This window comes from Erythrolamprus reginae, chromosome 3, assembly GCF_031021105.1.
Source record: "Erythrolamprus reginae isolate rEryReg1 chromosome 3, rEryReg1.hap1, whole genome shotgun sequence".
NCBI classification, from domain to species: domain Eukaryota; kingdom Metazoa; phylum Chordata; class Lepidosauria; order Squamata; family Dipsadidae; genus Erythrolamprus; species Erythrolamprus reginae.
In genome coordinates, this window is record NC_091952.1 from 222,288,950 (window position 1) to 222,413,859 (window position 124,910).

The 124,910-nt window shown below is 39.4% G+C and overlaps 2 protein-coding genes across 2 annotated transcripts; one reads left to right on the top strand and one right to left on the bottom strand.

The window, feature by feature from the left end:
- Positions 1-15,708: 15,708 nt before the first annotated feature.
- Positions 15,709-76,522, top strand: RALYL (RALY RNA binding protein like). Its single transcript, XM_070747989.1, has 9 exons — positions 15,709-15,743; positions 19,525-19,557; positions 30,728-30,803; positions 34,585-34,617; positions 56,347-56,391; positions 58,144-58,307; positions 58,505-58,618; positions 59,759-59,933; positions 76,282-76,522. Exons 3-8 carry the CDS (start codon positions 30,736-30,738, stop codon positions 59,896-59,898), a joined length of 564 nt encoding a protein of 187 aa, XP_070604090.1. The 5' UTR covers positions 15,709-15,743; positions 19,525-19,557; positions 30,728-30,735; the 3' UTR covers positions 59,899-59,933; positions 76,282-76,522.
- Positions 76,523-94,293: 17,771 nt separating this feature from the next.
- SLC7A13 (solute carrier family 7 member 13) lies at positions 94,294-105,558 on the bottom strand. The gene is made up of 4 exons (XM_070747990.1): positions 104,767-105,558; positions 100,768-100,899; positions 96,685-97,049; positions 94,294-95,499 (listed from the first exon to the last, which is right to left on the bottom strand). Exons 1-4 carry the CDS (start codon positions 105,485-105,487, stop codon positions 95,266-95,268), a joined length of 1,452 nt encoding a protein of 483 aa, XP_070604091.1. The 5' UTR covers positions 105,488-105,558; the 3' UTR covers positions 94,294-95,265.
- Between the last annotated feature and the right edge of the window lie 19,352 nt (positions 105,559-124,910).

The following is a 124,910-nucleotide window of genomic DNA, read 5'->3' on the forward strand; positions in this document are numbered from 1 at the left end:
GCAAAAGTCTGAAGCTTAAATTTGGAAAATGTAAGTAGGAAAAATTGAGCAAATTGTCTCTCAGGGACAATTTACCATGTAGTGCTGGTGCCGCTACTGATTTTCCGATCCACTGGCAGCTACTGGTTCACCTGAACTGGGCCGAACCAATAGCATTTCACCCCTACTCTAAACATATATTTATAAAAACTACTTTTTTTCCAATTTTTAAGAGTGAGCCAACACAAAAGACTTAAAGAATAACATCCTGATCATTAATCATGGAAGGAAGATTTTATCCATTACATTTCAAACGATATCAGGAACCTAGAGTTAGATTCAACGTGACTTTGTTAATCCAACCGATTCACTTAGGTTAGAAGAAAAAAAATCTATTTTCTTTTACTGCTGTAACTGAACATGTAACAAAACATGCTGCATTGTTTTCAATGGCCGCAAGGAAGATATGAAAGAACGTGCAGACAAATAATGCTGTTAATATTAGAAGGAATGTATTGAACTGATACACATTATTGTAATTTTGTATGAATTTTGCTACAGTCTAGGATTGCAAATAAATGTATATACATGCATCCTAATCATTGATTGCTTTTGCTCTGGTGTAGACAGTATTGAAAATCTGTATTGAAAAAAGTGAAAGAACAGCTGAGATTTTGACCATTTGGGAACAGATAAAACCACAATAAAGATTCGCAAAATACCTTATCTGTCTTCCAGTGCTACCAGTTGGAAGTGGCTTTCTCGGTTTTTTAACAGTTTCCTAACAGTCCAAAATGAATTTGGCTTACTGAACTTATAAAACTACTGCAGGCCTGCACTCAACCACAGTAGATACTGTAAGTCAGGGAAGGTGTGTGACAGAATAAACTGAGCTTTTTTCTTTTAAAAAAACTTTATCCTCTGGCTAGCAGATATTTGTTCCTAAGGTATTATAATCAAAAGTAACCAGGGCCGTCTACAAATTTAGCTTATGAAGGTAAAAAGATGCATAGATTTGCATTTGGTGTGTCAGTGTTAGGAATTTTTAAAAAGGTGAATCCATTTCCAAAACTGACTAAAGTCTCAGTTTTGAAAGCAATAAAGAATTTAATTGTTAATTCTAGTTTGCAGGGCAATAACAAGTTTATATGGGCAGCAAAGGGTACTTATGTTGCAATGCAAATTCTACTCTTTATGTATTTGGTTCAATATCACAGTGCATATTAAAAAGGGTGGAGCTTGTGTCATGATGACTCATTTTGGCATCATTATGGGCAGCTGAAAATTCCTTCTTAAACCTTTGATTGATGCTGGTCCTTGCTGTATTGGTGCAAGCTGTATTGATACAAGCAGTAAGAAATGTCTTTGTTGACATTAGCATCTCTGCTTTCATGATGGAGGGGAGGGGAATGAGTGGCCTTTAAAAAAAACACTGCTATACTATATTAGGAGGGTACAATAAAATGTTCATAATTTTCACCAAATTACTGTTACCGTACTTGATAATTTTTCTCCAGTTAAGTTGAAGATACTGCTTCAGCCACCAAATGCATAGTATCCCTCAGTAATTTTTATTTAGTTGGAGATGAGAGTTAACCAAAAAAAATGAACAAGTAAAAAGATGCTGAGATGCAATAAACATCATTTAAGAAAAAGAAAAGATGCTGAGATGCTCAACTCTTAAAAAAAGAGGCTATCCTGCCAGCCAGATGCAATCTTTGCTAGCTGCTGGATCATCGTGACAGTAAACAGACAAAATGGAGTTATAGAGATGAAATTGCCACCGTAGACTTAAGTAATAAGCTGAAGACCTAGCTGAAGGCACAAAATGTACACTAATAATTATCATGAACTATTGACTCACAATTAATTAGCTGATAACAGAAGCAAAACTATCAATAATCATCTGGAATTGTGTCCATTTCTTGGACACTGCCTAGGCCAGCACCTACAATTTTCAAAAGGGTTTTGCCTGCTTCTTAGGGCTGAGAATATGATTGTCCCAACCTCATTAGTCCCAACCTCACCTCTTCTAGCCTGATGACTTATCCACTATATCAAACTGCTTTTAATTACCATAACACTGCTTTGATTTTCTGTAGAACATGTGTGCTTCTATATGATGGGATGTAATTTACAGAAACCTATTTCATATTGGTCATCACAGAAACTAATTCTATAATAATAATTCTAGGTGTTGGAGTTCCTATATATTTGATGACAATTGAGCTATGGGACTTGGGACAGTTGACTGTAAGACCAAGGCCAGCAGCTACAGAGCTACTGAAAGAAAAGTTGTTTTGCCTGTTGTAAATATACTGAGTCCAAAAACAAACAAAAAAAGTATTATTATTATTATTATTATTATTATTATTATTATTATTATTATTATTATTATAAATCAAATCCAAGAAGAGTATCTGAAAAGAATGAACCAACAACATTTAGAATCAGAAATAACAGAGGGTGGCAGATCAACATCAATTTATAACACAAAATAAAATACTGAAAGAAGCAGAATTGGAATGACTGCAAAGGTCTACCCAGGACAAAGAAATTGAAGTCTTGTCAGAGAAGCAAACCAGAGAAAGTCAGCAATAGAAAAAGCTAGAATAGTTATTGAGTCATTTTCATTCCCAAAATAGGCCCCTTGTCCTTAGAAAGAACAAAGCCTTCTAAACTAAAAAAATAAGATGAATTAAACCAAAAATAATTGAGCATCTAGAAGCTGTTAGAAGATTTGTGCAAAATCAGTGACATAATAGAAAACAATTGTGTGAAAATATCACACAAGACAGAGTTCATATCAAGAGAAAAATCTTTCAAGGAGACTCACTATCACCACTACTGTTTTTCATTGCATTCATTCCTCATCAAAAACAATAATGAACAATTCATAAGAACATAAGAAGAGCCATGCTGAATCAGGCCAAAGCCCTTCAAGTCCAGCATTCTTTGTCACAAAGTGGCCCGCCATGGGGATCTTGAGCAGAAAGAGAAGAGAAGAAAGGGAAAGTAGTGGTGATAGTGAGTCTCCTTGAAAGATTTTTCTCTTGATATTAACTCTGTCTGTCATGATTTCCACACAATTGTTTTCTATTATGTCACTGATTTTGCACAAATCTTCTAACAGCTTCTAGATGCTCAATTATTTTTGGTTTAATTCATTCGGGCCAAGGCTATCAAATATCAAAAATATCTGCAAACCAATCACATATGTACATGGACAATCTGAAAGCATTTTCAAATGGAATCACTGCTTAGCAGTATTCATATCAGTAGTGGGTCCTAAATCCTGTTGCATGTGCAGAAGGGTAGGTGGAGTTGGTCAGAGCATTCGGTCACCACTCCCTGTTTGCCAAACCAGGAGCAACCTACCACTGATCCATATGCATAGCCAAGATATTGCAGTAGAATTTGAACTGGACAGATATGCCACCCTTACTATCAACATCAGAAAACTAGTGAAACTGAAGGAATAATATATTCTATAGAAATTACATCAAGAGTCTGAATTAGGACAATCACTACATATATCTGAGCATCCTTTAAGCCAGGGGTCTCCAAACTCAGCCATGTTAAGACTTGTGGACTTCAACTCCCAGAATTCCCCAGCCAGCATTGCTGCCTGGGGAGTTCTGGGAGTTGAAGTCCACAAGTCATAACATGGCCGGATTTGGAGACCCCTGCTTTAAGCTGACAACACACTTAAGTCAATAATTTATTTATTTATTTATTTATTTATTTATTTATTTATTTATTTATTTATTTATTTATTTATTTATTAGATTTGTATGCCGTCCCTCTCCACAGACTCCACAGATAATGTTAGTAATGGATATGTTATGGGAGTGAAGAAGACTAAAGTCCAAATTCAGTGTGAGAAATATTAAGGCAATCACAACAACACGAGCACGCAACAGATACAGGACAAACTTAGTATTAACCGTTCCAAACTTGACTCTAAAAAATAAGACTTTAGCAATCAAGTTGTCAAAATGTGGAACTCACTACCGGACTCCATAGTGGCAACCCCTAACCCTCAACATTTTTCCCTTAGACTATCCACAATTGACCTCTCCAGATTTCTAAGAGGTCAGTAAGGGTCATGTATAGGTGCACCAGGGTGCCTTCCATCTCCTGTCCAATTGTCTCTCCTATATCTCATATTTATTTTCTTCCACTCAAATACCTCTTCTTCTATCCTCCATTGATGTATTGCATTTTATTCTTATATCTTCACTCCTATCCTTTCTTTCTTTCCTTTCTTTGATATATATTCTACATGGTTAATCTCATTAACCTTCATTATGTATTGGACAAAATAAATAAATAACAAAATAAATAAATAATTAAATCAGGGAAATTGTAGCCATTAGAGACACAGTTGGAATAATGTACTGAATCCAAGCAGTTCTAAAAGCTCTGCAGATGAAGATCAGAAAATGAATCATGCCATTAATCCATGCAATGATAAAGAAAACAAAGATAGTATCAATAGTAATGGGTGCCTTGTGTGCAATCCCAAAACATCTGGAACATTACCTGAACACTTAGCATTGCAAATGTCAAGTGCAAAAGACAGCTTTACTCCGAGCAACTCTTGTGATGGTAGTTTTAACCCCATCAAACAATATCCTTTGGAAGGAAGAAATAGTTGGATTAAAAAAAGCCAAATACAGTCTAAGCAGTGCCACCGACCCTGCTTAGAATAATAACATTTTTTAACTCCTGAAGTTAAAATAATAACATTTTAACTTCAGGAATGAAGTGTACAGAAGTGAATAGGAATTAATGAATATATGTTCCTGATTCTGTATACTCATTCATAAAGCTTTGGGCTTTTATTTGCTTTGATTTCATATGAGCGGTGATATTTTACATTAGCATTCTGTATTACTGATATTTCAAGAAAAAAAACAACTATTTTTCAATAGTGAGACAATAGTCTTTCCAAGGCAAATACTTAGTTAATATTAGTTGGTTTTAGGTTTGAAAGATTATGTTTTTTCTGTGAAAAAACCCCTCTCCATCACCAATGTCTATTTATTTAATTTCTCCTTTTACAAATATGACTTCCAAGGAAAAACACATCCTATGCAAGTCCAGTATTGCAATATTAAAAAGAATATGGTTTAATATGTGTTTCTTTACATGGGTTTTCAAATGAAGCACTAAATTTTCCGGAACAGGGGTGGATAGGAAAAGATTCCTTTTAGCCCCAAGTTATATACAAGGTAGGAGAGCAGCAATATCTCCCCAAGCTTTGAGGAGAATGGTATTACCCTGGCATTCAGTAAGAGATGCTGGTTACCTTGTCTGAATGAGCCACTGCTTCGCCGCAAAGCACAGTGTGTCTTTTGTCTCGGTGTTGAAGAGAATTGCTTCCTGAATAGCCACCTTTTTTTCAGAATGACTATGTACAAGAGCAAGCGAAGACACCAAAGATGTAAGTAGCTTGGATCTGTGTATGTTTATGTGTGTGTGAGAGAGACAGAGAGAGAGAGGAGGAGGAAGAGAGAGAGGGAGAAAGAGAATGCACATGAAGAGAAGGGAAACGTTTCCTAATTTGAAAACTATGCCTTAGTTTCTTTTGTACTGAGATAAGTAGAATTTTCAGACCTTAAGACACTATAGTATCAAATTGTTAGGTGAAGGAGAAATCCTAAGAGGAGGAATAATAATAATAATAATAAATACGCTCCCTTGTTACTATGGAAACCAGCAAGTGATTGCTTTACCAAAGCCGCAAGGAAATATAGATCAAATGCAAGTTCATACTAGTTCAGTGTTCATTATTCAGAACATAATGATTTGGTAGGAGTTTTGCCCTTTAAAAAAGGCGGGACAATTTTTCCTTCCATCTGTTATCTTAAGCAAATTGACTTAAGGAAGCTAGAAATGGTAAAAGTTCAAGTGTCTTCATTTGTATGCATTACTTCTGAAGGAAACACAGAGACAAGGTGGTGGGGGGACTGAAAGAACCTGCAAAAAGAGATTAAATAATTAATTTCATGATCAGTTTGGCCTGGTTTGTGATTTTATGATTCAAGAAAATAATGGCACAACTAAAAAAGCAGGCTCTACCTGATTACTTTTGCATATCTGAGTCAGATTCAAAACTTAAACTAATATTGCTAAAATTAAAATCAGTTGTGCTATCAAAATCAAGTTTTACCATTGAGTTCACCAGGATGTCCCTTCATCAACTCTTAACAGAAATGATGTAACTGAAGTGGGATAATTTTGTAAACAGTTAACAAGGAAACAGAAATTTTAGGCGGAAAGACAAGTGGCTACCAATGTATGATGAATATAAGTGAGCATCTTCTGTTTAAAAATTGTCTACTTTTAAATCATTTATTTTTATAAATGCTTTTCCAAGTAGCAGAAAGTGCTACTGATCATGAAATAAATGCATTTTTCTGCTCTATTCAACAACAACAAAAGGACTCTTGTGGGGAAATCATGCACTTTTAAAGATCATTAATCTTTTTCACATTGCCAGCAGCAGGTTAAACTTTGAGACTGGCCACACTGCTGATCCCTGTCTTTGCACTGAATAATACCAAGCTTTTCTGTAGCATCTATCTTAAAATGTTATGGTACCACACTAAGAGAATCTAGATGCTGAAAGTGGAATAGAATTAAAACCCTGCAAAGACAATTTTGACTTACATACAATATGTTTCTTTGGTACAAGAGCTTTATTTTCTTCATTTGTTCACTCTTTAAGGGCCAGCTTATTTTGTAAAGAAATTATGGGGCTATTGGAAGAAAGCCATTTGGTATCATTTGAATCATAATGTTGGATCAATCTAACATCTAACTTGAGTAATAATATAGAAATTGTATCAGGGTATATTTGACAAAAGCTATACACTAAAATCAGTCATATAGTCAGACTTCATACACACACAAAATTAGATAGAAACCCAAACTGGTATTAAAATGAGGACAAACAACTTCTCTGGAAGTGACCTGCTGATTTAGGTCCAGGAAACAACTGAAAGATAAAATGGAATCAAATGTTATGAATATAGATGTGGGTTATCAAGCCATCATATAGCAGATTGCTTAAATGGAAATGCAAAGAATGATTTCCTTACATGAATAACAAGTAAGGGACTACAAACCCTTAAACAGATTGCTATTGAAATGTTATTGATTAAAGAGGGTCAAAAATCTCTTACATCCGATAGATGCAGCAGAAATTAAATTGTAAGCATTCTCTATAATGTGAACATTATGGCAACTTTTCATCAAACTTGCATTTCTAGTTCTCAAGCAGAAATTGGTAGCCTACTATAAATGTTCAGAAATGGTGAACATATGCAAGATATACAATTGCCGAGCTTCTCTATATTGTTATTGATTAGTTGATTGTTATTTACTTTCATGATTTGTATTGGAATGGCAAACAAACATATTAACATAGGTTTAGTTGAATATCTTAATAATAATAATCAGTAGGTTCTTGATTTCTGGTTCAACTTTTCTTTCATCTTTCCGGTTGACATTCCTGCTAATACAATACAATACAAGCTCAAAATTCTTGATTTCTTGCTCTTATCATATATCTTGATATCCACAGATATATTGGACTGCAATTCATACAATACTTGACAATGTTGGCCATTATAGGTTTATTGGACCTATATTCTAATCTAAAATAACTAGAGAGCTATGTTTGGGCAATGAGTGTATGTGTGCCTGGGAGAATGGAAATCATTTAGGAACTTTTATTAATCACTGGGATTCCTTAAATATCTTTTAATGTTGACTGATAACTTCCTGTTTCTTTTTTAATTACTATTAACTCTAATGTTTTAATATTTTTGAGACACTTTCTGCATATCTGAGGCACTTGAAATAATGTAATGCTTGTCCGTCATATATATTTTCAAAGGTGCATTTTATTCACAGAATGTAATAAGAAAGATGGGAAATGTAGCACTATCTGTTGTAGTAGATAATTTAAAGAGATTTATACAGGGGCAAAGAGATTATACAGATTCCGTAGCTTCTTTAAAGGGCAGGAAATTAGTCCGTTTTAAAAATACACAACTAATTTAATTCAATTAAAAATAATTAAGAAAATTTGAAATGTGGTGATATACTTTTGTCAGGCCAATCTTAGTTTTCAATGCCACCCATCAATGTAAATGATCTCACAACGGTTTGTTCGATAAAAATAGTAAACATACAGCATGCTGAAAATTTAACAGCTAAATTAGTTGGAGCAATAAAATCGTCACAATTTAAGCATTTCTATTTGGCATGAAAAAGCAATGCAGACTTCAGGGAGATAACCATGAAAATGGAATTAAATGGGAATTTGTCATTGGTAAAATTTGTCCCATAGCCATCTTTCAAATTAATTAAGGGATCTATTAAAAGTATGAATAGGTCTGGATCACATAGTTTACAAGGAAAATGTTCCTAGATGTAGATTTTGTTTAAATAATCTGCCCTGTGGATATTCTTAGGATTTTTCACAGTTACTGGAGGACAGTAGCTTTCTTACAGAAATTGTAAGGATTCAGAGGTGACAGCCTTAAAAGATATAGTCTATTTGTACACCTGCCACAATATGGGGGCAGCTAAAATTATGATCAGACAATTCTTTGTCATTGAAAATGACCTTCTGAAATTTAGTTCATTCTGAATTTAGTCTTCTTACTTTTAAAAAATAAAATTAAAAACCCTACCCTTTTTGACTAAAGATTGGAGACAACATAGTTTTGTCACTGAAGAAGATGGAGGAAGATGATGATGGTGGATAAAAGCAGACACCACAATAGTCTTTTGGATATACCTATTTTAAAATGTTTATTAAATTTTCATGCCGCCCATCTCCCCTATAAAGTGAATCCTTACTAACATCTGGAAGGTACCACTGTATGCTGTCATAGATCTGCCTGATTGCAGCCTATTTTAAAGATATGGTTCCTACTGAGGAAAAAAGCATAGGCATCTTAGTTTCAGACTCATTGCTAAAGGGCATTTGAGGAAAGATCTCCCAAGCAAACATGGAAGATTTATAGCCTTGTAGAATAGAATATTTTTCTTTACATCTCCTCATTATACTTCATGAACATGAGATTATATTTTTTATCAAAAACATTATTTAAACTTGTGCTCACACAGATGTTGGTAAATATAAACACCAAAGCAAAAGAAAGAGAGAGGTAGGGAAAGATAAAGATAAACTGTGTTTGTGCCACAATTTTCCAGCTGAATACCTTTCTACCATATTCTTAATCAACTGAGTTGGCAAACTATTTTCAGGCAGTGTATGTATTCATTGTGGCAGTCTAGTCTTTTTCACTTTTCTTTCTCCTTAGGATTTTTACCGGTACTAGTCTTCAAGTAAATGATGTAGTCAACTTTCTATTCCATAATTCATTTGAAATGTGGGTGTAGCAACTTTGAGAAATCAAAGTTTCCTCTTTGGATCAAATTTCCCTATGCTTTCCTAGTCTTTAAGATTAAACTGGGCCAGATGCTTCCCATTACTTGCACATTCTATGAAATGGTCTTCTGCATTTATTGTTTTGAATAGTATGGTTTCATTCAAAAACTCATTTGTTTATCCTAACTTTAATAATAAAGAAATAATAAATAATGGATTGTCAAGCCTTTTTTTTTTTGCCTATAACATTGAAATCTTATAATTTCCCTCCCTAAGCATTAAGAACATTCTGCAATTTTCTTTAAATGTCACGATTTGTGCTTCGCCAAAGGTGAAAATGATGCAGCTTTTCTCCTTTGTTAATTTGCTTGCAAAGTACTATTCCATGGAGGGAATGAGGAGGAAACTATCTGTTATTGATTTTCATATAAAACAGTTTACCTTTGGGGAATTATTGGCTTCTCTTTCTGGACATTGTATGCGATAGTACCATTATAATAAATGTATGTTTCACTATAGTCATCCATGCCCTTTTGCTGTGGTTTTTATTCCAGATCAGTTTTACCCATCCTGACTAAATTTCTGATAGAGCAATTTTGGTTCCCAGAATTCCTCAGTCAGCATGGTCATTTCTGCTAATTTTAAGAGTTGCCTGGGTTTAGAAGGATTTCTCTAGACAGCTGTTCCAAGAAACTGGTAATGAAGCTTCTGTCCTGAAACTCAGCCAAGGCTAGGCTGATAAACAATTCTTCAATTGTCCAAGGACATTAGATTGGAATTTCTTTGTCGGTTGGGGATTCAAAAGAGTTAAAAAAGCAAGTGAAAGTGTAAGATGGCAATTAGTCAACAGAAGGGCAGAAATCAAAATTTTCTTTTCTTTACTCACACTTTTCTTAGTTCCTATATTTTTATCTTAATTTTTTTTTACTTTTACTTTATTAGAAATACAGTTCTACAATATTTTATAAATGAAGTTGTCAAAGATAACTTCTGATGTAATCCAGACAATGTGGAATACTTACAGTGGAATATTTAAAATGACCTTATGCAAATTGCTTGAATACCTAATCTAGTATGCCCTATAGAGCATCTGTACAAATTCTTCTTTTGCTTGTGTTCACCTAAACCAGAGGTCAGCAAACTGCGGCTCGTGAGCCAAACTGGCTCTTTGGCCATTTAAGTATGGCTCTTCCACAGAAGCCGAATTTCCGGCACTGCGCATGTGTCGCTATTTAAATTTTCCAACCTCTGGTTTAGGCAAACACAAGCAAAAGAAGAAGGAATTTGTAGAGCTGCTCTGTAGGGCATACTAGATTAGGTAGCAAAGTGAGGAGGCGAGAGAAAAGGTCAAACATGCCCTGTCAATCCAGTTTCACCACAACAACCAATCAGTAGATACTTTCAAGCAAGCGGGAAGCGAAGCTTTGGAGGGGAGAAGGAAAGAGTTAGCTGCTGTAGAGTTCCTGAGAGTTGCTGCTTGCTTGTGAGCCTGAAGTGAAACAAAAAGCTTAAAGTCGCGGGGTGTGTGTGCGCAGGGAACAGTCGGAAGGGAATGGTGGTAATAGACAAACATCCCATCCCACTAAGAGCACGTCTTAAAATAACTGGGCTGTTCCGTAGAATTGCCTCCTTGCTCACTGATCGTTTAAAACTGCTTTGTAAATACTGTTTAATTCAATGGAACTGGGCAATCCCAGGTAGATACCAATTCAATTTCATTTGAATTGAATAGGGAGCGGGCAGTGAAAGGCTGCAAATATTTTTACTACCACACTGTGGGCTTGCTGGCCATGTGACCAGATGGAAGTGGCTTGATGATTGTATGACCTAGGGTGGCTTAAAGGTCATGTGACTGGCTTAAAGATGACCAACTTGACGTCACTCATATCAAGGGTTTGGATTAGGGTTAGGGTGCCTGGTCTCTCCTTGCCTCAAAGAGATACAATTTCCCTTACTATTACTGAACATTGAAAATACACTATTTAATTCTATGTATATATGCCATATGTGTACATACATATTACACACAGGCACACAAAAATATATATTATCTACTATATAATATGTATGTACACACACACACAATTCTTCTAAAATTATACACATTCAGTCTTGTTTTACAGCTTTCTGGTATTTGTACAACTACCAGAGTACAGTTCACATTATGAATTTGCATTATGATTTTTTGTTGCATACTTAAATTACTGCAGAAGTCACTTGATTAAAGTAATAATTACTTCTGCTTGAAGCTGAAAACAAGGAAGATTTTAATTAACTTTTGTGCCTGACAAAATCCAGCTGTCTTAATGTATCAAGAGTGTATTACAATTCATAGTTTCTGTACTATTCCGAAATCTAAAAACCTGAGCTGTTATCGTTTTCATTCATGTGCATAAGTGACTATTTCTTTTCTTCACAAAAGATATAACATATTCCCATGTCTTATTTGCTAGACATCTCATCTACTGAGATTGTTAGAATATATTTGCATCTCATTTTATAATATCGGTATAATTTATTTGAGGACTGTTATTAATGTTCAGAACGATATTTCATTTTGCTTTCTTTATGAACTGTTAGCCTTCTTTTTACTATCCATAGGCCTTTAAAGTTGCTTAGCCAGGGAAGTGAAACAAGGTGTATATTCCTAGAATAGTTTCACATTTGATAAATATACCTTCAGAAAATTTGGAGGCTCTGGCATGGGATCAGTACAGGTAATCCTTGACTTATGACTGCAATTGAGTCGGAAATTTATGTTACTAAGACAGTTAAGTGAATTTCTTCCCAAAATTTTATGATTTTTCTTGCCACAGTTCTTAAGTAAATCACTGCAGTCAAGTGATGCTGTTAAACGAATATTGTGTTCCCTTTTATTTTGTTTGTCAGAAGGTTACAAAAAGGAATCATATGACCTCTGGACATTGCAACTTTCATAAATATGAGTTAGTTGCTAAGGATCTGAATTTTGATCATGTGGGGGTGCTACAACAGACTTAAGTGTGAAAAACAGTCATAAATCACTTTTTTCAGTGCTGTTGTAACTTTGAATGGTCACTAAATGAACTGTTATAAGTTATAGAGTCCTTCGGGAGTTGGGCAGCATAGAAATACAATAAATTAAATTAAATATTGTAAAGGAGGGCTGGTTTCTATAGAGTGTGCTGGAAGAGGAGTGAGAAAAAGGTAGAGGGGGAGAGAACGATACAGCGGGGGGGGGGATAGAGATATAGAGAGAAGGGGGAAGAAAGGGGGAGAGGGGAGAAACAAAAAGAGATACAGACAGAGAAAGAAGGGGGAGAGACATACAGACACAGAGATACAAAGAGGGGGAAAGAGATAATGAGGGGGGGAGATAGAAGAGGAAAGAGAGAGAGAGCCATATAGAGATGCAGAGAGAGGGGGAGAGATACAGAAAGGGGGGGAGATAGAGAGGAAGGGAGGAGAGAGATACAGAGACAGAAGGGGAGAGAGACATAGATGGGAGAGAGAGAGAGAAAATGGTTTTGAGGATCCCAATTCTCTCTCCTACTGACGGCTGGGTAGGCGTGGCTAGAGGGTCATGTGAATGGGTGGGAGTGAGTGATGTCAACTTGGCCATGCCCACCTAGGTTTTGTGGCTCCTGTGGTTTTTTTTCCTGTGGGAAACGGGTAAAATTGGCTCTTTGAATGTTTAAGTTTGCCAACCCCTGTGCTAGATCCATTGTGTTTTAATATTATTGATTGCTTCTACTCTAATTTCTACTCTGTCAGATCAGCCGCAACATATGTTTGCCATTGCAACTGAAAATTAGGGACTAAAAATGTAAAAAAGAAAAATCAATAAAAACAATCAGAAACCAAAGTGCACTATTAAAGTTAAAATGGAAAACTCAGCATTCAAAATCCAAAGTAGAAATTCATTTATAAACCAAGTATTCCTATAAATAAAAATATCCTAAATGGCTATTTTTAAAAACCCTGGACAATAGAACCAAAATTGTAATGCACTTTCCAAAACGAAAGAGTTGACTGTTGATATCTTATATGTTTCCTGTATCTTCTATTTCTAGTGGTAATCTTTCTTGAAGAAAATATAACAGATAGTAAAAGATAAGCAGTATAGCCAGCTATGATTAAATTTTAAGAAAGGAATTGACATTTGACATGATTTGACACCTCCTGCAGTTATTGAATTGCAAATTGTAATTCAATACTTTCAGGTTTCACCTATATACAAGAAAATTCCTGAATATTGGAAATGGCTAAAATTTACAAAGAGATTTACAAGAGATGATAAATGCCAAAAGCTGTCATTGTGCTTTATGTATTATATTAATTATAATTGTTATTTTTTTCAGAATAACGTTTTAAAGTTATTTCAGGAAACATTTTAACCACCCAAAACTTTGAAAGCACTTGAGTCATTAGGAATAAGAGTTTCAGTATCAACTTTTTACTTACAGAAAATGGTAACTACTAGTCATTTCTACAGCAGTAACCCATATCTCACCCTATCTCAAAGCTTTGGTGCATAAAGCAGCTTATACAGATATTCATTTTGCTTCTACTCTGTGACCTAGGATGCACTGAGAGTGATTGATTACCCAAGTGTTTTTTTCCCCCTGGGTGAAGATGAATTTGATTCCTTAATCTTAATTCAACATCTTAATCACTACACTACATTGTGAATCACTCAAGACTATTGATATTCAATTAGCTTTTTAGGAATTAAAGTTCAACACATTTGTAGGATTATCAATACAAACTTCATTTGAACTCTCATTGTCATGTTTAATTGGGTCTTATGTACATTTTTCATAGATATTTATGAAATCAATAGCTATGTAAATTGAAAGAATAAGAAAACAAAAAATACTTGCATAATTCTTGGGGTGGAAATCATAGTGTGTGAAGGAGTTATTCGGGTTCAAATCACTCTACTACAGAGATTTAGATCTATATATTGATCAGTATACTCATTTCAGGAACTGAATCATAATTTGAATGGAGACCCTTTCTTGTGTAGCCCCATTCTCTCTTCTGAAAAATAAATTCTGGGCCAGACTTAATCTTCTTTATTTCCAGGACAATGTGCTTTTTTTTTTGAAGCAGAGTTAATACAGTAGGATAATTCAGATTATTGAATTAATCCAGTATCTGAAATAACATGATTTCTCAAACAGAAATTATTGCTTCCTTCTAGAGAAGAAATTAAGTTGTATTTAGTTCATTGATAAATATTTCATGTAATCTGGGGAAAGCTATCCTGGCAGTAATCAGAGAAAAAACATCCTTAAATTTCAAGTAAGTATGAATTATTGCAGCTATATGCAAATAGATAGTAAGAGCTAAAATATAAAGCACTCAAGATAATTGGCTTTTCCAAAACAATTGTCTTTAATAAACGGACACCTGTGTGACTGAAAATGGCTGAGCACTAAAACTGTTCTTTGTAGTATGCTTTTAAATAATTTCCTATATCTGAATAACATTTCCCATGTAAGTGGCACCTCAAAGAGGAAGTTATAGTTGCTAATTGATGGAAATTGAAAATGTACGTGGTTATTTTTAATAATGGATTAGTGCCAACCAAATTTAGTTACAGAAGCTATAGAATTGTTGGGATGCATTTGAATAGTGAAACTCTTAAATAATAGAGACAATAATATATATCAGAGGTATATAAGATAAGATTTAGCATTTGCAGAAAACAATAATTGGACTTTAATCCTGCCATGACTGTGTAAGATAATGGTCAATTTCTATTAAATTATCTTGACAATTTAGTATAAGAGTAAGGCTATCCTAACTACAGATAAATGTAACTTTAGGATTAATACAGCTTCATTCTTCAGACAATGCCCTAAAGACTTTGACAGGATTGTAAATTACTTTGGGCAGAGATGTATCATTATAAGACTTGGGTTAGATTGCCTCCTTCACACACAAGCACTTTTTTTGTGACTCTGCAATCCTGCCCTATAAGCAGAACTTTATCACAGAAGTACAGTATATCTGGGAGAACATGCCAGTCTCTCCATTAGACATACTGCTTCAATTATAGTTACAAAAAGAGAACTATCCATAAAGAAATGAGTACGGTAATGAGAATTACAACATGTATTTCAGATAAAATATAGAGAGTGAGACACTGAAGCGATAATCTGCAATGAAGAGCTAACTTGTTCCTATAATATTCTCTCCAAAGTTATACATTACTACATATGATCTCCCTCTCCCTTTCTCACTAGTCCATTTTAATTCAGGTGTGCAACATGCTTATTTTTTCAGACATTAACATGGCAGGGGAGCCAAAACCATACAGACCTAAGCTGGGAACTAAGCGACCACTTTCTGCTCTATACAGGTAAGCTGCCAGATTGATTAAAAAACCTATGAAATGTTTTTCAAGTTTTTGATGAATGTTTCGTGGTATCTGACCATTCAGTTGCCCCTTGGCAGAGAAGTCTTGCTGGAAATAAAAGGTACCAATGCTTACCATTTTTTTAAATAAAAAAAAATGAAGCTTGGTTTCATATTTAATCCAAAACCCATGTTTCTTTTAGCCTTTTTCAGGACTTCTCCACCTAATTCGCATATACAGGGATGCCCACTGGCACCATTCCTTTAGCCTCTTATTAAGCAATAACATTCACATTTCTGTAGAACTAATTAGAGTTTGGCTGGTTTCAAGCAGTAAAGATACATTTCACAAATAATCGCAATAACATTTAGACTTACATATTACTTCATAATGGTTTTCAGCCCTCTCTAAGCAGTCTACAAAGTCAGCAAATTTCCAATCTGGGTCCCCATTTCATTGACTTCGGAAGAATGGAAGACTGAGTAAAATCTTGAGCTAGTCAGGATCAAAGTCCTGGTAGTGGGCAATGCTGCATTCTAACCAATGCACACTGTGACTCTTACCTAAAGCTTCAACTTCTTGTTACCTGAGTGAAATATCTATGTGTGATAGATTTATCAGAATTGCAGCCACACATAGAGTTCCTCAGATATTTAAGGCAAGGCAATTTCAGATCATTACACAAACATTTTATGAGATAGGTCAATTCTATATAAGTTTGAACTGCCTGATAGGAGACTATTATCTATTTTACCCTAGTCATGAGTAGGAATGCCTCAAAGGTATTAGACAACTTGCTAGCTAGGCAAGAAATAGTGACTAACTGCCAGTAGCTACTTCTTTCACCTGCTAGACCTCTGTTTTGCAGTTTTCATTTTAGAAGAAATAATATTTAAGAGCTCGTATGAATTATTGGGTCTCCAGACAACTGCTTTTGGTACAGGTACTATTTGCTTAAAGTTCCCAGGGTCACTGAGTCTCAGAAACAATTTATTTCAATGCAATTTTATATTTTAAAAAGTTTCACAGTTTAGGACAAGATACAGTACAAAGAAGACCTCTGCTGACCAGTGGGCTTCTGAGGTCAGGGATATTTCAAAACAGTCTTCCCCGGCAGCTATTTTATTAAACTTTCAGGACTGCATCTGCTAACTTATAACACAATAAACATCCTAGCATCAGATCATTTCATCAACTCTCACATGACTTTATATTGTAAGTAGCCCCTTCCATCTTTTTCAATAAAATAATGAAGGTCCTTCACCATCTTGTCTCTCACCCATTGAATATTTGGATCCATCTGATTTCCAGATTGGATTAGGCACTGATAACTTAGACAAACTAATTCATCCAGTGGGCGAAAATAAAATAACATACAGTGGTACCTCGTCTTACGAACTCCTCTTCTAACGAACTTTTCAAGATACGAACCCGGTGTTTAAGATTTTTTTGCATCTTCTTCCGAACTATTTTCACCTTACGAACCCAAGCAGCTGCTGCTGGGATGAAGGGGTTTCTTCCCCCCCCCTTTTTTGAAGAAAGAAAAGGGAAGGGCAGCTTGGAGGAGTAAAGATTTTGCATGCTTACAAAGGCACTGAAACGGTGTCTTTTTAAGAAAGAAAAGGGAGGGGCAGCTTGGAGGAGTAAAGATTTTGCATGCTTGCAAAGGCACTGAAATGGTGTCTTTTTAAGAAAGAAAAGGGAGGGGCGCCCCCCTTGCCTTTCTTCCTTCCCACTCACCCTTTAGCCTGTTGTGAGCCGCCCCGAGTTTGCGGAGAGGGGCGGCATATAAATCCAATAAATCTAATCTAATCTAATCTAGCCTTGCTTCTTCCACCCGCCCCCTTTAGCTCCTCCTCCCTGCCCTCTGTTCACCTCCCTTCTAAAGTTTGGGATTTTCCTGAAGGATTTGCACGCATTATTTGCTTTTACATTGATTCCTATGGGAAACATTGTTTCATCTTACGAACTTTTCACCTTACGAATTTCCTCCTGGAACCAATTAAGTTTGTATGATGAGGTACCACTGTACTTGTATAATTCTCCAGATAATTTCTTTTTCCAATATAGTGTTCTCATGTACTAAAGGGATGCTGGCCAGTATAATTATGGTTATAATTATTGGTGAAATGTCTATTAAATCAGTTATTATTGTTCCAAACAAAGAATGGCAGAGAATTGCTTGATAAAGATGATCCATTACATAGATAAAGGACAGGGCAACAAAACAGGGAAAGATACTGATGGTTAAATTCCAGCTCGCCCAGTTTCTGCCCAATTCTGCTGTGCTTCGCCCTAAGATGCTGCCAGAGCCCTACAAGATCAGGTCTGAAGATGGTTAATTGAAAAAGTCAGAGGTCAGATCTGAATCGAGCCAGGATAAAATACAGATGAGTATGTTTCTTTCCTCCAGAAAAGAAGAGGCAAATATGTTTTAAAGCCAGAAGCAATTATCGATCTGGTTCCAAAATAAACAGCAAAAGAAATCTGAAGCAGACTCTAGCAATTAATGGTTTGGTGCAGTTTCTCAATCCGATTTTAATGCTTATTGGGGAATTCTGGGAGTTGAAGTCCACAAAGCTAAAAGTTGCTGAGGTTGAGAAACACTGATCTATATTAAAAAGGAGCTAAGTAAAAATTGCATGAAAAGTATGTAGTATTGCTGTTCATGAAGAATTCTGAGAAAGTTGAGTTTCTGAATTACCATGCATCCTACATGCGTAAATATTATCCTAAGGGTATAAAGTCTTTCATTTGACTTCAATATTTTTATTTTAGCTTCACAGCACCAAGTTACTAATTTAAAGATCAATTTAAATGAAAAGCCAATGGATTAATTGTGTTGCCTAAGATTTTTTTTAAAAATAATTTACTGTATCACCACAAATCTCTTGAAACCATTTATACTCAAAGAGGTCAAACTGAGGACAGCCATATTTTGAGCAAATTGAATCTCAGTTCATAAGAATGGATTTCAAACTGTTCTTAATTATAATGTTTCATCCACAAGCCATTACACATAAAGTATCTCTTCTTTTTCTCTCAGGGAAACACATATCTAGTTGCATTTATTAGCAGCCTAGTCAAATCTTATCATTTATATTCATTACATATATCTAAAACTGTTGGTTTGATTATCTGCTGGAAAAGTTATTTATTTATATTTCGTTTTCCACCAAAGAGTTCAAGACCTATGCAACCTCTTTGACCCTCACAATAACCCAAAGAGATAAATTAGAATATTAGACCATTTCAATGTATCCTTTGAAATTAATGACAAGATTCTAGATTTTCTTGGTCATAGGGAACAAGTCAACAGAAAAGGTTATTTGTACCTCTGCTAGCAAGAAGATAAAGCTCAAATTGTCATTCTATGGAAGAAAGTGGTTTCTTCAGGGAAAGGGAGGAAGGGAGGAAAGAAGGACTTCACAAATTTCAACTGAGATGGTACCATGGACAAGCCAGGGCTAGCAGAATATTTTTGAGAAGAATTATCTGCTGATTCGATACACTGATCCTGGAAGTGACAGATCTAGTAATGGTAATGGTTTATTTCTTGTGAGGGAACCAGACATAAGCTGCTCCTTTCAAAATCATGGTTCTGAAATGAAGAAATGCACTCACGCACTCCAGAATGTTAAGATAATTGTTGGGATATGGGCCTTTGTGAGACCTTGAATTCTGGATAATGTAAGGTCTTTATCTTGTGTAGCTACAACATACAATGTACTATCCATTATTTTTTTCAGCAAATTTAATTATGTTTTGTTATTTTATTTAACAGACTTGAATCAAAAGAACCTTTCCTTTCTGTTGGGTGAGTAATAACATTTTGGTTTAATTTTACGTAAAAAAAAGAGAATAGAATGTTTTATTGGCCAAGTGTGATTAGATACACGAGGAATTTGTTTTGGTGCATATGCTCTTAGTGTGCATAAAAGGAAAGATAAGTTCAACGAATCATAAGATACAACACTTAATGATAGTACAGATACAAATAAGCAATCAAATCATATTAGGAACCAGTCAATGTAAATTGTAAAGATACAAGCAACCAAGTTACAGTCATACAATCATTAGTGGGAGGAGAGAGGTGATGGGAATGGTTAGAAGATTAATAGCAATGCAGACCTAGTAAATAATTTGACAGTGTTGAGTGAATTATTTGTTTAGCAGGGGGATGGCCTTCGGGGGAAATTGTTCTGGTGTCTAGTTGTTCTGGTGTGTAGTGCTCTATATTGTTGTTGAGGGTAGGAATTGAAAACAGTTTGGGTTCAGGATGTGAAGACCCTTGCGTTAGACTTTGGAGATTCAAGATGTTGTAGGATGTAGTGCAGGATATTAACAGCAATTTGCAGGGGGTGTAACAGGGATCTGTGATGGTTTTCAAGTGGGAAGATGGTTTTCACGATTTTCATAACTACAGATGTTAGAGCAATTGGTTTGTAATAATTCAGTTCCTTGATGGTGGGCTTCTTTGGCACTCGGATGATAGTAGAGCATTTGATTTTATACACTTCGATCAAGTCACCTCTTAAACACCGTCTTTCAAGGCTGAAGAGACCAAGGCGTTGCAACCTGGTTTCATAAGGGAGGTGCTCCATTTCCTTGATCATACTTGTTGCCCCTTTTTGCAACTTTTCCAGTTCCATTATATCCTTCTTGAGGTGTGGTCACCAGAACTGTACACAGTACTCCAAGTGTGGTCTCACCATTGATTTGTACAGAGACAATACAACACTTGCCGACCTATTTTCGATTCCCTTTCTAATCATGCCAAGCATGGAATTTTTTTTTACTGCTGCTGCGCACTGGGTTGACATCTTCATTGAACTGCCCACCAAAACCCCAAGATCCCTTTCTTGGGTTGTCTCAGAAAGCTTGGTCCATCAGTTGGTAGGTATAATTGGGGTTCTTTGCCCCCGATATGTATAACTTTGCACTTTGCATCTTTCAGTGGCTTTCAGCTACTCAAATAAATAGCGATAGTATTTTATTTACTTTTGGAGATCTTCAGTATTGAATAGAAAAATATAGAATATTTGGGGCAGACGGCTTAAGTCCTTGATGTATCATAAGATATGTAATAAGCCATAAAACACACTTACAGACATTGTAAAATGTGTGCCCCTTCCTCAGTCACATGTCCACGTTTTAGATGTTTGGCAATTAGCTTGCATTTACAACTAGTTGCAGCATTTTATGGTGATGTTGCAGAAAATTTCAATTGCTGCAATTTAAGTGTTGATTCACTTAATGACCAGCATAACAAGTCATAAAATTGTGGTGGTTAAGTGAATCTGGCCTTCCCATTAACTTTGCTTCTGAGAAGCTGGGTGGGAAGATCACAAAAAGGCAATCATATGATCCCAAGATACTGCAGCTATCATAAATTCTGGTTGTCAAGCACCGAAATTGCATGAGGAGGAGGCACTACAATAGTTTTAAGTGCAAGGGTCAATCATAGGTTTTTCAGCACCCTTGTAACTCTGAACAGTCACTAAATGAATGATCTTAAGTTGATATCTACCTGTAGTGGCTTGATATAGTCTATGGATATGAAGAATGGATCTTTGTGAACCTGCATTCTCATCCTTCCTTGGACAGAAGTCCTAAGACATGTAGCAGCTCTTTTCTTGCAGAAGATCCTCTGAACAACAAACATTTCAAAGACAGCTTTTCAGTGAAAAATCTGACCAGAACTCACTAAAAATAATCCTCCAATTTAGTTTTGTATGAAGCAGATTGTCAAATCTGTTAATGGTATAAAAAGTCTGTAATTACCAGTGGAGGTAGAGTGGGTGGTTTTTAGGATTTTCTTTTATACATATATTTTAACTGCTTCTGGTGTAGACCTCAAAATAACCATGCTTAAGAATGATCAAACAACAGTCAGACAGATAAAAATACACTAACAGATGCAGTGGAAAGATGTTAAATTGAAGTGAGCTAAATTGAAGTTAAATACATTTTCCACCACTTCCAATTTTACTCTTTCCACTCCTTACTTAAAAAGATAATTGCCATCAAATAGATACTTTAACTTTTTGAATAAAATTGTTCTAGAAGAATCTTCAACTTTTACCACTTAATTTTGCTTATGCCTTCTCCAAGTGGACATCTTTACCTTCTTGTGGGTTAAAGAATAACCTATTAAGGATTTGGTTATAAGTTGTACATAGTCAGGAAGGCACCAGTCCACTTTTGTGTATTTGAAAATCAGTTTTGCATTTTGAATGGGTTTCAGCGTTAATTCTCTGCCACTAAGAGAAATGAATCTTCATTTTAGAGTAGCCTTTTATAATCAAGTACTATCCAGATGTAATGAATTTCAGCTCCCAAAGGCCATGCTAGCTAACTGAGATTTATGGTATTTGAAATTCAACCTAGAGGACATCCTGTAACAGGAAAGAATATGACAAGTTTTCCCAAGAGAATCATGCCTCTATCTTCCTTTTAAAAACTTATCTAGTATATAGAGATGCACTAAATTATAGATTCTCCGTACTGAAGGAGCGGGTCCAGCAGTCACATGGGGTTGCTCATGTCCAATCCGGTGGAACTGAGCCTAGTATTAAAAAAGCTTGCCGGATCCGCCCCTTCCCCAGAATTCGCTCAGTTCGCATATCCTGCGGTTGTATTGTGATAGCTCGTTCAACATTCTAACACCTTCCCTTCGATCTTTTTCTTCAAAAGTAGTAAGATTTGTTTTATCATTATTATTTACTTGCACTAATAGCGCCAGCCGTTTGTGGCTCGGCTTTTTTCCTTTGGAGAAGTTGCGGTTTCGTTTTCCCCCGGCGGTTTTGCCGTGTACGATCCCCGCGGCCGCTTGTGGATTCTTTTAATCCTTTGGCCTGGAGGTTCTGGTGCAAGTATTAATCTATTGATTTATTGATTCTTTATTGTATATAAAATATTAAAGGGCTTAAGAATTACCTCCTGCGGAGTGAGACGTCTTTCTAGTCTCCTGGACTTAGTCGATCGCTTCCCCTTTTTTTTTTTTTTTTTTTTTTTTTTTTAAATTTTATTTATTGATTTTTAACAATTTAAAATCACACAACATAAAACAGTGCATAGTGAAATGTGAATTGTGCCCATCACCCCGACATACACACATTCCCCACCACCAAATTGGGGGTATTTCTTTTTTAATCCACTTAACCCAAGAGCAATATATCTGTCTACATATTATAGAGTGATTCTAGTTTATTTCTTGTAGCTTGGTCACGGATTCTGCTCGTCATATATCGTCTTACCTTGTCCCACCGTCCAATCAGCTGTCCCAAATCAGTTTCATTATCCAAATTTATCCTTTTTTCCATAATTTCAAATTGAATATGATCCACCATGTACCTATACCAATTTTGCATTGTCCATTTTGTCGCATCCTTCCAACCCAAAACTATTACTGCCTGAGCACTTTCTATTGCTGCTTTTTTTATTTCTCTAAATTCTCCCATCGCATTGCTTTTTACTAATACTGCCATTTCCTTAGTGATTGTCCATTGTATATTTAACATTCCATTGATATCCTCTTTCACTTTTTGCCAAAATTCCTGCACTATCGGGCATTCCCAAAACATATGCATAAACACTCCTTTATCTTGACAACCATGCCAACAATTCCCCCTAACATTCTGCTGAAAATGTGCAAATTGAACGGGAGTAAAATACCACTTATGTAATATTTTCCTTCTCATTTCCCTAATTCTTGTATTTTTAATTTTCCTTATATCTTCTACTATATTTTCCATTTCTTGTACCTCTACTAATATCTCATTTTGCCACCATTTAGTCAATCCATCAATCGTGTCCCCATCTGACTGTACTAGCAGTTTGTATATATTAGTTGCTTGCGCCTTTATCCCCTCACTTTTTTCTCTTATTATTTTCTCTAACCCTGTCTCCTCCCGCCATAATACTTCTTTATTCTCCCTTTCATTTAGATATTTACATATTGCATTTATTTGTAGCCACCTTCCCTTACCTAACCACCATTCTATGCGATTTCTACTTGGCCTGCCATCCTTCTCGTATAACTGTTCTATCTTAGTTATCCCTCTTCCCTTCAACTCTCCTATAACCCTGTTTAAGTTAATTTCGTTTTCTCTATTTATTACATAAAGCGATGACAGTTTAGATTTATATAATCCTATTTTCCCTTGCCATTTTTTCCAAATTTCCATAGTCCCTTTCATTGGGCCTATTAATTTTCCTATATCTCTCCTATTCCACTTCCTAAAAATTAATTCTCTATTATTCATCCCGTTTATCTGTTTTTCCAATTTCGCCCATTTATTTTCACTTAATTGCAACTCCATTAACCTTTCCATTTGAAAAGCTTCCCTATACAGCTCCAAACATGGAACACCCCATCCCCCCTCTTTTTCATTCGCAATTAACCACTTTTTTCTTATTCTTGGTCTCTTATCTTCTTCAATCCAATAATTTAATTTTTTGTCCCACTCTTTAACCTTACATACCGATAACCCCCCCGACAGCACCTGAAATAGGTACATCATCTTGGGAGCTATCATCATTTTTAAAGCTCTTATTTTAGAGAGTCTCCTTAGCTTTTTATCTTTCCAGCTCCTCATCTGTTTCAACATTTTCCTCCATGTTATTCTATAATTAATCTCTTCCATTTTCACTGGGTTTTTTAATAACCAAATTCCCAAATATTTTATTTTTTTAAGTCCTAATTTCAACCCTGATTCTTTCCTAATTTCTATCTGTTCTCTCGGATCTGTATTTAAACACATAATCTCTGATTTTTCCATATTAACCGACAGTCCCGATTCCTGCTTAAACTCTTGTAAAATATTTATTATACCTTTAATCATCTCCATCGGGGTCTGGGTCAATATAATTGCATCATCTGCAAATAAATTTATTTTCATTTCTAATTTCCCTATTCTATATCCTGCCCAAGTGTTATCTTGTCTTATCTTATTAGCTAAGATCTCTATTGCTATTACGAATAATTTTGGAGACAGAGGGCATCCCTGCTTGGTGCCGTTTAATATTTTAATACTCTGCGTTCTTTGTCCATTCACTCTTATATATGCTTCATTTCCTTTATAAATCTCTTTTATAGTTTCACAAAATTTTTCCCCCATATTTAATTTGTTACATAATTTATATAAATAACTATGGTTAACTTTATCGAACGCTTTATAAACATCTAATTTCAAAATTCCCAATTTCCTTTTAGTAGCGGTAGCATGGTGCATCACATTCATTACATTTCTAATTGGTTCACTTATTTTCCTTCCCTTCACGAATCCATATTGATCCTCTTCAATTATTTTTGGTAAAATATTTTCTAATCTATTTGCCAGTATTTTCATAAATATTTTATAATCCTGATTTGCCAAACTGATCGGACGGTAAGACCCAGGCTCTCTTAAATCTCGACCCATCTTCGGAATGGTAACAATTTCTGAAAGCTTCCATGTCTGCGGGATATCACGATTTGACAATATATTATTAAACAATTTCCCCAAATGCGGCAGCAAAACATTCACATAAGTTTTATAAAATTCCCCTGTAAACCCATCTGGGCCCGGTGCTTTGGCTTGTTTTAACCCTTTAATTACTCTAGCAATTTCATCTTGTGTAATTTCTGCATTCAAAATTTGTTTGTCTTCTTCACTTACTATTTTCCCAACCTTGAGGACTTCTATCTTCACTTGCTCCTCTTTATACAAATCTTCATAATATTTCCTCATTATCTCCTCTAACTGGTCATTACCATATCTAACCACTCCACTGGTGTCCCTCAATGCTAAAATACATGATTTTTCTTTCCTCTTCTTCAGATATCTCGCCATTTGCTGCATTGATCTTGTCCCCCAACTCTGTATTTTTTGTCGCATCGCCATTCTCATCTTATTCCATTTAATCTCATCATACACCATCAACTGTTTCTTTTTCAATTTCAGTAAACTATTCCAATCTCTACTTTTCGTCATTCTTAACTGCTCTTGTATCAAATCTATTTCCCTTATCTTCCTTTCCCTCTCTCTACCCCACCTCTTCCTAATATCTGCTTCCATACATATGCATTGTCCCCTCATGAAGGCCTTACATGCATCCCATACAATTGATTGTTTAATACCACCCACATCATTAATTCTAAAATATTCTGATAACTCTGTTTGCAATTTCTCTTTATCTTGTTCCCTAGCAGTTACAACTGCATTATATCTCCAAATTTTTTGATTTCGTTCCTGACCTATTTCCAATTCTGCCAATAGTGGGGCATGATCTGATATCCATATACTTTTAATGTCCACTTTTTTAACTTGTATATTACCTCCCCTGTTCATTAATATGTAGTCTATGCAGCTAAATGTGTGATATCTTGCTGAATAATATGTAGCTCTGTTTAAAATATCTGCATGTAGATCCACCATATTAAGTCTATTTAAATGTAACATCCTGCTATTTGCATTCCCATTTGTTAATTGCATATTAAAATCTCCTGCCAAAAAAGTTGAGCCCTCCTTAAAATTGTCTAACTTCTTCTTAGTATTTATTATAAATTGTTTTGTTTTCCCATTTGGGGCATAAATTGCTGCTAATGTCAACTTCTTTTGATTTATTTTCCCTTTAACAAATATCCACCTTCCTTCTCTGTCTTTCTGAATTCCCACCTCTTCAAAATTAACCCTCTGATGAATCAGAATCGCTGTGCCTCGACTATTTTGCGTTCCTCTTGACTCAAACACCCATTTCCAATTTCTATCATTAATCAAGTTATCCCTTCCTCCCCTTCTTTTATGTGTTTCTGTCAAAATCATAATATCCACCTTATATTGCTTAGCCATCCTTAATATCCTAAAACGTTTCAAATCCGATCCCAAACCATTCACATTTAAAACCATTATCTTACACTCCGTCATAATATACCAAAAACACCCTTTTCCCCTCTTGTTTTGCCCTTGGTTTATATTTTTCCCTTTTCTTTACCCCTATTACCCCCCCCAACGTGCCTCCCCCTGTGCTCCCCCCACTGAGAGGGGAGAAGACAAGAAAAAACCTTGCCCATACCTGAGGCACATTTTCTGGATTGCGTTCCCACTCAAACTAGCTCCTCTTTCAACCCTTTTTAATTTTATAAAAGAGAGATTTCTCCCCCCCTCCTTTCTCCTTTAAATAATTCCTTCTTTAACTTCTTCTTTAATTTTAAATTCTTAAACCCCCTTTTTCTTCCCCTTAGACTTCCCCCACTGAATGACAGATATACAGGAATCCCAAGGCATCTCCAAGAAAAATAATAATAATAATAACAACAATAATAGTAATAGTAATAGTAATAATTCTTTTCCTTTTCCTTCCCCCCCCCCCCCCACAACAAGACAAGGGACCAAACACCATCACTTTCTGGCTCTCTTCTCACGCTGAGCCCGTGTTCTTCTCTGCTCCTTTCTGATGGCCTCCACCTGCCCGCTTAACTCCTTCAGCTGCTCTTCCCTTCGTCTTTCCTCCTCATCAGGGGTACTCCGACCGTCAAAAGCCTCTTCTTCTTCATATGCTAGTGCTCCAGTTTCATCAAACTTAATCCCCAGTTGATCCAGCAAAGCCTTTCCCTCCTCCAATGAGCGTGCTCTGTACATTTTATTGTCCTGGAACACCAAGATGGCCACTGGATAGCCCCAGCTAAATCTAGTTCCACTTTGATATAGCCGGCTTGCAATTGGTTTCAACACAGCTCTCGCTCTCAGGGTTTCCCAGGAAAGATCCCTCAGAACCCTTATCTCATTTCCGTCTTGTTTAAGGCTCGTAGAAGTCTTCAAAGTTTTATAAATCATCTCTGCTTTTTTTTCACTAAGGAAAGCGATGATCACATCTCTCTGTCTGCCGTCTCTCCTGGGGGCTGCCCAATGAACCCGTAACAGCTCCTCCACGCTGACCTCCACGCCTGTCTGTTTATTTAACCAAGCACAGACAGCTTCTGTTAACTTAAATTCAGAGGGCAAATCCATTCTGAACCCTCGTAAACGCAAATTCCTCCTTCTCTGTCTGTCCTCCAAATTTGCGATTCTGTCATTTATTTGTCTTATTTTTCCATCGTAATCCATCACTTGTTTCTCAACTTTCAGTATCTTTCCAGCAGAAGAATCCCCTTCCTTTTTAATTTGTTTAACTTCTAAATCCATCTGTTCCATTTTATTCTCAACTTTGTTGAATCTCTCTTCAAACCCGCTACAAATCTCCAGAAGTTTATCTAACTTCTGCTCAATGTTAGCCAGACTAGAGGGGTCTTTCCCTCCCTCCGCCATTTTAAGATTTATTGTACTCACTTATCACTTCCTTGTTACAGCGAAAGCGCCTCCGTCTTTGCTTGAAATCATAAATCTTCAAACTCACTTTGATGCCGACAGATTCTTGTTTCTTCCTATATTTTTCTAAGGAAGATTTATAGTCTTTTTAAGAGGGAGAAAACTCTTTACATTTTATCTTTGTTCGGAGCCAGAGGTGAAATGCCTAGAAAGCAATTCGGCACATGCGCAATCCGTCGATCGCTTCCCCTTTAAGAAATATTACGGAGCGATTTTTCGGCGCGAAGGCCTTCGCGCCCTTTTTAAATTTAGGCCTCTCGTGTTGGCCTCCTGCCAGCCGCGTAGGCCTCAGTCCACCGCGTGGATCCCGGAGCGGGCCTTGGGGGTCCCAGGCTAAATTCTCCACCGGCTAAGCCTCCAACCAGAGTGCCTTGGTTTACTTAATTAAATATGTTTCCTGTATCTTCTATTTCTAGTGGTAATCTTTCTTGAAGAAAATATAACAGATAGTAAAAGATAAGCAGTATAGCCAGCTATGATTAAATTTTAAGAAAGGAATTGACATTTGACATGATTTGACACCTCCTGCAGTTATTGAATTGCAAATTGTAATTCAATACTTTCAGGTTTCACCTATATACAAGAAAATTCCTGAATATTGGAAATGGCTAAAATTTACAAAGAGATTTACAAGAGATGATAAATGCCAAAAGCTGTCATTGTGCTTTATGTATTATATTAATTATAATTGTTATTTTTTTCAGAATAACGTTTTAAAGTTATTTCAGGAAACATTTTAACCACCCAAAACTTTGAAAGCACTTGAGTCATTAGGAATAAGAGTTTCAGTATCAACTTTTTACTTACAGAAAATGGTAACTACTAGTCATTTCTACAGCAGTAACCCATATCTCACCCTATCTCAAAGCTTTGGTGCATAAAGCAGCTTATACAGATATTCATTTTGCTTCTACTCTGTGACCTAGGATGCACTGAGAGTGATTGATTACCCAAGTGTTTTTTTCCCCCTGGGTGAAGATGAATTTGATTCCTTAATCTTAATTCAACATCTTAATCACTACACTACATTGTGAATCACTCAAGACTATTGATATTCAATTAGCTTTTTAGGAATTAAAGTTCAACACATTTGTAGGATTATCAATACAAACTTCATTTGAACTCTCATTGTCATGTTTAATTGGGTCTTATGTACATTTTTCATAGATATTTATGAAATCAATAGCTATGTAAATTGAAAGAATAAGAAAACAAAAAATACTTGCATAATTCTTGGGGTGGAAATCATAGTGTGTGAAGGAGTTATTCGGGTTCAAATCACTCTACTACAGAGATTTAGATCTATATATTGATCAGTATACTCATTTCAGGAACTGAATCATAATTTGAATGGAGACCCTTTCTTGTGTAGCCCCATTCTCTCTTCTGAAAAATAAATTCTGGGCCAGACTTAATCTTCTTTATTTCCAGGACAATGTGCTTTTTTTTTTGAAGCAGAGTTAATACAGTAGGATAATTCAGATTATTGAATTAATCCAGTATCTGAAATAACATGATTTCTCAAACAGAAATTATTGCTTCCTTCTAGAGAAGAAATTAAGTTGTATTTAGTTCATTGATAAATATTTCATGTAATCTGGGGAAAGCTATCCTGGCAGTAATCAGAGAAAAAACATCCTTAAATTTCAAGTAAGTATGAATTATTGCAGCTATATGCAAATAGATAGTAAGAGCTAAAATATAAAGCACTCAAGATAATTGGCTTTTCCAAAACAATTGTCTTTAATAAACGGACACCTGTGTGACTGAAAATGGCTGAGCACTAAAACTGTTCTTTGTAGTATGCTTTTAAATAATTTCCTATATCTGAATAACATTTCCCATGTAAGTGGCACCTCAAAGAGGAAGTTATAGTTGCTAATTGATGGAAATTGAAAATGTACGTGGTTATTTTTAATAATGGATTAGTGCCAACCAAATTTAGTTACAGAAGCTATAGAATTGTTGGGATGCATTTGAATAGTGAAACTCTTAAATAATAGAGACAATAATATATATCAGAGGTATATAAGATAAGATTTAGCATTTGCAGAAAACAATAATTGGACTTTAATCCTGCCATGACTGTGTAAGATAATGGTCAATTTCTATTAAATTATCTTGACAATTTAGTATAAGAGTAAGGCTATCCTAACTACAGATAAATGTAACTTTAGGATTAATACAGCTTCATTCTTCAGACAATGCCCTAAAGACTTTGACAGGATTGTAAATTACTTTGGGCAGAGATGTATCATTATAAGACTTGGGTTAGATTGCCTCCTTCACACACAAGCACTTTTTTTGTGACTCTGCAATCCTGCCCTATAAGCAGAACTTTATCACAGAAGTACAGTATATCTGGGAGAACATGCCAGTCTCTCCATTAGACATACTGCTTCAATTATAGTTACAAAAAGAGAACTATCCATAAAGAAATGAGTACGGTAATGAGAATTACAACATGTATTTCAGATAAAATATAGAGAGTGAGACACTGAAGCGATAATCTGCAATGAAGAGCTAACTTGTTCCTATAATATTCTCTCCAAAGTTATACATTACTACATATGATCTCCCTCTCCCTTTCTCACTAGTCCATTTTAATTCAGGTGTGCAACATGCTTATTTTTTCAGACATTAACATGGCAGGGGAGCCAAAACCATACAGACCTAAGCTGGGAACTAAGCGACCACTTTCTGCTCTATACAGGTAAGCTGCCAGATTGATTAAAAAACCTATGAAATGTTTTTCAAGTTTTTGATGAATGTTTCGTGGTATCTGACCATTCAGTTGCCCCTTGGCAGAGAAGTCTTGCTGGAAATAAAAGGTACCAATGCTTACCATTTTTTTAAATAAAAAAAAATGAAGCTTGGTTTCATATTTAATCCAAAACCCATGTTTCTTTTAGCCTTTTTCAGGACTTCTCCACCTAATTCGCATATACAGGGATGCCCACTGGCACCATTCCTTTAGCCTCTTATTAAGCAATAACATTCACATTTCTGTAGAACTAATTAGAGTTTGGCTGGTTTCAAGCAGTAAAGATACATTTCACAAATAATCGCAATAACATTTAGACTTACATATTACTTCATAATGGTTTTCAGCCCTCTCTAAGCAGTCTACAAAGTCAGCAAATTTCCAATCTGGGTCCCCATTTCATTGACTTCGGAAGAATGGAAGACTGAGTAAAATCTTGAGCTAGTCAGGATCAAAGTCCTGGTAGTGGGCAATGCTGCATTCTAACCAATGCACACTGTGACTCTTACCTAAAGCTTCAACTTCTTGTTACCTGAGTGAAATATCTATGTGTGATAGATTTATCAGAATTGCAGCCACACATAGAGTTCCTCAGATATTTAAGGCAAGGCAATTTCAGATCATTACACAAACATTTTATGAGATAGGTCAATTCTATATAAGTTTGAACTGCCTGATAGGAGACTATTATCTATTTTACCCTAGTCATGAGTAGGAATGCCTCAAAGGTATTAGACAACTTGCTAGCTAGGCAAGAAATAGTGACTAACTGCCAGTAGCTACTTCTTTCACCTGCTAGACCTCTGTTTTGCAGTTTTCATTTTAGAAGAAATAATATTTAAGAGCTCGTATGAATTATTGGGTCTCCAGACAACTGCTTTTGGTACAGGTACTATTTGCTTAAAGTTCCCAGGGTCACTGAGTCTCAGAAACAATTTATTTCAATGCAATTTTATATTTTAAAAAGTTTCACAGTTTAGGACAAGATACAGTACAAAGAAGACCTCTGCTGACCAGTGGGCTTCTGAGGTCAGGGATATTTCAAAACAGTCTTCCCCGGCAGCTATTTTATTAAACTTTCAGGACTGCATCTGCTAACTTATAACACAATAAACATCCTAGCATCAGATCATTTCATCAACTCTCACATGACTTTATATTGTAAGTAGCCCCTTCCATCTTTTTCAATAAAATAATGAAGGTCCTTCACCATCTTGTCTCTCACCCATTGAATATTTGGATCCATCTGATTTCCAGATTGGATTAGGCACTGATAACTTAGACAAACTAATTCATCCAGTGGGCGAAAATAAAATAACATACAGTGGTACCTCGTCTTACGAACTCCTCTTCTAACGAACTTTTCAAGATACGAACCCGGTGTTTAAGATTTTTTTGCATCTTCTTCCGAACTATTTTCACCTTACGAACCCAAGCAGCTGCTGCTGGGATGAAGGGGTTTCTTCCCCCCCCCTTTTTTGAAGAAAGAAAAGGGAAGGGCAGCTTGGAGGAGTAAAGATTTTGCATGCTTACAAAGGCACTGAAACGGTGTCTTTTTAAGAAAGAAAAGGGAGGGGCAGCTTGGAGGAGTAAAGATTTTGCATGCTTGCAAAGGCACTGAAATGGTGTCTTTTTAAGAAAGAAAAGGGAGGGGCGCCCCCCTTGCCTTTCTTCCTTCCCACTCACCCTTTAGCCTGTTGTGAGCCGCCCCGAGTTTGCGGAGAGGGGCGGCATATAAATCCAATAAATCTAATCTAATCTAATCTAGCCTTGCTTCTTCCACCCGCCCCCTTTAGCTCCTCCTCCCTGCCCTCTGTTCACCTCCCTTCTAAAGTTTGGGATTTTCCTGAAGGATTTGCACGCATTATTTGCTTTTACATTGATTCCTATGGGAAACATTGTTTCATCTTACGAACTTTTCACCTTACGAATTTCCTCCTGGAACCAATTAAGTTTGTATGATGAGGTACCACTGTACTTGTATAATTCTCCAGATAATTTCTTTTTCCAATATAGTGTTCTCATGTACTAAAGGGATGCTGGCCAGTATAATTATGGTTATAATTATTGGTGAAATGTCTATTAAATCAGTTATTATTGTTCCAAACAAAGAATGGCAGAGAATTGCTTGATAAAGATGATCCATTACATAGATAAAGGACAGGGCAACAAAACAGGGAAAGATACTGATGGTTAAATTCCAGCTCGCCCAGTTTCTGCCCAATTCTGCTGTGCTTCGCCCTAAGATGCTGCCAGAGCCCTACAAGATCAGGTCTGAAGATGGTTAATTGAAAAAGTCAGAGGTCAGATCTGAATCGAGCCAGGATAAAATACAGATGAGTATGTTTCTTTCCTCCAGAAAAGAAGAGGCAAATATGTTTTAAAGCCAGAAGCAATTATCGATCTGGTTCCAAAATAAACAGCAAAAGAAATCTGAAGCAGACTCTAGCAATTAATGGTTTGGTGCAGTTTCTCAATCCGATTTTAATGCTTATTGGGGAATTCTGGGAGTTGAAGTCCACAAAGCTAAAAGTTGCTGAGGTTGAGAAACACTGATCTATATTAAAAAGGAGCTAAGTAAAAATTGCATGAAAAGTATGTAGTATTGCTGTTCATGAAGAATTCTGAGAAAGTTGAGTTTCTGAATTACCATGCATCCTACATGCGTAAATATTATCCTAAGGGTATAAAGTCTTTCATTTGACTTCAATATTTTTATTTTAGCTTCACAGCACCAAGTTACTAATTTAAAGATCAATTTAAATGAAAAGCCAATGGATTAATTGTGTTGCCTAAGATTTTTTTTAAAAATAATTTACTGTATCACCACAAATCTCTTGAAACCATTTATACTCAAAGAGGTCAAACTGAGGACAGCCATATTTTGAGCAAATTGAATCTCAGTTCATAAGAATGGATTTCAAACTGTTCTTAATTATAATGTTTCATCCACAAGCCATTACACATAAAGTATCTCTTCTTTTTCTCTCAGGGAAACACATATCTAGTTGCATTTATTAGCAGCCTAGTCAAATCTTATCATTTATATTCATTACATATATCTAAAACTGTTGGTTTGATTATCTGCTGGAAAAGTTATTTATTTATATTTCGTTTTCCACCAAAGAGTTCAAGACCTATGCAACCTCTTTGACCCTCACAATAACCCAAAGAGATAAATTAGAATATTAGACCATTTCAATGTATCCTTTGAAATTAATGACAAGATTCTAGATTTTCTTGGTCATAGGGAACAAGTCAACAGAAAAGGTTATTTGTACCTCTGCTAGCAAGAAGATAAAGCTCAAATTGTCATTCTATGGAAGAAAGTGGTTTCTTCAGGGAAAGGGAGGAAGGGAGGAAAGAAGGACTTCACAAATTTCAACTGAGATGGTACCATGGACAAGCCAGGGCTAGCAGAATATTTTTGAGAAGAATTATCTGCTGATTCGATACACTGATCCTGGAAGTGACAGATCTAGTAATGGTAATGGTTTATTTCTTGTGAGGGAACCAGACATAAGCTGCTCCTTTCAAAATCATGGTTCTGAAATGAAGAAATGCACTCACGCACTCCAGAATGTTAAGATAATTGTTGGGATATGGGCCTTTGTGAGACCTTGAATTCTGGATAATGTAAGGTCTTTATCTTGTGTAGCTACAACATACAATGTACTATCCATTATTTTTTTCAGCAAATTTAATTATGTTTTGTTATTTTATTTAACAGACTTGAATCAAAAGAACCTTTCCTTTCTGTTGGGTGAGTAATAACATTTTGGTTTAATTTTACGTAAAAAAAAGAGAATAGAATGTTTTATTGGCCAAGTGTGATTAGATACACGAGGAATTTGTTTTGGTGCATATGCTCTTAGTGTGCATAAAAGGAAAGATAAGTTCAACGAATCATAAGATACAACACTTAATGATAGTACAGATACAAATAAGCAATCAAATCATATTAGGAACCAGTCAATGTAAATTGTAAAGATACAAGCAACCAAGTTACAGTCATACAATCATTAGTGGGAGGAGAGAGGTGATGGGAATGGTTAGAAGATTAATAGCAATGCAGACCTAGTAAATAATTTGACAGTGTTGAGTGAATTATTTGTTTAGCAGGGGGATGGCCTTCGGGGGAAATTGTTCTGGTGTCTAGTTGTTCTGGTGTGTAGTGCTCTATATTGTTGTTGAGGGTAGGAATTGAAAACAGTTTGGGTTCAGGATGTGAAGACCCTTGCGTTAGACTTTGGAGATTCAAGATGTTGTAGGATGTAGTGCAGGATATTAACAGCAATTTGCAGGGGGTGTAACAGGGATCTGTGATGGTTTTCAAGTGGGAAGATGGTTTTCACGATTTTCATAACTACAGATGTTAGAGCAATTGGTTTGTAATAATTCAGTTCCTTGATGGTGGGCTTCTTTGGCACTCGGATGATAGTAGAGCATTTGATTTTATACACTTCGATCAAGTCACCTCTTAAACACCGTCTTTCAAGGCTGAAGAGACCAAGGCGTTGCAACCTGGTTTCATAAGGGAGGTGCTCCATTTCCTTGATCATACTTGTTGCCCCTTTTTGCAACTTTTCCAGTTCCATTATATCCTTCTTGAGGTGTGGTCACCAGAACTGTACACAGTACTCCAAGTGTGGTCTCACCATTGATTTGTACAGAGACAATACAACACTTGCCGACCTATTTTCGATTCCCTTTCTAATCATGCCAAGCATGGAATTTTTTTTTACTGCTGCTGCGCACTGGGTTGACATCTTCATTGAACTGCCCACCAAAACCCCAAGATCCCTTTCTTGGGTTGTCTCAGAAAGCTTGGTCCATCAGTTGGTAGGTATAATTGGGGTTCTTTGCCCCCGATATGTATAACTTTGCACTTTGCATCTTTCAGTGGCTTTCAGCTACTCAAATAAATAGCGATAGTATTTTATTTACTTTTGGAGATCTTCAGTATTGAATAGAAAAATATAGAATATTTGGGGCAGACGGCTTAAGTCCTTGATGTATCATAAGATATGTAATAAGCCATAAAACACACTTACAGACATTGTAAAATGTGTGCCCCTTCCTCAGTCACATGTCCACGTTTTAGATGTTTGGCAATTAGCTTGCATTTACAACTAGTTGCAGCATTTTATGGTGATGTTGCAGAAAATTTCAATTGCTGCAATTTAAGTGTTGATTCACTTAATGACCAGCATAACAAGTCATAAAATTGTGGTGGTTAAGTGAATCTGGCCTTCCCATTAACTTTGCTTCTGAGAAGCTGGGTGGGAAGATCACAAAAAGGCAATCATATGATCCCAAGATACTGCAGCTATCATAAATTCTGGTTGTCAAGCACCGAAATTGCATGAGGAGGAGGCACTACAATAGTTTTAAGTGCAAGGGTCAATCATAGGTTTTTCAGCACCCTTGTAACTCTGAACAGTCACTAAATGAATGATCTTAAGTTGATATCTACCTGTAGTGGCTTGATATAGTCTATGGATATGAAGAATGGATCTTTGTGAACCTGCATTCTCATCCTTCCTTGGACAGAAGTCCTAAGACATGTAGCAGCTCTTTTCTTGCAGAAGATCCTCTGAACAACAAACATTTCAAAGACAGCTTTTCAGTGAAAAATCTGACCAGAACTCACTAAAAATAATCCTCCAATTTAGTTTTGTATGAAGCAGATTGTCAAATCTGTTAATGGTATAAAAAGTCTGTAATTACCAGTGGAGGTAGAGTGGGTGGTTTTTAGGATTTTCTTTTATACATATATTTTAACTGCTTCTGGTGTAGACCTCAAAATAACCATGCTTAAGAATGATCAAACAACAGTCAGACAGATAAAAATACACTAACAGATGCAGTGGAAAGATGTTAAATTGAAGTGAGCTAAATTGAAGTTAAATACATTTTCCACCACTTCCAATTTTACTCTTTCCACTCCTTACTTAAAAAGATAATTGCCATCAAATAGATACTTTAACTTTTTGAATAAAATTGTTCTAGAAGAATCTTCAACTTTTACCACTTAATTTTGCTTATGCCTTCTCCAAGTGGACATCTTTACCTTCTTGTGGGTTAAAGAATAACCTATTAAGGATTTGGTTATAAGTTGTACATAGTCAGGAAGGCACCAGTCCACTTTTGTGTATTTGAAAATCAGTTTTGCATTTTGAATGGGTTTCAGCGTTAATTCTCTGCCACTAAGAGAAATGAATCTTCATTTTAGAGTAGCCTTTTATAATCAAGTACTATCCAGATGTAATGAATTTCAGCTCCCAAAGGCCATGCTAGCTAACTGAGATTTATGGTATTTGAAATTCAACCTAGAGGACATCCTGTAACAGGAAAGAATATGACAAGTTTTCCCAAGAGAATCATGCCTCTATCTTCCTTTTAAAAACTTATCTAGTATATAGAGATGCACTAAATTATAGATTCTCCGTACTGAAGGAGCGGGTCCAGCAGTCACATGGGGTTGCTCATGTCCAATCCGGTGGAACTGAGCCTAGTATTAAAAAAGCTTGCCGGATCCGCCCCTTCCCCAGAATTCGCTCAGTTCGCATATCCTGCGGTTGTATTGTGATAGCTCGTTCAACATTCTAACACCTTCCCTTCGATCTTTTTCTTCAAAAGTAGTAAGATTTGTTTTATCATTATTATTTACTTGCACTAATAGCGCCAGCCGTTTGTGGCTCGGCTTTTTTCCTTTGGAGAAGTTGCGGTTTCGTTTTCCCCCGGCGGTTTTGCCGTGTACGATCCCCGCGGCCGCTTGTGGATTCTTTTAATCCTTTGGCCTGGAGGTTCTGGTGCAAGTATTAATCTATTGATTTATTGATTCTTTATTGTATATAAAATATTAAAGGGCTTAAGAATTACCTCCTGCGGAGTGAGACGTCTTTCTAGTCTCCTGGACTTAGTCGATCGCTTCCCCTTTTTTTTTTTTTTTTTTTTTTTTTTAAATTTTATTTATTGATTTTTAACAATTTAAAATCACACAACATAAAACAGTGCATAGTGAAATGTGAATTGTGCCCATCACCCCGACATACACACATTCCCCACCACCAAATTGGGGGTATTTCTTTTTTAATCCACTTAACCCAAGAGCAATATATCTGTCTACATATTATAGAGTGATTCTAGTTTATTTCTTGTAGCTTGGTCACGGATTCTGCTCGTCATATATCGTCTTACCTTGTCCCACCGTCCAATCAGCTGTCCCAAATCAGTTTCATTATCCAAATTTATCCTTTTTTCCATAATTTCAAATTGAATATGATCCACCATGTACCTATACCAATTTTGCATTGTCCATTTTGTCGCATCCTTCCAACCCAAAACTATTACTGCCTGAGCACTTTCTATTGCTGCTTTTTTTATTTCTCTAAATTCTCCCATCGCATTGCTTTTTACTAATACTGCCATTTCCTTAGTGATTGTCCATTGTATATTTAACATTCCATTGATATCCTCTTTCACTTTTTGCCAAAATTCCTGCACTATCGGGCATTCCCAAAACATATGCATAAACACTCCTTTATCTTGACAACCATGCCAACAATTCCCCCTAACATTCTGCTGAAAATGTGCAAATTGAACGGGAGTAAAATACCACTTATGTAATATTTTCCTTCTCATTTCCCTAATTCTTGTATTTTTAATTTTCCTTATATCTTCTACTATATTTTCCATTTCTTGTACCTCTACTAATATCTCATTTTGCCACCATTTAGTCAATCCATCAATCGTGTCCCCATCTGACTGTACTAGCAGTTTGTATATATTAGTTGCTTGCGCCTTTATCCCCTCACTTTTTTCTCTTATTATTTTCTCTAACCCTGTCTCCTCCCGCCATAATACTTCTTTATTCTCCCTTTCATTTAGATATTTACATATTGCATTTATTTGTAGCCACCTTCCCTTACCTAACCACCATTCTATGCGATTTCTACTTGGCCTGCCATCCTTCTCGTATAACTGTTCTATCTTAGTTATCCCTCTTCCCTTCAACTCTCCTATAACCCTGTTTAAGTTAATTTCGTTTTCTCTATTTATTACATAAAGCGATGACAGTTTAGATTTATATAATCCTATTTTCCCTTGCCATTTTTTCCAAATTTCCATAGTCCCTTTCATTGGGCCTATTAATTTTCCTATATCTCTCCTATTCCACTTCCTAAAAATTAATTCTCTATTATTCATCCCGTTTATCTGTTTTTCCAATTTCGCCCATTTATTTTCACTTAATTGCAACTCCATTAACCTTTCCATTTGAAAAGCTTCCCTATACAGCTCCAAACATGGAACACCCCATCCCCCCTCTTTTTCATTCGCAATTAACCACTTTTTTCTTATTCTTGGTCTCTTATCTTCTTCAATCCAATAATTTAATTTTTTGTCCCACTCTTTAACCTTACATACCGATAACCCCCCCGACAGCACCTGAAATAGGTACATCATCTTGGGAGCTATCATCATTTTTAAAGCTCTTATTTTAGAGAGTCTCCTTAGCTTTTTATCTTTCCAGCTCCTCATCTGTTTCAACATTTTCCTCCATGTTATTCTATAATTAATCTCTTCCATTTTCACTGGGTTTTTTAATAACCAAATTCCCAAATATTTTATTTTTTTAAGTCCTAATTTCAACCCTGATTCTTTCCTAATTTCTATCTGTTCTCTCGGATCTGTATTTAAACACATAATCTCTGATTTTTCCATATTAACCGACAGTCCCGATTCCTGCTTAAACTCTTGTAAAATATTTATTATACCTTTAATCATCTCCATCGGGGTCTGGGTCAATATAATTGCATCATCTGCAAATAAATTTATTTTCATTTCTAATTTCCCTATTCTATATCCTGCCCAAGTGTTATCTTGTCTTATCTTATTAGCTAAGATCTCTATTGCTATTACGAATAATTTTGGAGACAGAGGGCATCCCTGCTTGGTGCCGTTTAATATTTTAATACTCTGCGTTCTTTGTCCATTCACTCTTATATATGCTTCATTTCCTTTATAAATCTCTTTTATAGTTTCACAAAATTTTTCCCCCATATTTAATTTGTTACATAATTTATATAAATAACTATGGTTAACTTTATCGAACGCTTTATAAACATCTAATTTCAAAATTCCCAATTTCCTTTTAGTAGCGGTAGCATGGTGCATCACATTCATTACATTTCTAATTGGTTCACTTATTTTCCTTCCCTTCACGAATCCATATTGATCCTCTTCAATTATTTTTGGTAAAATATTTTCTAATCTATTTGCCAGTATTTTCATAAATATTTTATAATCCTGATTTGCCAAACTGATCGGACGGTAAGACCCAGGCTCTCTTAAATCTCGACCCATCTTCGGAATGGTAACAATTTCTGAAAGCTTCCATGTCTGCGGGATATCACGATTTGACAATATATTATTAAACAATTTCCCCAAATGCGGCAGCAAAACATTCACATAAGTTTTATAAAATTCCCCTGTAAACCCATCTGGGCCCGGTGCTTTGGCTTGTTTTAACCCTTTAATTACTCTAGCAATTTCATCTTGTGTAATTTCTGCATTCAAAATTTGTTTGTCTTCTTCACTTACTATTTTCCCAACCTTGAGGACTTCTATCTTCACTTGCTCCTCTTTATACAAATCTTCATAATATTTCCTCATTATCTCCTCTAACTGGTCATTACCATATCTAACCACTCCACTGGTGTCCCTCAATGCTAAAATACATGATTTTTCTTTCCTCTTCTTCAGATATCTCGCCATTTGCTGCATTGATCTTGTCCCCCAACTCTGTATTTTTTGTCGCATCGCCATTCTCATCTTATTCCATTTAATCTCATCATACACCATCAACTGTTTCTTTTTCAATTTCAGTAAACTATTCCAATCTCTACTTTTCGTCATTCTTAACTGCTCTTGTATCAAATCTATTTCCCTTATCTTCCTTTCCCTCTCTCTACCCCACCTCTTCCTAATATCTGCTTCCATACATATGCATTGTCCCCTCATGAAGGCCTTACATGCATCCCATACAATTGATTGTTTAATACCACCCACATCATTAATTCTAAAATATTCTGATAACTCTGTTTGCAATTTCTCTTTATCTTGTTCCCTAGCAGTTACAACTGCATTATATCTCCAAATTTTTTGATTTCGTTCCTGACCTATTTCCAATTCTGCCAATAGTGGGGCATGATCTGATATCCATATACTTTTAATGTCCACTTTTTTAACTTGTATATTACCTCCCCTGTTCATTAATATGTAGTCTATGCAGCTAAATGTGTGATATCTTGCTGAATAATATGTAGCTCTGTTTAAAATATCTGCATGTAGATCCACCATATTAAGTCTATTTAAATGTAACATCCTGCTATTTGCATTCCCATTTGTTAATTGCATATTAAAATCTCCTGCCAAAAAAGTTGAGCCCTCCTTAAAATTGTCTAACTTCTTCTTAGTATTTATTATAAATTGTTTTGTTTTCCCATTTGGGGCATAAATTGCTGCTAATGTCAACTTCTTTTGATTTATTTTCCCTTTAACAAATATCCACCTTCCTTCTCTGTCTTTCTGAATTCCCACCTCTTCAAAATTAACCCTCTGATGAATCAGAATCGCTGTGCCTCGACTATTTTGCGTTCCTCTTGACTCAAACACCCATTTCCAATTTCTATCATTAATCAAGTTATCCCTTCCTCCCCTTCTTTTATGTGTTTCTGTCAAAATCATAATATCCACCTTATATTGCTTAGCCATCCTTAATATCCTAAAACGTTTCAAATCCGATCCCAAACCATTCACATTTAAAACCATTATCTTACACTCCGTCATAATATACCAAAAACACCCTTTTCCCCTCTTGTTTTGCCCTTGGTTTATATTTTTCCCTTTTCTTTACCCCTATTACCCCCCCCCAACGTGCCTCCCCCTGTGCTCCCCCCACTGAGAGGGGAGAAGACAAGAAAAAACCTTGCCCATACCTGAGGCACATTTTCTGGATTGCGTTCCCACTCAAACTAGCTCCTCTTTCAACCCTTTTTAATTTTATAAAAGAGAGATTTCTCCCCCCCTCCTTTCTCCTTTAAATAATTCCTTCTTTAACTTCTTCTTTAATTTTAAATTCTTAAACCCCCTTTTTCTTCCCCTTAGACTTCCCCCACTGAATGACAGATATACAGGAATCCCAAGGCATCTCCAAGAAAAATAATAATAATAATAACAACAATAATAGTAATAGTAATAGTAATAATTCTTTTCCTTTTCCTTCCCCCCCCCCCCCCCCCACAACAAGACAAGGGACCAAACACCATCACTTTCTGGCTCTCTTCTCACGCTGAGCCCGTGTTCTTCTCTGCTCCTTTCTGATGGCCTCCACCTGCCCGCTTAACTCCTTCAGCTGCTCTTCCCTTCGTCTTTCCTCCTCATCAGGGGTACTCCGACCGTCAAAAGCCTCTTCTTCTTCATATGCTAGTGCTCCAGTTTCATCAAACTTAATCCCCAGTTGATCCAGCAAAGCCTTTCCCTCCTCCAATGAGCGTGCTCTGTACATTTTATTGTCCTGGAACACCAAGATGGCCACTGGATAGCCCCAGCTAAATCTAGTTCCACTTTGATATAGCCGGCTTGCAATTGGTTTCAACACAGCTCTCGCTCTCAGGGTTTCCCAGGAAAGATCCCTCAGAACCCTTATCTCATTTCCGTCTTGTTTAAGGCTCGTAGAAGTCTTCAAAGTTTTATAAATCATCTCTGCTTTTTTTTCACTAAGGAAAGCGATGATCACATCTCTCTGTCTGCCGTCTCTCCTGGGGGCTGCCCAATGAACCCGTAACAGCTCCTCCACGCTGACCTCCACGCCTGTCTGTTTATTTAACCAAGCACAGACAGCTTCTGTTAACTTAAATTCAGAGGGCAAATCCATTCTGAACCCTCGTAAACGCAAATTCCTCCTTCTCTGTCTGTCCTCCAAATTTGCGATTCTGTCATTTATTTGTCTTATTTTTCCATCGTAATCCATCACTTGTTTCTCAACTTTCAGTATCTTTCCAGCAGAAGAATCCCCTTCCTTTTTAATTTGTTTAACTTCTAAATCCATCTGTTCCATTTTATTCTCAACTTTGTTGAATCTCTCTTCAAACCCGCTACAAATCTCCAGAAGTTTATCTAACTTCTGCTCAATGTTAGCCAGACTAGAGGGGTCTTTCCCTCCCTCCGCCATTTTAAGATTTATTGTACTCACTTATCACTTCCTTGTTACAGCGAAAGCGCCTCCGTCTTTGCTTGAAATCATAAATCTTCAAACTCACTTTGATGCCGACAGATTCTTGTTTCTTCCTATATTTTTCTAAGGAAGATTTATAGTCTTTTTAAGAGGGAGAAAACTCTTTACATTTTATCTTTGTTCGGAGCCAGAGGTGAAATGCCTAGAAAGCAATTCGGCACATGCGCAATCCGTCGATCGCTTCCCCTTTAAGAAATATTACGGAGCGATTTTTCGGCGCGAAGGCCTTCGCGCCCTTTTTAAATTTAGGCCTCTCGTGTTGGCCTCCTGCCAGCCGCGTAGGCCTCAGTCCACCGCGTGGATCCCGGAGCGGGCCTTGGGGGTCCCAGGCTAAATTCTCCACCGCTAAGCCTCCAACCAGAGTGCCTTGGTTTACTTAATTAAAAAGTTTAGGGAGGCTGGCCCCGCTGGATTTGGGGACACGAACTCTGGGTTTGCCCAGATTGTCCTCAAGTCTCAGCAGCTTCGAGGCCTCGAAGCAGGATCCATTCCTCTTGGGAAGTCCTTGAAATTCTTCTCCTTATTTATTCAGTTATTGGCTCAGCCTTGTCTTCTGTTAATTGTCAGACTATGGCTACCTTTCCCAAGAGAGGCACAACTAAAGGTCCCAGAGAGGCCAGGCCTACAGGCGATGAGATTACTAGTATCCCCCAGGCCTCTTCCTCCTCTTCTCCAGGGGCCCGCCCCTCGACCAAGGTCACCAGGGCCGAGAAGAGAAGGGACCTAGCCCTACAAAGAATCCATGACAAATCAGCAAAACGTTTGAAAGTGCAGGCCCAAGTAATCAGTAGTCAAGACCCCCCAGAGGCTTCTAGTCTACCTCCTTCTGGGGTCCCTGTGTTATCTCTGGATGAGCCTAACCTAGACAGACCCCAACCTAACCTATGGGGCATAGGTCCAGAGGAACCAGATATTATTGAAGATTCTCCCCAGCCAGGATCCTCCCAGGCTTTTAGGGATTCTTCTGCCATCCCTGCTGATATTTCCAGTTTACCTCCTGAGTTCCAATCTATTTTTGCTGTGTTGTCCAAGGCCATTGATGCCAAACTCTCCACCATCAATGAGCTTCCCTTACCTCCTCCTCCTTCTCGTCCCTCCCGCCCCTTGGGTTCTTCCCCAGCGGTTAGAGCTCCTATTCAGGATGATTCAGATTCCTCTCAGGACGAATATGAGGATATGGAGGATGATGAGGATCCCTTTCAAGGCCTATCAGATGATGAGGAATCCCAAATAAAGGTTCCTTCTCCAATTACCATTTTTCCTTCTCAATTATTCAAATCTCTCCTTCCTCAAAGCTAGAATTTCTACGGGATTAGCAGCCCAGGAGAAACAAGCCTCCACTTCCACTGATCCCCCGGAGGAGAATTTACCTTACTTCACAGAGGAACAGGAGGATAACGAGGTAATTCCTATGCCTAAATTGTTTAAAGATGCTTTACTCAAACAGTGGGATTTCCCAGCCTCTGGCCTTAATCCCTCCACCAAGGACAGAAAGTTGTACAAACTTTCCTCTTCCTATGAAGAGCTTCTATCCTTTCCCAAACCGGATGAACCTGTCAAGATCCTTCACTCGGCAGCGGCTGTGCCAGGCGAGGCGGAGGAAGTCCTCCGCCCAGAGGACAAGCGCATTGAACAAATGCTCAAAAGAGGATTCACCGCAGATTCCTGGGCCATTAAAAGTTCTGCAGCGGCTTCCTTTTTCTCCAGAGCCATGCTGCTGTGGCTTCGCCAACTTCAACAGCATATTCCTCCCGATGGCTTGAGAGGTCAACAAGACTTCAACAAGGTCTTTGCAGCTGCCCAGTACGTGGCTGATGCCACCTTGCAATCTACTAGATTTTCTGCTAAGTCCATTGCAGCTTCTACAACGGCAAGAAGACTCCTATGGATTCGCCCTTGGCAAGCGGGAGTTCGCCAGAAGTGGCAGTTATCCCAGGGTCCCTTAAAGCGCGACCTTCTCTTCGGTGATCTTCTGGATCCACTCCTCACGGAAACCACGGACAAGAAGAAAGTTTTGGGTCCAACCACAAAAAAGGCTACCAAAACGCAGTCCTTTCGTCGCCCAGGGCGCCAGCAAGATCAAGCGGTTTCCTATCAGAGATCTCCAGGTCAGTATTCCCCCCGCTTTCGTTCCCAAGGTAGGAACTCCAGGGGTAGAGGTTTTCGCTTCCAAAGGGGAGCTTCCTCTAACAGGGCTTCAAAAAAACCTAGATGGTAATCTTTCCTCTATTCCCATAGGGGGTCGCCTAGCTCATTTCGCCTCTAATTGGCGTCTCACCTCCAAGGACCCCTGGGTCATTGACACTGTTCAAACAGGCCTTCTTTTAGAATTTATTTCTCCTCCCCCTAAACGTTTTATTTCCTGCCCTTCTCCCAGGTCCTCCTCAGATTGTAACCGTATGGAGGAGGCCATTTCTCATCTATTGTCCATCAGAGCCATTCAACCGGTTCCTTCCGGTCAGAAGGGCCTAGGTTTTTACTCCATCCTATTTATGGTTCCAAAGTCCTCCGGAGGTTGGAGAGCTATTTTGGATTTAAAGAAACTAAACCTATTCATCAAATATAGGAAGTTTAAGATGCACTCCTTATCTTCTATTTTGGCCACCATTCACACGGGAGATTTCATGGTCTCCTTAGACCTCACTGAGGCCTACCTTCACATTCCTATAGCCAAATGCCACAGAAAATTTTTACGTTTTTCCTTTCAAGGCAGGCATTTCCAGTATAGGGCGATGCCATTTGGCCTTTCCTCGGCCCCTCGGGTCTTTACAAAGCTCTTGGGGTCCCTGGCGGCCTATATCCGGGCGTCTCCCATCCACATTTTATGTTATCTTGATGATATTTTGATTCATGGGAACTCCCTAGAGAAAGTGAAAACAGACCTTTCTGTCACCATGTCAGTCCTTCAGGACCATGGATTTTCCATCAACTTTGATAAAAGTCACCTCCAACCTTCCACTTCCATCTCACACCTGGGATCCATTATTGATTCAGAATCCTCCCAGGTTTTTCTCTCTCCCGAGAGAAAACTCAGTATAGTGGAGTTAATTTCTAACATTTTATCTAATTCTTCAGTATCCATAGTAACTCTGTCTTCCCTTTTGGGGAAAATGGTGTCATGCATAGGCATCATTCCCTGGGCTCGCCTTCATGCTAGGGAACTCCAGTGGCTCCTATTACCCTTTCAGAGATCGGGGCACAGCAACTCAAATCGGCGCATTGTCATCCCACCAAGTGTTCGCAGATCCTTCAAGTGGTGGAAGTCTCCGGCCATGGACAGAGGATCCCCGTTCAGGTGCCCGGATCAATTTGTCATCACCACAGATGCCAGTCTATCGGGATGGGGTGCCCACGCCCAGGGGATGATAGCCCAGGGCACGTGGTCCCCGGAGGAAGCTTCCAGGCCAATCAATTGGCTAGAGTTAAGAGCCGTTTCCCTGGCTCTGAAGCATTTCTCTCCTCGCATTCCCAACCGGCACGTTCTCATTCTCACCGACAACATTGCCACAAAAAGCCATATCTGCAGACAGGGGGGCACGAGATCCAAGGCTCTCATGAGGGAGGCCCTCAAGTTAGGCCTTTGGGCGGAAAAACATCTCCAGTCGCTCCTAGCCGATCACATCTCGGGGAGCCTCAACGTCCAGGCGGATTGGCTATCCCGAGCAACGATAGCCCCAGGAGAGTGGAACCTCCATCAAGACCTGTTCCATCAAATCAGCCTCAGATTCGGCCTACCAATCCTGGATCTCTTCGCGACCAATGCGAACGCCCAACTCCCTCGCTTCTTTTCCAGATTTCCATCCCCGGGAGCGGAAGCAATCAATGCCCTCCGGAGTCCATGGCCTCCAGGCCTACTCTACGCATTTCCTCCAATTCCAACCCTCCCGGACGTGATTCACAAGGTCCTCACCGAGAGGGCCCGAGTAATCTTAATCGCCCCTCATTGGCCCCGCCGGCCCTGGTTCGCGGATCTCCAACAGCTGTCCGTCCAGGACCCTTGGCGACTCCCCGTTTCGGGGGATATGCTGCGGCGGGGGGCCTCTTTCCATCCAGACCCGGAGTGGTTCCACCTCACCGCCTGGCTGTTATCAGGAGAGACTTAGAACTGCGTGGTCATGACCCCGATTCAGTGGAGGTCATTTTAAAGGCCAGAAGGGGTTCGACCAATCGAATCTACGACCACACGTGGTCCAAGTTTCACCAGTGGTGTCTACAGGAAGGTCTCTCCCCCCCTGTGCATCCCCATACACAGAATTATTTCCTTCCTTATGCAAGGCTTCCATAAAGGACTTTCCACCAGCACCCTCCGGCGTCATCTGGCTGCCATTTCATCTGTCCTAGGGGGTCCCCGCAGACAGCCTCTCCGATCCTTCCCTGAAGTTCAGGAATTCCTCAAGGGCATAGCCAACCTCAGACCTTCCAAGGTCCACAGGTATCCATCCTGGGATTTGCCACGGGTTCTCCATTCCCTCACGCAGGCACCATACGAACCCCTAAAATCGGCGTCCCTCAGGTACCTATCCTTTAAGGTAGCATTCCTGGTGGCTATTACCTCGGCCCGACGCATTTCGGAGCTGGCTGCCCTCTCAATCAGGCAGGACCTTTGTCAATTCCATCAGGACAAGGTAGTCTTGCGACTGGACCCCACCTTCTTACCCAAGGTCAGTTCCATGTTCCACAGATCTCAGGATATTGTCCTACCTTCCTTCTGCCTCCAACGAGACCATCCCTTGGCAATTAGATGGCACACCCTGGATCTCACCAGAGCGCTGAGAATCTATATCCAACGCACAGGACCCTTTCGGAGGTCAGAAGCACTTTTTATAGCCTATCACCCCAGAGTCATGGGGGCCAAAGTGTCTTCAACAGTAATAGGCCGTTGGATCAGAGGGACTATATCTAAGGCCTATGAGTCGGCCTCCCTCTCAGTTCCAAGGAACATCACAGCGCATTCCACCAGGAGCGCAGCCACCTCGGCCGCTTGGGCGACTCAAGCCCCGTTGGAGGAGGTCTGCAAAGCAGCCACTTGGGCCTCGCCAAATTCCTTCATCAGGCACTACAAGATTGATTCTTACGCTTCAGCGGACGCTGCCTTCGGCAGAAGGGTACTCCAATCCGTTATCTCACACGATAGCAATCTAATCCCACCCTAGGGACCATCTATTGGGTATGTCCCATGTGACTGCTGGACCCGCTCCTTCAGTACGGAGAATAGGCGTTGATTGCTTACCTGAACGCCTCTTCTCGTACGGTGAGCGGGTACAGCAGTCACTTCCCGCCCTTGTATGTGTCTTCTTTACCTTTCTATATCTTTCTTCCTCTAACAATGAGAGTTGAACACTACAGAGCTTCACAGCTGAGCCTAGTCTATGGATTCGCGAATTCTGGGGAAGGGGCGGATCCGGCAAGCTTTTTTAATACTAGGCTCAGTTCCACCGGATTGGACATGAGCAACCCCATGTGACTGCTGTACCCGCTCACCGTACGAGAAGAGGCGTTCAGGTAAGCAATCAACGCCTATTTTCAGACAGAGCTCAGATTCTGTTGTTGAGCAGTTTCAGCAAATTCATTGTAAAATATCACATCAGTTTTCCCCATCTGAGTGCAGATGTAATGTAAATTTTCTTTGATTATGTTAGTGGGAAGGATAATTAATAAGAACTGTCCATTTGGAGAAACAGTAATACAGTGATCCCCCCCCGCTCGTTGCGAGGGGTTCCGTTCCAGGACCCCCCGCAACGAGCGGGTTTTCGCAAAGTAGCGCTGCGGAAGTAAAAACACCATCTGCGCATGTGCAGATGGTGTTTTTACTCCCACAGCGCTAGCGAGGAACCGAAGATTGGGGGCGGCGCGGCTGTTTGCCGCCGGCATGGGGGGCTTCCTAGCAGCCCCCCAAACCCGGGTTGGGGGGTCCGGGGGGGTGCTGGCAAGCCCCCCATGCCGGCGGCGACATTTTAAAATAGCCGCGCCGCCCCCAATCTTCGGCTCCTCCGCGCTGGCTATCGGCGCTTTCGAGCTGAGTCCGGGAGCGAATTCTCTTCCGGACTCAGCTCAAAAGCGGCGAGAATGAACCGCGTGGGCGGGCGAAGGGCGGGCGGCAGCGAGGAGTTTGCGTGGGGCGGTGGGGAAACTCCTCGCTGACGCCAGCAAGAGGGGGAAGACCCAGGGAAGCCGGTTGCCATCTACGCATGCGTGCTACGGGCACGCATGCGTAGATGGTATTTTGACTTCCGGGTTGAAAAATAGCGAAGTACCCTGTTTGCAATGGTTGGGGACGCAATAAACGGGGGATCACTGTACTGTATAACATGTGAGGTTATAGTAATAATAATTCCATCGATATAAAATAATAATTATACTATGCCAGCTCTTAGTATCTGGTGTATTTCTTGTAAAACAGCTGCCACTTTTGAATACCTTTCATATAATTTTCTTACAAATATGTTCATTCACCTTTTATGTCATTAGCAAGCAGCCCTCCAGCTGAGGTGATTTCTAATTTTCCAATTAAGGAAAATTGGGAATTCCAGGAACTGTATCTCCAAGTGATTAAGCTTTACTAAGGAGCAAAGGACAAAAGCAAAAAGCTAATTGTTTTCAGGAAAAAAAATTATTGCTTTCCTATAACATTAAATTCTAAGATCTTAAGCCTCAAAGATTTCAGGGCTTCCCTACTGGTGGCAAAGCCTTTCTGATATCTACTAACCTCCTATCATGCCTATATTTTTAATGTATTTATTTTGTCAAGTACATATGTGATAATATACATAAGTTTAATATTATTTGAATACATAAAATGAGTACAAATAAAAGGGAACATTTGGACAGGGATGGCAGGCACATTGGTGCACTTATGCACATCCTGTACAAACCTCTTAGAAATGGAATGAGGTCAACAGTAGTTTAAGGTTAAAATTTGGGGGATGAAACCACAGAGTCCGGTAGTGAGTTTCAGGCATTGACCAATCTTTTGCTGAAGTTGTATTTTCTGCAATCAAGTTTAAAGCAGTTCACTTTGAGCTTGCATCTGTTGCGTGCTAATGTATTGTCATGGTTGAAATTGAAGTAGTCATTGACAGGTAAGACAAGTTGTAGCAGATAATTTTATGAACTAGGTCATGCCAAAGGCAGAGTTTCCCAAAAACTGAATTGTTAAGACCAATTAGGAGGAGCGAAGAATGACAAACAAGTTGCCAAACTATACTTTGCCTCCAGAAGCCTAGGACATGCTGAAAATCCCATTGATGTTCCTACAGTAGCACATTTTAGGCCTATAAAAAATGAAGATAGGGAAAACCTCAAAGACCCAGAGGTCAAAATGATGGAAATCATGCAATGCAATCTTTGTCTGAAATCTTTATGCTTTGGGAGAAGAAACTGATCAATCTGTTTGGTGATGGCAAACCTTTTTTTCCTCGGGTGTCGAAAGAGCATGCATGTGTGCTATCACACATATGCCAGTGCCCACACCCATAATTCAATACCTGGGAAGGGCAAAAAAAAAGTTTCCTCCAACACCCCCCCCCCCCCCGGGAGGCTCTCTGGAGGCCGGAAACTTTTCCAACTTCTGGTGGGCCAAGTAGGCTTGTGTTTAACCCTTCCCAGGCTCCAAAGGCTTCCCTGGAGCTGGGGGAGGGTAAACACGCCCTCCACCATCCCCCCCGGAGGTACTCTGGAAGCCAAAAACACCCTCCCAGAGCCTCTGTGCAAGCAAAAATCAGGTGGCTGGAACACACATGCACGTTGGAGCTGAGCTAGAGCAATGGCTCGTGTGCTAGAAGACCTGGCTCCGCATGGCACCTGTGGCATCCGTGACATAGATTTGCCATAGCAAAGGTCCCTAGTCCATGGACCAGTACTAGGCTGCAGCATGGCAGAAACCGGGCCATGCAAACAAACAAAGTTGCATCCGCAGAATGCAACACCCTCTCCGGTCCATGGAAAAACCTCTCTCCTCAGAATCAGTCTCTGGTGCCCAAAGTATTGGGGGCCACTGGTCTAAAGGAAGGAACTTCTGCAACAGCAGCCTCCATCCTCAAAATGATAAATCCACGTATGGGTGGATGTTCAGAAGTTTTAACCAAGCATCTTTCACAGATCAGCTAGGACTGACCATAGGTGCCAGTTTCTCATCAGTCCTAGCCTCATGGAATGAGAGAAACCTAGACCAACCTGTACTCAGAATCTAAAGTACAATGAGAAAAAATGTGATGCCAGGCACATAATTTTTATACCAGGAAGAAACAGCTTCATCAATTATTATAGTCAGTGTTGCACATTTCTATTTTCTCTTTCTCTCAGTTGTAAAACTCATGCATTAGCCGTCCTTAGGCTTTATTGTGGTTTCAGATTCAAATATTCCAGCTATAATCTTAACGGGTGTCATTTGATGGCAGTCCATTTTCTCTGAATGCAGAATTTTCCACTTTTTATGCCGTAATATGATAATATTATCTTTTCCCTGCTTGAAATAGAAATGTACAATTCTGGGTTAATTGCAGCTCTTCATCATGAACAAACTAATACACTGAGTAGTACATTGCATGATTGTAGATGAATTAATAATTTTCATGTCTTTGATCCTCATGGAATCCTTTATCTGAATGTTTAATCAGGTACAAAAACTAAACAGTGCAAAACAAATGAGACTTTACTTACATTTGGAAAGAACCATTATGTCTCATTTTATAATGCGTCAATTCATTACTACTACTACTATTTACTTCTTGCAGTTTAAGTACTGTTTATCATTGGCAGCAAAAACAATTAATGTGACTTTTAACAAATTCATCATATGTAGGTATAAATATACATATATGCACGCGCACACACACAAACACACAGGACTACATCTAATTAATTTTTGTCCCAAAGAGAACATTTTTCATTAGGCTGGTTTGTTCATCTTTCTATAGTCCTTTTACATGCGGAATAGGAAATTGGAGACTATCCAGATTGAGAAGGGTCTGAAAATGGCACAGGGAAAGAAAGTTCTACTAAATAAAAGGAAGACTAATAGCACATTATTGAATTTCAATTCAATTCAATTTCAATTTATTAGATTTGTATGCCGCCCCTCTCCGAAGACTCGGGGCGGCTCACAACAATAATAAAAACAATATTCCAGCAAAAACAAATCTAATATTAAAAAGCACATAAAACCCTATCATATTTAAAAAAGCAAACGACATATACATACCCAAACATAAATATTAAAAAGTCTGGGGGAAAGGTGTCTCAACTCCCCCATGTCTGGCGGTATAGATGGGTCTTGAGTAATTTACGAAAGACAAGGAGTGTGGGGGCAGTTCTAATCTCCGGAGGGGAGTTGATTCCACAGGGCCGGGGCTGCCACAGAGAAGGCTCTTCCCCTGGGGCCCGCCAAACGACATTGTTTGGTCAATGGAACCCAGAGAAGGCCAACTCTGTGGGACCTTATCGGTCACTGGGATTCGTGCGGTAGCAGGCGGTTCCGGAGGTACTCTGGTCCAATGCCATGCAGGGCTTTAAAGGTCATAACCAACACTTTGAATTGTGACCAGAAACTGATCGGCAGCCAATGCAGACCACGGAGTGTTGCAGAAACGTGGGCGAATCTAGGAAGCCCCACAGTGGCTCTCGCAGCCACGTTCTGCACGATCTGAAGTTTCCGAACACTTTTCAGAGGTAGCCCCATGTAGAGAGCGTTGCAGTAATCGAACCTCGAGGTGATGAGGGCATGAGCGTTTTTTTGCCTTTCCTCCATTGCAGCTCTATACCAACTGTCTCCTCCCCAATTTAAAGTTATGAGGGTAGAAATCCACCAACTTACAGAGGGGGGGAGTTACCACTTGGCCCAGTACAAGGTTGAAAAGCTCAGGAAAGGACCTAGCTAAGTAACAGGAAGTTGCTATACCAGCAAAATCTCTAACTCTAACTTCTATCTCTCAACTCCACCTAGAACATCTCACATCCAGCCACCTTTGAAAGTACAGATGTAGACACTATCCTTTTTTTTTTACAGAAATGTCTATGAATTTCATCCACAGCTAAGTAAAATAACTCAGAAGAGTTCAGTAAAATATAAAACAACATCTGCTAAAATATACCGCTAAAGGAAGTTTGTGTATTTATTGATAATGGAGAGAAACCTGTCATCCTAGTGCAACAAAAGAAGTTTAGGCCATGCACTGGTTAATCCGGTCAGGATTATTTAACATTTGGGTGGAAATCTAAGAAATCCTGAAGTATAGGTTAGACTAGGAAGACAGAAAACATCCTAGAAGAAGGCAGTTTCAAAGCACCTTGGCGCACCAATGGGTTGCTGAAGTCAGCAGGAGCTGAGCCCAGCCTAAAAGAGGCTTTAAATGAATATAATAATAATTTATTTTTTATTTTTATTTATTTATTTATTTTGTCCAATACACAATGAGGGTTTTAGTGGGTATATATCTATATACACATAGTAAAATACATGATGAAGGTTATGGAGGAGATAATCATAGTAAAATATATCTAAGAAATAATAGAAAAGAAGGTATAGTAATAGATCATATCAATGAAATAATAGAAGAAGAGATATAGGAATAGAAGAAAGGTATAGGAGATATAGGAGAGCAATAGGACAGGGGACAGAAGGCACACTAGTGCACTTGTACTCGCCCTTTACTGACCTCTTAGGAATCTGGATAGGTCAACCATAGATAATCTAAGGGTAAAGTGTTGGGGGTTTGGGGCTGACACCATGGAGTCCGGTAATGAGTTCCACACTTCGACAATTCGGTTACTGAAGTCATATTTTTTACAGTCAAGTTTGGAGCGGTTAATATTAAGTTTAAATCTGTTGTGTGCTCTTGTGTTGTTGTGGTTGAAGCTGAAGTAGTCGCCGACAGGCAGGACGTTGCAGCATATGATCTTGTGGGCAATACTTAGATCTTGTTTAAGGCGTCTTAGTTCTAAACTTTCTAATAATAATTAATAATTTATTAGATTTGTATGCCGCCCCTCTCCAAAGACTCCGAATACAATATTATTGTATTACCTTGCTTTATACTTTAATAATAGGATAAAAGTCTCATGTTAGCCAGTTGCTGGCTGTGTTAGAACTTTTTTTCCCATCCTGTTTGCCTATCTCGTTTTATGATTTTAACGTTGCCAGAGTTCAGGACAGGAAAATTAGCTAAAAAGAAATGACTGCTGTGAACGAGGTGGAATAAATAACATTTTCTGGTACCATAGAAAATATTGTAATTATATTTAGATTTATTGGATTTATATGCCGCCCCTCTCCGCAAACTCGGGGCGGCTCACAGCAAGGTAAAAACAATACATAATAACAAATCCAATTCCCACCAATCCAATTACAATTTAAGCTAAAAATTCATTAAAAAAACAACCCCAGAATATAAAAAAAACAAGCACACAATCAATCTAACACCAATTTATGAATTAAAGCATGTACATCTGTAGGGCTTGCAGGGTGTGAAGACAACAGACAAAATCTGTGTCACAATACAAATGCTGTGACTTGCATACTTTTGTCTGATGTCAAATTGTAGCATTTGTGGCATTTGTGTGCTGATGTCTCTATCTACACATCATCAAGACTACAACTAAATGGGACAATTCCACATAGCGATAGCCTGAGGAACTCAACATTTTTAAATCTAAAAGAATTCAATACAGTAATCACTCCATACAAAATAAGAAACGTGCACTTTCTCAAGTTATATATAATAACATAGACTGTAAATTTGCATATGGATGTGAATTAGGCAAATAGTGCCACATATTATGGCTGTCAGTAAACTGCCAGTGGGACAGTCATTATCTATTATGATTCAGAAAAATTACCATCTTCAGTTTTCAACATTATGTTTTCATCTACTTGATTCTTATTTTCTATTTTCATTACCATAGAAAGAGAGGAGAGAGGATGTGAGTGATATAACAGTATTTTTCAAAAGAAAAGAAAATGATTCATTCTGGAAGCTCATACTATTAACTTGTTTTTGTTATCAATATGTTTGGCTTATATGTATCAAGATCACACAACAAATATTTTTTATTTGGTATAAAAGTAACATTATTTGATGCTTAGAAATTCATATCAAGGAAAGTGGCCCATTGTCTGTTCCCCACCAGAGCTCAGGTGAATTTCTGAAACTTTTTCCTGATATTTGGCAGGCTTTCAAGAACAATTTTTAAAATGTGGTAGGCGAGGGAAAGAATTGAGGCAAATATTTCTTCATGAGTCACAAATGTTGTTTTTCTGGGGGGGGGGGGTTGTCATACAACTCAAGTTTATAATAGCCATTCACCTTAACCTCAAATTGATTATTACAACTCTATTTGAATTTATTATTGGATTCTGTTTAGCAGAGAGTAAAGAAAATACAGTGTTCCCTCAATTTTCGCGGAGAATGCGTTCCAAGACCGCCCGCGAAAGTCGAATTTCCGCAAAGTAGAGATGTGGAAGTAAATACACTATTTTTGGCTATGAACAGTATCACAAGCCTTCCCTTAACACTTTGAACCCCTAAATTACAATTTCCCATTCCCTTAGTAACCATTTAGATTATTACCCACCTTGTTTATTTATTAAAGTTTATTAAAAAAATATTTATTAAAGGCGGACAAATGTTTGGCGATGACATATGATGTCATCGGGTGGGAAAAACCATGGTACAGGGAAAACCCGCAAAGTATTTTTTAAATTAATATTTTTGAAAAACCGTGGTATAGACTTTTCGCGAAGTTCGAACCTGCGAAAATCGAGGGAACACTGTAATATCCAAAGCATCCTCTGGCTGGAAATGGCACTGTCATAAAACATTAAAAATAAAGCCCACATGACCATAACCACAACTTTCCAAAATGTCATTTTCCTGGGAGTCAGATTTTGGACATATTATTCTATATATTGGACCGTATGAACCATTTTTGGGTTCAAAAAATATTTTCCCATGATATACCATATCATCCAATTAAAAATTATGCCAACAAGTTTTAGGAAATATAGAATATTATTTTTATTTTTTGCCCTACTTTTATTATTTGTGCAATAATTATCTCAAGGTTGCAAACATATTTAATACTCCTCCTATTTCCCCACCTCGCCAATTTGTATTGTGATTCATGCCTTACAAATTAGTATAAATTAATATAATTTGCCTCATCTCTTTATGGGATTTTTCTTTTCTCTTCTTGCAGTGGTTATGTCTTCGATTATGATTACAGAGATGACTTCTACAATCGGTATGTGTACCTTTGTTCCTGCCTTTGCATATATGAACTGAATTTTTTATTTATTATAAGAGATTGGGAAGAGAGCATTAATTTTCTTATGAAATCATCAGGAATTATGAAAGAATTGAACTGGGTCGATGGGAAAGGCTTTTTAGATAGATCTTTTAATCAGTGGTTTTCAGCCTGGGGGTCGGGACCCCTTTGGGGATCAAATAACTATTTCACAGGGGTCGCTTAAGGCCATGGGAAAAGATACATTTCCCGTGGTGTTAGGAATTAAAGCTTCTATTCTGGCACCTTGGAACATATTTTTACAATCCAACCAACCACCCGTTAACAGTGGGTGTGTCCTTCTGACCTTCCTTCCAATCAGCTTAAAGCTCTGTTGAGAGAATTGGTGCTAGACTTATGGTTGAGGGTCACCACAACATGAGAAACTCTTAAGGGGTCGCGGCATTAGAAAGATTGAGAACCACTGCTTTAAATCAAAGGTCTTCAAACTTGGCAACTTTAAGACTTGTGGACTTCAACTCCCAGAATTCTCCAACCAGTGTAGTTAGATGGAGAATTTTGAGGATTAAAGTCCACAAGTCTTAAAGTTACCAAGTTTGGGGACACCTACTTTAGATGAAAGGATAAACTTGCTTCAATACATATGTTGATGTACATTTTTTAATCGTTTTAATTACAGTTAAGTTTAAATACCCTTAAATAAATTAAATACTTATTACTTGTAGGTAAAATATTTTTTCTCATTTTAATAAGGTGTCAACTGTTGTTGTTTTACCTTTTAGACAAGGTTTTAGTTCAGCAAAGCTCTCCTAGCTATGAACAGAGTTTCAGAGCTTTGCAGGTCGTTGTGCTAGGAACTTTGTGTGCATATAAATATTAGTACAGAATATTAGTACCATTATGGAAAAAGATAAACCAGACTACTTACCGGTAGATAGATTTCAAAATTTTTCCAATACATAAACTACAAATCAGAAACACAATATTTCTTCATTGGTATCTCCTGTTGATTCTTCATATATATGCAGATCATTTGGGAGCATATTTACTCATAAATAATTCTACCTTGTTCCAGGAAAGTATGCACACAATTATGCACGTTTATCTAATGACAACCATATATTAAAAACCAATATGAATTGAAGTTGGTAGTATGATATCAGTGCTGATATTATTATTAAAAAAATATTATTATTAAAATTTGGGCAGAAGTTCATGGGGACTATATGAAGGAAAAGACATTTATCATTCTGCAAAATACTTGGAAGTTCTTATCATTCTCTTTGTGAGTTATTTGTGAAGATGTTTGGATTACAGTTCCTAGTACTCTCAGACATCATGGCCTTCCATATATTTTTTCAAAGGTACATTTATAAAAGCCATGATGTCTGAGTACTAGGAATTGTAATCAAAACACATCTGCAAGAGAAAATGAGTAGCTTTTAATAGTTTCATAATTATTGGCTTAAATAAAATTATATAGAGTAAAATATTCACATTACAATAAAGTCAGTTTAGTAATTATGTTCTTGATTGGGGGGGGGGGGACGGACCAGCAACACACTGTCTGTAATGAAATATAAATATGCTTTATTGATGAATTCTTGAAATCTAATTTAAGTCTGATTAAACCTTTTGAGATATTAGAGGTCAGTTTTCTCATAAGAAAGAGCAGAATTTAATATGAAAAATCTATCTAACCTGAATTTACATTTGAACATTCCAAAACCTTTTCCTATTTCTCTTAAGGTTATTTGATTACCACAGCCGGGTTCCTGCCCCACCTCGTGCTGTGATTCCATTGAAACGCCCACGAATAACAGTCACGGCAACTCGCAGAGGAAAAGGAATCTTCTCCATGAAAGGGACATCAAGGTCTACATCAAGTGGACCTTCTTCATCAGGATCAAAATGTGAGTTCATGCATACATTGTGAACTTTAGTTTAAAAATAACTAAGGGTAATTAGATGTGTAGGTGACTATCCTCCCTCCCAAAAATGTTTATTTTATTAGTAGTGTATTCTTTAGTTAATAGAAGGTGTGTTCTTCCTAAAAGAAATAATATTATATCATTTTACTATTGCTGTTCTATCCTTTTTTCACTTTCAGTGAAATCAGATGAATTGCAGACAATCAAGAAGGAATTAACGCAGATCAAAACAAAAATTGATTCTTTGCTAGGGAGACTGGAGAAGATTGAAAAGCAGCAGAAAGCTCAATCAGGTAGAACAAAATTGCCTATAACTCTTAGTAACTGATTAAAACATGTATTAACCCACTGTAAAATCAATTATATTGTCGCTCGAGGTTGGAGGTAGGTACGGTGAAAATTTTGAGATGATTAAATTGTCTTTAAGTTTTACAATTTTGAGTTTAAGGTGTTTAAGTTTTCTCAATTTTAGATTTAGATGTAAACCTAAAAAATGAAGAAAACTTTAAAAATTCTATCATGACTTTAAAAATTCTATCCACCCATTAAAATTAAATTCAAAAGGCAATTTATTTTGAAATTCTCTGGTGAGAGAGAAGTAACGATAAAAGCACAGTTTTCCTCGGATGCAGATTTTATGTACAGTACATCTGGTGATGCATTCCACTTATCACCGCTACTGGTGTGCTTCCCATGGAGCTATGTGACCCCAGCCCGCACACATCTGAGCGAGATTTTGCTTCTGCGCATGTGCAGAAAACAAAATCTTGGGAAGGTACATGCACAAGAGAGAGATTTTGGCAATTTTTTTTTGCTTCTGCACATGCGCAGAAGCGTACAGCTCTATTTCCCCTACCGGAGTTACAGTATGGCCCTATACAGTGTGGTATGAACCCAATACTGAGTACATTCAATCTGGATTGGTCACCAGGACCAGAGGTTTAGGCTTCTAAGCTGGAGTCTTCCTGTTGGAACTCATCCTCAGGGACCTTCTCTCTCACCAGAATGCTCCAGAACGAGAATGTTTTGGTGAGAAAGAAGTTGCATGAGAATGGTCTTCAGCATAAGTCCAAAGACTTCATCTTGGAAGACTAAACCTCTGGTCCTTGTGACCAACACAGATTGGATGTACCACATTTTTCAGGCTGTAAGACGCACCAGTGTATAAAACCACCAAGATTTTGAAGAGGTAAGTAAGAAAAAAATATTTGTCCTCCCTGGCATGCAGGAGCACTTGCAGGCCTCCCAAACCCTCTGCGCACCTGGTTTTTTTACCAATTTTTGCAAAAAACAGGGTGTGCAGAGGATTTGTCAGGCTTGCAGAGTGCTTCTGGGAGGCCAGAAGAAGGCAAAAATGTCCCTGTCTTTTAATAATCCATAAATCTGATAATGCCCTGTAAGGGGAATATTATATGATTATTTATATATTCCAGAAGTCCAAAAGAAACAAATAGAAGAATGTGTAGAGTTGATCCAAGAAGAATGCACATCAGAGAATGCTGACAACTCTACAGAAGAGCCTATTGAAGGAGGACTGGATGGGGATGGAGAAGATATGACAGATTGGGGATAGAGGAAGATTTTGATGAGGATGGTAGTAATGAGCTGGTAAGAAATTACAAGTATTGTATGTATAGTAAAGAAAAGGGGAATCAGAATAACAGGAGGTGGCTACTACGTTCCATCTTTCAGTTTAAACTACAGTAGCAGAGTGATTGTAACCACTGTTATTAAACATTCTCAGATATATTCTGAATACATAAAGGCACTTTTTTGTTGCTTTATAATCTCCGTTTGAAGATAATAGGAAATGAATTTTATACCTTTAATGCAACTCTTTACTGCTTACCAGGATAGGGTTTTCAAGCATTATTGCAAAGGTTAAGTAAATAATATAATCTTCCTTCAAAAAAAGGTCACAGCATGGATAATTCTTCTAACCCAGCAATTGCACCTCTACTGAATAAATTAAATAACAAGTACTCAAGTTGACTATAATGCCAGTAAGTACTTTGTGATAAATCAAACTAATTTTTAAAATTCTGTGTGATATTAAAATTGCTTCCTTATAGTGATGGGCTCCTGCCAGTATGTCTAATTGCGTGCAGCTCCACGGCTCTGACGCGCAAGTGCATGATTGAGCACAGTGTTGCTTCCTGTAGGAAACAAAATTGCGTTCTATCAAGCACTCACATGCCAAAACCGTGGAGCTGCGCGCAATTAGCCATACCAGCAGGAGCCTACCACTGCTTTCTTAGATATAAATTGATCCAAAATAACCTTGTATCAGGTCTAGTTTACACCAAAATTTATTTTTAAATTGAGATTATCCCATAGCAGATGTTTTCACAAGTAACCATGAAAATGTATTTTATATATTTTATGTGCCCTGCAAAATTAAAAGTGAGCATTGAACCTGATCCTTGTGCAAACAGCCATTCAAATAGCCAAGATTTCAGTGAGTCAATAGTATCTCTTGAACTGAGGAGCTAAGAGGAGTTACGTTCTAAGATTCTTTTTCCAGAATTGTTCAAAACCAGCATAAACCACCCAAAGAAACTGGGAGTTAGGCAGCATATTAACCTAAAATATTATTATTAGTGATAAATCTGAGAAATGTGGATAGTTAAATGTACATTTGCCAGCTGATACTTATGTATGCAATATTAATTTTTAAAAAATAATTATAAAATAAATTTTAAAAAATAATAATAGTATAAATGTGAACCTTTCAAAATATAAATTAACTTTAAAAATATATTCATTGCAATCCCATATTTCTTATCCAAAATGCTCAGAGGGAATTTTGATCCATCTGTTTATCTGCAACAAAAGAGTATAGAGCTCCAAATAAAGTGTTTTTAAGTAGAAAAAAGACTTGCAGTTAGAAATCATTACATTCGTCTTTCACCTTCTCATTCTACTTCAGTATTTTGTAGTTTGTTATCTTCGGCACCCTGAATCATTCACAAAACACTAAGGTCTGATTAAGGTCTGATTTTATGCTATTTCCTGTAAATCTTGCTTTGCCATTAAACTACAGATTTCTATTCAGAATTTAGGTTTAGGCAAATCCAACACACGTTGCCAAAATAGTAGTGGCTCATCTCTTATTGATGGCCAAAGAAACCCTGAAATGTAGTCGGCATCTGAGAATAAAGGGAAATTACATGTAGAGATTTAGGAGTTGTGGGTGAGTGTATGTTTGAGAATAATGTCTTCAGTCACATCATACTTATTACTTCTGATCAAATGTCTTCATTTTTTTTTCTTTAAACTGTCTTCTCCAACAAAGTCATCTTCTAGAACGCTCCAAATTTGCAAAACCTTTTTAAACAAGAGAAGAAAGCATGTTGGCCAAAAGGAAGTGATAAAGAGGTGATATTTTTCTATCCCACTGATCTAGTCTTCCTTCCTTCCTTCCTTCCTTCCTTCCTCTCTCTTTTGCTCTCTTTCTCTCTCCTCCTTCCCCCCTCTTGCTGTCTTTCTTTCTCTTTCTCTCTCTCTCTCATTCTGTCTCTCTTGCTATCTCTTTCTTCCTTCCTTCCTTCCTTCCTCTTTTGCTCTCTTTCTCTCTCCCTCCTTCCCCCTCTTGCTGTCTTTGTCTTTCTTTCTTGTTCTCTCTCTCTCTCATTCTGTCTCTCTTGCTATCTCTCTCTTTCTCTTCCTTTCTTTCTCTCTCTTGTTCTCTCTCTTCCTTTCTTCTCTGTGGAGGCCGGCAAAGCTTTTTCTTATTTTAAATGTTATGTTAATGTTCACAAGTATGGAGGTGCAAAAGCTGGAGCAGACCAATGAGAAGAATTAATAGAGTGAGCTGGACAAAAAAGTAAACAGGGGAGCGACTCACATCTATCCTAAGCTTATTGATAATTTGATTTAGTGGCACATCAGTAGTTAGTGGCAATAATTAAGGAGGCACCAAAGTACAGAAGGAGATGTTGGAATCTGTTTTTTATTTGTGCATCTTAAATATATGATGCTTTTATAGGCAGAACTACAATTAGCCTTATGGTATAGCAGTCATATGGCTTCTGCTTCTGAATAAGGATAGGACTATGTTCCTTTTCTCTTGTGAATTATTGCTGACAGCAAAAATCAGCAGCATAAAAGAGTTCAGCAAGGTCATCTCTTACCTCTGTGAATAGCTGGAACTATTTTATAGCTGTAAGAGAAGTAAAACTCAAGAGTCATCAGATTTTGTAACCTATGATGTACGCTATGCCTATGCATTGTTAATGTGATTCTGGGGGGGGGGAAGCAAAAAAGATTCTCTAAGGAGTAAATTGTTGCATGGAAAAAGATCAACCGAACAGATACAAGCAACTACACAAAGCGGTTTTGTCAAGATAGTTTTTTTCCAGAGGTGCAGAGTCAAACTGCTGCAATTGTGGGGAAAAAATTGGGAGGCGTTCAAATTGCCCTGCAAAATGTGAAGATGGTATGGGGGATGGATGTACCTTCTGCTCCTATTTAGCTATCAGTGACATAATCTACAGCAAGGGACTGCTGCTATTTGCATCACTGTCATTGTCTCCTATACCAGTAATGCCTTTTCTTTGCCTTGTATTCTTTTTGCTGATTTGTTAGAGAGAGGATATTTTATGGATGCTATTATTTCAATGCTTGCAGTAACCTTATTAGCAAATTTAATATCCATCATATCTCCCCTATTGAAACTAGTTTGAAAGCATTTCAATTGCATATTTTAGATGGGGCAAATTAAAGCATAATGACTTTTTTTGTCAAGTTATTAATGCAAAGCAATAGACATATCTGCTTCAGCATACTGAAGGTCTTCTGGATTATGGTGGAATTTGCTTTCAGTTAATGTGTTCAGCTGACAGCTACTGAAAGCTGACAGCCATAGATTATTTCCTGAAGATGATGGATTAAATTTGAAATGAATGTAATGTTTGATTTAATACTGTATATAGGCTACTGTGATTTCAAATTTCAGGTGTCCCTATGTTTTCAAAGCTAACCTTGAAGAAAATGAGTGCCCTTGCTATTTCTTTTATCTTGCAGCCATTCTGAATTAAAATATAAAAATGCCTCCTTTCTCACTCCATTCTATCTGGTACGTAGACACAAAAATGCTGGAGGGAGAAAGATTTGAACTGACACCGGTGCAATACTAATTCCACTCCCTAGAAAGGGATGAAAACAAAATGACATTTTCATTTCTCAGCATCTGATATATTTTTTTTTTTTTAAGTGAGAAAGCTGGACTTTTCTGCTGCAGCAAAATATTGCACTGACTGAAAAGATTTCTGTTCCTTTACTTATAAAATAAGAGGGCTAACTGCATGAAATTAGCTGTAAGACAAAGCTGTAAAAGATATTGCCATGCAAGTATTTAATCTTTGCTTTTAAAAGAAGCTATCTATCTTTCCTTAGAATTGTTTTCTTCTCATTATTTAATTAAAAAACATTTCAATAGGTGTGTTCTCTGTCCCAAAATACAAATCTCCTCTATACTTTTTTTTTAAAACAGAGGAATATACCGTATTTTTCGCTCCATAAGACGCAGTTTTTTTCCTCCCAAAGTAGGATGAAAAAATCAGCCCCGTCTTATGGAGCGAAGATGCAGGCAGGGAGGGGGGGGGGAGGCTGCGAACTCGGAAGCGCCATCCGGCTGGCTGGCTAGCTGCTGCCTGGCCCACCGTTCCCAGTAAGCTGCGCGCACCCCCAAATACACCCGTGCGCGCCCTTTTCCACGGGCTCCCCATCCCCGTCCAGCCCGCGGGGAGGTGGGCGGGGGCGGGGAGGTGTGGCAGTAGGAGTAAAGGGAGCCGCGGCCGTCCCTGCCTCCCCACGGTGCCTCCGGCCAAATGCGCCCCTGGGCTTCTCCACGCTGCCCTATTGCCCGCCCGATCCGCCTCCTCTCCTCCTCTGCCACCTCCTGCCTTGGGGCGCGATCTGCCTCCTCTCCTCCGCTGCCTCCTCCTGCCTTGGGGCGCAATCTGCCCCCTCTCCAACGTCGCTGCCTTCTGCCTTGGGGTGCGATCCGCCCCCTCTCCTCCGCCGCCGCCTTCTGCCTTGGGGCGCGATCCGCCCCCTCTCCTCCTCCGCCGCCTCCTGCCTTGGGTGAGCAATCCGGGAGTCCGGGACTGTGTGACTTTGCACCATGAAGAGAAAACAGCCGACTTTTCCCTGCTGCCGGAGCCGTTTCCTCTTCATGGCGCAAAGCCACACAGTCCCGGACTCCCGGATCGCTCGCTTCTCCGGTCAGCACAGCCATCTGCCCAGACAGAAAGAAAACAAGAGAGAGAAAGAGGGGGAGAGAGAGAGAAAGAGAGAGGGGGAGAGAGAGAAAGAGAGGGGAGAGGGAGAAAGAGAGGGGGAGAGGGGGGGAGAGATAGCAAGAGAGGGAGAGAGAGAAAGAGAGAGGGAAAGGGGGGAGAGGGGGGAGAGAGAGGGGGGGAGAGATAGCAAGAGAAAGAGAGAGAAAGAGAGAGGGAAAGGGGGGAGAGAGGGGGAGAGAAAGAGAGGGAGGGAGAGAGAGGAGATAAAGGAAGAGGAGAGAGAGAAAGGAAGAGAAAGAAAGAAAGAGGGATAGAAAGAGAGAGAGAGTGAGAGATGCTCAGTGAGCCTTTCTTTGAAGTTGCCTTTCTTTCTTTCTTTTCTTTCTTTCTTTCTTTCTTTCTTTCTTTCTTTCTTTTTCTCTCTTGCTCTCTTGCTCTTTCATTCTTTTTTCTTTCTCTTGCTTTCTTTCTTTCTCTTGCTTTCTCTCCTTCCTTCCCTCCTTCCATTTCTTTCATTCCCCCTCTCTATTTTTATTTCTCTTTCATTTTCTTTCTTTCTCTCTTTCTTTCTTGCTCTTTTTCTTTCTCTCTTTTACCTTCCCTTCCTCTATTTCTTCTTTTCTTTCTCCTTCCTACCTTCTTCCCTCCCTCCCTCCCTCCCTCCCTTCAGTCCTTCCTCTCTTACTCTCCCCTTTCATAAGTTTCCTTGCTTCCTTCCTCTGTTCCTGTCCCTTCCCCCTTTCTTTCTTTCTTTCCTTCCTTCCTTCCTTCCTTCCTTTCCTCCCTCCATTTCTTGCTTTCCTTTTCCTTCCTCCCTTCTTTCCTCCCTCACTCCCTTCTTTCACTCCTTCCTCTCTTCCTCTCCCCTTTTTGGCTCAAAATATTTTTTTTCTATTTTCCTCCTCTAAAATCTAGGTGCGTCTTATCAGCAGGTGCGTTGTATAGAGCAAAAAATACGGTACTTGTTGTCCCTATAACAAGGTTAATTATTTCTCCTTCTCTCAGCAGTGACTTTTTTCACTCCTGTTTTCATCCCTTCCTAGGGTGTGGAATCAATATTATGTAGGGATAGTTCTGTTCATAACTTGACATCTTCCAGATGTATCTTAACTAACGGTCTACTGTCTTGGAAATTGAGTCCCAACACATTTAGAAAATGCAGGTTGTTAAAAATAAACTAAGCTTTTTTTTTTTTAATATACAGTGGTACCTCTACTTAAGAACTTAATTCATTCCGTGACCAGGTTCTTAAGTAGAAAAGTTTGTAAAGACTTTTAGAAATCAATGCAAAAGCAAATAATGCATACAAACCCATTAGGAAAGAAATAAAAACTCAGAATTTGGTGGGAGGAATAGGAGGAAGAAGAGGAGGAGGACAATTGCTGCCGAAGGAAGAAGGTGAGGTGAGGGAAATCAAAAGAATCCAAAACTTTAAGGCTTAAAAAAAAAAAGAGGGACACTGAGGCGGCAAGAAGGAGCACGCACCTCCCATACATGTAGCGCAAGGCTGCATCCCATACACTGCGCCAGAGAGAGAAACCCAGGGGGAATGGCAAGAAACTGGCCAGGACTTCATGCCGCTCCCAAATTTTCTGAGAAATTTTTCCGGGCTCGGGTTCTTAAGTAGAAAATGGTTCATAAGAAGAGGTAAAAAAATCTTGAACACCCGGTTCTTATCTTATAAAGTTCTTAAGTAGAGGCATTCTTCGGTAGAGGTAACTAAGAGACCTAAAACACTTGGATACTAAAACAGATCTTTTGAAATTCAGTAGTCGTAAGTATAATTTCAGTAAGACACTCTGAGATTCCTTCTATCTAGCTACCTAAGAAGATTGTGTCATTATAGACACACACACTATCAGAAGACTGTGTGTGTATCATTATAGACACACACACGTATCAGAAGACATTCAGGAGGCATATTCATGGGAATAATAAAGGTCATATGCAGGTTCTTTTTTTAAGTGCTTTGCAATACATGGGAAACCTGACAAATCACTTTTCTTTGAATCAGTAAAGCAGCTGTGTTTGGATTTTTTTTTTCAAAATTGCTATGGCTTATTTGGAAACAACTGCTCTTAGCTGTCTCTGATCTGTTTATGTGCACCACTATTTAGGCTCACTTTTCTTGCAAGCTGAATTGGAAAGTAGAGTTTGCAAAGCAGCTGGGTGAACCAGAGAAAAGAAGTGACTGCTTTATATGCCCTGTGACTTCCTGAATATTGCAAAGCACCTTCCTTCAAAAGATTTCCATAATCACAATAAGCAGCATATTGGATGTCTGTTTAGTTGACCTCTCAGACCTCCTTAAGTTTGAGAGCAATAGTTGTATTAATAGGATTCTCATTGAATCCAACACCCACATTTTGAAAAAATGTTGAAAAAATAGCACAACAGAGGTGAAATACTACGTAGGAGTAACACCTACTGAATTCAGTCAATTTATGCATAAATATAATGAAAATCCAGATGATTTCCTTCCAAGCTTGGAAAATGGTATTTTTTCTAGTTTCTAATGTCAAAGGTATTTTTTCTCGTTTCTAATGTTTGCAATAGAATAAATGTTTTTCGAACTGAGAATTGTTTCAAAAATTTCAAATTATTTTTGTTGTGTACAATAGCCCAATATTAGCAATTCTGCATAATATATGCAGCTTTATTGACAAATATGTTTTTGTAAGTCATTCATTTCATGAAAATGTCTTTGCGCGGGCTTTTGATAGAAGATAAGAGATCATGGATTAGAGTAGGTAGGCAGAAGGAAGGAAGTAGGAAGAAAGAAAGAAAGAAAGAAAGAAAGAAAGAAAGAAAGAAAGAAAGAAAGAAAGAAAGAGTGTATCTTTTCCCAGCATTGTCTGGTAGGGGCAGAAAAAAATGAAATTGCCATACACAATTTTTTAGAAAAATAAAGGTTGAATGATTTTCTTTGTGAGTTGTTTCTAAAATGTGTTCAACTGTGAACTAAATGAATTTGTCATCCATGCATGGAACTACTGTTAGAATAATACAAATTTGTAGTTCGCTATATAAAATATCAATAGAATCATTTTTTTAAAAAATAACTTTTTGACCATTTGGAAAGTATTGTGATATCAGGCTTTCTAAATGTATTATATTTCTAATAAACTATAACTCTTAAAAATTGTTACTCTTAATAAAATGAACATCAGACTTTCTGTGCTTAATATACAGTAGCTAGCATTGTGCTCAACTAGATTACTGCTCCATTCTGTATGAATGAACTGACAAATGAATTTTCAATTCGTTTATTTCAGCTGTCCATTACACTGGAAAAAACGTCTTAGGCATGGCGCTAGATTTAATTGCTTTCTCCTCATGTTCAACTCTCTATTTTTTTAATGAATGTAGTGAACCTTCCTATTATAAAAGCTTTCTGTTCTCATATGAATGCATAACTTCTCACTCAAATGCAGCTTTTTCTAGATTAAAAAAAATAAGAGTACCTCATGTTGTGCATAAAAATTGTAAACAAATCCTAGGATTACCAAAACCCCAGTTAGGTTTCAGGGGCTAGCATTTTTAGGAGCCAGTAAAATAGTTCTTCCTTTATCAGAAAATTTTGAGACTGACATACAGGGATAAAATCTAAGCACTCCTTCCATCCGACCCACCTACCTTACCAACACATATTGGTCTAAAAATTTAATCTATGAGTTACAAAAGATGGTAAAAGGTAGTAAAATTATGTGCTAAAATATGTTGTAAATACAACACTAGATGACTTCCAGGGTAATCTATGAAACAAATACCTGTAGGTAGATTGTGAGGAGTTCTGTAGGGAATGGAGATGGCTTTGGGGCAGGAAAGCCTCAACCCCATCAACACGCAGAAAGACGCTGCTTGTGGGGTGATAAATGACTGTTCTTTTAACCCCTACACACCGGAGCCTGGCGGGGCAAGCACCAAACATGTTCCTAATATGTCCATTTCTAGTGAGAGGTCTCAGTTCATTTTTTCCTCAGAGTGAACTTTTTTAGTACTTATAATGATTTAAGAATATATCTTCAGTAATATATGGCCTTCGACTTTTATATTTTTGAGTCTGTGATGTTTACTTTTATAACTGTCTGGTTTGGCTCTGCAACCCAACAAGACAGACTTCATAGGATAATTAGAACCACAGAAAAAACACCTGCTACCAACCTCCATCCTTCCATTGAGGACCTGTATACTGCATGAGTCAAAAAGAGGGCTGTGAAAATATCTACAATTGGATACATAAATGGACATAAATAGTCTCAACTTCTACCCTAAAAATGATGCTATAGAGCAGTGTTTCCCAACCTTGGCAACTGGAAGATATCTGGACTTCAATTCCCAGAATTCCCCAGCCAGCATTCGCTGGCTGGGGAATTCTGGGAGTTGAAGTCCAAATATCTTCCAGTTGCCAAGGTTGGGAAACACTGCTATAGAGGTCTGCACATCAGAAAAAGACACAAAGACAGTTTTTTCCCTGAATGCCATAACTTTGCTAAACAACTAATTCCCACAATACTGTCTCATTAACTACTAAGACTGTATTACTATTCTTCTTATCCTTACTAGTACCTATCTCTTTCCACTTATGGCTACATTCTTGTTGTTTGTATCTTTATAACTTATATTATTTTTATTGTTTTCCAATATGATTTGATGGCTTATTAATATCTTATGACTATCACTAAGTGTTGTATCTTATGATTCTTGATGAATATATTTTATTTTATTTTATTTATGTACGCTGAGAGCATATGTACCAAATACGGATTCCTGATGTGTCCAATCACACTTGGCCAATAAAGTATTCTATTCTATATTCTATTCTATATAATAGAAAACGACAAGCAAGAACATAAAAAAAATAAAACAAAAATTCTGCAAAGTGAGCTTTTATTCTCAGAAGAGCAACAGAGCTATTTAACTATCTTGAAGGCTGCCTCTGATGCAAGAGGCAAACTGAAGGAGGACAAAATAGCCCTCTTCTCCATTGCATCTGGAAGGAGAGTCCAATATGGGTTATTCTCAATCCTATTGGTCGAGACTGAGTTTAAAATTAGCATAATATTAGGCACCGCCCCTTGCCTGCCCCCAGTGAGCTCAGTTTTAAAAACTCAGTCAATGTAACGAGACGTATGAGTTTGTTGTAATAAAGAAATGTTTTATTTTAAATTGTTTTTAACTGTTTTAACTATTTCTCTTCTTGTTTTTTCTGTTTCTTCAGGTACTACTGAAGTTGGAAGGGGTCTCTACCCTCCGTGGGCAGATTCCCCCATCGAATTTCCCCAGGAGACCTCTTCCCTCATAGAGGGTACCGTCCCACAAGGGGATCAGCCTGGTGTCACTGGCCTCCGTGGCCAAACTCGGCTGGGAGCCGAAGGTGGGGGGGTCCGCCCCCCCCACTGGGAGGCTCGGGGACACGGAGTTCCCCTGAAGAAAAGAGGATTCCCCGGTCAAAGGGCTTACAGAAGCTAAAGTAAATACCGAGAGGCAAACGGAGCCCAGCGCCGCAGCCGCTGCCTTTAGAACAACGCGGCAGACTTCAAAGGGCTAATTGCCGCCGACCATATGTTCGGCGGCCGAGCGCGCGCGCGCAATTCAAGGGCCGGGTGACAGGAGAGACAGGAGAGCGAACGCCCTACTTTAATACCTGTTTGGCGGTCACCCGAGCCAGGGGGAATGCGAGGGCATGATCCCCCCCCACGTTTAAGGCGGCAGTAGAGGCTGGAGGGCAAGCAGCCCTTTTCGCGCCTCTTTCTAATAAACGGCAACCCGCGCCCGCCATTTTGGACGGCTGGCGGGAATGTCTTGCTCCCCCTCCCAATCTGTTTTTCTTCAACGGCCTCTTTTAGGCGCGAGGAGCAGTTGGGAGGGCTGGGTCGCGCATGCGCCCTTCAGGGCAGGCACCGGAGGCCATTTTGAGGTGTTTTTGCAAGTGGTAAAAAGCAGCAGTAATTAAAGCTCCGTGCTTTCCTTGCCTTTCATTACCATCTTCTCTTACCTCACCGTGAGTACAATGGATGTCTGTGGCAATACAGATCCAGCCCCAGCCTCGGGTTCTGCCATTTCTGTTTCGGTGCCCAAGCCCAAGGAAAAGGGGAAGGTCAAAGCAAAATCCTCCCAATCATCTTCCTCAGCCATCAAGGAGGCCGAGAGGCGAATTCAGGCCCTTGAGCAAAGGTTAGAGGCAGCCCTCAATAGTGCTCCTTTGGCCAAACCAGGACCACCACTGGGCTTTGATGTAGCTGCTGACCCACATACCCCAAGAGACAGGGTGGATAGAGACTGGTCCCCTGATCATGCAACTCCTGCTCAGCTGCAGGCACCCAGAAGCAGGCCGGGATCAGTGTGCCAGGAGAGACCAGTGTGGGGTTTCTCCCCTCAGGCCAAAGCGGTTCCAGCAGCTACCTTCACTCCTACAGCTGCCGGGCTCAGGGATCACCCTGATATGTGGCAGGATATGCCACCGGCTTTTCAGGAGCTACTAACTAATGTCTATACAAAGGGCATAGCAGTTGGAGCTCAACAAGGGCCTCAACAACCAAGACAAGCCCCAACCCGGGACCTCTGGTCTGCACCGCCCCTTTCAGGTTTAGGATCAGTGACTGAGGAGCCTGTATTAATGGAGGATAGTGACAAAGACTACGATATGTCTGAGGATGAGGCACCTCCAGAACAGCCACTGGTAGCTGGACTGTTCAAACAATCCTCCTTTAGAACTCTGTTATATAAAGCAAAACAGACAATGGAGTTGAAGGATCCGGCCCAACCATCTCAGGCCGTACCATCAAGATCCTCTACTCTATTAAAAGAGCCTAAGCCTGAAACAGACCATGTTCCGGCATCTGAAATTTTTGTGCAAAGTATCAAGAGACCATGGCAATATCCAGCTGCGGCCCAGGGACCATCAGTGATAGAGAGGAAGTTCTACACGTTTGATGACGAAGTAGAGGCCCTCTTACAGTTTCCTCCCATAGATTCACCAGTAGTGACACTGGTTTCCAACGCTCTGGTCCCTGCCGAGATGGGAGACAATTTGAAGCCTGAAGACAAGAAGGCTGAGGTTCTCCTCAGGAAGACCCACATGATGGCCGGATGGGGGTTTCGCGCAGCAGCGGCTGCTTCCTTTTTTAATAGAGCCTCCATCGTCTGGATCGAGGATATGCTGTCTCGCTTAGGGCCAGAGGACGGTCGGATGCGCCAAGATCTCAGTAAGTTGTTGGCTGCAGCAGAATTCTCAGCTGATGCCACCTTACATGCTGTAAAGTTCGCGGGTAGAGGGATGTCCGCCACCCTCGCATCACGCCGACTTCTATGGCTGCGCAGCTGGCAAGCAGACACAAAATCGAAATGGCGACTGGCATCATCGCCTTTTCAGGGGTCTCAACTCTTTGGAGACATATTGGAAAAAGTCCTCATAGAGGACAAGGACAAACGGAAAATACTTCCAAGGTCCAAGAGGGGTCAAGATCGTCGTCAGACTCCGTACAATCGACGTCAGTCCTTTCGTTGGGACACCTCACGGTCAAACCAGCAATTTAGGTCCTTTCCCCAGGGCAATTACAACCAAAATGCCTATAGGAATGACCGTACCTCCTTCCCAGACAGGACCAGAGGTTATCAGTCCAACAGACGCCCCTTTCGTGGCTCCAGCCAGCGTGGGTTCAAACGACCCAAATGACTTTGCCTTGGCACAGCCAGTAGGAGGGAAATTACACCTTTTCAGCGCCTCTTGGCTAGCCACCTCCTCAGACAAATGGGCTCTATCGACAGTGACTCAGGGACTACGGTTGGAATTCATTCAGCCCCCGCCCAACCGATTCCTACACTGTCCAACACCAAAGAACCCCTCCAAACGGAAGGAACTACTTCAAGAAGTAGGTCACCTCCTACAGATTCAAGCCATAGAGCCTGTGCCAAAACACGCAGAGGGCACGGGATTTTACTCTATGGTGTTCGTAGTCCCCAAAGCATCCGGGGGCTGTCGATTAATTCTGAATCTGAAACAATTAAACCAATTCATCCTTTACCGGAGATTCAGGATGCACACCCTGCACACCATTCTAGCAGCAGTGCGACCTCAGGACTTTCTCACTTCCTTGGACCTGAAGGAAGCTTATTTACACGTACCGATATTTGCACCACATCGCAAGTATCTACGATTTTGTGTGGAAGGGACGCATTATCAATACCGGGCCATGCCATTCGGCCTATCATCGGCCCCTCGTACCTTCACAAAATTGCTCGATGTGCTCACAGCTCATCTCCGTGCACGGTCCGTCTGCCTGATGGCATACTTGGACGACATTATCGTGTTGTCCAAGTCCCAGGCAGGGGCACTCCGAGACCTCCACCTTACGATGACCTTTTTGGAAGAACACGGCTTTATCATCAATGTTCCCAAGAGCCAATTGATCCCCTCTACAAGACTCCTACATTTGGGATCGGTGATAGACACCGCTACGTGCAGGGTGTCACTCTCACCAGACAGACTGGACAATATCTTGGCTCTGATAGCTTCTATCCGGAGACAACCAAAGGTATCTCTGGCCCTTTTGTCCAGGGTACTGGGAACCATGGTCTCCTGTATAGGGATTGTGCCATGGGCCAGGCATCACATTCGCCCATTACAAGGATTTCTGCTGCCGGCACAGAAGGCGAAACTCAGCCACTCAAACAGGCCGGTCAGACTGCCACACAGTGTCAAGACTTCCCTGGATTGGTGGACTTCACCAGCACTGTTCCAGGGCTCTTCGTTCCAGGCTCCCGACCAGCTAGTCATGACCACAGATGCAAGTTTGTCGGGTTGGGGCGCCCACATCGGTCCCCAGGTGACTCAAGGACTCTGGACCAAGGAGGACCTCAGCCCTGTGAACATCAATCTCCTAGAGCTCAGGGCTGTGTTTTTGGCGCTCCAACATTTCGTGGCCTTGGTTCGGGGACGTCACGTCTTAGTCCTGACGGACAATATGGCAACAAAGGCTTACCTCAACCATCAGGGAGGCACCAGATCACCTCGCCTCATGAGGGAGACCATGGCCCTCTTCAATTGGGCTGAGTACAACCTGGCTTCTCTATCTGCGGAGCACATAGCAGGCGTCAACAACGTCCAGGCCGACTGGCTCAGCCGAACAACCTTGGACTCCACAGAGTGGAGGCTGGACCCGCAGCTGTTTCACAAGATCACACGGCGATTCGGGACACCGCTGTTGGACTTGTTCGCCACTCACAGCAATACACAGCTCCCCAGGTTCTATTCACGGTTCCACTCTCCTATGGCAGAGAAGATCGACGCCTTACGGTCGAGCTGGCCGCGCGGTCTGTTGTACGCTTTCCCTCCGACAAATCTGGTACAGAGAGTGATAGACAAGGTTATAGTGGAGGAAGCGGAAGTGCTACTTATTGCCCCACATTGGCCACGCCGCCCGTGGTTCTCGGACTTGGTAGCGTTGTCGATCTCCCCACCTTGGAGGATACCGGACAAAATAATCTCCCTCAGTCAAGGGTCAGTCTTTCACCCAGACCCTCAATGGCTCCAATTAGCCGTCTGGCATTTGAAAGGAACAAACTGAGGGAGCATTGTTTACCGGACAGTATCATTGCCACAATGCAGGCCGCCTGCCGGCCATCCATGTCCAGAATTTACCAGGCCACATGGTCAGCCTTTTGTAAGTTCTGCGACGGGAAAGACATACAACCGGGACAAGCCCAAATACTGACTGTCCTAGAATTTTTACAATCAGGCCTTGAAAAGGGACTGTCTCCAAATACCCTTAGGAGACAAGTGGCTGCATTGGCAACCGTCATCCGGCTACCGGAACTCCGCTCCTTGGCAGTTCATCCTTGGATACGGGATTTTCTTAAAGGAGCTTCTAACAGTCACCCGCCACCTCTTCATAGGTTTCCATCGTGGGACTTATCCCTGGTGTTGAAGGCCCTCACTGGGCCTCCCTTTGAACCTCTGAGAACTGTGCAACTTAACGTCCTTTCCATCAAGACGGCCTTTTTAGTGGCTATTACTTCGGCCAGACGCGTATCGGACTTGGCTGCATTATCCATCAGACCAGACCTTTGTATATTTTATCCGGACAGGGTAGTTCTACGTTTAGATCCATCATTCCTTCCTAAGGTTAACTCGCTTTTCCACAGGAAGCAAGAACTAATTTTACCGGACTTTTGCTCGCACGGGAGTCACCCTACAGAACTTAGGTGGCACAAACTAGATGTTAGGCGAGCAGTTAAGATCTACATTAGAAGGACCGAGGCCTTTAGAAGGTCCGAGTCATTGTTTGTTTCATTCGCAGAGCCAAAGAAAGGTCTGGGCGTCTCTCCCAGTTCAATCAGCCGATGGATCCGGGACTGCATAGGGGAGGCGTATAAGGCTAGAGCTCAGAATCCACCTCAAGGAGTCACGGCGCATTCTACTCGCAGCGCAGCCACGTCAGCAGCTTGGAGGACTCAAGCCTCGATCGAGGACATTTGTCGGGCTGCGACGTGGAAGACTCCCTCTACTTTCACTAAACATTATAGACTGGATGCCTATGCTTCTGCTGAGGCATCTTTTGGGAGAAGGGTGTTACAGAGAGTGTGTTCCTCTCCAGCTGCCCTGCCTTAACAATCTCCCTCCCATTTAATTGGAACTTGGGTATATCCCATATTGGACTCTCCTTCCAGATGCAATGGAGAAGAACCGTTGTACCTACCTGAACGGTCTTCTCAGTGCACTGGAAGGAGAGTCCAAACCCACCCAGTACTGGATTGTTCAGGGAAGCTGGGTTCGTTGAGTTGGTTGATGTTACATATATTAGTTCAATAAAATAGTGTTGGATTATATTACCTGTCGTTTTTAAAACTGAGCTCACTGGGGGCAGGCAAGGGGCGGTGCCTAATATTATGCTAATTTTAAACTCAGTCTCGACCAATAGGATTGAGAATAACCCATATTGGACTCTCCTTCCAGTGCACTGAGAAGACCGTTCAGGTAGGTACAACGGTTCTTCTAAGCTGTTCTGTCAATTTTATACTACAAATAATAGAAAGCTTGCAGATAAGAGTTTTTAAATTGGCCTCATTAATAGGAATTATATAATAGTAGCTCTACAGACTTGTTGACCTTTATACAATATGTGGAAAATATTAATGCCTCTAATTTCATAACCCTATCACTAGCGTTGAAACATTACTTGATCAGTCTGTTCAATGATTTCACAGGAACCTAATTTCAGCACTTCATTTTGTTCTTCATATACCAGTAGTACATCCTTTAAGAAGCAGGATATTTTTGTATAGCTCTCAAACTTAAAGTATGTTATCATTAATGGACAAGAGTTTTTTAGCCAAGTTTAGTGCCATTGTATGGACGAACCAGATTAGGAAAATGGATCTATTTTTTTTATTTACTTTTAACTTGAAACAAGAATAAGAAGCTTCAAAATTATTTTGCCTCATTAAGAGCACTTGGTTAGGTAATCAGTGCTGAAGACTTGTAGGTTCATGAACGTGTTGTATTAATTCAGGTGAGTAAATTTGAATGGGAGAAAATATTTTGATAAATATTATTTATCAAATAATTATTTTGATAATTAATATTTATCATTCCACAAAACTGATCCAAATCAGTTGCTTTGTATCAAATAAAAAATACCCTATTAATTACATAAGTTATTATCTATTCTTTGAAATGTTTTAAAATACAACTATATTTTATGTTATAGTTTCTACAGATTAAATGAATTGGGACCCCTTACACAACCCTTTTGGAAGCTGAGAAGATAATTCATAGACTTCCCCGTGTGAAAATGTAAACTACAGTTTCTTGTCAGCTGGTAACATCTTTGACTCAATTTGTATGAAGAACTGAATTTACTTTTGGAAATGGAGACTGCCATTCAAAATTTTAAAACATATGTTTAAAACTATTTGATTGTCATATTTTTATGGTTTAAATTGTAAATGTGTTTCTCCTGGCTGATCATTGGTATTTTTTTTTATTTTGATGTCAGATAGCCAATGACTTGTATGATAATATGAAGTACATATTTAAAGCAAAGGAAATTACTGTATACAAATGTATATTTGTAAAAGCTATTTTTATGATTAGCATGTTTTATGTTCATCATATTTACAGTCAAGTGATACTGCACTTAAATGTTTACAGCATAATGAGATTATATATATATATATATATATATATATATATATATATATATATATAATTATATTTTATATATTATATAATATATATATTATATATTATATTATATATATATATATAATTTTTTATTCCTGTTTTAAGGCAAATACATACATTTGTGGGTTTTAGAAAAGAACAAATCAATATTTGTCTTTTAAAATTTTCAGTGCATCCTTACACTAAGATAGATATAATTTGAATATATTATGTACACAGATTCCAATGATATCACTAGAAAACTATTATTAATGTCAATATATCCCAACCTCTATGTTGCTACTGTTAGCTTCAGATAAGCACATTTTGGATAAACTATAGATCAGTATGGTTCAAAAGTCTCTTAATACTTTTATGAGTGTTGCCATGTTGTATAGTTGGCATGTTTGACGCCTATCTTTTTTTGCCCCTTCTTCACTCAGGTGACTCTAGTTTTAACCTATACAGTATACATTCAGTATATGTGTGTGACGTACCATAGAAATACCATCTCTCTCTTCTCAATAACATACAAAAAGTGTTAATTAATGCCATAGTCCTGTTTTGTCAGTGTTGCTTAAAGAATAAGGCTCGAAACTAGACTGTTTCTAAGATCGTAATTCACATTAATCTGGATAAGGGTAATTTGCCAACTTAATTAACAGGGGGCCATTACCAAATGCAAGCACTTTTCTGAGGGTCCAAAGGAACTATTAAAACTTCTATCATGTCTATATCAGGGGTGAAATGCTACCGGTGTGGACCGGTTCTGACATCTGGGTAGGGAAAATTTTGATTGGCCCTTCCCTGGCCCACCTCTCATATCTCCTGTATTCTGTTGTTTATTGGGTCAGCTGATTCCTGCAGCAGAGGGAACAGCAAATGAGATAGAATAAACAACTCACACTTCTTGCCACTCCCCCCCAAGCAATACTAGCTTTAATGAGATGTCTGGGCATTCATCCAAGAGCAATTATCACCTCATTAAAATGTTGCAAGCTGCAAGCTCTTCCTGGGAAGGCTTTTCCAGTTTTTTGTTCTGATTTTCACATGGAACAAAAGAAAGCTTTTTCTAGATTTTCATCCCACTGTTTAATTTACCACTTTTATCTGTGCCTCTTTCCCAAACTGTATATTTGTCTCCCCCACCTCTTCACTCTTACTCTCACACTCACATAGGTCTATGGTAAAATTGTCTTCGGTGAAACTAGTCCCTGGTGCCAAAAAGGTTGGGAAGCTCTGAATTAGACCAGGCAGGGTCCCTACAGGAGAGCTCTTTTAAGGATTATGTATTAATAGAAAAGCAACTACAGTAAGTTACTTCTAACCCTAAACTGTTACATGTAAAAAAACAGAGGAGCTTTGATCACCTATCACAGCCACATTTTGGATCTGAATGGAGGGCCTGGGAAAGGTGTCAGAATAACAGAAGGGATTTTGGAGGTCACCCTATACCATTTCAAAGAAATGGCTATCCAGTTTTTTCTTCACAACTTCCAGTGATCAAGCACCCAGGACTTCTGGAGACAAGCAGTTCCACTGGTTAATTGTTCTCACTGTCAGGAAGTTTCTTTTAGCTTTAGGTTGCTTTTCTCTTTGTTCAGTTTCCATCCTTGCTTCTTGTTTTGCCTCCCCCCTCCCAACTTCTTTGTGGCAGCCCCTTAAAAACCTGTTGCATATTGGGCATAGCATGTGAGCCATTTCCTCCTTTTAGTGGTCCATGAAAGTACATCTCAACTATGTAGATAATAAAGTCGAAAAAAGGTGAATACCATTTTTACAGAACTGTAAATTTGTTGAGGCTGAGTGTGATAAGGAATGGATGGGAGGGGAGAGGCTAGGCAAGGTACCCTTTGACTTGAGTGACATTGAGTTGGCCATGCCCACCAGGTCACATGCCCACCAAACCACGCCCACAGAACTAGTAGCGATTTTTTTTTACATTTCACCTCTGCATTGATAGTTAAATAGAAAATGTGTTTCATTGTGGTAAGTATTCATTGAGTGGGTGTATGATCCCAAACCTCTTCAAAGGCTTCAGTGCATTGCTTAGTATTTTCACAAATATTTCTTCAATCTTCATTTTTGGAAATGCAACTTCCATGAATTCATTGCTATATCATATTACAGATACAATTCACGTATTATCCAGATCTTGATGTCAATTGTACAGTTCCTCAGTTGGGCATTATAGGGTTCACAATGCTTGAATGTGACTCTTACAGTATTCATACATAAGGATTCAGGCAGGAATATGTAGCATGCTATCTAAAGCATCTTTAAATGCAGCATTGTATCACCAGATTAAAGGCTATGGGAAAGCAACAGCCCATTGCTCAGTTAAACCTGTGAATAAAATGTGAAGCTGTCATCTGCTAAATCTAAGCATTAGTTCAGATGCTAAGGACTCAAGCTGGAATTTTCTTTAAGCAGAACACATGTTTTACTTGAACTGAGAGCTCCTTCACCTTGATCTTCTGTCTGTTGCATTATCCCAATATTTCCATAAAAGCTATCTATTTTATGTATGAATTATTATTTTTCTCACTCCATGCTGTGATTATAAAAGTACCAAGAGAAAGAAAAGAATATGCAGGGTTTCTTTCTGCATCCCTTTGCCAAATATCCTTGCATGCAAGTCAAATGAATCCAGAAAAAGAGATGGAATGTTGATTATATTATCATAGGGATATTTCCCCCTCTTTTTTAAACATATGCATTAAATTGTGTTGCATTTTGGTTTAGAACTTCTATGAAATGGGGGGGGGGGAGACCATGAAAAGTATTATTACTTGAGTGAAATATAGGATTGAACAATACAATTTGGAAGGAGTTTTTCAGAACATGAAGCAACACAAACAGCTTCTTTAATGAGTTGCAGAGTGAAAATAGTTTCACCTCCTACAAATTCCAAAACACTTCATTTGAATTAAGTCCAAAAATACGACACATCCATAACGGAACTCTACAGCTATTTTTAAAAGCCATGGAGGTTTTCAATAATAGGACAGAATGTTTATTTGGATTCATCTTCTGAACATTTTGGTTTTGTGTCAACATATCAACGCAATTTTGTTTCAAATGTTGTAACATAAATTTTACATTCCTGTAAATAAATATTTTCCTTTGATTAATGGACTAATTCTCTTTAGTAGTTCCTCTGTAAAAATACTGGTGGAAATGTATTTATTTATTTATTTTATTTATTAATTGGACTTTTATGCCGCCCCTCTCCGAGGACTTGGGGTGGTTCACAACATATAATAAAAAATACATAGCATTACGGGTCCATTTAATTAAATATATAATGTAAAACTAAAAACCTTAAAAAACCAGTCATTGCCATTCAGTCAGTTTCTCTCAGTCCATTAATAGAGGGTCCCCAAAAAAATCAGTCTGACAACCAATAGGCATACTGTATAAACTCAAAACTTTATTCCTAAGTAAACATCTTTAAATTTATGCTATTGTTTCGATCAATCAGAATAGAGCTGGAAAGGACCTTGGAGGTCTTCTAATCCAATCCCCTGCCCTTGCAGGAGTCCCTATATCATTTCAGATAGATGATTATTCAGTCGTGTCTTAAAAACCTCCAGTGATGAAGCCCCTAAAATCTCTGAAGGCAAGCTGTTCCACTGGTTAATTGTCCTCACCATTAGAAACTTTCTCCTTATTTCCAACTTGCTTCTTTCCTTGCTTAGTTTCCATCCATTGTTTCTGAAACTTGAGGAAAAAATAGTGCTAATGATCAAAATGGTTGAATTATCTCTGTTGTGGTTGGCTCACATCCAGCTCCTCTGGCCACTGATTTTGACTCAGAGGAGCCGGGTCCGTCAGTTCAAAGAAGACCTGTCTGGCCTAATTTATTTATTATTTATTTATTTATTTATTTGTTTATTGGATTTGTATGCCGCCCCTCTCCGTAGAGGAGTCAGACAGTGAAGAGGAAGGAGAGATAGATGCCAGAGAGGCAGAGAGGCCATCTCCAGTCAGGGCCTCCTCAGAATCAGATGAGGAAGGGGTGATGGATGATCCCATCCTAAATGTTAGGGTCCGTAGAATGCTGGGACGCCAGGAGCAGCTGAGCAGACACAGAAAGATATTCTAAGTCACAGCTGTCACTAATCAAGGACGCCACAGCAGGGTTAAAAAGGGAAGGGATGCAGAAGGCATTGTGGGAATTTATTGTTCAGATTTGAGAGAGAGACCAAGACACTAACGCTTCATGCTTTCGTTTTTCCTTTCAACATCTTTGGAATTCTGACACTCAAGCCAAGTGAGTAATTGGCTGAAGTAAGCCAGAGAGACTTTTGTTGTTTCCGGCTTGAATCATTAACCCTGACCCTTGGACTCATAAACCAGCATTCCTTGTGCAGTTGCTGTGGCATTAAGCCAATTTTGTACATAAAGAAACTTTCTGCCTTCTGCAAGCTTGTGTGTGTGTGTGTGTGTGTGTGTGTGTGTGTGTGTGTGTGTGTCTGTATAATTTCCTTGTTGGGTGGCCAGTCGGCCAGGCAGAACAATCCCCAGGCTGTAAATCAGTTGAAAAGTGACTACCAATCTGTGCTAACATCTGAGGTGCTATCTAAATTCGAAAACAACTTTTCTCATAATCATGTATTATGATAGACGTTCAGTGTCAGCAATATCGAAAGTAATTCATAGGCAGGACACAACACATCTTTTTAAAGGCTGTATTATTTCAACAAATAAAAAAATAGTCACAACAGCAGCAATAAGACAATGATACTAAAATATTTCAGCACTATAAATTATTAAAATTTCAAATAAGATTGACTTTTCATACCACCTTAATACTATAATTTCTGGGAATGTGCTCTTTAAACAATTCTATGTAAGTGAAGTTAAATGAAAACAGATGTTTTGGAATACAAGATTGACCTTCCATATAAAATGATCCTTTAAGTAGGATGGCAATTCTTCAAAGTAAAAGGGAAGAAAATGTCCAGGTTGCTGTACTCAGAAAACTAAATATATAAGGAAAAATATCTTAATAACTGTCTTGAGAAAGCAAGAGTGAATAGAGATTTTCCCCCATTCTAATAAGGCTGATAAAGGTGTTCAGTTGGATAATTAAAACAGTTTAAAAGACTTTATTAGTTAAGAAGCATGAGCTGCAATCCTAAATTCTAGCCAAATTCTGCTAGAATTACAAAATCCCAGGAAAATCACAGCTGCTTTTAGAAATTGCAGATACTAAATGTCTCCTGATCTGATAGTTCCAAAATATTTTTTAGCCTCTAAGCCAAAATTACTATTGCCATGATTAGCAGCAATAATTTCTCACTATGAAGTAAAATTTCAAACTGATTGCATATTTTTCATGTTCTGCATAAGAAACAAATATATATATATAGATATTCAAAATTAATGAATCTTCTAATTAATATATACCATATCAAGAAGATGGTAGGTCTAACAAGCATTGTTATTTAAGGAAACATTTAGAAGATCAAGGGTTATGGAAATCTATGATAGGTTTTGAAAGCAAATAAAATCAGTTACACTGTTTTCAAGCACGAGTCATCTTTTAGACAAGCTGGCTGTTTCTTCCTCTGATTATCTGCACATTTATTGCAAAATTTCACTTTCTTTTTAAGTACAAAGTCAACCATGCAGAAAAGTGGCATGCCTCCCTTATCACCAGTTTGATCCTGGTCTTGTGGGCAAATTTATTAGGAATTTTGGTATTGGTGACCCTGAATTTCTAACACGGTATAGCAGAGCAGCAAATCAATAACTTTAGAAGAAATGAGATCGAAGAAAAGTAGCCATGTAATTGCACATGGATAGTTATGACAAGAAAATTCTATCCAATAGTTCTGTCAGATGGAAAGTTCACCAGCTCTTGAACAGCATTTTTTTAAAAGACGCAATTCACCCAGGCAGAATGAATCACTGTAATGCCAAAGTGAAACCAAAAAAAAGGTAACATACAGTGTTGTGGTTAGCTCTGGCCCAGCTCCTGCCCCAAGGACTGTGGATGTGGGGGAGACATCCACATGCTGCAGGCCTGTTTTGCCCCCGGTGGAATCTGCTGATGAAGGCTCCTCTGACCAAGAAGAAATGAGTGACAGGGAGGAGGAGAGTGTGGCAGACAGCCCAGAAGGAGATCCATTATCTAGCTCCTCCTTGGATTCAGAACAAGAGTTAATGATACAGCCACGCATGCGGAGAGCAATGCATAGGCAACAACAACTGAGAGATTATTATCAAAGAAAATGAGGCCACCTGTGGTTGGGTGGGGCTGTGGTAATTAGTGAGGCTGCTATAAATAGCAGCCTGTGGGTTTGGCCATTGTGGAGGATTATCTGATCGTTGTGTTTCGTGACTGCTTTACTGACTTTGACTTTTTGTGTGCTGATTTTTCCCCGCTTTGAAACTAAACCAGAGCAAAGTGTGTTTCACTTTATGAAAGAAGAAGGACTGTGAATTGCCTCACAGCTGCAAGCTAAGTATCGCAGAACTGATAAGGGACTTGTACAAATTACCAGTTTGTTTGGAGACAAGTGCTCTTTGCTATACTAAAAGAGGGCTTGGTTTAAGTGAATTTTCATTATAAAGAACATTGTTTTGAATTTTCAAACGTGTGTGTGTCTGAAATTTGTACCTGTGAATTTTGGGGAGGATTCTACCAGAGAGCCCGACAGAACATACAGTATATAGTTGCCATCTTTTGCTTGGAACAGAGGTGGAGGGCAGGTTTGTGGTCTTATTTTCACAATATAACAAATTATATATTAATTTTTTGCTTTGTTTTATCTAGCAAACTTTGATTGGCACAAGATCACTATAACAACCCATTTTGCAATCATTTGGTGTTATTCTAAGCAAGACTTACTGACATATTGGAGCAATAAAATATCCAATGTAATATTTCAGTGGAAAAGACTGATTAAGGAAAAGAAGTGGTTAGATTTACTAAGGGATCTCATCTTGTAGTCCTTGGTCCAGGGATTTGGGGATGTGGTAATAATTAATATTGCATCTTGCCCAGGGGATTCTTCCTTTTTTAATATTAAACATTTTGATTTCTTGCAAATTTTCAGTTGGTAACAATGTACTCTTGTGATAGTTGACTATTGTATGTTATTCCAGGTCACTAAATATATTTTAATTACATAATTTTAAAAATCTAAAATAATTCATCTATGCTAGGGTTTATATGGATACTGCAATGTTGATTCTGACGGGAAACCTTTAAGCTTTTTATGATGATGTGTGGTCTGCATAAAAGAAAGAAATGCAATAACATTGCTAAATTCTGCTTTGTCATAAGCATACATAATTGAATCAACCACAATGTCCTAAATACACACATCCCATCATATCCCTATTGTGTAAGCCTCCAGGTATTCACAAACTGGCTCTTTCCGCAGGATTTGGATTAAGATGGATTATTTCTTTAAACTGGAATCAGGTATGGATTAACATTTCTTTTTCTTTGAAAGGTTATTGTTTTATAGAAGTGTGTTTGCTTTTATCGAATTGCTGTTCCTTTGCACTTGGGGAGCTGTCCAGAGTCATTTATCAATTCATAAATTAAGGTTTACAAAACAACACATTAGGGCAATGTTTGAAAAAAAAAATATTGTGACATAGTGAAATCTGCAAACCCAGTTCAGAAATACTATGGTATGAATTTAGAGTTCCTTCTCTGGTCAGTGCTCTCAAGGTGGCCCGTGACTCCTGATTTCTTGCTAGCATGACATTTCTTATGATAGGCATTTCTGGAAGACTGGTTTGGAGTTGTCCATAGGCAAAAGAAGATCCAAGTCTGTTGACAGTTCTTTGAAATGATGTGCCGTACATTAGCAAAGCTTACCAGTTCCCAAGTTGAAAAATTGGGGGGGAATCTAACCTTGTGCTATTACCCCTTTAAAAAGATTATTATATGATGCCTTTCTTTAGGTTATTGTACATCTCTGCAGACTTTAGCACTTTGTAGAAAATGTAAAAACCCCAGGGTCCACTTTCATTTAAAAGGGTGATAATGTTGGGTTTAACTACTCTACTACATGCCTGCACTGTCTTGTAAACACATCACTATGGTCAGGTAGCAATTAACTGACCAGTGTGTCACCTTTTGATGACCAAAAGGGGCAGATACTCTGCAGGCTATATAAACCTCTGCAGAGTAGATGCTGCCCCCCTTCTTTCCCTTCTTCTGAACTCTTGCCTTGATGACCCTTCCTTGTCCACCTCCTGTGTGCTCCATTGTCCTCGGCTGAGGACACATATGTGAGATTAAATCCAAAGCCATCCTCACACATGGGACCATCCAGAAGTTATTAATATGGACTGGAATATAAACCTATCTGCCTGCAATTTGTAAATTGCATGAATCAACATAATTGTAAGTAAAGATTGTATTTTTCATCTTTATGAAGGAGTGGTCATTCATTGCTAACAAATGGGATTCTGAACCACGTGTTATTTCTTGCCATGCCAATTCCGCTGTAAATTAAGCCAGCTAAACTCTGCTAATACAAACAATATTAATAATAATCAAAATACCCAACAGATTGTTCCAGGTATGGCTCACCAGTGCAATAGCTAATAGAACCATTTTCTTTTCAGACACTGGACTTGGTCTAAGGCATGATTCATTGTGACTTTTAATTGTGTAAGGTTCTCAAAATTTAACTTTCTGTTAACCAAACAAAACAACAACAATAATAGAAATATTGAAGAGATCGGATAACTTATTTCAAATAAAAATATTAAATATGTAGCGACTACTTTATTACCTAAGAACCATAGTAGGCTTCAACCTCTTCCTGCTCTGTACACTTTTTGGCTCATCTCTTTGCATGAACTCCTTATGATCATGAATTAAAAGTCTATACAAAAGCACAATTTTTAAAAGAGTAAAATCTATGATGAAGAGCAGGCAAACAAGTTAAATAAGGGATTGACTTTACATCATATGAGCTCAGTGTCTTCCTTTCTTCTTTTTTTTTGACAATTTTGCTTGTGTACCAGTATCTACAATCTCTTTTTAACTAAAAAGAAACATTTCAAAATCTATTGACTTTAGGTTTTCGGAAGTCGAGACTATGGTATGTATTCTAAGTAGTGCCAATTCTTGAAGATCCATTTTTGAAGTGGGACATGATTTTTAGTATTCTTGTTCAAAGAAATCATGCTTCTTCAGTTAATCTGACAATGGAAGTAATTCATAAAGATGAAAAATTTAAGCAGACTGGTTAGGAGCTTCATTCAGTAACAGCTGAGCTTCTAGCAATTATTATCAAACAGGCTGAGAAAATTAAATGTCACTAATGGAACATTTGATGTTCTGATCGAAAGTGTTAAATTAGGGCTGACATGCATTAAATTATATCTCACTTTCATTTGTGAGAAGTCTTGGCTTTAAATATTACCTATTATAGATGGTTTGATGTACCAAGTGAAATTAATTAACTGCCACTCTCTTTGCAATGGAAATCCACATTAAAACTCCACCTTCAGAAATACTATTCTGCCCTGAACAAATTTTCAAAAGTTTTAAAAGATATGTATAATTTAGACCCAATTTTTAGGTTTAACAATTCATATCACAGAAAACAAAAAAGTTTGTGTTAGATGAATAATTGTGAAGTCTATCTTTAAAAATGTGAGTCCCTAAACCTTCTATTCCTATTTTATAGGAATACAGTGTTCCCTCTATTTTCACAGGTTCGAACTTCACGGAAAGTCTATACCACTGTTTTTCAAAAATATTAATTGAAAAATACTTTGCGGGGTTTTTTCCCTATACCACGGTTTTTCCCACCCGATGACATCATATGCCATCGCCAAACTTTCATCTGCCTTTAATAAAAAAAAATTAAAATAAACTTTAATAAATAAACATGGTGAGTAATAATCTGAATGGTTGCTAAGGGAATGGAAAATTGCAATTTAGGGGTTTAAAGTGTTAAGGGAAGGCTTGTGATACTGTTCATAGCCAAAAATAGTGTATTTACTTCCGCATCTCTACTTCGGGGAAATTCAACTTTCGCGGGCGGTCTCAGAACACATCCCCCGCGAAAAGCAAGGGAACACTGTATTAAGAATACAGATACATTTTCAAACACTAAGATAGCTATAAAAGATATGCATTATAATCCCAGTGCCATAGGTGCCAATTGGTGAATGCACAATCTACTTTGTTATACTGTTGGAATTATGTTCATGTTCCATAACAAAAAGTTGAATCCTATACTCCACTGCTTCTATAGCTGAAAATTAAGAGTTCCTGAATTAAATCCCTAAAGCATGACAATAATGCAACCACTTTGCTTAAGGGGTTTTAACTAAACTGTTGAAAGTAAGTTAATAAAACAGGTAAACTTGCTCAACTGTCTTGTTTCAAGGCATTTCAGCATAAACATAGACCTGGTAGTAGCCTGCTTCAAACAGGGTTAAGTTCACCATAATCTCATAGGTCACCTGAGCAGTCAAGACATTTGAGCAGAAGTAGATTTTTCTGCTGTTCATTAAACCAAGAATTCTAATGAGCCTGCAAGAATTGTAACAAGTACTGTATAGGCAAGCCAGGATAATTAATAATACAAAATCAGAAACATACTTAATAAATTATTAATAACAACTTATATGTAAAAATTATATAAAATTATGGGTAGGAAGTGGAATGAGCAGGGCAGCCATTAATATTTTCTTGACAAGAATCATTCCTAGTATAAAGAAGCAGCAACAATGTTGTAAAAGTTTGGAAGGCCTGGTCTTTCTTTCCAAACAAAATGTATAGTCAAAAGAATATGATTTTAGGAACTTCAAATAAAATATTGGGCAATACTGATAATGTTCCACTTTATTTAGTTTCTGATTATCCAGTTTTTGGATTGGATTGCTTATTTGTACCTGGATTATCATTCTTTACAAACTTTTCTTTTATGTACACTGAGAGCATATGCACCAAGACAAATTCCTTGTGCGTCCAATCACACTTGGCCAATAAAAATTATATTCTAATCTAATTTATACTTCCCGTTAGATATGCACCCAGTAGAAGAAGTGTCAGACTTGCAGAGAATTCTGTCAGTAATCTGATACGAGCTGTGACCTACAAAAAGTAACTTTGAAGTTTATCAGTTTATTTTTTCCCATCATGGGTGTCAACAGGCTCAAACTCAACCCGGATAAGATGGAGTGGCTGTGGGTTCTGCCTCCCAAGGACAATTCCATCTCTCCGTCCATAACCCTGGGGGGGGAATTATTGACCCCCTTCAGAGAGGGTCCGCAACTTAGGCGACCCACAGCTCACATTAGAGAACCATCTTTCAGCTGTGGCGAGGGTATTGTGGCCCTATCTGGACCGGGACTCACTGCTTACAGTCACTCATGGCCTCATTGCCTCAAGATTCGACTACTGTAATGCTCTCTACATGGGGCTACCTTTGAAAAGTGTTCGGAAACTCCATATTGTACAGAATGCAGCTGCAAGAGCAATCATGGACTTCCCCAGGTATGCCCATGTTACACCAACACTCCGCAGTCTGCATTGGTTGCCGATCAGTTTCTGGTCACAATTCAAAGTGTTGGTTATGACCTCTAAAGCCATTCATGGCATCGAACCAGAATATCTCCGGCACCGCCTTCTGCCACATGAATCCCAGCGATCAGTCAGGTCCCACAGAGTTGGCCTTCTCCGGGTCCCGTCAACTAAACAATGTCGTCTGGTGGGACCCAGGGAAAGAGCCTTCTCTATGGTGGCCCCGACCCTCTGGAACCAGCTCCCCCCAGAGATTAGGATTGCCCCCACCCCTCCTTGCCTTTCGTAAACTTAAAACTCATCTCTGCCGTCAGGCATGGGGGAACTGAGACATCTTCCCCAGGCCTATATAGTTTATGTATGGTATGTTGTGTGCATGTTTTTTAAATTATGGGTTTTTAACTTTGTAATATTAGATGTTCAAGAACAAGAAGCCTGGAAAACAAGCTTTATATATGTGGAGACTGGAAGTTCTATTCTGCCTCAGGGATCCCCAATCCCCAGTCAATGCACTGGCACAAGGCTGCGGCATGCCGGTAACTGGGCCACACACAAAAAAAATGCCCCATCCCTGAGATGCAGGCAGCACACAAAGCCACAGCCTCTCCGGTCCACAGAAAAACCTTTCTCGGTGGAACCGGTCCCTGGTGTCGAAAAGATTGGAGGCCACTGTTCTTCCTTATGTTTTTTAAGGTTAACTGCTTATCTAGTTCAGCAAATGTGTGGAGTAACATAATGCTTTTGAAATAAAAAATGCCAATGTTGAAATCTTCAGATAATTTAGGTAAGAAAATATTCAATTATAAAGTCTTGTTCTGAGATAGAATTTGCTTTCCTAGTGCAGCATACTGCATATGGATATGTCAGGGAACAGATGTTATCTAATTTTAAATACTTGCAAACTCTTTAAATTCTACAGAGATAAAACAAGCAGAACCTCAGAATATGTGCATCTGCTTAAGTAAACTTGCATATATGCTTACATATATGTTCTAAGGTACATTTACTCCCTGTAATTAATATGGTTCCTTAAATTGGATAAAAATGGGAGATAAATTTGCAGAAATAGAAGGAAAGGAGCAAAGAAAAGAATATATGTAGCTCAAGGTTGAACAGTGAATAATTGGTGCTCTCTGACCTTGGTTGTTTTCTTGCAGAGCTTTCATTATCAGACAAGGTAACAACTTAACATAGAAACATAGAAGTCTGACGGCAGAAAAAAACCTCATGGTCCATCTAGTCTGCCTTATACTATTTTCTGTATTCCATCTTAGGATGGATATATGTTTATCCCAGGCATGTTTAAATTCAGTTACTGTGGATTTATCCACCACGTCTGCTGGAAGTTTGTTCCAAGGATCCACTACTCTTTCAGTAAAATAATGTTTTCTCATGTTGCTTTTGATCTTTCCCACAACTAACTTCAAATTGTGTCCCCTTGTTCTTGTGTTCACTTTCCTATTAAAAATACTTCACTCCTGGACCTTATTTAACCCTTTAACATATTTAAATGTTTCGATCATGTCTCCCCTTTTCCTTCTGTCCTCCAGATTATACAGATTGATGCATTAAGTCTTTCCTGATACGTTTTATGCTTAAGACCTTCCACCGTTCTTGTAGCCTGTCTTTGGACCCGTTCAATTTTGTCAATATCTTTTTGTAGGTGAGGTGTCCAGAACTGAACACAGTATTCCAAATGTGAAATACTGTGTTCAGTTCTGCAGGCCTCACCTACAAAAAGATATTGACAAAATATCTTTTGTTAAATATCTTAATGTTAAAAAGAAGTAGAGTTTGCTTCTTTGTTTATATACAGTAGCTTACCCTGTCAATGTTGATGGGGGAGAGAGATTAGACGTCACAATGAAAACTCCATAGTTTCACAACAATGGACAGATTTCAACCATAGTTTCAATTGGAAAAGTGTGACCATCCCAGATAGGATAGGGATCGGTGATGGGCCCCACCCAATATGAATGCGATCAGCGATCTGTTCGCGGTTTTTGATGGATTCCGGAGGCCGGCCCAGCTGCAGGCACGCCCAACATGTGTGCACATGCCTCCCTTCTGTGCATGCGCCAAAGCGAAATCTCATGTGAGGACGCTTGCATGGATAAGATTTTAACAATTTTGCTCTCTTTTTGCTTCTGCGCACGTGCTGCAGGTATGCCCGTGTTTCAGTGAGGTTTTTTTGCTTCCACGCATGCTGAAACACGGGCGCACTTGCAGTTCCATGTGCAATTTTGCTGCCTCCACAGGTGCAGCAGCAAAATCGCACTGGCCCCGCAAAAACTGATGAGCCGCCGCAGCGAGCACAATTTAGTGTTCTGGCTCGTAGTCTACCGCTAGGTCTACCCATTGTTTAAAACAGCTTTCCCAGATATTTTGGAACTTTAATTTCCAAAATTTCTAATCAGCCACTCTAACAAGGTTTTTGGATATTATTGACTGAGGACATCCAGAAAGCATCACATTGGAAAGGACTTCATATGCCCAATCTTAGATTCATCCTAATATGGAAATGATGATGATTGTACCAAACTCATGGGGTTTTTTTGATAATGTGTACATGTTCCAAATGGCAAGTCCAGTGTAGGATCAATGTTAAATTTGCCGACAAGGATTTTGAGGAAAAGAGGATTGACAACTATTATCCATATTAGGTAACAAATCCTAACCTTTGAAAAGCCTGAAGAATAATAATTATACATACAAATTAATTATACTTACACATTAAGCTCCTTTCTAGAGCCTAGAAAGAAATCTTTCTTTCTAGGCTCCAAAAATTAAATGATAATTTTTAAAAAATGAAATTCTAATTTCTCCCTTGTATATTAGCCAAGAAGGAACTGTGCTTTTAGGACAGACTATTAAATTGCCAATTACTATGGCTGCAATTTGCTACACAAACAAGCACATTTTCTTCCAATCACCATACTGTATTACATAAGGAGAACAATGTCCTTTACTTTGACAGGAGGGTTGTCAGATCCACAGTCCGTGAAAACAATCTGAATAATTACAAGAATTGCAAGCAGCATTGCAAATCCTGATAGGATGGTTTCCCTGTTGGTCTTTGAGCCTTTTTCTTCTTGCCTCTCATCATGGCTACAAAAATGTCCAAGCATCTTTTTTTTTTCTTGATGGATCATCATAAAATTGTCTTAATCATATCTTCAAACCCAGGAGTAGATAGCTTCTGCTAACTTAGCTGTAGTGTGTTAAAGTAGCAATAAATATCCTGTGTGGCATATTATTATTAGTTTATTATTATTTATTAGATTTGTATGCCACCCCTCTCCGAAGACTTGGGGTGGCTCACAACAATAAAAACAATATTATAGCAAAACAAATCTAATATTAAAAGAAGCATATAAAACCCTATCATATATTTTAAAACCAAACAGCACATTCATACCAAATATAAAACAAAATATAAAGAAGCCTGGGGGAAAGGTGTCTCAGAAGCCTGGCGGTATAAGTGAGTCTTGAGTAATTTACGAAAGACAAGGAGGGTGGGGGCAGTTCTAATAAACTGGGGGTGGGGGCATAAATGTTAGGGTGCTGGCCACAAAACCAGGAGATTATGACTTCTAGTCCTATCTTAGACCTGAAAGCTGGCTGGGTGACATTGGACCAGTCACTCTGTCATTTACAGGATTGTTATTATGGAGAAAATAGAAGGAGGAAGTATCCTGTATGTATCCTGTGTTGAATTACCTATAAAATAGTAAAGGTGGAATAAAAAAAATCAAAATTTCTCCTCTTAATCTAATTCAGCAGCAGTAAAAAAAAAAATGATTTGCTATTGGGAACGGTAAACTCATATGAACCAGAGTAGGTAGAATCAACTGGTTACTTACTTACTTACTTACTTACTTACTTACTTACTTACTTACTTACTTACTTACTTACTTACTTACTTACTTACTTACCCAAGCATGTATGAGATAACTGGTGTAAGTATAAATATGGACATGAGCTCATGAAATGAGTACAAATAAATGGGGACAGTAGAGCAGGGATGGTAAGCATGCTGGTGTACTTATGCCCGTACCTTGTGGACCTCTTAGGAATTGGATGAGGTCCATGGTGGAGGGTTTAAGGTTGAATCTATGGAGGTTTGAGGAAGTAGCAACGTAGAGCATTCCAGGCATTGACCATTCTATTGCTGAAGTTGTATTTTCTGCAATTGAGTTTGGAACAGTTTACCTTGAGTTTGTATCTATTGTTTGTTCATGTATTTTTTTGTGATTGAAGCTGAAACAGTTGTTGACAGGTAGGACATTGTAGCAGACAATTTTGTGTACTATGCTTAGATCAGATTGTAGGTAGCACAATTCCAGATTGTCCCAAGTCCAGAATTTCAAGCCTGGTGGCATAATGTGTTCTATTGTGAGCAGAGAAATGGATACTCTTCTCGTGAAATACCTCTGGACTTGCTTGATTGGATTGATGTCCTAGTTTAGGCTCACTAGTGTTATATAAAGCATTATCATCATTTCTTGTAATCTTGATTCTATCCTTCTGTGATGCACCCCTGGATTTCATTGGCTTTTTTGGCAGCTGCAACAAACTGATTGACTCACAATAACTCCCTGAGAAATCCATTTGTTAAGTTACTAAACATTTTTTAGCTTAATGTGTTGCTATTCAAAAACAAGCCAAAAAAGACAGGAAGGAGATATATGCTCAATATTTGGTGCAAAAAAATCAGAAACAGAAATACATGGTATGTTGCATTTTCAAAATTCTTTGTTCTTGTATTTATCACAGCAAAGAGCAGAGAGTCCAGAGAGTCCTCTGGAAAGTACCATCTTGATTTGCATCTGGCACCCATTTGCATCTAACTGGTAAGCCTGCTCAGAAAGCAGTCTGAGGAGGGGGTGTCTGATAACCCTTCATCCATTTTTTTCCCCTAAATCCTATGAGAGTTATGGCCAACACTTTGTGAAACAATGGGCTGAACTAAAACAGGATTGGGTAGCTTGTGAAAAACAGCATGTTGCAAAAAAACAGTATTTGTTTGAGTATATTTCATGCTCAATGGCATATTGCAGACTACCCCCTTAAGCTACGATGGTGCTTTTTTTAAAATTTAGAGTAAAATATAGTGTATGAACATAGCACAGAGGTAGGAAAAGTTGGCTCTTCTGTGACATGTGGACTTCAGCTCCCAAAATTCTTGAGCTAGCATGATAGGTTCAGGAATTCTGGGAGTTGAAGTCCACAAGTCATAGAAGAGCCAATTTTGCCTTCCCCTGAGATAGCACAATCCCTACAAAGATGATGTCAAGTAAGACACTTGTTCTTTAGTGGCAGGTGAACTGCAGTAACCCAGATGGGAATAGACTTGCAGGAGTGTCAAACTGGTGGCCTGCAGGCCGGATGTATCACATGCAAGCAATGCTGTTCCTAGCTTTTACTGGCTTTAAAAAAACTTTATTCGGAGAGAGTAACAATGAAAGAGCTTGAAAGCCAGTAAAAGCTAGGAACATCATTAGCACCTGGAAAGAAACACCTGGATCAAATAGATCAATGGAAAAAACCCTGCAAAGACCTAGGGCTTGGAAAACATTCTTCGTAGAGAGTAACAATGAAAAAGATTGCAAGCTGGTAAGAGCTGGGAACATTGTTAGCACCCGGTTAGGGCTGGAAAGAAACTTATTTGGAGCAAGTGAGAGCAATGAAAAAGCCCTGCAAAGTCTTAGAGCTTGGAAAACATTCTTGGCAGAGCGAAACAATGAAAGAACCTGCAAGGTAAGAGCTGGGAAGATGGTTAGCAGCTAGTTAGGGCTGAAAAAAAAGCTACATTCAGAATATAAGACACAACCAAATTATCAGCCTCTTTTAGGGAAGAAAAAGGTGTGTCTTATACTCTGAAAAATACAGTAAACAGTGCTAAGGTAGAAGTAACCACAGAAAACACGATGTCATACCAAAGCATGGTAATGATGATGCCAAAGAAAAACCGACTATGAATTGGCCACAGATCATCATAAGATTTTCAACTTTTAACAAAGGGTAACAAAGTTGTTATTTAACAAAGGTTTTATTAAAAGTTGTTCAGGGAGTTTTAAGGAGTTTCTCTTTAATTATTGTAAATGTATTTTCACTTTTTACTTGGCAGACAATACAATCAGTGTAATATTCTTTTATTAAGAAGAGAAATAAACTATACAAAAAGTTTTAGGAATAGTGCATTGTAAAATATACATTGATGTTTGTTGGATCCAAATGTTCTATTTTACTGTTGCAACCTTTAGGATTGGCTGCTGTGGCCTAGAGGTGGAGCTCTTGCCTCACATTCAGTAGGTTGGACTAGATGACCTGCAAGACCCCCTCCATCTCTGTTAAGCTGACTCAAACTCATATAACTGTTTAAATTTAAAAAATAAATACACATTTACAGACTAAGGTGGACACTACTCCAAGCCCCCAGACTCAAAGTTTACCAAGTTCTTCTTCATACAGGTAGTTTTAAAAAATGGGAATTCTTTTTCTCCCGTGGTACCTGATTTAACTGTGATTAATCTACAAGCATTTTTAAAGATGTTACAAACACACTTTTTTCAAGTGGTTTGTTTTAACTGGGAGCTATCAGAGGAGCCACACTATTGCTCACATGGAGATTTTAAAAAGTCTTCTTCCACCATATCCCCCTGAGTTTCCCAGACTCCAAGAAGATTTTTCAGAGGATTTGGAAAAAGCTACAGCAGTATTTTTCAACCTTGGCGACTTTAAGATGTGCAGACTTTAACCCCCAAAATTCCCCAGTCAGCAGCTTGGAAGTTGAAGTTCACACATCTTAATACTGCCAGGGTGGAAAACACAGGTCTGCAGGGTTTATTCTTTTCATGAAAAGCCACTTGTGTGTATGTGCATAACTACATATATTTCAGCAACGTGCATATATTTTTTTTTTTAAAGCAAGAAGGGAGGTATCAGGAGCTGTTGCTGTTTTTTTAGGAACATTTTATTCCTACTGCAGAGTTTCAAATGTTGGCATTACTCAGATTTATAATTAGAAGGCGAAACCTCAAGCAGCAGCTGCAGATAGCAAGTCATTTTATCAAGCCACTCAAAATGTATTTGAAAATGTATAAAGGGCAGGTATAAAAGAAGACCACCAACCATGAAAAGGAAAGCATATAAATACTGCACTTTCGGGGACCAAATTATAGGGACCAAAACTAAGAACAAGGAAACGGCCACCATTCCAAAGGCAACTGGTAAGCAAACCTGTAAAATATAAAGACATTTAAAACAACAAATATAGATAAATAGAGGAGCAAGCAAGCAAGAAATGCAAAAAACTAACATAAAAATAAATTACATTTCATGCATAAACATGAATCAACTCTAGATACAATCTTGCCAGAGCTCTTATGGATTTTCTGAGTACATACAATCAGAGGATGGTCACTAGGAGATCCATAAATAACTCTGGAGATAATCGCTTTAAATGTGAGGCTAAAGTAATCATTTTACAATAATTTGCCTGAATTCACTCAATCTTGCATATGGCCACTGTATATAGTACCAAGCTGTTAAGCTATTTCCTTCTTTAAAAGGTGAATTTCACGAATGCAAAATCAGCATTGCCTGTGATGTTTTTTTCCACATTTTCTATCATCCAAACAGAATTTGCTCATTGTACAAACAGCAGAGAAAATTTCTCAAATCAGGGAATAGAAAATTTGGAGAACCTGGGACTTGTAATTGCCAATCAAAATAAATACTGCTGGGATTGGATTGCTGTGTGATCTGATTCAGTATAATGCAGGTCCTCTGTTTATGTATTCCAGAGGTGGGCAGCAGGCAGGACGGGGTGGGACACAGTTCCTCCAGTGGCAATTTATTTATTTATTGGATTTGTATGCCGCCCCTCTCCGAGGACTCGGGGCGGCTTACAACATAAATGAAGCTGTGTGCCCAGCTCCAGCCTACCATCCCCTTCTCCCATCCTCCTCGGAAAGTGGCAGGGAGACCAGCATTGGCAGGAGTTGCAGGGGGCCCATTTCTCCCATCTTTTCTCAACAGCTGATTAGCACCCATTCGCCTAGCTACCCAGCCTGAGGCAGGGAGTGACTCAGGAAGGAGAGCACGGGAAACGCAAAGCAAATTGTCTCCCCCGAGAGTGACACTGGTGAGGTTGTAAGTCAAAGACTTAACAGTTCACTTGATCACATGGCCGGCAAGCCACTCCTACCCAGTCACATGCCCATCAAGCCACACCCACAAAATAAGCCACACCCACAGTGGGGCAATAAAAATTTTGGCTGCCCATTACTGATCTATTCCACTGGTAAAATTGGCACTGGGCTTCCTTTGAGTGACCGACTGACCCTTCAAAGATTATCAGATACAAATATTACAGATTGAAGTTAAAAATTTAGTTACACATTTCCATTCCTTTCTATGTACCTTGTATGGCCTGAGTAGATCAGGCTCTCGATATCGGAGGACAATGAGGCTCGTGCATGTTAGTCCAGTCATAAGCCAAATGGAGAATCCAAAATAATTCATTAAAGCAATTAGATCGGACGAAACGAGGAAAGCAGTTGCAATAATGGTGGACAAAATCATGGCTGGTGCTGGAGTAGAATGGTGGATGTGGAGCATGGATACTATAATGGGCAACTGTCCAGACTGACTCGCAGCGTAGCTCAACCGTCCAAGAGTGAATACGCTGCCGTTGAGGGCACCAAATATAGAAATAGCCACAGATACAGGAATTATCCAAGCAAATGAAGGGATCACTCTTTCAGCCCACATGACTGCTACAACAACTGAAAGGAAATGTCAGCATTGTTAACAGATTATGTGTAAAGGCTAAACAGCTTTCCTCAATATGTCACACACAGCTTCGATTATTAACCTTAATATGCTTTAGTGAACTTTGGAGAACAAATAAGATTCGGTTCCAGAGTAACCAAAGCAACATCGTTGGGAGTTGCAAGGCTGAATATAGCTCGGTGATCCTTTGCCTTTTCATAGCTCTAAGAAATTGATACCTGCAGCAGGTAACAATCCTCAGGTAATTTTGCTGGAAAGGAAACCACAACCATATCTGGTAATTAGACTGACTTTGTTTTAAGAAAAATTCATTCTATAAAGCAACAATGGCAAAATACTTCTATAGTATTATCAATAAAACAAAACAAAAACCCCCAAAAAACCCTTTGTATGCAACCTTGTGTTCAGTCAGAATCCTAGGTGGTTTTTGAGAAATTTCATGACATAATTTTTATTTGAGGTTGTCCTGGAGAAAGCATCTGCTAGAATTTTGTATAGTTCAAGTCATGGAATAGAATGGCAAACAGAATTTTTAAAATACATTATTACTGGCATGAAGTTTGCTGACCCACATTTATTTATCTATCTATTATATTTGTCAAACAAGTATATAATTATAGTTTGTATTAACATAACAAGGTATAAAGAAGCGATAAAAAGGATAATAGGACAGAATGACAGGGATGGTAGGCACAATAGTGTGCTTATGCCTGCCCCTTACAGACCTCTTAGAAAAGGGGAGAGGTCAACAGTAGATAATTTAAGGTTGAAGATCTTGGGGTTAGCGGAAAAAACAACAGAGGCAGATAGTGAGTTCCAAGCATTGATCACTCTCTTGCTGAAGTCATATTTTCTGCATTCACCGATCCCTGCATTCAAACATGCACAAGTTTAAGCAAAGCAATTAGTTTAATCCCTTGGCTTTGCTGCCTTCCCTCTTCAACACAATTCCAGTCAGTGGGGAAAGCACCTGTCAATCACACAGACTCACACACACAAACATCACAGTAGAATGTGGAGGGGGGGAACCTGGATTAATCTCTCGGCTCCTTCCTGAGCTAGATGAATTTAGAGGTTAATAGATATTAACGAAAATAATGGATTATATCTTAATTGTGACGATAGACAGCATTTGTGGTTTTGTTTTGTTTTGTGCTGTCTGTTGTATTGTTTGTAAATTTTGTGCTTTATTTTATTTTTCTGTGTTGTTTTGAAATGTAAATAAACCTAATAAAAATTTATTTTAAAAAACAACAACTAAGAGATACCACAAAAAATAGAATGCAAAATGGTAACAAGCAAATACGCAAAATATTCAATTCAATTTATTCAATTTATTAGATTTGTATGCCGCCCCTCTCCAAAGACTCGGGGCGGCATACAAATCTAATAAATTGAATAAATTGAATTGAATATTTTGCATATTTGCAGAGAGATGTGTCTTACATAAACAATTTATAACCAGCTGAAGCAGGATTGGCAATACAAAACAAAAGGAACCCTGGTGATAAATACCCCTCTTCCTTTTTTGCTGAAGTCTCAAGGGCCTCCATTGCAAACCCGGTTCTACAGCACAAGCTCCACAGGAAGATACTAGTAGAATGGTGGCAAGCCAGCCTGACAGAGACTGTAGGGGATGGGGTGTGGAGGCATGTCCTCATAAGCCTGAAAGAGCTTAATGAACATCCCTTTGCTTTCACCAACAACTGGTCACCTTATTTTACCTCCATTTGGAGTGGATGGACAGCTTTGCAACAACTGTTGTTGCACTGTGTTGCTAAGCCAAGAACATGTCCAAAGATACTTCACCAGAAGAGCCCTTCACTCCTCCACTCGAAACAGAATACCCTACGAGACTAGACTTCCAATCCTGGGCCTAGAAAGCCTAGAACTAAGACCCCTTAAATATGATCTAAGTATTGCCCACAAGATCATATGCTGCAACATCCTGCCTGTCAGCGACTACTTCAGCTTCAACCACAGCAACACAAGAGCACACAACAGATTTAAACTTAATATTAACTGCTCCAAACTTGACTGTAAAAAATATGACTTCAGTAACCAAGTTGTCGAAGCATGGAACTCATTACCGGACTCCATAGTGTCATCCCCAAACCCCCAAGACTTTACCCTTAGATTATCTACGGTTGACCTGTCCAGATTCCTAAGAGGTCAGTAAGGGACGAGTACAAGTGCACTAGAGTGCCTTCCGTCCCCTGTCCTATTGCTCTCCTATATCTCCTATACCTTTCTTCTATTCCTATATCTCTTCTTCTATTCTTTCATTGATATGTTCTATTACTATACCTTCTTTTCTATTATTTCTTAGATATATTTTACCATGAATATCTCCTCTATAACCTTCATCATGTATTTTACTATGTGTATATAGATATATACCCACTAAAACCCTCATTGTGTATTGGACAAAATAAATAAATAAAATAAAAATTTAAGACAGTCTTGTGGATTGGAGATACACTGAATGCAGGGGTGAAATGCTATTGGTTTGGCCTGGTATGGGCATACCGGTAGCGGGCGCTGCCCTTGGTTTGGAGAACCAATAGCGGATGCAGTGCGAGGCTCTACCCACCTTCCCAAATGTCACCATTTTCTTTTTTTAACCCTCTGTACATGCATAAAACTTTCTGTGCATGCACAGAGGGTAAAAAAGTGTGTAAAATGGTGGTGCATTCATGAACGGAACATGTACAGTGATCCCCCGATTATCGCGAGGGTTCCGTTCCAAGACCCCTCGCGATAATCGATTTTTCGGGATGTAGTGGTGCGGAAGTAAAAACACCATCTGCGCATGCGCGCCCCTTTTTCCATGGCCGGGCATGCGCAGATGGTGTTTTTACTTCCGCACCTGGGAAGACCCAGCAGCTGAGGAGCCGCCTGCCTGCCCGCTTGTCCGCCGCTTTTCAGCTTGTCCGCCGCTTGTCCGCTTGTCCGGCCGCCGCTTGTCCGCCTGCCGCTTGTCCACCGCTTTTCCGCTTGTCCGCCGCTTTTCCGCTTGTCCGGCCGCCGCTTTTCTTGTCCGGCCGCCGCTTGGCCGCCGCTTGTCCGGCCGCCGCTTGGCCGCCGCTCTGGGAGTTGAAGACCCAGGGAAGGTTCCTTCGGCCACCCACCAGCTGATCTGCTCGGCAGCGCAGTAGCAGCGAGGAGCCGAAGATGGGGTTTCCCCGTTGCCCACGCAAAGGGGAAACCCCATCTTCGGCTCCTCGCTGCTACTGCGCTGCCGAGCAGATCAGCTGGTGGGCGGCCGAAGGAACCTTCCCTGGGTGCTGCCCGCCGCTCGAGAGCAAGAGGGAGAGAGATAGAGAAAGAGAGAGAAGGAAAGAAAGAGATGAGAGAGGGAGGAAGAGAGTGTGAGAGAGGAAGAAGCAAGATAGAGAAAGAGAGAGAGAAAGAAAGATGAGAAAGGAAGGGAGTGATGTCATCGGGTGAAAAAATCGCGATATAGCGTTTCGCAAAGATCGAGATCGCGAAACTCGGGGGATCACTGTACTTCCAAACCAGTGGGGAAGATAAGTAGACTTCATTGCCGACTGAAAGTGGTATCCTACAGAATATTTGTGCCACGGTTTACTGCAAGTGGATACATTACCTGTGATTCATCTGAGCTCATCTAGTGAATTCTTTGTTATATCGATTATAGGAGACATAATTACCCTTTGTGAATGAAAAATACAGACGCCCCCGCCATACCTGAGGAAACAATTTCCTGTGGTGTGAGAACTGTCAGATATGAAATGTTAACCAGCAAATAGAAAATAATGATTAACGGAAGTGCAGTCAACACAGTCCAAAGAATGTTTCTGTTTGGATTTTTAGTCTCCTCTGCAAGACATAAAATAGAAATTACTCGAAAATATCTATTCAAGAAAATATACAATCCCAAGTAATTACTGCAAACATTATTTTTCCTGTAATTTTTCCCAAACAACAAAAAGGTTTACTTGCTTTTTCCTTTTCATTTGTCAGGTTCTTAAAAGCAATTTGGAAACAATCTAGAAACATTTTCAGATTCATGGACTCTGAAATGCTGCTTATACAAAGCAGCAATCGGTGCCTATGAATTTACTACTTTTAGCTATCACCCTTTTTATTTTAATGCTTTAAATTTGATTTCAAATCAAACATCATCAATGATAATTTATCACTGGTGTGTCCTGAACATTGGTACAGGAAATACATGAACAAATGCAAACATGTAAATGGTTTATCATACAAAGCATTTCTATTCTATTCTACTTTTATCAGACTTTTTGGCTAGCTCTATCTATTCAATTCAAAGCAGCCAATAAAAGACAAAATATAAACTACAACATCCAGGGACAAAAATTGCAAAAAAAAAAAAAAATCACAATGAGAGCTACCTAGAATAACCTATGTTCTGAAATGCAGCCGTTGTATTTTACGAAACTAATCGGCATCTTATGATGTTAGCAGTGATATCTACTTATTGAGTTATTCTTAAGGCGATTGGCCAGAAAAGAACTACAAGATCTAATCTCCCCTGAAAACCTCCAGAAATTACAAAGAGCAGATTTCATTTCCTGTCATGTTTACATTCCATGAGTTTTTTCAGTCTTCCTAGCAACACCTGTAATTAGGTGCAGATCTTAGGATGAGGTTCACCTCTCTTGGAATCCTTAACCTGTTTTTCATACAGAAATATCTGCTCATTAGCAGGCTTCAGAAATTTTCTCAGAAAGGTATGGACTCCAAAATCCAGTCTCTTAGCATCTGACATTGTCATAACGCAGTGCTTCTCAAATAGTGTGGCAGCCCCCCCGGGTGGGGCGCAGAGTGATGCTGGGGGGGCTAGTGACCCCAGGGAATGTGCTTCTTTTTGCCGCAGGGAGTAGGGGTTTTTTGCACCAAACAATAGCATATAGCACAGAGCAGGAGAGCTGAAGTGCAGATAACAAACCCTTAAAAGGCACCATGGAAAAATATTTCACAAGGATGAAAAGAAAGGGGGAGAGAGACTCAGATAACGAGACAAATCTAAGTCTCCTGAAAACTAAGAAATATGATGAAGGGTATGTAGCGCCTGGCTTCATCATGACTACAGAGGGAGATGAAGAAAGACCGGTATGTTTACTATGTCTAAAAATGTTGGCAGCGGACAGCATGAGGCTACCTTTGAAAAGTGTTCGGAAACTTCAGATCGTGCAGAACGCAGCCGCAAGAGCCATCGTGGGGCTTCCAAGAGTCACACACGTTTCTTCAACACTCCGTGGCTTGCATTGGCTGCCGATCAGTTTCTGGTCACAATTTAAAGCGTTGGTCATGACCTTTAAAGCCCTACATGGCATTGGACCAGAGTACCTCCGGAACCGCCTGCTACCGCATGAATCCCAGCGACCATTAAGGTCCCACAGAATTGGCCTTCTCCGGGTCCTGTCAACTAAACAATGTCGTTTGGTGGGCCCCATGGGAAGAGCCATCTCTGTGGCGGCTCCGGCCCTCAAACCAACTCTCCCTGGAGATTAGAGCTGCCCCCACCCTTCCTGTCTTTCGTAAACTACACTTATACCGCCAGGCATGGGGGAGTTGAGACACCTTTCCCCCAGGCTTTTTTATACTTTGTTTTATGTTTGGTATGAATGTGCTGTTTGGTTTTTTAAATAATGATAGGGTTTGATATGTTTTTAATATTAGATTTGTTCCACTGCTATATTGTTTTTATTGCTGTTGTGAGCCACCCCGAGTCTTCGGAGAGGGGTGGCATAGAAATCTAACAAATAAATAAATAAATGACGCCAAATAAATTAAAGTGTCTTTTAAATACATTACACCTCAATCACAATGATAAGCTGCTTGAGGTTTTTTTCAGGGAAAATGTGCTGAATATTTCAAATAATCATCCCGGCGGAGAGTTTGGGGAGGGGGGCCATGAAATGTTTACTTCTTCCAGGGGGAGGGAGGCGTAACAGAAAATAATTGAGAAGCACTGTCATAAGGTTACATAGATCTGGAATTTTGAGAATCCGTTGTGAACATGTTAGTTGATGGAGCATGTACATTGATAATAATATATCACCTTGGGAGGATACACATAGCTATAAAGCACTGATTTCCTCCAGTGCTATTATCCTCTCTAAAAGGTGCTCTTTTCCACCTATTTTATCTTTGTCTTTTTTTAGGCAGATGTGTATATTTCCAATCAAAGCACTGGCATGCAAATTATATACTACAATCACTCTTAGAAATAAAGATGAAGCTGGAAGTTGTTTCTTTGCAACATGGATTTTTCCCCAATTCATTTACAAAAAAAAATGTAATGGGACCAGGATTAAATAAGAATTGGCCTTTTTTAGTGTCACAGAACTGTGTGAAAATAAACTGCTTATTTCATTATGGCTAGATGAATGGGGTGGTATTCTAACTGGATTTAAGTTTAAATGGGAGAATGGGTTCAGTCTGAGTGCATAAGGAAGGCACATCAATTTTCAGGGAGGGTGCACGAGGGTGGGGTGGCATGGAATGAGCATAAATCAGGGACCGCCTTCTGCCGCACAAATCCCAGCGGCCGATTAGGTCCCACAGAGTTGGCCTTCTCCAGGTCCCGTCGACCAGACAATGTTGTCTGGCGGGACCTAGGGGAAGAGCCTTCTCTGTTGTGGCCCCGGCCCTCTGGAATCAGCTCCCTTCGGAGACTCGCACTGCCCCCACCCTCCTCACCTTTTGCAAGAGCCTCAAGACCCATCTATGTTGCCAGTCATAGTTAGATTATGACCCCCCCTTTCCGACCATTAAATGTTGTGTGTGGATGTGATTGAGTTATTGACTGCTTTTTAATGTAATGGGATTTTATTTGATAGTTTTTAATTATTTGATTTGTACACATATTGTTTCTGTATGAGCCGCCCCGAGTCTTCGAAGAAGGGCAGCATACAAGTCTAATAAATAATAATTTTATTTATTTATTTATTTATTATTTATTTATTTATTTATTTATTTATTAGATTTGAATGCCATCCCTCTCCGTAGGCTCGGGGCAGCTAACAATAGTAGTAAACAGCATATAACAAATCTAATGTTTAAAATAATTAAAAACCCTTATTTAAAACCAAACATACACACAAACATACCATGCATAAATTGTATAGGCCTAGGGGGAAAAGGGTAGTTCAGTTCCCCCAAGCCTGACGACAGAGGTGGGTTTTAAGGAGCTTACGAAAGGCAAGGAGTGTGGGGGCAATTCTGATCTCCAGGGGGAGCTGGTTCCAGAGGGTCAGGGCCGCCACAGAGAAGGCTCTTCCCCTGGGTCCCACTAGCCGACATCATTATTATTATTATTATTATTATTATTATTATTATTATTATTATAAATATTATTATTATAAAATGGCTGAGGCAGTGTAGAAGGATGGAGGGGACTTACCTCAGCAACTTGCAACCTTTCCCTGCTGGCTTCCCAATTGATTTACGTAGAGATGTTGACAGGGAAGTTTCCAAATGACAAGCATGAGGCGGTAAGGTTTGCAACCATCATAAATAGGATCTGCCAAGTGCCCAGATCATAATCACATAACTGCAGGAATGTTAAAACAGCCAAAACTGCAAGAATCCGCCATAACTACAATTTGTTCAGCATAATTTCTAATGATAATTTCAAATGTCAAGGACTAGTTGTAGTCAAGATTTAAATTGACAGCATAGCAAGTGATTTGGCAAAGAAAATAGAAGACATACCTGCCAAGTAGCTGAGTGACCACCAGCCACCGTATGCGTACAACCCTTGGAAAAAGGCCTCTGAGATCTGCACCACATCTGGAATGTCTCCACTGAAAGCATTTTCGAACCTGGCTGTGTTCTTTTTCTTTCCTCTGATCAACAGAACTATCCCACCGATTGCAATAATGGAGAGAGCCATCATCTTGAGGAAGGTGAAAACGATCTGCACCCAGGCAGCCATCTTGACACTTCGCCCGTTGAGAATCCCCAGGAACAAGAGAACGGCCAATGCCAAACATTTCTTTGCCATCTCAGGAGCTGGACACTGTCCATAAAATGGTTGAACGGCATATTCGGCAAACAGCAAGGCTCGCGCAGCATTGGAGGCTGGTCTATTAAACATGGCGGTCCATAAAAAGATAAAAGCCACTGGAGAGCCAAGGGCTCTTTTTATATAGCTGTATTCCCCTCCAGAAAATGGCAGTGCTGTGATGAGCTCGGCGTAACAGAGAGCACCCATCAGCGAGATGATGCCAGAAACGGTCCAGATTATTAAAGAAACACCAACATTGAGCATGGAATATTTGAGCACTCCGGTTGGGGAGACAAAAATCCCTGCACCTATAATTATGCCTACTATGAAGCTAACCCCTTCTAAATAGCCCATTGTCTTTTTAAGCTGGATCTTGTTTTCACTGGTAGTTGCATCTTTAGCCTGGTTACCTTGGTCTCTCTCCATGGTTTCAGTTTTCTTTTGGTGCTTTTGAGTGAGCAACTGAATTTAATGTGAAGAGCCTTATTCCTTTTCCTTGTTGACAACAAGCAAGTCATTTCAGAACTCTGTACTTTTACCTTTAAAGAGGAAAAGGGGCTGATGATTAACCATGTCATTTCTAAAGAGACGGTCAAGTTTTGCAAAGAATAATTAACTCAATTTCTGTGGTTTCTGCATAAGAGATCTGATACAGGTCCACTGAGTTTTTTGGTGAGTTATCAGCTGATGGTTGGCAGGCAGACTGATTCCTGAACCTCTACACATAATTTCTGTATAATATACCATTGGACAGAACCATTTCTACCACTGGAAGAAAAAAACAATGTAGAGAAAGCCCCTAAATTATGGATTCTGGAATTCTTTCCAATCCCTTGCTAGTAGCTTCATCGTATGACTGAACTTCAATCCAATTTCTCATAGGAATATAGCAATAGCATTTATTATTATTATTATTATTATTATTATTATTATTATTATTAATTAGATTTGTTTGCCGCTCCTCTCCGAAGATTCGGGGCGGTTCACAACAATAGTAAAAGAACATAATAGTAAAACAAATCTAATATTAAAAGAAATATATAATACACCAAGACCATCATACCTGTACCCATGAAAATCTACGAAAACACACACACACACACACACACACACACACACACACACACACATATATATATATATATATATGTGTGTGTGTAGATTGTTCTGAGTTCGGGTTTTGCCCTGTGTAATATTTTGCATGTCTATGCGACGTTTCGGTGAAATCACATTCACCATCATCAGGCTAAAGTTCCAATCTTTGTGTTGTTGTAAAATGGAATGTTAGCAACTGTCATTTCTTCCTAGTATATAGTGTGGGGGTGGAGATTTGTTTTGAATGTAGCAAATAGATTGGGTGATTATGTTTCAGTGATCTGATTGGTTGGTGTAATCATAATTATTAGAAGGAATGACATGGAGATTTTTATGAAGTGTTTTGTTTAAGGCTGATTTCCAAATATCAAATTTCTAAAATCATAATTATTAGAAGGATTGACATGCTGATTATTATGAAGTGTTTTTTTTTTGTTGTTTAAGGCTGGTTTCCAAATTTCTGGTAGGCGGGACGTGTCATCTCTTTTATTTATGCAAAGGGGTCTCCTCTCAATTTCTATATATATATATATATATGTTTTTTTATGTCGGATCACCCTGGTAACATTAAAAACATTTAACATATATGACGGTCTTGGTATATTCGGGTTTCTTCCCGTGTAGGATTTGGATTTGGATGTGGATCCAAATCCTACACGGGAAGAAACCCGAATATACCAAGACCGTCATACCTGTACCCGTGAAAATCTATGAAAACATATATATATGTGTGTGTGTGTGTGTGTGTGTGTCACATGTTTTTTTGCTGAATTTGAAAATTAAGGAAGACTAGGAAAGATCTATTTTGGCCTTATTTTGGCCTCATCAGCTAGCCATACCCACTGGGACTTGAACTTGCAACCTTTGCTTTGTAAGGCAGAGAATTATCCTCTAGGCTACAGTATCCAATCCCTTCAGCTCTGCACCAGGGAAGGGTTACATATTTTTGTGTCGAATCACCCTGGTGTATTGAAGGAACATCACAGCTCCTTATTTGCCTCTCGGCCCAACCCAGGGCCATTTCCAAGGCAGTTAATTTTTATTGATAGCCGACAATTCTATCTATATGTGTCACATGTTTTTTTGCTGAATTTGAAAATTAAGGGAGACTAGGATAGATCTATTTCGGCCTTATTTTGGCCTAATCAGCTAGCCATACCCACTGGGACTTGAACCTGCAACCTTTGCTTTGTAAGGCAGAGAATTATCCTCTAGGCTACAGTATCCAATCCCTTCAGCTCTGCACCAGGGAAGGGTTACATATTTTTGTGTCGAATCATATATATATATAAAAGAGTAAATGTACGTGTTGCCGAACATAAGAATGCATTAAGAAAAAAAGAAAAAACCTCCTCTCTTTTCCAACACTTCAAAACTACAGGACATGAAATTGATTTTGACATTACTAAATTAATTTCCAAAAGCAGAACACTACAGCAAAAGAATAATCATGGAAGCCATCGAGATAGAAAAACATCCCCAAAATATGAACAAGCGGGATGATACCTCCCGCCTACCAGACATCTGGAAACCAGCCCTCAAACGTATCCCAGCCATAGAAACTGAAACCAGACTCAGAACACACATTGCAAAACAATCAAGTAGCCTGCAAGCTCCAACTACTCAGGATATCACGCCTAATCCACAACCATTAACTAATCAGCATACCTCAGTCACATCAACGACCCCAGGTGTTACCCCACTGACTCACCAGGAAGTTTCTACACAGCAGGCAATTGCTGAGCCATCAAACCGCACCTAGCCACCAGTATTTATAGAAGGAAGGCAGCTCAGGTCTTGCTGTGTTCGCCCTAGAACAAGGACAGAAGCACCAGCCTGAAGATGATGAGTGGGACCTCGTCGAAATGTCACCAGAAATTTCCAAATCCTACACGGGAAGAAACCTGAATATGCCAAGACCGTCATATATATATAAAACCCCAATAGTTAAAAAACCATACAACACATACATACCAATCATAAAATATAGGAGCCTGGGGGAGGTGTCTCAGTTCCCCCATGCCTGGCGATATAGGTGGGTCTTGAGTAATTTGCAAAAGACAAAGAGGGTGGGGGCCATTCTGATCGCCGGGGGGAGTTGATTCCAGAGGGCCAGGGTCGCCACAGAGAAGGCTCTTCCCCTGGGGCCCGCCAGACGACATTGCTTAGTCGACGGGACCCGGAGAAGCCCAACTCTGTGGGACCTTATCAGCCGCTGGGATTCATGCGGTAGAAGGTGGTTCCGGAGGTATTCTGGTCCAATGCCATGTAGGGCTTTAAAGCTCATTACCAACACTTTGAATTGTGACCGGAAACTGATCGGCAGCCATTGCAGGCCATGGAGTATTGTAGAAACATGGGCGAATCCAGGAAGCCCCACGATAGCTCTCGCGGCCGCATTCTGCACGATCTGAAGTTTCCGAACACTTTTCAAAGGTAGCTCCATGTAGAGAGCGTTGCAGTAATCGAACCTCAAGGTGAGACTTATATACCACTTCATAGTGGTATATACCACTTCATAGTTCTTTTACAGCCCTCTCTAAGCAGTTTACAGAATCAGCATATTGCCCCGACAAACTGGGTCCTCATTTTAACCACCTCGGAAAGATAGAAGGCTGAATCAATCTTGAGCTGGTGGTGAGATCTGAACTGCTGCACTACAGCTAGCAGTTAAGAGTAGCCTTAAGTAGCCTGCAGTGCTGCTCTCTAATCACTGTACCACCCCAGCTCATATACTGGGGTGGAGTGGAGTGGTGTGGGATGATATTCTGTAACATCCAGGAGATTTTCTAATTCAGTCTTACTTTTTGTGGCTTCTCATTCCACATCCGACTGGATCTCATTCTATTCTGTTTTGGGCAGAGAAATGAACAGAGTCCCAAGCTTCTTTGCATAATTTCTTTCCAATGTTCCATTAGATTGCACAGAATAAAAGACTACCTGTAGGACAGAATGTTAATTTTCCTCCTACATATTTTACTCAAAGTCTGCTCCCAAATCTAAGTATCTGGTTAATCAAAATGAAGTGCTTCTTAAAGTTCTCCCCAGATTACTCATTAAATGAAGCATATGGCCATAAAACTTTACTGGTTCTTTAATGATTTAGCCAACTGTTACCCAACTCCTTCACATATTTGGTTTGTCAAAAACAAAAAAAGTCCAAAGAAAATTCCTACAGATTTCATCTGCTGGCCTTTAGTCTTTTAAAACTTTTAAAATGTAATTGTTCACCAGCCACTTTTACTGTCTTTATTCCCCAATCATATACAAGAAGTCTTGACTCAATGACCGAAGCTACAGCGACCTAAGTAACAATGGCACTAAACAAGGAGATATATCAGGTCTGGTGGCCTAGAGGTTAATTCTCTGCCTTACAAGGCAGAAGCTGCCGGATAAAATCCCAGTAAGGGTGCGGCTAGCTGATGAGGCCAGAACAAGGCCGAAATGGTGCCATCCTAGTCTCCCTTAATTTTAAAATTTCAGCATAAAACATGTGATATATGTATGTAGATTGTTCTGAGTTCGGGTTTTGCCCCGTGTAATATTTTGAATGTCGAAGCGACGTTTCGGTGAAATCACATTCACAATCATCAGGCTGAAGTGATATAGTAGAGAATATATATGAGATATAGGAGAGACTATAGGACAGGGGACGGAAGGCACTCTAGTGCGCTTATTTACGCCCCTTACTGACCTCTTAGGAATCTGGAGAGGTCAACCATGGATAGTCTAAGGGTAAAGTGTTGGGGGTTAGTGGATGATACTACAGAGTCCGGTAATGAGTTCCACACTTTGACAACTCGATTACTAAAGTTGTATTTTTTACAGTCAAGTTTGGAGCGGTTAATATTAAGCTTGAATCTGTTGTGTGCTCTTGTGTTGTTGTGGTTGAAGTTGAAGTAGTCTTTGATAGGCAGGACATATAGGCAGTCTTCAGAGCTGTGACCATTGAATGAGCTGGGGTGGTGCAGCAGGTAGAGTGCTGTACTGCAGGCCACTGAAGCTGACTTGTAAATCTGAAGGTCAGCGGTTCAAATCTCATCACCGGCTCAAGCCTTCCATCCTTCCGAGGTGGGTAAAATGAGGACCCGGATTGTGGGGGCAATAGCCTAGCTCTGTTAAAAAAGTGCTATTGCTAACATGTTGTAAGCCGCCCTGAGTCTAAGGAGAAGGGCAGCATAAAAATCGAATAAATATATAAATAAGTAAGTAAATTGTATCAGTGGTGGGTTGCTACCGGTTCAGGCCAGTTCTTAGAACTGGTAGCAGCGGTGGTGGGAGGCTCCACCCATTCATCAGGGACGCTTCTGCGCATGCACAAACCATTAGCAAAATCTTTTAGAAACCACCACTGCATTGCAGCATCCCTGCAGCAACAATTGCAATTCGGGGACTATGATAGTTGCAGCTTCTTGTGTTCAGATGATCATAGTTTGAAGCCTTCACTGCCAGCTTCTAACAAGCTTCTAACAAGCAAATTAAATGGAGACGCTGGGAGAAAGTAATAGTCACATGAAGCCCTGTTTAACTTAGGGGGATTGCTTAACAAAAGCACTTGAACTGCCTTTGTAAATCAAATGTTTTTTTAATTTTGGTTTTGCTTTGTGACTGTGTTGTTTAAGGATGGAGTTTCCTGTCCCAATTATGGTCATTAACTGAGGACTAACTACCAGATAGTCCTTGACTTGCAAGCATTAGTTTAATGATGGCGCAAAGTTGCAACAGTCTGGAAACTGACCTACCCTCTGTTCTCAAGGGTATGACCCTCACACATCACCTCTGCAATTATGTCCTTGCAATTCATGCTTTTTAAAATTTATTTATTTACTTACTTACTTACTTACTTACTTACTTACTTACTTACTTACTTACTTACTTACTTACTTACCTACTTACTTACTTACTTATTTATTTATTTATTGGATTTGTATGCCGCCCCTCTCCGTAGACTCGGGGTGGCTAACAACAGTGGTAAAAACAACATGCGACAATCCAATACTAAAGCAGCTAAAAACCCTTATTTTAAAACCAATCATACATACAAACATACCATACATAAATTGTAGAAGCCTAGGGGGAAAGAATATGTCAGTTCCCCCATGCCTGACGACAGAGGTGGGTTTTAAGAAGCTTACGAAAGGCAAGAAGGGTGGAGGCTATTCTAATCTCTGGCGGGAGTTGGTTCCAGAGGGCTGCGGCCGCCACAGAGAAGGCTCTTCCCCTGGGTCCTGCCAAACGACATTGTTTAGTTGACGGGACCCGGAGAAGGCCCACTCTGTGGGACCTAATTGGTCACTGGGATTCGTGCGGCAGAAGGCGGTCCCGGAGATAACCTGGCCTGGTGCCATGAAGGGCTTTATAGGTCATAACCAACACTTTGAATTGTGACCGGAAACTGATCGGCAACCAATGTAGACTGCAGAGTGTTGGTGTGACATGGGCATATTTAGGGAAGCCCATGATTGCTCTCGCAGCTGCATTCTGCACGATCTGAAGTTATCAACCAACTCACATTTATGGCAATCTTGCAGCCACATGATTGCAAGTTGCAACCATGCCAACTAGCTTCTGACAATCAAAGTCAATTGGGAAAACCAGATTTGCTTAATGACTGTTTGATTAAATTAATGACTGCAGTACCTTGATTAACAACCATAGAAAAAATGATTGCAAAATTGGATATGGTCATGTGTTTCATTGCTTATCAACTAAAAATCTGGCCCCAACTGTGCCCATAAGTTGGGGAGTACAGCTATGTTCCCTTTAACTTAACAGTACGTCTGAATCTTATAACTATTGCCTAACACAAAGCCCTATTACAATATTTCTGAGGACATGTGTAGAGTTTGTGCTGTATTTTCTCAAACATTACAACGTAAGCCAAGTCCGTGAAGCATAAAATACAATACAAAATGCCATTATAGCTGAACTGACAGGTTTAACATTGCAGTCTAAGCCCTACAAACTGTTGGCAGTAGATATTTTTCTATAGAATACATGCCACCCTCAGCAGTTTAGCATTGTCTGGATGCCTTTGAAACAAACACAAGCGATAGGCAAGCAGCTGGGCTGACAGCCTTTTCATTCACCTTTCTGCCTAAATGGGTTCTTTGAGACAACATGGATGGAAAATTCGGATGAAACTTACTAAATACAAAAGCTGTTATTGTAAAGATAACAGATGTAGCACAAACTAAGATTTTTGGAAGGTCTGCCTTTCTTTATGCTTGGTTTAAGCCAGTGTTTCCCAACCTTGGCAACTTGTAGATATTTGGACTTCAACTCCCAGAATTCCCCAGCCAGCGAATGCTGGCCAGGGACTTCTGGGAGTTGAAGTCCAGATACCTTCAAGTTTCCAAGGTTGGGAAACACTGGTTTAAGCAACAATAGATCTAAGAATGGCCTTATTTATGCACCACAGAGACCTTTGGATCAGGGCATTTCAGAGAATCTACACAATTACTCAGTCTGGAAAAACTTTATTTATTTATTTATTATTTGTTTGTCTGTTTGTCAAAATAGCAGGTGTTGGTATAAACATAAATATAAGCAAAGTATGTACAGGTAAATTAGAACGTTAGAACAGTAAGACAGGGATGATAGGCACAATGGTGCGTTTATGCACGCCCCTTACAGACCTCTTACGTATGCGATGAGGTTGACTGTAGACAGTCTAAGATTAAAGTTTTTGGTTTGGGGGAAGAAACCACAGTCAGATAGTGCATTTGAGCATTGATAACTCTGTTGCTGAAGTTGTATTTTCTGCAATCGAGTTTGGAGTGATTTACATTGAGTTTGAATCTATTGTGTGCTCATGTATTGTGGTTGAAGCTGAAGTATTCATTGAAAGGTAGGACATTGTGGTAGATGATTTTATGAACTATATTTAAATCATAATGAAGGCGACATAGCTCTAAGCTATAAACTTCAAGCCTGGTAGAATAAGGTATTCTGCTGCGAACAGAGGAGTGGAGGACTCTTCTTGTGAAATATTTATGGACTCTCTTGATTGTATTAGTGCCCGAAATGTAGACCAGGGCCGCCGATAGACGGGTATTACTGGGACTGCTGTCCCGGGCCTGGGCAAATTGGAAAATTGGGGGGCCCCGGGCCCCGGCGCCCGCCAAAAACTCCCCAACCCCAAAGAGAGCCGCGCCTTTCGGCCTCCGGAAGTGCTGGGCCGGGGGACGCCTCCACCGCGCAGGTTTAGGAGGCGGAGCGGCGCCGGAGGAGCGTTAGTGGCTCAGAGCCTTTCCTGGAGCGCTCCGGACGCCCATCTCGATGGCCCGGCTGCCAACCCAGGCAGAGGCGCGGTTAGGGAAGGCGCCACCCTTCCCACGCAGCGCAATGCCAAGGCGAAAGCGCTGCCCGTCCGACACCTCCGTCCGACCCGTCCGATGCTGGCGCCTCCCTCCCTCCCTGCCTGCCGGCCCCTGCGCGCCCCAACCCCCCCGAACTCCCGCGGAAGGCAGTTCCCGTCCCCCCCCCACTTGCCAGCTCTCGCTTTGGTGTTTCTCCGGCGGAAGCAAGGCGGTTGAGTTGCTCCGAGGTTCCGCTTCCAAGCAACCGTTTGCCGCCCCCCGCAAGCCCCCTGCCCGAAGCTGCAAGCGTGAGATCCTGGGGCGAGGGGGAGGCGGCAGTCCTGCGCTTTGCACTGGGGAGGTGCAGCAGGGAACCGGGGTGGCGCGGCGCAAGGTGAGCCCTTCCAGTGCCGTGTGGAGCCCTTCTTGACGCTGCCCCCCCCCGCTGCTGGGAAGTTCTGTTTCTAAGGGGCTCCGGGAACCCAGGTGAGGCTTCTCATCTGAAACCTATTTGTGGAAGAAGTTGGGAGAGGTTGGTGAGCAGAGCTCTCCTTGCAGGAGGAAGCCACCCCTCTGTGCTGGGAGGGAAGAAGGAACAATGTTCACAATCTCCCAGGACCACCAAGCCCCCTTCCAACAGCACATGCGAGGCTCCTGGCCTGCCAGCTCTCAGCTTCTCATTTCTGCTTTCTCTCTTTCTCTCTTGCTCTTTCATTCTTTTTTCTTTCTCTTTCTTTCTCTTGCTTTCTCTCCTTCCTTCCCTCCTTCCATTTCTTTCATTCCCCCTCTATATTTTTATTTCTCTTTCATTCTTTCTTTCTCTCTTTTTCTTTCTTTCTTGCTCTTTTTCTTTTTCTCTTTTACCTTCCCTTCCTCTATTTCTTCTTTTCTTTCTCCTTCCTACCTTCTTCCCTCCCTCCCTTCCTTCAGTCCTTCCTCTCTTACTCTCCCCTTTCATAAGTTTCCTTGCTTCCTTCCTCTGTTCTGTCCCTTCCCCCTTTCTTTCTTTCTTTCTTTCTCTCCCTCCATTTCTTGCTTTCCTTCTCCTTCCTCCCTTCTTTCCTCCCTCACTCCCTTCTTTCACTCCTTCCTCTCTTACTCTCCCCTTTCACACCTTTCCTTGCTTTCTTTGCACCCTTCCTCTGTTCCTGTCCCTTCCCTCTTTCCTTCCTTCCTTCCCACCCTCCGTCCATTCATTCACCCATTCCTCTCTTGATCGCCCCTTTTACCCTTCCTTCCTTCCTTCCTTCCTTCCACCCTCCCTCCTTCCTTCATAGCTCGCCCTCGCCTTTCTTCCGTTCCTTCCAGTTGGGAGTGCCCCCTCAAGACACCCGCCCGACTGCTGGTACCCTGTTTTTTCTCTCCCCTCGTCCTTTCCAGCTCCTCGCTGGCTGGGGAATTCTGGGAGTTAAAGTCCAGATATCTTCAAGTTGCCAAGGTTGGGAAACACTGGCCTATGGGACCGCCTCGCTTGGCGTGAAGCGGGAAATGATCCCTGGGGGATGGAGTGGCTTGGCGACTTAAAATAGTTTTAAAATGGCGGGGGGGCCCAGACACTTAGGCTGTATGGGGCCCCAAAATTCCTGATGGTGGTCCTGATGCAGACCATGCCAAAGGTGACATGCACAATGTTTTGGATGACATGCCAGCGTTGACCAATACCCAACAACTATTCTGAAAAGCATGTATGTATGTATGATATTTTCCCAAACACTATCCATCTGCTAAACAAATAATTCTCTCAACACTGTCAAACTATTCACTAAGACTGCATTACTACTATTACTAATTTTTTCTTATCATTCCTATCACCCATTTCCTCCAACTTATGACTGTATGACGATAACTTGTTGCTTGTATCCTTAAGATTTTCATTAATATTGATTGATTGTTTCTTGATTGCTTAATTGACCCCTATGATGGTCATTAAGTGTTGACCTAATGATTCTTGACAAATGTATATTTTCCTTTATGTACACTGAGAGCATTTGCACCAAAGACAAATTCCTTGTGTGTCCAATCACGTTTGGCCAATAAAGAATTCTGTTCTGTTCTGTTCTGTTTTATTTGCATGCCATCTGAGAATGCCAAACTCTCCAGATAGGCTCATGCTTCCTGTGTGGCTTCTACGTCCTCCAAAAATCATTCAATAATGAAACATGCTTTCACATAGCTGAAGGTGCCACAGAAGACCATTCTTCAAAGTCACTTCAAGAAACCAAGACCTTGTGCGATCCAGAGCTGCCTCAAGTGGATCTCATGGGCTTGTCAAGGAAACGAAAGGTCTACCTGAAAGCAAGCACTTTGCAGCAGATTCTGGGGATCACATAGGTGACTGGAGTGTATTTTGTTTAAATAAACAAATACATAAAGAATTGTTTATCTTTTGTTCAGGTGGGTTGACATGCCAGCTGAGTCAAGTTAGACATTTTTCAAAAGTTTGACAAACCAAGGCCCAAACATTTGCCATCACTGACTTAGACTAAATCAAGATATAGGTAGTCCTTGACTATTATTATTATTATTATTATTATTATTATTATTATTATTATTATTATTATTATTATTATTATGTCAATACAACACAGCAAACGAGATCACTATGCTGGATTTCGTATTTCATCACCAGTCGGGCGCTTCCCAAGCACCTAGGACTGTGTGATGTAGTGGCGAATTATGTTTGCCGATCCCAGTAAAGCGGCCTTTTACAATTGACAGATGGAGATTTTGTCAATTCCGATGGTTTTCAAATGTCCGCTGAGATCCTTTGGCACTGTGCCCAGTGTGCCAAGTACCACTGGGACCATTATTATTATTATTATATTATTATTATTATGATTTAGATTTAGATTTGTATGCCGCCCTTCTCCGAAGACTCAGAGCAGCTCAAAGGATACTATGTAAACAATATAGCAAAAAATATCTAATCAATTAAAAATTACAAACTTATGTTGCTATGTAAGAAATTTGTTAAGTGAGTTTTGCTCCATTTTATGACTTTTCTTGCCATATTTGTTAAGTGAATCACTGCAGTTGTTAAATTAGTACGATAGTTGTTAAGTGAATGTGGCTTCCACATTGACTTCGCTTGTCAGAAGTTCGCAAAATATGATCACGTGACCAAGGTAGTCTGCAACGGTTATAAATATAAACTAATTGTCAAGCATCTTTTGCCAGACCCATCCAAGACTACTGCTCATCTGTCTGGAACCCATACCACATCTCAGACATCAACACCCTTGAAAATGTCCAAAGTTATTACACCAGAAGAGCCCTTCACTCCTCCACTCGAAACAAAATATCTTACGAAAATAGACTAACAATCCTGGGCCTAGAAAGCCTAGAACTACGGCGCCTAAAACACGATTTGAGTATTGCCCACAAGATCATATGCTGCAATGTCCTACCGGTCAATGACTACTTCAGCTTCAACCGCAATAACACAAGAGCGTGCAACAGATTCAAACTTAATATAAACCGCTCCAAACTTGACTGTAAAAAATATGATTTCAACAATCAAGTTATTGAAGCGTGGAACTCATTACCGGACTCAATTGTGTCAACCCCTAACCCCCAACATTTCTCCCTTAGACTCTCCACGATTGACCTCTCCATGTTCCTAAGAGGCCAGTAAAGGGCGTACATAAGTGCACTGGTGTGCCTTTCGTCCCCTGTCCAATTGTCTTTCCTTTCTTTCACCTATCATATATACAGTCATACCTCGTCTTACGAACTTAATTGGTTCCAGGGGGAGGTTCGTAAGACGAAAGGTTCGTAAGACGAAACATTGTTTCCCATAGGAAACAATGTAAAGTCAATTAATCCATGCAATCAAAAAAAACCCCACAAAAAAACGCTGCCGCCCGGCTGTCACCTTTTAAAACAGCCTGGGGGCTTCTCAGCGACCTCCCGAACGCCGAAGCCAAACCTGAACTTCCAGGTTCGGCGTTCGGGAGGCCGCCGAGAAGCCCCCAGGCTGTTTTAAAAGGTGACAGCCGGGCGGCGGGGCTTCCCAGCAGTCTACGAACGCCGAACGCGGAAGTTCGGGTTTGGCGTTTGGCTTCGGGAAGCTGCTGGGAAGCCGTCCGGCTGTTTTGAAAGGTCACAGCCGGGCTGGGGGGCTTCCCAGCAACCTCCCGAACCCCGAACCCGGAAGTTCGGCAAAAGTTCGGGGTTCGTGAGGTTGCTGGGAAGCCCCCCAGCCCAGCTGCGACCTTTTAAAACAGCCGGGCTGCTTCGCAGCAGCTTCCTGAAGCCGAACGGCAAACTCGAACTTCCGTGTTCGGTGTTCGGAGACTGCTGGGAAGCCGCGCGGCTGTTTTAAAAGGTGACAGCCGGGCTGGGGGGCTTCCCAGCAACCTCCCGAACCCCGAACCCGGAAGTTCGGCAAAAGTTCGGGGTTCGGGAGGTTGCTGGGAAGCCCCCCAGCCCGGCTGCGACCTTTTAAAACAGCCGCGCGGCTTCCCAGCAGCTTCCCGAAGCCGAACGCCAAACCCGAACTTCTGCGTTTGGCGTTCGGAGACTGCTGGGAAGCCGCGTGGCTGTTTTAAAAGGTCGCAGCCGGGCTGGGGGGCTTCCCAGCAGCCTCCCGAACCGAACCCGGGGTTCAGAAAAATTTTGCCTCTTCTTACGAACTTTTTTCGAGTTACGAACCGGCATTCGGGAGGCTGCTGGGAAGCCCCGCCGCCCGGCTGTCACCTTTTAAAACAGCCACGCGGCTTCCCAGCAGTCTCCGAACGCCGGTTCGTAACTTGAAAAAAGTTTGTAAGAAGAGGCAAAATTTTTCTGAACCCCGGGTTCGTATCACGAGTTGTTCGTAAGACGAGGGGTTCGTATCTTGAGGTACCACTGTATTCTCTTCCTTTCATATATCCTCTCCTCTAAGTTCACTTTCACCCTCTTTTATATTATCACATGTCTATCTTTCTTCCTATGTATTTGTGTATTGGACAAATGAATAAATAAAAATAAATAAATAAATCTGAATTTAAATCATGACCATGGGGATGTTGCAATGGTCATAAGTGTGAAATACGGTCACAAGTCATCTGTTTCAGTGACGTTTGAACAGTCTTTGAACTGGCCAAAAGAGGAAGACAATAAGTAGCTAGCAGACCATTTCACAATTATTTCAATTATTTTAATTGTTTTTCAAAAGTGTCAATCTCTGCCCTGTTTTTTTGTGGAAAGTCATAAAATGGGATACTTTGAACGATCACTAAATGAACTATTGTAAGTTGAGGACTACCTGTATTCACAAATACAAAGAATACGCAAGAATGGAAAGAGTTATGCTTGTCCTTTTCCATTTGAAATCAATTCCATCTTTAGGACTGGAATCAGGAGCCATGTAGCAAGGGGACTCCAAATAAACAAGTGCCGAAGGGAGTAATGATATAGCAGTCAATGGGTCAGGCAGGTGAACATATCAACACAGTGTAAATTGTTGTATCTGCCAATTATCTTTATTTGCCCCGATGCATCTGTGCCCTGGGCAGGGAAGGGTTGTGCCCTGGGCAGGATTTACAGACAAGTTGCCTTGTTAGGCTCTGCATCCAATCTGTAGAAATGATCAAAATAAAAACTGAGGAACTGAGTAGCATTTCTGCTCATAGCTGTCAGCTCCTGGGAAGAAGGCAGAAGAATAAGTAGGGCAGTGAATATAAGGAAATGCAACAGACTGACCAAAAATTACATTTTATTTTATTTTATTTTGACCTCCTCCTCCCTCAGACTTGGTCACCAACTACAATGTAAGTGACCAACTCAGCAACCCCTAAAGTTTCCATGAGTTCCTTTTCCTACTAGTGATTGGAATTAAATTGATGTATAATAATAATAATAATAATAATTATTATTATTATTTATTAGATTTGTTTGCCACCCCTCTCTGAAGACTCGAGGCAGCTGACAACATAACAATAGTACAATACATTACAAATCTAATATTAAAATTTAAAAAGTATAGTTGAATTTGATGTGGCCTGCCTGCCAAACATGCCATTAATGGCATGATGAACTTGTCATGTCATTTTTTCCTTTGGACTAATTGGACTAGTTGGACTTTAAAAATACAGTTGGTTAATAAATCCTTGTGTAGTAACAAAACTGTTATAACTTAAAATGAAAACAAACCATAAGACTCAGACAGAATCTATAGACTGACTTCTGCTGAAAGCTAGCTAGTTAATACCCCAACAAATTCAGAATTATCACAGATGGCATTCCTCTTTGGAAAATATGCATGTCCTTCAGATTAATGATGTAGCACTCTGTCCATTTCTGGGAACTGGCAAGTACGTAGTTGTACATATGCCTTGCCAGACAGCATCATATTTTCTTTGGGGGTGCAAACACTGTCTTTTTGTTAATGTTTAAAACATAATTACAACAGATGGCAAGGAAATGTATGCATAATTGTCAAGATAACACAAAACAGTGAGGTGTAGAACTATATTTGCTTATTTGTACCCAGACTATCATTAAGTGTTGTACCTTATGATTCTTGATGAGCTTATATTTTCTTTTATGTACATTAACCATATGCACAAAATTTCTTGTGTGTCCAATCACACTTGTCCAAAAAAATCTGCTCTGCTCTACTCTACTCTATTCTACTCTACCCTACCCTACCCTACCCTTCCCTACCCTACCCTACCCTACGCTATCCTATATTTTGGGAAATGTGTGCAGTTGAAATCTTTTTCCAGAATATAAAAGATGGATAAACTTAATTTATAATAAAGTAAATCTAAAGAAGTCCTCAAATCAAGAATGAGCTCTACTTATTTTATGGACTTGTTCATGTAATTTTCTTGGTAGCAATGTGGAGGGGGTTTGCTATTGACTTTTCAACTGCATACACTAGCAAACGGCTTTCTGTGTCTTCTATCTACTGGTAAGTATAAACTAAACCTGATCCTGTTGAGCTTCCAAGATCAGAAATAGCCAAAAGAGGAAGACAAAAAATAAGTAACAGATCACTTCACAATTATTTTCAATTGTCCCTCCCAACAAAAGTCTCAGTTTCTGTCCTGTTTTTTGTGTTAAGTCAGAAGATAAGATACAAGAAGTATCCCAGCAACTGGTGAGGTCCCACAGAGTTGGTCTCCTTAGGGTCCCATCGACAATGTCAGCTGGCAGGACCTAGGGGAAGAGCCTTCTCTGTAGGGGCCCCTGTCCTCTGGAATCAGCTCCCCCCCCAGAGATTTGCACTGCCCCCACCCTCCTTGCCTTCCAAAAGAGCTTAAAAACTCATCTTCGTCGCCAGGCCTGAGGACATTAGATCTTTCCCCTGACCAACGAATGTTTTTAGTGCGATTTATTGAATGAATGTTAATTTTAATGAAAGTTTTTAAAGTTAGAATTTTTAAAGATTTTTTATGTTTATTAATTGGATTATTGTGTCTTTGTATATGCTGTGAGCTGCCCCGAGTCCTCGGAGAGGGGCGGCATACAAATCCAATAAAATAAAATAAATAAATAAAGAAGTACTGAACTATGATAGGAAGGCCCAAGTTCAAACTCTGCTTCTGAAACTCACAAGCTGCTCGTTAGCAGTCACATGTCTTGTGCGATAATGCAATAATTGTCACAGGATTATTGAAAAAGTAAACCCTGTGGGGGAACAGCTACTCGGTTTATTAGCCAATCACAGACTCTCTTTCACAGCCAAGTTTATTTATTCATTCATTTATTTATTCATTCATTCATTCATTCATTCATTCATTTATTTATTTATTAAATTTGTATGCCGCCCCTCTCCGCAGACTCAGGCGGCTCACAACGATAACAAAAAACGATGTATCACAAATCTAATATTAAAAAGTCTCTAAAAACCCCTTATTTAAAAAACAAGACACACACACAAGCATACCATTCATAAATTATATAGGCCAGGGGGAGATGTCTTAGTTCCCCCATGCCTGATGGCAGAGGTGGGTTTTAAGAAGTGTGCGAAAGGCAAGGAGGGTGGGGGCAATCCTAATCTCTGGGGGGAGCTGGTTCCAGAGGGTCGGGGCCGCCACAGAGAAGGCTCTTCCCCTGGGTACCGCCAGATGACATTGTTTAGTCGACGGGACCTGGAGAAGGCCAACTCTGTGGGACCTAACTGGTCGCTGGGATTCGTGCGGCAGAAGGCGGTCCCAGAGATATTCTGATCCGATGCCATGAAGGGCTTTATAGGTCATAACCAACACTTTGAATTGTGACTCTCTCTCTTTCTCTCAAAACCACTTTCTCTCTCTCTCTCAAAACCAAAGACGTGTGTGCCTAATTCAATTGCTACTCACTGTAACACCGGTGGATTTTAAGAACGGACTCATATTTGTCTGAAATGGTATAAAATCTACTGCTTTAGCAGGGGGTTGGATTAGAAGACTTCCAAGGTTTCTTCCAATTTGTAATTCTATTACTCTGTAGGATCTATGCCCCAACGATCCTCGATTATAACACCAACTGGATAGTCAATGAGACACACAGCTGCCACTTGTTATTTTCTGCTTAAGGGGGGGAAACAGTATTTAACATCAGGACAACTAAGGATGACTTTTAAGTTGCCTCAGGTAAGGGGTGAAGATGAGAGGAAGGCAAAGCAAGGAGTTTTCTAATCTCTTTGAACCCACCTAGGGTTTATGCTATGGCAATGTGATAGCTGTAGAAAAATTGTTCTACTTAAATAATGAAATAATATCTCACCATCTACAGAAGGTAGAAGTGTCCCACTGAAAATATTATAGTTGTGCTTTGACTTGAGAACAAATAACTTAATTATAACCATCTGGTCAGACTCCTAGCAATTACCAGGAAGAATGGAAATTGGAGAACCCTTTTGGGAAAGATGTTAATGATAGCAAAAGATGAAATGCAGGAAGAGGAGGACAACTGTTTCAACTTTATGTGCCTGTAGCAGGAATGTAGGAACACAAGGCAATTGTAATCGATGACATTACCAGATTTTGGCACTGCTATTTTCCCACTGCTCCTGAAGTTTACTGTGGATTTTTCTGTGAAGTGGTTAATCCTAACTGCCATTTCCAATTTGATAGGTACACATATCCCTTTCTGATTTTTCTCCTTCAAATGCCACTTTAAAATGTCCCCTTGAGCCATGGGATTTCCTTGTTTTGCAAGACTTTTCCAATTTCCATTGGCAATTAAAATAGAAATAAGAAATATTACTACTGCGAGAAAAGAATATTCAAGCCAGTACCAACAGATACATTGGATTGTATTAGAATCCCCTCCCCTCCCCAAAGCACTGCAAAGCTTATTGTATGTGCATTATGCAATAGCACTTAGACTTACAACATTTTTCATCTCAACCCTGAAACAATAAAAAGGTATACCTCCAACTATGTAGTGCATTGCAAAACAACTAGACACAAGAACAAGTTTTTCCCTGAAAGCAATGATTCTGCTAAACAATTCCCTCACCTCTGTCAAACTATTCACTAAGACTGCACTGCTATTACTATTACTCTTCTCCTAGTTCCTTAGTTCCTATCACCCATCTCCTCCCACTTATGACTGTATGATTGTAACTTGTTGCTTGTATCTTTACAATTTATATTGTTTCCAGATTGCTTATTTGTATCCTCTGACAATCATTAAATGATTGATTCTTGACAAATGTTTCTTTTTTTTTAATGTACACTGAGACCATATGCACCAAAGACAAATTCCTTGTGTGTCCATATTTGACTTCTATGCCGCTCAATCCCAAAGGACTCAGGATGGCTTACAATAATAATATAAGTACAAATACAAATAGATACAGAACAATAAAAAGAAGTTGAATCTAATATTTAAAACTATAAAACCCCATAATAAAAAACCCATTTGTTATTTTAAAAAAACCAGTCATGATCACATGCATACACACCATTCATACAGTTTAGTCGTGAGAGATGTACTAATGAAGAATTCTATTGTATTCTATTTTATTGTATTGTACTCTATTCGCATGCCATCTGAGAATGCCAAACTGTCTTAGCTTTTTTGCACATTAAATTCTTTTCAAAAAAATGTTTGATCCTTGAGATTGTAGTTTGCATTGTAGCTATAATCAATTCTCAGAATTGCGATTTAAATAAATGCTCTCGTTCTTTCAGAGAAACTGGTTTGGACTTTGAATGTTTCATTCAAAATACAAAATATCCACACAGGCAAGTCAGTGCTCTTGAATATTTATTTATTTATTGATTAGATTTGTATGCTGCCCCTATCCATAGACTCGGGGCGGCTCACAACAATAGAACAATTCAAGACAAATCTAATAATTTAAAAACATTTTAAAAAACCCATTATTAAAGCAGACATACACACAAACATACCATACATGAATTGTATAAGCCCCAGGGAGATGTCTCAATTCCCCCATGCCTGACGGCAGAGGTGGGTTTTAAGTTTACGAAAGGCAAGGCGGGTGGGGGCAGTTCTAATCTCAGGGGCAAAACTGCAAAGCTCCCAGATGGCAACTAAAAGGCATTGTAACTTTCTGCTGCCATCTGGTGGTCGTATGAATCAATCAATCCTAACTTTGTTTTCCAAAATTCTCCAAAGCCCCCCCCCCCAGTTTGTTTTATGCCTCTAGAAACGTAAAACTCGAATTTTCCAAAACCAAGTTAGTGACTCTATTTCTCTTGCTTCGAAGTCCTTTCAACTAAATAGTAGGCATCTCGCTGACAAGTTTCTATTTCAAGCCCAATAAATAAGAGAGCACCTTAAAATTCAAAACAAAAGAAAACATTCATAGTCATATTGCTGTGGGTGAAAGTGACTACTTCATCTTCAACCGTAGCAATACATGAGCACATTAACAGATTAAAACTAAATGTAAACCACTCTAAACTTGAATGCAGAAAATACAACTTCAGCAATAGAGTTATCAATGTCTGGAATGCATTAGCCAACTCTGTTGTTTCTTCCCCAAACCCCAAAAACTTTAAACTTTGCTTGTCTACATTCAACCTCTCCCCATTTCTAAGAGGTCTGTAAAGGGCGTGCATAAGGGCACCACTGTTCCTACCGTCCCTATCCTACTGTACTATTGTTCTTTTTTAATCGTTCTTTTTTTCTTATGTTTATACAACCTCCTATTCTATACATGTTTGAAAAATAGATAGATGGAGATAGATAGATATAGGTAGGTAGGTAGGTAGATAGATAAATTTCTGCCTACATTCTGCTCAATATAGTCCCTTAACTTTCGTTTTCATTTATATGCCCTGAACAAGGGATGAACTAATCAGTTTCAGAGCTTGCATTTTATCGGTCCACTATTCAATCTTTCAACCACCTGATACAGCACTAAATTATCAGTGGATAAGTTAACCATAAGGAGGCTGTAATAAGCACACCACTGTGCCTACTGTCCTGTCATACTGTCCTCTGTTATCGTTATTTTTTTTACTTATGTTATGTTTGTACAAGTTACTACTATCCCGTGTAAG

What these genes read in the sequence shown, in the direction of transcription:
- RALYL (XM_070747989.1), top strand. Translation starts at nt 30,736, where the DNA reads ATGGCAGGGGAGCCAAAACCATACAGACCTAAGCTGGGAACTAAGCGA. An exon ending in CCACTTTCTGCTCTATACAG is followed by an intron (nt 30,804 to 34,584) that starts GTAAGCTGCCAG and finishes TTTATTTAACAG; the next exon opens with ACTTGAATCAAAAGAACCTT. An exon ending in AGAGATGACTTCTACAATCG is followed by an intron (nt 56,392 to 58,143) that starts GTATGTGTACCT and finishes ATTTCTCTTAAG; the next exon opens with GTTATTTGATTACCACAGCC.
- SLC7A13 (XM_070747990.1), bottom strand. Translation starts at nt 105,487, where the DNA reads ATGGAGAGAGACCAAGGTAACCAGGCTAAAGATGCAACTACCAGTGAA. An exon ending in GTCACTCAGCTACTTGGCAG is followed by an intron (nt 100,900 to 104,766) that starts GTATGTCTTCTA and finishes TATGTCTTGCAG; the next exon opens with AGGAGACTAAAAATCCAAAC. An exon ending in ATCTACTCAGGCCATACAAG is followed by an intron (nt 95,500 to 96,684) that starts GTACATAGAAAG and finishes TATATTTTACAG; the next exon opens with GTTTGCTTACCAGTTGCCTT.